At 33.2% G+C, this 144179-nt stretch overlaps 3 protein-coding genes across 3 annotated transcripts in view; 2 read left to right on the top strand and 1 right to left on the bottom strand.

Annotated features, from left to right (window-relative positions):
- The window catches only part of LOC115885720, an 82614-nt gene extending 74915 nt beyond the window's left edge, over positions 1–7699 (top strand). The window contains exon 2 of the mRNA XM_030904708.1: positions 7368–7699. Coding sequence (XP_030760568.1) covers positions 7368–7699 — 332 coding nt within the window. The remainder of the gene's footprint in view (positions 1–7367) is intronic.
- A 52311-nt stretch (positions 7700–60010) lies between these two features.
- On the top strand, positions 60011–126146 carry LOC115885763 (homeobox protein OTX1-like). Its single transcript, XM_030904773.1, has 8 exons — positions 60011–60286; positions 88347–88384; positions 106881–107053; positions 111298–111449; positions 121037–121218; positions 122490–122598; positions 123895–124116; positions 125319–126146. Exons 2-8 carry the CDS (start codon positions 88359–88361, stop codon positions 125397–125399), a joined length of 945 nt encoding a protein of 314 aa, XP_030760633.1. The 5' UTR covers positions 60011–60286; positions 88347–88358; the 3' UTR covers positions 125400–126146.
- A 16482-nt stretch (positions 126147–142628) lies between these two features.
- The window catches only part of LOC115885739 (KICSTOR complex protein ITFG2-like), a 5275-nt gene continuing 3724 nt past the window's right edge, over positions 142629–144179 (bottom strand). Inside the window, exons 8-9 of the mRNA XM_030904746.1 lie at positions 143099–143336; positions 142629–143039 (exon numbers count right to left, since the gene is read on the bottom strand). Of these exons, the coding sequence (XP_030760606.1) occupies positions 142848–143039; positions 143099–143336 (430 nt within the window). The 3' untranslated portion in view covers positions 142629–142847. The remainder of the gene's footprint in view (positions 143040–143098; positions 143337–144179) is intronic.

Raw genomic sequence — 144179 nt, 5'->3', positions numbered from 1 at the left:
AAAGAGAAGACATTTCAAAATTTATTAGACATCTATTTCAAAAATTAAATTGTTCAAATGTCATATAATAATAGCAGTAGCTGTCATTGAACTGGGCAATTAAAAAATTATCATAAATCATTTTTTTCAAATGCAAACCCACTTTTTTAATTTCACTAGTGAAACGGCTTTTCAATTCGTTACTTTCTGACTATACATGTTCCTATACCAAAAATAAATCGTTTTTAAGTTATTTAAGATTTAGTTTTAAAGCGTATATTTTTTTTAACCAGTAGCTATGACTTTAAATGTCACGTGATGTAAAACAATAAATCTGGCCATGTCATATAGTGACACTTTTTCAAAAAGCAGTATGTCTTCATGATTTTCAAGCCAACTTAGCGCTGTTTTTTTCGATCATACGGTATGTTATGAGTAATATCAATTATTATTAGATATCACGATATCAGTAAAGAGCAAAAATACGAGATATATTTTTATAAATAAACTTTTTAAACTCCTAACCAGGCAGTATTTATAATATAGGAAATTCAAATAATTCGTTTTCTGACAGATGGAAATAAATTGTCTGACTGTTTGACATTTAATATCAAAGGAAGCTAGATAAAATTAAGAAAAATATACTTATTCAAACTAAATCTTAAATATCTTAAAAACAATTTATTTTAGGTATAGGAACATGTATAGTCAAAAAGTAACAAATTGAAAAGCTTTTTCACTAGTGAAATAAAAAAAGTGGGTTTCCATTTGAAAAAAATGATTTATGATAATTTTTTAATCGCTCAATTCCATGACAGCTACCGCCATTATTATATGACATTTGAACAATTTTAATTTCTGAAATAAATAGCCACATGTCTTCTTTTATGTCACAGTGGCTGTGGTAATGACTAAATTTGACGTTTAGGCTATACACATATTTTTTTTGCCAGGCGTTTTTTTCGTTCAAAATTTTAAATATTTTTTCTCAAAACGATTAATGTTAGGTATAGAGTGTTTAATATCAAAATTCATAAAATTTTACAGAGAATTTATAATATAAAAAATGGGGCACCCATTTAAAATAAGAAAAGTTTTGCTTCAACTTCGGTATTTCCAGAAGTGCCATACATATTGAAAATATTTTTAACCGATAGATCTCGTTGTAAAACAATGATGTGCAAAAATCTCCGATCTAGATATTGTGGTTCTCTAGAAACTTCTAATGCATCGCTTAGCCTGGGACACTGTATATGTCGCCACAAATATAAATTTATTCGAAAAGAATACTACGCAGATCAATTATACCGATTTAAATATATTTAAAAACAACTCACACAATCCATTTAAGAAAGATTTATTTTATATTTTTTAAATGAGCATTATTACTAGACTTGGTAAGAATTAAAAAAAAACACTGACTGAATTAATCTAATGTTTGACTATTAAATATTAATAATCATTGACAATTCTATTGCAATAAGTGTAAACACAATGTAATAGCATTTTCAATTATAATATAAATATAATTGCAAATTTTGTATCAAGTTTCGTCACTAAACAATGCTTTTTTCCAGTCTTGAACTGTCCAATTCTAGTATCGTCGTGCAAGTCTGGCAAAGCCAGTTCTTTCAGAGACCAATGGTTTATCGGCTGGATGTCTACTATACAGTTTTGCCCCAACTAATCTTTGTTGAACAGTCCTTGAACTAACTTGTAGTTCAGGAATTTCACCAATTATCCTTGGTCCTGACAATCACGGGTCATTTTGAGAAATTCTTTTGATTCTCCTATCCATTCAAAATGTAGTTTTCCTTTGCCTCCCTGACTTTGTAATTTTTCCAACCTGTCCTCTTGCATTAAACCGTAAAAATATTTTCGTCACCCTGTACTTTGGCTTAAGTTAAACTGCTTAGAAATCGTAATATTACTCTTCCCTGCTAAAAATGCCTTTATGGCTATTTTTTTTATATCTACACAGATTGGTTTTCCTTTTGAAATATTTATTTTTATAAAAATGAAAGCTGTAAGATTTAATTAGCCCGCAGAACTAAAAAAATAAATTTACATTTATTGTAGACCCTTTTTTTTATGTCAAACAAAAAAGTTGCTTTACTTTTGTCGCGCTAATAAAATTAACTGTTGAAATAAATTATCAGATACAAACTTATCTGACATTTGAAAACAATTACCTATGGCAGCAGCCTTCTATGAGTACTTAAAATATATAAGTTTTGATTTCACCAGTTGCTTATTGCATTTTAAATACTTAAATATTAGACTTTATCATAAAAGTTGCTTTTACTTTTGTTCGATAGTGCATGTCTTGAAAAACTTTATAATTATTTATATACTTACAGTTAATATTCAAGAGGGCTCAGTATACAGATGAAACTTACCTGAAAAAAAAATAAGTTAACAATTTTCATATTTAATATTTTTACAAATAGAAACAGAAATTAGAATATATAATAATAAATATTTAACAAAAATCTTATTTCAATAATCTTGATTAAGTACATATAATAGAAAATATAATATTTTCAATAGTTCTCTTTAGTATTATAATATAGCATATCCCAATTTTCGATTTTGCGCAGTTACATTTCTACGTGAGGCGAACTTCAATGTGTTTTAAACTTGTTCTGTTTAAAAATATCGCGAGAATTTCTTCGAAACTTTGAAAACTTGCGTATTACAGTGGCCGTTTTCTCGTCACGTCCGTTTGGAAACCCGTCTCCCTTTGGAAAATATCGACTAGGAGTGGACTGGAATTTATTCGGACATGGCCAGGCGACCGTATTTGTCCAGTTTTAAACGCGACAGGAAGGCAAATGACCGGCCAAAACGGGTAATTCGTTTTTTTTTCCTTTCCGAACTCCCTACCGTCCCGTTTTACAAGTATCAGACTTTTAAAGATAATCTGAATATACAGAGTGATTCACCGCCGTAGGTTAGACGTTTATGAAAAACGGATTATAGATGATTGTTTGGAAATTTGTTTTTGGAGTTTTACGTAAAGGCATATGCTCTATCTATCTAAAATATTTTCAGCTTTACAGAGTCACTGCTTTATCTCAAAATTAGTAGCACCTTTGTTATTTCAAATGGCCGGTATATTATTACATTTTTTGCAACTATTTTCATTTTCCATATTTTTTTCTATTATACTATCTCCCTATTATACTATCCCATTCTCTTACAGTTTTGGAGATGTAGAATGTAGAATGAGTAAGATGGGAAACTAATCACCGCGACCTTAAAGAATTAGTTCTGAGTTATAGCCTAGTCTATAATTCATCATACATGGGGATCTTCCATAGAGGGGAACATCCTCCTTTGATGTTCCCTTAACTTAAGATAACAGATGTTCTTCCTCCGATGATTGAACATCTACCTCCTTAGAGGGTGTACACCCTTCCGCGGTTGGGGTTTAGCCCTCCGTGCCCTTCACAGTCGAGGAGCTTGTCGCTACAGACAGTAGAGAGTACCTAGTATGTCGTACAGGGTAGTATCATCCGCCATCGTTATACGTTTTGGTGCAATGCCCTCGCCACGACACTACAGCCAAGGACAAAACAATTAGATGCTCCTTAGAAGTACTAGAGGGGATTTCCTCTAGCACCTGACTTTGAGCTTCCCCACCAACAATAAGGTCCCGCATTTCCTCATGTTTAAACGATCTGAATCAACCGATTGGATATCATAGAGGAGTACTAAAAAAAAATATTTCTTCTTCAAACGTCACAAAAGTATTATTTTTTTCGATGTGATTGACAATATATAAAAGTCATTTTAACGCCTAAGCAAAATAGTACGAGAGCTAGCAACGTCGGAAAAACAAGTATTTTAAGGTGTCTGGTTCTGTGATACATCTTTTACTATGCTCTCTAGAACAGCATGCGGCCCGTCTGGCTGCCGGTAAACATTGCGTTCCCTACTGCGCATTGAAAGAAGACCCTATATTTTTATTAGTCCTTTAAATTCTAGTATTGAATATAGATCAAACATGTCTCCATAGCGCAGTGCGTAGAGTTTCCGACCACGAACCGAAGATTCAGAGTTCAAATCCGGGTCAGGTCAAAAACTTTTTTATTTTTATTTTCGTTTATATTCTGATAGTAAAGTATTAAATATTTGTTTTTTTTAATTACCCGAATTATTTAATACTTTACTATCAGAATATAAACGAAAATAAAGTAAAAAAGTCTTTGACATGACCCGGATTTGAACTCTGAATCTTCGGTTCGTGAATTGGTCGGAAACTCTACGTACTGCGCTATGGAGACATGTTCGATTTATATTCAATACTAAAATTTATAGGACTAAATTAATAAAAAATATAGGATCTTCTTCCGATGCGCAGTAGTAAACGCAACGGGTATCGGCAGCCAGACGGGCCGCATGCTGTTGCAGAGAGCATAGTAAAAGATATATCAAAGAGCCAGACGTCTTAAAATACTTTCTCGAAAACGGTGCTAGCTCTTAGACTACAAGAGTAATAAACAATATATATACTATTAAACTGACATAAGTGTCAAATTCAACGAGCACGTAACCATAGTTTCTCGATATATAATTACATACAAGCTATTACTTTTAAATTTTTTTTATATTGTTTTGAATGTTTGAAATTGTTTAAAAAAATATTTGTGGAGTTTAAAAAATAGCATGTTCTATTCGGAAAAAAATAACTTTTTGTGGCTCGCTTGTATGTCGTGTATATATTACACCTCCTACAAAAATTAAAAAAAAAACACGGAAATATGGTTGAATTTTTTCTAAGTCAAAAATCAGAACGCGTTTCGATGGTAATGTAATTTCGTTCATTCTTTGAGAGATTGATATTGGTAGAATTTTAATTAACGTCATACTTTTTGCTGTTTTAAAATGTTAAAGAAGCATAAAATTTATTTAGTGCAATGCTAGTTAAAGGGTCATAATAGTTATCGGAAAATGTTTCGGAAATTATTAATTTAGAAAATTATTTTATGGAAGAATTATCGGAAAATATTTTAAGAGTCTATTACGCTGTACTTTCCGGTCGCTCTCAGGAATCGGGTAAAGTGGGTGTGTGGCTGAAGGAAATATATATTTCGGAAATCTGCCAAAGGCTTAGCGCGATCCTGTCATGTTAATTCACACCCAAAATTCCAAACACACGTGCTTTGATTAAGGCTTGGTTAAGGTTTGCAGAACTTCAGCATTTGCCATAAAATAGTGAGCAATTTATTACAAAACCATATAAATTATATATCACTGTAATCACAAAACTTCAATCTATTTCCGTATTGTAACGGAATTTTAAATTATATCTTTATTTTCGAGAAAATTTAGTCCAAATATAAGGAATATTTTGTTGATGTTTGACCATCAAAATCTTAAAAATAAAGAAATTGTCTAAAAATGTGTTACAATACGGATAGAGTATAATCCTTTATCTTTAATTTCCTTCTTCATTTGTGTAAAAACAGAGTTTTACATAAAACGTTAAATGCCGAACGCTTATTTTGCTACTTTTTCGGACTAGTGAAACGGACTCTTAACAGCAAAAAATATGACTTTAAATAAAATTAATAATAACCATCTACCAAAGAATGAAATGTAAATTATACAGGGTGTCCCAGAAATAAGTGCAAATATTTTAAGGGGTGGCTGATCAAAAGAAACATATTTTCTCTTTACTATTTTTAAAATAAATTGAAAATAACCGAGTTATTTAACTTTGAAATTTTATAAAAATAATCGCAACATTTTGAGAACCGCCGGCAGATATCGCCAACTACCTCCAATTACCCGAATCAAGCCCACATCTCAGGTATTTGGACGCCCTGTGTTGCCATATGGACAAGAAAGTATATGCTTAAAAAAAGTCATAAAATCACGCCACCTGAGGAGTTTGGCAGAGATTGCAGAGGTGCCCATTGCATTTCTAATACTGTGATATTATTACAGAAAGTAAATAAAAAAAAACTTACCCAACATTAAAAAAAGATGCTTATGACAGATCGATGTAACTGTGACAGTTGGCAGTCTTTTTTGATACCCACTTAATTAAAATACACTTCACTGTGCTGCTTTACTTGTACATGCTATTATAATAACTACTAAAATAACAGTCCCAAATTTTTAACACATTCTTTCCATATAGGCTTAATCACAATTTGAACCACTGATTTACAAAACACCCTGAAAAACGCACATTACTTTGTATACCTTTCTGAATGAATAAATGTTGAGGATTATTGTCTCTTATCGTCACTTTACGAACTACTTTCAATCTAAGAAAATACATGTTTCACTCAACAATTTTAAATACGTATTTTGTTTTTTCGCAATTTTTTCGATGTATTTCAAGAATTTCATTGACAGCTGAACCGTCTGCCAAGAGTGCCGCGGTCAACTTAGCTCCTTAGCTCCTTTGAGGCGCCGCGCCGTCGTGGCGGGCTTGCGTCATACGATGTTAAGCAACGTTGCCGTAGTTTCAACAATTTCAAATTCAAGACACTCGAAGCAATCAAATTCTTATTAAATTTTAAAAATAAAACAGAAAAACATGAAAGGAAACAAACAAAACACAAATGAATAGATTATTGATAAGGTCATAAAAAAGAAATTTCTAAAATGTTTATCGTAATTCAGAATTCAATATATCGAAAACAGCCCGAAGAATATTCCTAATTTTTTGAGTAGATTTTTGCCTATGAATTTATAAATGAAGAATTTTTACTATGTAGAATGTGGATAACATAGGAGGTTGCAACACTGCAAGGTTTAGATACACCGTAGAGAAATCTCAGGTGAATAAACAAGTGGCACTAAAAAGTTTTTTCAAATTTTCCGGAAAATGTTGAGATGAACCGCCTATTTAAAAATAGACATATTTATTTAAATTCAAAACATTCATTTTTAAGACACTCTGTATACATAAACAAAATTATTGATTTTTAAAAATATTATTCACAAACTAGGGAGAGGAAAATCAGGCGACGAACAGAGGTGATGTTTGTTAGATAATAGCTTCTAGACTACCATTCGAGACGCATTGATATTATTTTGGTTCTTGAGTTTTGTGACAAAGAATGTTATTAAAGGTAAAGTAAATGTTTTCTCATTATTTATCTAATGTTAACTAAATCATATTATTTTGTTTTCTTGTTGTAATTCTGTTCTGAAGCATTTCTTTATTTATTTGATCTGACAAAGACAATATATAACATGTGTATGCATTTAATGGAATCTATTTATGCTGTAAATAATTTCAGTTTAAAAGTAATCTAAATAAAATCGTTTACTGTTCCTTCGTGTCGATGTTTGTGGTTTGTGAGAATAAGAGCCTTGTTGAGTGGACTAACAATTTTCGACCTGATATATGTTGGAATTTTCAGATCTCAGCACTTTTGTCTTATTAAAGTTTATGTTCAGTCCTACCTTTGTAGCTGATAGGTGTAATTCATTAAACATTTTATCCAGTTCTGTGATGTTGCTACCTATTAGAATTATATCATCTGCAAATCTGAGGTGGTCTAGTCTGATACCATCTACGTTAATGCCCTTGGTGTACCATTCCAGTAGTGATGATGCTTTGGAACAGGATCTGTTATTTTCGAAACAAGTTTGTTTTGGAACTGGCTTGGAACAGGTTCACGTGCCATCCTCTAACAGTCCCAGTTTCAAGTGTTCCAGCTGTTTCAAAACACTGCGATACAAATTAGCATAGAAAAATAAATATAAAGAGGAATGTAACTGGAATTTTTCATGTGGTTTGAGGCTTGGAACAGTTTGGGACTTGGAACAGTTTGAGACGTGAAACAGTTTAGGACTTGGAACAGTTTGTTCCAAGTCCAGGTTTCAAAGAAACAGGAAGAACCGAAACAGAATGACGGTATTAATTTAAGTTTTGAAACAGTTTGGAACCGGAACAGGTTTCTTGGAACAGGAATCTTTAGCAACTGGAACAGGTTGTACCTCTTATTAAAAAATCGCTGTTCCGGCCATGACTACATTCCAATTCTTTAATCTCTTCTAGAGCTAAAGTAAACAGTTTAAGTGGCATGTAGAATGTAGAATGTTTAGGATGGGGGTGAATCACTGCGACCTTACAGATCTATTGTGCGTTCCCCTTTCTTGAGTTATAACGAGTTATAACTCATCATAGAGTTTCAGGGCTTTAACAAAAGCCAGTATCTGAGACGGATCCACAGAGGCCAGCTCTCCATCCTCTACATCAGCCTTACCAAAGTTCATGGCACGAATAGTCGTCGTCTCGGCGCACTCAGTGATAAGGTATTCTGGTGTTTCCCCACAGAATCTGCATTCGCCGTTGTTTCTCAGCTTCAGCCTACTGAAGGATCTTTTTAGAGTGTCTTAGACCGTTGGAGGACACCCATTCTTGGAACAGATATCTTTTGCAACTGGAACAGGTTGTACCTGTTATTAAAAAATCGCTGTTCTGGCCATGACTACATTCCAGTTTTTTGAATCTCTTCTAGAGCTAAAGTAAACAGTTTAGGTGACATAATATCTCCCTGTTTCACACCCCTCTCTAATACTATTCTGTTGTTTGTAGTTGTTGCATCTAATCTAACGTGCATTGTTGCTTCCTGGTAAATATTTTAAATGATTTGAGTATATCTTAAGTCTATTCTTGCATTTTGTAGAGCTGCTAATATTGACCATATTTTAACGGTGTCGAAAGCCTTTTGAAATGGGGAAGGGTTGAAATGATTCGTTATCAATGCCTAGAAAGCGGAGCTAGGCGGAGCGGATGATAGGCAACAGAGTGTAAATAATTGTTAACTCGCTTATACAAAAAAATATAAACAGCAATTTTTCATTATCATGTGGGGAATTGTCAAGACTCATTTCTTTTCTTCTGTAACTCAATCCGAGTCATGCCATTCAATGGAAGTGTCAATCAATAATTCGATTCGCACTTAATGCTAATAAAATTGCTATAAAATCCTGTAAATCCGTTTATTACTCTTACGACCATCTCTATTACGCTTTACCGCATAATAAAGACGTCTATTATGACGATTTTTATTACTGTATCATTAAGATTAATCTCCTGGTGTAAACCAACCTTTGCAGATATAAATTTTATAGCGGGTAGAACAATAATAAAATTAATTTTATCTGCTTTTTGATTTTTTTGTAGTTCATAAAGAAAGTGTTAATAAGTATAGTATATTTCTCTAATATTTATTAGTGGACATACATCTTCATTTACAGTTGATCTTGTGAAAAATATCAAGTTAGAAGATAATGTGTACATTAGGTACTAACTTTGATGTTGACTGGTATGGTAAACTTAAGTAACACCAATTTTATAGTAGACTGGCCCTTTTCTCTGAATTTTGACATTACTCAAAATTTCCTAGATAATGATATGGTATGGTAATGATGAGCTGCCTCCCTCACTGTGGCAGCTCTATGACTCTGTTTCCTATGAAGGTGCAATTTGCCAGCGCATTAGTTTTGATTGCAGGCCGTCTGACTTTTCGTCATGCTGCAATCATGGTGGGTTCATACAGCCAAATAAAATAAAATAAGAATAAAATAAAATAAAATAAGAAAGTTGGTTATATGGGATACCGTACATGCGTTCATACAGCCAAATAAAATAACAAATAAAATAAGAAGTCTTTATCTTTTAACTTCTTGTTTTATTTTATGTGAAAACGGCTTGGCGCACGCTTAATTCTAACCTACAAATATTTTCAGTTTGGATTTAATTTATTTTATAATTTCACATAAGTAAAATGTATAATATAGTAGGCAACGAATAAATAAATATACTATAAATAGTAAAATTACTATAAACAATCTAAAAGTTAACTTTTATCCAGCTTCATCGTACTGCGCATGAGCAAATATATATTTCTTATTTTATTTTATTTGACTGTATGAACGCACACAAATAAGAATTCCTTATTTCTTATTTTATTTTATTCTTATTTTATTTTATTTGGCTGTATGAACCCACCTTCAGTCTTCCTAGATAATGTCATACTTTTAACCTAACCTAACCTAACCTAACCACGGCATATAAATCACACGGCAGGCCGACTCGCTTAGGCGGGAACGCTACGCGCATATCCTTGCGCACGCCGCCATTATGGATGCCAGCATCAGAAATTAACCAGTGTCGTAGTCAGTTGTAGTTTTTGTCATCGACAACAAACACTTATGGCAGCTTTGAGTCAGTAGCGAGCGGGTTAATTTATTTCGTTCTTTTCTTGAGTGATATATTTTGTTTTTTTATTTTTGTTTATTGTGTGATATATTTGGTTTTTGTAGTTTTATTTTTGTTTTTCTGGACATTTTTAGTATAACAGTGGTTTGGTAGTGTATTATATTATATCACTTATTAATAAAATATCGTCCATACCAATATTTTTAAGTTTAATAATTGCGTCAAATACAATTTCCTTCAAATGTATACTTGGGCATGTAGTGTAAAAAATAAGCTAGGGATTGCTTCCAATTGGTAAATATACTACTTACCACAACATTAGACACCCGAGCTGGTTTAAACTCTCTGCTCCCCTTCTCCTGGTCCTTAAAACCTACAATATTATCACGACCACTATTATAAAATAAATTGCACTTGGTATTCATATCATCAATACATCCAACACAATATCAATTAAGTTCATCCGGTTCATCGAAACTTTCAACTTTTCTTTTTAGAGTCTCAAATACACTAAGATTTTCTAAGCCAGGTTTGATATCGATGTCATATATCATTTTCTTAGTGTCTCTGGGTCTCTGAACGTGGTAGACAAAATAGATTTGTCAAGAGCATCTTGTATATTTTTGGTACGGAAAAGTATATCGCCAAACATTTATATTTAAATTCATCAGTTACTTTTCTTCCTTCAGCTGATTTGTTAATTTGTGCAACTTGAATATTAACAAAATTTGCTATGTCCATTGATGGACATAATTTGTACGTAGCCTCTTTATATTGTTCAATAGATATTTTATTGGGTATTTCTATAATTCTTGTTTTGTAACTGCTGGCATGCTTTTAAATTTTAAATTGTATATTCTCTACAGTTAAATGTTTAATTGATTTTTTCATTTTTACTTTTGGAGGAGTATGCGCGGTTAACGATTCATTTGTTTAGACAAAAGTATTGTGTAAATAAAATTCAGTTTCAGTCAATTACAGTATTTTTTTTGAATACGACCCTATCTATCAATAGTTATTTTAGTTCTGGGAAATTTTTTGATACGTTTTAATCCGGCCCTGACTCGGCAGCCATAATGGCGTTTTCAAGGTCAAATTTTATAGAAATTTTAAACAATGGGATCTAGGGAGAGTTAGCCTGCCGTGTGATTTATATGCCGTGACCTAACCTTAACGAGGCCGTTCCTTAAAAAATATATATTTTCAGTAGCGAAAAACCTAGCCGTTTTCAAGAATATTTTGTATATTTAAAAACAGTTTCTACCATAGGCTGCAGTATTGCTGTATTACTAATTATTAAAAGATAAATAAAAAACATTGTCAATACGAAAGAGGAGAGCTGCCATGCCAACATTGTTTTAAAATTTACACTTCTTCTGTAAATTTACTATTTTTTAATCTATTTAGCGGCAATGCTGCTAGTGGATCCACCATTTTATTTTACAAAAATACTTTCAGAATCTTCTTCTTCTTTACGTGCCGTCTCTTTCGTGGAGGTTGGCGATCACATTGGCAAAATCTTCACGATTCTCGGCTTTCCTTATGAGTTCTTCAAAAGTTAGGTGACTCCAGTTTGTGATGTTTTTCAACCAAGATAGTTTCTTCCTGCCGAGACCTCTCTTTCCTTCAATCTTACCCTTAACTATCAATTGTAAGACGTGGTATTTTTCATTTCTCAATATATGCCCTAAGTATGATGTTTTCCTTATTTTTATTATATTGAGCAATTCTCTTTCTCTGCCTATTCTGTTGTAGACTTCGGTATTTGTGATATGGGCTATCCATGGAATTTTAAGCATTCTTCGAGATATCCATGTTTCGAACGATTCGAGGCGATTCATCTCTTGAACTTTTAGTATCCATGTTTCTGCTCCGTATAATAGGATTGACCAAATATAACACTTAACGAGCCTAGTTCTCAACTCAAGGTCCAATCTGGGGTGCTGGAAGACGTTCTTCATTTTTAAAAATGCATTTCTCGCTTGTTCTATTCTGGTTTTTTATTTCCACGTCGTTATTCAAGGTCTTAACTATCCAGGACCCAAAATATTTGAACTTGTAGACTGGTTCTAAGGTATTGCCCTCTAATTTATCTCAGAATCTATAGACACAAAAATCCAATCGTTGCAGGATCAATTAAAGAGCTCCACTATATACTCACTTAACAGTCCCCAACTCAATCTAGCCCCGATGATGTCCAACGATTGCTTGCCCAACAAAACCTAACTAACAAACTTGTCTGAACAATCTAATTCCATGCTTCTAAGTATCTGCAAAATATTTCGAATTCTTAACAAACGAAGATGTTTTTCCTATTAATGGTTAGACAATTTGAAGGAAAAATCTACATAAACGCTAGTTGCTGAATCTCTTGAACCATTAGTGAAGTGGCAAACCATATTTCTCAGTTTTTGATAGTATATAAAAAAGTGGTAGCTTACTACAACGTGATATTAGTGATGTTCTGATATTTTCAGTGATTGGATTTAGAAAAGCGTCCGGGAAACCTGACCGCAAAACAATTTAACTTAGTAAAATATTTTACCTGTTACAGTTGAATTAATTTCTCAATTACAATTACTTTGTTGACTATTTTAGTTTCTACGATGTTACAGCTCTATTTAACCGACGCATGTTCGAAAGTACCCATTTTTATACTTTGGCGCTCAAAATCTTCGTTTTTGTTGCACTCCTGGAAAGTGAATGTTGTTTTGGTTTATATTTTCTTGATTCTGGGGCTATTATTTGCATCCTATAAAAGTTCATATATAAATTTTTATTTTTTTTGCGACGTCCGGATTTTGACCGGATTTCTGATGTCGGGATCAGTGATGAAATTTTGAAATTTATTTAATGTTTGGTAGATTTCCTTTTAGAATATTATTTCCCTGTTTGGAATATTAAAAAGGAAGCGTTTCAAAAGTAAATAAATAGTTTTAAACATACAAATTTCTGTATTGGTGACTTTTGTTAAAGGCTGAGTCTTCCAACAATTTTAATAATTGAATTTAGTGATATAATTAAGCCATCTTCAATTTTCTGTTCGGATGTTTCGGCCTGAATTACGACTTCAAACGATTGACATTCGTAAGGATTTCCAGTTATAATAGTGTTGCCACAGTAGATTTATATTTTTCATATATCTTCGAGCATCATCATTTTTATTGATAAATTTTTACTAATGTATTTTATCAATTTTATTAACAACACAGTCGTGCAATAAATTTCAGTCGCACAATAGTGACCGATTATGATTTGTCTCCGGTACCATCTACCTGTCAGTGACACTTTGTCCATCCTCATCCCATCCGACGACAATAAACAAATTTCACGCAATATTCTCGAACGGTCACAATTTCCTCCGGACACAATAGTACCGTAATGGGACAGAAACTCAGTATTTTACACGTACATTTTATCACCCCACGGGCGTGGGAACCACCTCGGACATCCTTTGGATTCACCTCCCTCGACTTCCTCGACTCAGTTCCGATTTTTCGACCGAACAGGTGCTACTATTGACAGCGAAAACGGTAAAATATGTGTTTTTAATAGGTTATGTTTATAGAAAGACTCGTTTGTGATATAGGTACTGGAGTGTAATGGGTGGGATAGAAGCAGAAGCGATGACTAGAAAGTGGTAAGTTTTATACTTTACTAATTCAAGTTCAATATGTGGAATGTTTTAAATAGTTATACAAGGATAGCTACTTTACTCTTAAACGATTTTCGTATTTTTGGCCTACTCTGTAGTTTGTTTGACTTGCAGTCATTAGGAGTAGCTCGATAAGAAGTGATGGGATAACTCGAGCGAAAATTCGCTCGAGTACTCGATTATTGAAATAACCGACATCGCTCGATTATGAACGAGCGATCCAAGTGACGAGTTAGGAGCGACGAACGCAAGCAATCCTAGAATGATATAAATTGAAATCCGATTTTAATGTGACATACTCGATAAAAAGCCGAGCGAATTTTCTACATACCTACATTACAGGTAGCAAATTTATACGACGCCGTATATATATTTATCCGTTGCTTATCTGAGGGACAAAATTTTACCACCTACATCGCAATGCTTTGAAATAAAGTAAATCAAGCGATCAAGCAAATCGCTCGTCGCTTGCTACTTGCCATTCATTACCGAACGAATATGTGCCCTGCGCACGCAACTTACTGCTTGGCGCTTGGCGTTATCGAGTACTTACAACAAGCGACGGACGAAAAACCGTATTTTTAAATACGAATGATATTTCGCTCGAGTGATCGCTCGGTTATTGCAATCGCCTGAAACTCGAGTACTCGATTATTAAAATTAATCGGTTTTTCCCATCACTAATTATAAGTACCTATCGCTGATATGGTAATCGGACATGCACTAACTTTTGACAGTATTCCCATTTGGATATGACTTTTAATAAAAAAAATATCCAATATGTTGACCACACTGTATAATAATCAATTTAAAATCAACTTCTGTCCTAAAAATTGCTAATTTTAACGGTATTTCTCAAAAAGAATGCGCTGTACATACTATAAAATCCAAATTGCCTTTCCTAGCTTAAGGCTAATGGAATTAATTGTAGATATTCAAGGCTTGTAGCTAATAATAGTACTCTAAGGGTACAAACATAGTGGGGCATCTCGGTGCGATGCTCGTCGCGCACGTTTAAGCACTGTTTTGAAACCGCGAGTAAGTGCGCGTTGGATGCATCGCGGCGAGCATCGCATCGAGATGCCTCACTATGTTGGTACCCTAAGGTCTGTCTTTTCGATCAGAAGAACAAATTCATATATCAGGTGCATGTGTATCAAGACCTCTAGTAATGATTACTTAAGGTCATTCTTCTTTCTCAGCCTGGTTCCATCGAGTGTTGGATATCTTCTAGGTTTTTCCATGGCCTCCTTTATCTTGGCCTCTTCTAGGTTTTTCCATGTTTCGCGATCTCTAGCCAATCTCATCCAATGTCTTCCTGTCACTGTTCTGACATCATCAACCCATCTCTTTTTTGATCGGTCTACTTTTTGGGGCCATTGGTCTGGTTTCTGTCTTGCCACATATCCGATTCATTGTCACTTCAGACTAGCCACTCTTTTAACAACATCTATTAATGTTGGTTTTTTCACGTATGTGGGTGTTCCGTAATTTTTCTCCTCGTGGTGACTCCTAACATGATTCTCTCCATGGCTCGTTTTTTTTTGTTCTGCTGTTTTTCGAGTAATTGCCATTGTTTCTAAGCCTTTTTCTTTAGGTTTTTGACACCTTTTTGTCTTTGAAAATATCGTTCATATTTCCAAATACCACATGTCAAATGGATCCTGCGTTTGATCTCCGTATTTTGGTTCTCTTTACCAAGCTTCATTTTATGACCTAAATATATACATATAATGGTCTACGTTTTCAATAACAACTTTGTCTACGGTAATGTTATAGCCGGGTCTACTATCTTGCATGGTCTTCTTCAAGTTCATTTTCTGGGATTGGTCATTTAGCTCCTTTAGCATGGTCTTCAGTTCTTGAATATCGGTGCTCAGCAAGACAATATCGTCTGCGAACCTAAGAAGGCTAAGGTGCCCCCCTCGTTGGTTAGACCTTTATTTTCCCATTCTAATATCTTAAAGACATTTTCCAGTGACTTGCCGAGTGGTATTTTTAAGGTTTTGTAAGGCTGTGCAAGTTAAATTAAATAAAGGGGTTGGAAGATAAAAATTACCACATTCAAAGAAAAAAATATTATTGTTATGAATAAAATGAACCACCTTACTTTAACAACTGTTGTTGCTTGCAAGAGCTCACCCTTTATTGTATTGGTATGTTGTTCTTTAAACAATTATAAAGTGTGGACTAATCGAGTCTAAAACTATTATGTATATTATGCTTACATATAAGACATTCACCACATAAGGCTTACACAGTTCACAATACTGAAAATGTCTACCTCTCCCTTTGGTGTTTGATGTTTTCGTTCTTTGTTAAGACACTTCTTATTGTAGTTCCAGACTTTCCAGAAAACAGTTTTAATATTATACTGGTGGATATTAGCCTGATTCTTTCTGATATTATTTAGTTTACCATAAAATGTTTGCTCGATAACATAATATGACTGAGAATTTAAATACTGTAGCTGACTGAGAATTTAAATACTGTTCTTATATTTTGCTTGGAAATCTTTTCTAATGAAAACCAATGCAGGAATCCTTGAGGCAAAATTCATGGATTAATGGATTTTTACGATTAAGCAATTGGAATTCATGCTAAAAAATGCAAAGTTGGATATTTAGTTTCAGTATCTACCTGATAACGCGCGTTACAAATCCGATGCGTTATAAAACTATACGAAATGTCGTAATTGTATAAATTAAAAAGCATGTAATTGTAAAATAAAATAAAATTCTTATCAACAAAATAAAAAATACTTGTTTTGAGTTTATTACTTTTGAATTTAAACGAGTCACAAACTCGAAGGCCAAAGTCTGAAACGTTGTCTTGTATTCCTCCAAATTACACTATTTGTATATGTTATATTTATTTTTTAAGTAAAATGCATATTATACTACCATTAGATATTTAATCTTTGATACATCAAAAGATATATCAGTAGGTATAAAATATCGAATCCATTTTCATCGTAAACCTATATAGAATCACCAGAATCTTTCTCGATGGATTACTACTGTAGATATATTTCCGACAATTTCCATATATCGATTTCCCCAGCACGCAGTAGCATATTAAATTTCAGTCAGTACGCAAGCAGGAAGCCCTAATAATCCGCCAAAGCCGTCAAGGGCGAGATTTGCTGCAACAATTTCTGTCTCCTTTGAACGCCGAATGGCGCAAAAGCATACATACATATAAGGCTTATCACTTTCTTTGTTTCTCAAAAATAATTACCGATATTTTGAAGACTATTAACTACAGGAACTGTGTAAATAATAGTTTCAAATTAAGCATGTACAGGATGAATCAATAATAGAAAACGAGAAGCTGTATTTCCAGAGTCTTTATTAATAGCACTCAAAGAAAAATGTTTGTAAATAAATCGGTCAAGACATTGCAAATCACTATTGTACCAGTGCTCTTGACATTAGGAACACTTCGTTATACCGTATGATCGAAAAAAAGCGCGTCCAGTAGGCTTAGAAATCACAATCGATGACATTCTCCACATAATTTTACATATAAAATGACAGCGATCTTCATTTAATAGCCATCGCTGACGCCTTTTTTTTCGGTCATACGGTATTTAAAATATGTGGGATATATGGCTTTTTGTAACCAAGTAATCAAGTTGATTATTTCAGATCAAATTTTTAAGTTTTTGCAACCCTAATTCTCACTTTAAATCATTCTTCTTCTTTATGTACCGTCTCCATATCGGAGGTTGGCTATCATCATTGCTATTTTGACCTTGGAAACTGCGGCCCTAAATAGGTCAGATGACGTGACATTAAACTATTTTCGCAGGTGTCTGAGCTAGGATATTCTTCTCCTTCCAACTGATCTTTTTCCTACAATTTTTCCCTGGATTATGATTTGCAAAATCTCATACGTTGAACCTCTCATGATACAGCCGAGATATTGCAATTTGTTTGCTTTCACTTCCTTGAGGATCTCTACGCCCTTCCTTCTTCTCAGAACCTCCACGTTGGTTACATGTTCTGTCCATGGTATTCTCAACATCCTACGGTATGCCCACATCTCGAAGGCCTCCAGTTTCCGCACGCAAAGCTCGTTGGGGGTCCAAGCTTCCATACCATACAAAAGTAAATCATTATTTACTTTCAAATTTAAATCATTATTTACTTTCAAACATAAATTCCTTTATTATTTGTCACCCCTCAAATGCAATTGTCTCAGTTATCGTCAAGTTCATGTCTGAGTAACCATCACATTTAAATTAGACACTATGTTTAAACGCCGTTTTACAATTATAAGTATAGTAATTTAACTTATTTGCAAGAAAAGTTGCAGCATCTTTACTTGCCTCAATTAAGTTGCAGTTCACTTTACAGTACGCATACGCATCTTTTACTAAAATATTTTTGTTTCATACGCAATGTCCAACTTAACAGAAATTAAACGATCAGCTGTATCGCGTTATTTGTCAATTGCGCGTATTTGGCTTGTTTTCGATTGTTTGTACTTAGTACTGATTGTTTGGGTTTTTATAATGACAATTAAAGACTTAACGTATCTTATTAAATTAAACTAAAAATATAAATGCGACGTTATGTTAAGCAATGGGTAATCTGAAAATGACTAGGAAAATAACCAAAAGTTGCAAGCCATCAGTTGAAAATTATAGGAGTCCGGATCTATCATCTGCAAGGGCAAGTAAAGTTGCAGCAAATTATTAGAATTCCAGAATGCGCATATGTTGTATGAAAAGTTACTGCAACTTTTCTTGCATGCAAGTAAAATTGCGAATTGAAAAACAGTCTTAGTTCAACATGACATTAATAAATTTTGCAGAAGTATCACTGACGGTTATCAAGTGTGAACTAAACTAAATCCTAAAACTACTGAGCTTATATACTAGAGCTGCACCCATCTAATTCACGGGTGAATGCTCGGCTGTAGTATATAAGTTTAGTAGTTTCAGGATTTAGTTCAGTTCACACTTGATAACGGTCAATGATACTTCTGATCGAAACGTTGTGTAAGCAAAATAAATAAAGACAATGGAAGTCCGGAATTCTTTTAATTTTAATACTGAATCATTGTCATCACATTCAATGTAGCACCTGTATGTTTAACTTTAACACCTTCTTTTACACCATCATGTCTTCTTGGCTATTTCCTTCACTTCCCTTGCATTGTTCGATTCTCTTTTATTTCTCGTCAATGTTTGTTAAAGCTTTTTGTTGTAGATTCTCTGTCTCTTCTTGGTCTTTTGTTCATTTTCTTGTTGTGTCGTGGCTTTTATTTCCTCTTTCTTACGGTAATAGTTTTGACACTGAACTGATGTAGCAAATAGACAAAAAGTGATGCGAAGTATGATTAACTTCCGCATTTATGGCAACATAAAATTCATATTTGTACGTGCTGCGAACTTATTTGCACCATAGTGAATGCCAAAATGTATTTTTTATAGCCTACTTACAGAAATGTTTGGTTAGATATTACTCCTCTGGATTCTGATCAAATTAAAAGGTATAATAAAAACTAATTTACTACCATAGCGGGGCCTGATTTTTAAAGAAAGTGAAACAAAAAATGTATAGAAATGATGTTACCTCTATATTCTATATATGGCATCACGCAAGCCAATATTTTTACAACAATATTTAAAGTTTCATAAAAAACTATTAATTTACTCAAAATATTGAAATAAATATATTAGTACTAGATAAATATTTGAATAATGAACAGGTTACTATCAGTTATTTTTGCTTTTACCACGAGAATCGGGTGCTATTGATTAAAAATCACGGAAAAATTGTTTCATCCAAATGGCTGAAAATTGGTAACTTTTTTCAACAATTTTAATGTAATTAAAAAAAAAACATTTCAAGTTTTTCGAAATTTGACCAGAAAACGTGGAGTTTATCTGTGCCACTGCATATATTTCATAACAAGGACATGAAAATTACTATTCTAGACAATGAGACATGATAAGCTGCAACATTGCAATACATTCTTAATAAATGCCAATTTCAAATAACGATTCTCGTTATAAACCGTTTTGAATATTTCAGTGTCACTATCTATGAACTCCAGGTCGCACACCGTTTTTATCATTCTGCAAGTCACGGGGCCAAGTGGGGCGTCCCTAAGCCCCCAGTCGCCCGATCCCAGAATGGATCTCTAATCCTGCCCAGCACGCTACTGGTCTCGCCGGGAATAATCCCACGAAAGTTATTTTTTATACTACCTATTCAATCTGTGCGTCCGATGCTGCATTGTTTTTTTGAAAGCTTTGGATTCTATTTAAACATTTACCATTAACAATAAACTAATAACTATCCCTTTATTGTAATATATCCAAGGGATTCTTGTCTTCTTTTAATTAAATTTATACTAAAATTGTTAATCACTAATGGAATTTTAAATAATAAAAATCGATATTACAATAATTTCTTGTCTCTTCATTCAACGTTGAAGTATAGGCTTGGTGCATTCTCCGCCGGTGCTGCCACTATCGAAGAATCTCGTTAACAACTAGTACTTACAAATACACGGGTTTAAATAGCCAGAATACGAAAAATTTATTATTTAATTATTCTAAAAGTGTTAGGAAGTATAATTTGCAAAAATTCTAAAAATGATAATTGATATCTTCAGAAGGTCTAACTTGTAATATAATTTATTATTCCAGTTAAAAAAAACTGTATCCTCTCATAGTATACGTCTATTTAATTTTTTGATTATGTAACGAGCACTTTGTTTACTCACTTGTTTCGTCGAACTGCTTGAATCCATTTTTGCATTTGATCAAATTGGTATGGGAAACTATGAAACGTTGCTTCGGGAGAGTTGAATATCCGGGAAAATTGCGAGTTATTAAATTTTATTGCACCCAACAACGCCCTAATTACGCTCTAAATGGGATATATGAGATTTCGTACAAAAATGTCCAATACAAAAAACCGCACGTTTGCACTAATGTAAAATATCAACTTTGCCTATTCAGCTTCTTATCATAAATTTTGGCGAATTTTCTACTATGAACTTTTTTGCCCGCTTCTATCATAATTGATATAAACCATTTTAGAGATTTGTTGGCCACCCACTTTGAGTGCTGTGAATATTTTTCATTGTTTTTTTTTTTATTTTTAATTGTTTTTACCGCAGAAGAGTTCTAGACTTACGAATAGCACTGTTTAGCTATTTCAACTGTCTTTTGTCACCCTTGTGATACTCGGGTCCTGGTGCTTAGAGTAACGTAACATTGACCTTCACTCAATATATTTAGAGTAGTGATGAGGGAGACTACACTTGGACTTGCATAAAAAGCAAAATTAAGACCAATACTACTAGCATCTGATCTACAAGACCAAGACCGACAAGTGCAAGACTCCCGCAAGACCAAGACCCAAGTATGCAACACTCTTGCGGTCTTGCATTTTTTTCGTTTATGTGATAAAATTACTTTGTTGAAAATTAATGAGTTAATTTATTACAAATAATGTTTCACGACTATTGCATAATATTTTAAAGAAACAAATATTCTAATAACTTCTTTCTTTAAAGTTTTATTTACCATAAATTACTAAAAATAATCTTTATTTAAAGATCTTCCATGTAGAAAATGCCTCTAGTAAGAATGTATTAAAAATGCAAGAGTTTAAATGCTAAAGTCTTGCAGCAAGACTCCAAAGCTGGATCAAAAACTGAGCCCTGCAAGACCAAGACCATCACTACTTATTAACTGCAAGGCCAAGAGGAGTCTTGGTTTGGTTAGGTTTAACGATGTTGTTTTAAACAATGTTTAAGTAAACATTTTTCAGCTTAAAGTATCACAACACTATTTATTTAAACTAAAAACTCGTAGCACAAAACTTAAGTGTCACAACGAATGACAATGTCAGGAAATAAATAAATAAATGTGGCAACTTGACATTTTTCACAGCAGAGTAACCACCTAAATTCCCAGCCAGAAATTTAAATTCCAGTTAGTCAACTCGGCGCCGAATATGTCCATGGTTAGCAACAATGAGTTTTGAAATCGTACCCTCGATTACGCAACTAAACGTTTAATTGGTATCAATTATAGTTTAGAATTGCTCTCAGTGTAACCAAGTATGAATTTAGAGCTGCTTTGCTATTTGTGAAAGTAGCAACTGGAAGGTGTGCTCTTTCCTGTCATTATTTCTTCCACACAATGCTGGATTTTCGCTATATCCTAGGAAAGTGTGCCTTCCTTGGATATGTATACGGGGAAAACTATCCAGCCCTACAAATCCAGCTGTTATGCCCTCTGAAGTTCTTGATCCTAGGTTGTCTCAGGCTTTAATGTGCGATTTTTCGTCTTAATATTATAAATAGTTTTCTTTTCTGAAATCTCAGAGGGTAGATCAACCATAATCAACTCCCCTCCCCCTCCTCACCTTATGTCTTGCAGACATCCTCTAAAACTTGAAACCATGCATTATGCTATACAAAAAATATTACTGTATTCTTCCACATGTTTCAAGTAAATAGATATAATAGTATTGTTGTGTGAAGTTGAAGTGTTCGTCAATAAAAGCATCAAATAGTCCCAAAAAATAAGCTCTTTTTTCTGATATTTATTTCCTGATAATAAATCCTTGCATTTTGATTCAATTTTTCCTTATAAACAATATTTCATTCCAAATTTTCGCCCTAAAAAACCGTATCCACAGAGCGTATATCTAGGGCGCTCGGTGGTTCGATGAATACGGCAGCGGCAACTGCATACGGCCCAGAGATTAGTGTTTTGCTTTTGTTGGGGCGATGTGTTTCACGGAGAAAGATAGCGGCTACAGCTCAGTTTAATTGTGGAAAAGCCGGGCTTAGGAAACTTTCATTTTAAGCGGTACAGCGCCGTGTGTACAACGAAGGAGAGCTGCGTGTTTTTTTATGTTTAATGTAGCCGTGTAATTTAATATAATAAGGCTGATCTGTAGTTTATTTACATCATATTTTATATTTAAAGAATTTTTGTTAGTACTTTTTTGTTTGTAAACAAAAACATATTTTTGTCGAATTACTTGGTAAAATTATGGATATTGCCAGTTAAAGACCAATCTAAAAGTTAAAAACAGTTGTTTTTGTAAAATGCCATGGCTTTTTACTTGTAAACAAATTTGTCTAACCAACAAATATACCTTAACGTTTTAGGGAATATATTTCCCCCAGTCGTCAGATGCAAAAAAACAAATAAAAAATAAAAACAATTAAACTGTTTCATGTAGAATGTAGACTGTTTAGGAGGGGAGTAAATCACCGCGACCTTACAGATCTATTGTGTTCCCCTTACAGATCCCTTGGCCTTGTTCATCATACAGTCTCAAGGCTTTAACAAAAGCAAGTATCTGAGACGGTTCTACAGAGGCCAGCTCCATATCCTCGACAGCAGCCGTACCAAAGTTCATTGGTCGTCGTCTCGGCGCACTGAGTGATAAGGTGTTCTGGTGTTTCCCCATTTTCCCTACAGAATCTGCATGCGCCGTTGTTTCTCAGCTTCAGCGTACTGAGGTGTTCGTTGAGGAGACAGTGTCCTGTTATAAATCCAGTGACAATCTGAAGATTGTTTTTACTTAATTCAAGGAAAATCTTTGATTTTTCTCGGTCGTAAGTTCTGAGGAACATTTTCGAGTGTCTTAGACCGTTGGAGGACACCCATTCCAGAAACTGTTCCATACCAGAACACTTTAGTTTTCCGTTCAGTGGTCATATTCATTAGTGATGAGCGAGACAGGTCTTGGTTTTGCGGTTTTGTATTTTTTTAAGACCAAGACCAACACCAGCGTTAAACTCGCAAGACCAAGATCAACAGTGCAACACTTACGCAAGACCAAAACCAGGCATGCAAGACTCTTGCAGTTTTGCGATTTTCTATGCAATTTTTATTTACTCACATATTAACCGTTTTAGAACGTGTAAATTGTTTTATACAGTATATATTTATTTCAAAATGTTAATAACAAAAAAGTTTTTTTCCTCTTGTAAAGACGATCTGGGAACATACTCTGTATCGCGCGATCGAATTATTTTACGAAACTTTGTTTCTTTTTTTTTAATTTTATTAAATTAATTACTTTAAGTTCCTTGAAAAACTATTTTTTATAGATTTGCTACGTAGAAATTGCCTTCAGTAACAAATGCAAGACCAAGACCAGGACTCATCATAATCTTAGTCATGGTCTTGCAGATAAGAAGTGGTCTTGGTCTTGGTCTTGCTGCAAGACTCTTGTAGGCCTTGCACTTCCGGACTTTTCACTAAAAGTGCAAGACCTGCAAAAGTCTTGTAGCAAGACCAAGACCAAGACCGGACCCTGCAAGACCAACACCAATACCACTTTTTATCTGCAAGACCAAGGCTAAGATTATGATAATGATAAGTTTTGGTCTTGGTCTTGCATTTGCTCATCAGCGCTAAAGGCAATTGTTTGCGTGCTCTAAACACATTGGATGACCGAATGTTATGTTAGCCTGGGTGCCAAAGCACGAGAGTCACCATGGTAAGAAGAAGGCTGATAAAATGGTCAAACATGGCCATCAATGCCCATCCATGGGCCCAGAATCCTTCTGCGTCGATACAAAAGCAGTCGCAAGAATGACCACAAAACAGTGAATGGCCAACAAATTTCTAGAATAGTGGAGAAATTTACCAGGGTAGAGACAGGCAAAAAATTTATAGTAGAACATTCGAACATTTACAAATGATGTAATAAGCAAAGAACAAAAAGACAGTCAAAGGTGTAATGGTTAGGGCTTTGCTACAGGGCTTTGTAACCTTAATAGTCATCTAAAGCTGTTGAGATTCTCGGACTAAGGCCCGTATTTATAGTCGCGTTTCGAAACTGGGTCTTAGAAAAGACCGAAAAAAAAAACAGTCTTACTAAGCGCATGTATACGGGCGACAAAACGTAAGCCTGTTATTTTTGCCGGTATCGATACAGTTTCGAGACGCGATTATAAATGCGGGTCTAAGTCATGTGCTAATTTTGTCAATCTGCACAAGAAGCTACAGTACACATTGTATGTTTGTGCTATAGCCTGGCAAATGTGCGGTTTTATACAGGGTGTTTCAAAAAACATGTGCCATCTCTCGTAGGGAGATTTCTAACGTAAAAATGAGATTTATTTTTCATAACAACATAGATCCGATTCTGCTTTGTTTCGTAGCTACAGGGTGTTAAAGTTTTTTTTTGATTTATTATAATTTTCTTCCAAGTACTTTTAGCTTTCGAATGAAATTTTGGGGGTAAAAGTTACTATAAATACGTCATATTTTAAAGCTAAAGAAGTGTCGACATATTCACCATGGACGTGCATATGGGTTATCACTAGAATATTTTTCTAAAAAAGCATGTACGCCACTGACTTTTTTTTGTTAGCGAAATAGTATAAGCAGTTTAATGCCAATTAAAAGTTGTCTCTTGTTATTTTGTCGATTTTGGCCTCCTTGATGAGATAAACGCAATAATTTTATTAATTTGCCTTGATCCAAGTCTAATAGCAACGTTTAAAAAAAATTAATATCATTGCTAAAGGATTAAATAAGTACACATTCGAAAGATGATTAAAACTTTAACAGCCTGTAGCTACGAAACAAAGCAGAATCGGACCTATGTTGATATGAAAAATAAATCTTATTTTTACGTGAAGAATCTTCCCACGAGTGATGGCACATGTTTTTTGAAACACGCTGTATACTAGGCAATGATAGCCCATTAACATAGACTTTTAAAAGGGATAGGACTGGAGAATGTAACCTAAGGATCAGAAGGGAACCACAATAGATCTGAGAAGATCGCAGAGGAGCAGATCGATAGCCTCAAAATTCTAACTTGACACAAGAAACATGTTGTTTGCGAGCAACGAGATTTTCAACGAGGTGACCCAAGGTAGGTTGGTACATATTAAAAGATCCCTATCCTTTAAGAGGCAAAACCTTTTATTAATCCCAACGCGATACTTACAGTAGGTACCTAAGTCATTTAATTGTTAAAATCATATGATTCATTATTAAGCAAGAATTATAAGAACACATCGAGAAAATACTTTCTCGAAAAAAAATTATGTGTTATAATAAAAACTATCTAATATTATTTAAATGTTCACTTCTATTTCTACAAAGGAAAAGGAAAATAGTATTTTTTGAAAACTGCTTTAAGGTAAAAGTAAAATTCTACGAAGTAAAAGTGCCCAAAATCCAAACTGTATTTTATTTCTACAGTTTTAAATCCCATTCCCAATAGTTATTCAAATGGAAATAATTTGGAATATTTGTCATTCGACCACGAGTCCTTGTATTACTGTTTTTTTTATTCGTGCATCACGTACATCCCATTTGAGTAGGCTTTTGGGCAAAAATCAATCGAAATCTCCAAAAATTGCTTTTTTTCAAAAATACCATTAGGGTTAATGGGTAACGCGAGAGGATATTTCACAATGGAAATAATGGCATTCGTTTTAGGGACTGTGATTTATAGTTCTTTTTCCTTTTTTTTCTGGTTTTTATACGTGCGTAGACAATGCGCCGCTACGTGACGAGATAAATAAATAGGTACGGATATGTTTAAAAGTAATTGTAGCATAACCGAGATAATATCCAAAGTGGATTATATTAACGTAAAAAAATGTCAAATGCTTATGATTACTGATTTTAGTATATAAATCTAACTAAATTAACGAAAGGGGGTATCGGGCTAGTTACACCATTCAATAACTCAATAACCGATGTACCGATTTTAATGATCTCCGATTTGTCGGATTCATGTACTATAATAATATAGTAACTATTAATTATAAATAATAATAATGTAATTATAAAAATAACGAAAAATTTTACGAATAGAAAAATTTTACAGAAAATTAATTTTTAAATAAATTAGGCTTGCAACTCTGTCATCCTCTGCAACTGACATCTCAGGTCAGCACGCTTATCCCGGGTACGTCCGAAAAGTGGCTTGTTTTAAGATATTGCCCTCTCTTTTAATGAGAATTGTACATTTTGGTTCTTTCCCAATACCATGACTTTGGTTTTAGAGGAATTGATCTTCATCCCGTATTTCTTACAGGAGCCTTCAACTCGCTTCACTAGAATCTGGAGTTCAATATAAGAGTCGGCAATAAGAATTGTGTCATCGGCAAATCTAATGTTATGTCGCCGTTGACTTTAATACCGCAATCTGTTGAAAAGAAAGCTTCACGAAAAATCGCCTCAGACATCCCTGTCTTACTCCTCTCTGTATATTGACTGGATTGGAACTGTAATTTTCAACTTTCATGTTGCCAGTATATATTTTTTTGAAGTGTTACATCTTTGCTGTCAACTCCCAACACATACAACAAGTCTTGTGCATGTGTTTGACTCTGTCAAATGCTTTTTCGAAATCTACAAAACACATATACATCGGCTTTTATTGGTCTGTACACATCAGTTGTATACACCTTTGTGTTCCCAATCATCCCAATCCACTCTTAAACCCAAACTGTTCATAACTGTTGTCTTGCTCACACTTCTTATATGTTCTGTTATATGTATATTATTTTAAGTAACACTTTCAGTGCGTGACTCATTAAACTAATAAATCTGTAGTCACTGAGATGTCGAGCTGATGGCTTTTTTGGCAGCGGTACAAAAGTTGAGTGGAGCCAGCCATCAGGTACTTTTCCTCTATCATAGAGTCTTTGTTGCAGGATCTATCGCAGATTCTGCAACAAAAAAAAAGGTTCTGAAATAGTATAGAGCACAATACATAATATGTTACTACGAGGCTGTGGATTGGAAGCGACTCTTTCCATTTGGGAAAGCACGGGTAGAACAGGAGGAAGTTTTCTCCCATCCTATCAAGAACCTGCACGAGTTTGTGCAGCGCACAGTGCTAAGAGACTGGATGGGGATATTCCAAGGGTACAAACACATACCGGGTGTTGCATCGTCGAGCGGGACATAGGAAATCCCATATAAATTTTAATGGGGTCAATTATTGACTTCCCTAATTATTTTAGAGAATAATTCTATTTAGGTTTATTGAAGAGCACTAAAACCCACATTCAAAAGAATAACTTTAGATATTTTTGATTAGCCCGTTTACGAGTTATCGCCAATTTCTTTTTAAATATTTCTCCTTTCTTATAGCCCTGTATTTACTTATGAGCACCAGTCAAGGTATCAGTCAAGGGTAACTGTCAAATTAATTTGTCATTTCAGAAATTTATGTATTTAGTGCTTTATTATTATTATTAAAAACTCATACCTACATCGAAAATATTAGCCATGAACTACACTACCGAACAAAAAGTATTGATGATTAAATGGTATTATCAAGGAAATAGTTATCAAAAGGTGTCGGACATGTTTGCTGCTCTGTATCCGAATAGACCGATACCTGGAAAATCTACAATCGCAAGGAATATCCAGAGATTTGAGACCAAAGGTACCCTAATAAATAACTGCAGCTGTGAAGCAAGGCAGGAACAAAGAGAAGATGCAAGAAATAATACCGACTTGGAAGTTTTATTGTGAGTGGAAGAGAACGCTGGAAAGATCAGCACAAGGAAACTTGAGGATGAAATAGGAATAGATCACACTACAGCGTTTCGAATTTTGAAACGACATAAATACTTTTCCTTCAAATATGAAAAGCACCAAGAGCTAGGAGATGGGGACGAAATACGGCGGCAGACGTTTTGTTTTTATATGATGGAAAGAGCAAACACGGATAGTGAATTTTTAAAAAACATATGTTTCACAAAATTATCGATATTGGAACAAAGAAAACCAACACAGGTTTGTCGAAACAAGGACGCAATATCCACAGAAAGTAAATGTTTGGACAGGGATATTCGGACACAATATTATCGGGCCATTATTTCTTACGCGAAATTTAAATGCAGAATATTATTTGGAACTACTCGAAAATCATATTTTACCTGCTTTACATGATGCCGCTAGGGAAAATCAGGAAGTTTGGTACCAAATGGATGGCTGCCCGGCACATAGTTCCCTGGCTGTTCGGGAATATTTAGACAATAGTTTTAATGGAAACGTTATTGGCCTAAATCATACAGTAAATTGGCCAGCAAGGTCTCATGATATTTCGCCAAATGATTTCTTTCTCTGGGGCAATTTAAAAAACAGGATATTCAAGGATAAAAAATATCCAAATCTAGACGAGTTAAAAAATGCTATTTCTGCCGAATGCAATAGAATTTCAGTTTACCAACTAGCGAATGTAAGAAGAGCATTTTATGATCGCCTGCGTTATTGACTAGCAGTCGATGGAGGAATGTTTGAACATCTTCTTAAATCCTAAAGTCCTAACAATTTAATAGTACCTAAATTAATAAGTTATTGAATATTGTAATAATACTATAATTAACCTTGTAATTGATTATTTTATTTTACTTTAATTCATATTAATTTGTATTTATAAATACATCTTAAAGATTTCAGATGTAGGAATGAGTTTTCAATAATAATAAAGCACTAAATAGGTAAATTTCTGAAATGACAACTTCATTTGACAGTTATCTTTTACCTTGACTGGTGCTCATAAGTAAATACAGAAATAAATACGAGAAATCGGCGATAACTCGTAAACGAGCTAATCAAAAATATCTAAAGTTATTTTTTTGAATGTGGGTTTTAGTGCTCTTCAATAAACCTAAATAGAATTATTCTCTAAAATAATTAGGGAAGCCAATAATTGACCCCATTAAAATTTACATGGGATTTCCTATGCCCCATCCGACGATGCAACACCCGGTATACTTTATAGATTGCAGCATAGGACGTCCCCTTAATATCAAGGGAAACAGACAGGCAAAAAAAATTCACAGTAAATTCGCCAAAATTCATGGCAGACATAATAATCAGAGACAGAAAGAGAGTGTGTAGTAGTGGGTCTACTAACAGGGCATTCGAAACTGAAAAGGCATATAGAAGTAATTGGATTGATGGACGAATTACAGGTTCTGTCAATTTGAAGAAGAAACGATAGAACACATTTTATGTCGGTGCGATAGTCTGGCAAATGTGGGATTCTCTATAATAAACAATGATAGGCCATTGACAGAGAGCTATATATAGAACTGGAGAAAGTAAGCTAAGATATCAGAAGATTACAATGGATCTGAAAAGGTCGCAGTGGACTAGATGGATAGTTACCTCGAAGAATTTAATCTAATCGAGGGAAAAAATAAACAGATCCTCAAGGAAATTTTCTAAATCGAAAATTTAAATCCTTATTCTCCTTGTCATATTCCATTTTCACTCTAATGTTCTCCCTCCTGCTTCAGTCTGACTTTACCGTCGCATTATTTTTTTCCCCGATTCCTTTAAGTCCGAGTATTAAATTTTCCAACAGATGGGTGCACGAGGCCCAACAAAAGCCGCAACAGATTCCTGCGGAGCTAATAGACAGACAGTTCATCATCGAGCCGCGGCGCAAAAAGTAATTTCATACGGCCGTCCTCAGGAGACCTAGCTCGCCCGGCAGGCCCTTTAGGGTTTTTGTTGTGCTCCGGCCGGCCGCGAGGACCCTTACCTTATGTTGCGGTGGTATTAAAATACCGTCCCGGTTTATCTGTAAGCGGTAATTCGATTCGATTTAGCCGCCCCCGCTCTTTGTCTAATGAACGAAATTGATTTTGGAAAGGTTTTAGGGTTTGGGGGTGAACAGATTTTAACTACTATAATAACGTGTATCTAGAAATATATTTTTAAGTACTTTTTCTTCTTGTAGTACCATACTGTGTGTAGAGTGTAGGTGACTTCTTGCATGTATTTTTGATTTGAGTAGAGAAAGTGAAGGTATTTTGGAATAATAGTTACAAAAAAAATTGCAAAAAATTTAAATGTTGATTATTTTGAATAAAATAAATAGCGTGCCTTAGATCAATATATGTCGTACGCCATACGAAAGTTTCAAAGTATTTAAAGTAATTTTTTCTACGACTAGCCTAGAAAATGCAGTTTGACACACGGAAAACTCGATCTGAAATTGGCGTTTTGCAAATTGTTGTGTGCTAAGGATTTAGCGCACGACATGTGTCATTTTGCACACGACATGTGCCAATTTTAACATTTTTGACTTCCAATGTTTAGCTGAAACGCCAAATGCAATGCAGTCGTCAGAAAAGTGTCATCATTACATCGCAAATTATTTCACAATACTGGCAAAAACTGGGTGAGTCTGCTGCTAATTTGTAGTCGTAGAAAATCTAGCCTAAAAAACTCGTTCGAAAACTTCTTTGTACACGCGTTCGACTTGTGACTTTTGCCTACAGCTCGAGCCAACAAACTGTCAAACTCGTCTGCAAAACTTCGTTTTCGAAATTCGTTGTTTAATATACCGTATGATCGAAAATAAAATGGCGTCCAGTTGGCTTGGAAATGACGATCAATGACATTTGCTATATAATTTTACATATAAAATGACAGCGATCTTCACTTCATAGCCATAGCTGACGCCGTTTTTATTCGATCATACGGTACTATAAATGGATGTTTTCACGCATAAAAAAAGTGCAAAAAATCTCTGTCGACCTAAAATGTAGGTAATTTGGAATACCACCAAAATGCAGCAGATATGTTGTTTATATTAAAAAGGTAAATAAAACATTGTTAAAAAAGTATCCAAGTATTTATTAAAAGAGAAAATTAGGCAGAATATTTACAGTAGTCGCACACATATACGTTCTGGCATCATATCCGACACAGAGTGCACTCACGATTCGAATATGAGGTACTGATCCCACTAATCTCCCCTTGTAACTTTCTTTCGCTAAAAAAACATAATAGCTTACTTTGGGTTTTTCTTATTATCGATTCTGAACCGTCCGTCCTATAACTATGATACACAAGCGCAGAAGGAAGTATGAAAAAAGTATTTCATTTGCGCATGCGCTGCAGAGTTCTAGGACGGTTCAGAATCGGAAATAACAAGCACCCAGACAAAGCTACAGTCTCTTTCGACTCTCTATTTAAATCAAGGAGCGAATTATTTATTCCAGAATTAATTCTGGAGCGAGTTCTGAGGAGATTGAAATAATTCAGCTTGCATTAGATTCACTATTTGTTCTTGTTTGGCTGTTACCCTATATCTCTCCTAAAATTAAGACTAAATTAAGACTTACGTGTTAAAATCCATCAAGCAGGTTGAGCTACAGTGCGTATCAAAGAAATTCACATACATTGTAGAATCGAAGCAGCAAGATGAACATATGATGATGAACAGACTATTCGAAATTTGCATCATAGTATTCCAAATTAGCAACACGAAGACGTAGGGGAAGCCGGGGGAATTCCGCGCACATAAGCAAAATAGTTCTTAGATTGATGTTTTTTTTTATGAGGTAATTTTTTGTATGAGGAATTGATACAATATACAAACTATTGCAACATCGAAAATTAACATTTTTGTTTTGTTGTACCTATTAACACAAAAAAATACTGTGTGTGACTGCACGGTATTACCCGGGCTTTTGGGTAATCCCGTGCATTGTCTGGGGGAATGGCACGCATTGAGTTATTTTAAGGCAGTTTAACTAAGACTTTATTGTACATAAAATACAGGTATATAGATAACCCAAATAATAAAAAATATGATAGTGAGAACAAAAGTAAAGATACATTATTGTATATTAACATAAAAAAACACATTTTAATACAGATATTTATATAAAAAATAAACTGTTACCTAGCAACAGTAGCTACAAAGTTAGATTTTTCCTTTCTCCTTTCCACTACAAGCAGCATGGGCCCACTTTGAGCAGGCATTACAGCCGATACCAGACCTCGTTGTCCCTTCCAAATTCTCCGCAAATTAAACAGATGTCATCTTCATGGGTTGGGCAAGGATCAACTTCGTCTAAGCCATCATCAATACAAAGCTCGCTTTCTGAATAACTCTCAGGTTCGGTATCATCGTTATCAAACTTAATATTGCGAATGTGGTTTGGCTTCTTGTTGATTTTTTTACTTTCTAAAGTTGTTGAGAGTTTTATTTTTTTTTAAATGCAATATTTGCTTCTCTGTTCTGCCTTTTGTCTCTTTTCTTTTCCTTCATATTTACATTACTTGCTTCTTTTTTTCTCTTTTCTCTCTTCTTTTTTCTTCCATAGTTTCCAATTCTGATTTAAGTGCATCCGCTGACCATTTGCCTTTCTCTGATGCCCTTTGGTATGTTCTGGGCATCATAAACTAAAAGAAACAAGCTATAAAAAAAATAAACAAGAAGAGTGTACATTTGAGGTAATACCGCGCAGCGCGTTATTGTTTGTTTTGTTTTTGCGCGGTATTTCCCCGGGAGCCGTTTTTTACCTAAAAATTTATTTTAGCAAAAGTACTTACATTTTATTGGTGATCGCTTGCGATAACACTTATAAGTGCACTGGTAAGTGGAAATAAAATCAAGCTGCTTTTAATAATCACAGGAACTACTAATTATCAACCGATTAAATTGCCGAAGAGAAAAACCCATCTAGCACTAAAATGTTCGTTATTGGTTAACGACTGCCGGCAATTATTCCAAACTTTTGGAGCAAACTTCATATGGCTTATGCAACACTTCCAGCCTCACACCTGTGTATTACTAGTTGTCGTTTTTTCTACAGCGGCGTGCGCGGGATTCCCTCGGTTTCTCCTACACCATAATCTGTAAAAAAATATATATGTATTAACATATCGAAAAAGTACAATTAACAATTAAAATATAAACCAATACCTGAAGACCCAATCAAAGTTAGGTAATTTAAATAAAAAATCAGGGCAATGATTGCCGATTTAATTTCCACTCAAAAAGCTTTTGTCACTTCACAATAATTTGTGCGCATATTTTTGCTCTGTACTATAAATTTAAATAACTAGAAAATCTGTTGTCCACTAAATACAAGCCGAACTAATAGTTTATACTGTAAATTACCAACAGTATTCCGAATTACCCTCATTTCCTCTAGTAAGCAATAAAGTGTTTCAAGCATTCTAAATAGGAACAGTATTTTCAAATTAACAAAAATTTCGAGTTTTTACAAAACTTAACAACAAACATATTTACGTGTAATTTTACTAACTAAAAAATGTTTTCCTCCTCGTGTGTTTTACTTATATTGTCTCACTTTTGCTTTCTTCATAGTGCCTGTACTTTTCAATTTATCTGTAAAAACAGAACAACTTATCAATCTACCAGAATACGTGGTTGAAACAGAATTATTATTACGTCTGTAATGTCAGTAATAGTTTTGGTATTTTTAAATCGGAGCTTCCTTTAAACAGATTCCTTGTTTATCCTTTAATTCTTTCATAATCCAATCTTGGTCATAAGAAAAGAGTTGTCCAGTTTTTTCCAAAGCAGACGCTGAAATGCTTGTCTGATTTTGTTGAGTTTTGTATAACCTTTATGCTTATGTTGAGTTATGCAGAACCCTTAATATTTTAAATCGTTTTAGCGTTTATTGTTGAGTTTTGGAAAAACGCTCAGATATAAAAGGAACATAAAAGAATATCAGGCAATTAGCAAAATAGATAAAACTTTTTAAAACTACTACTCATGAATTTAAAAAAAATATCAAATCAAAACAGTAGAAAGAGTGCGTCTACCAGGTTACTTGTGAATGCGGAGAATAATATTTAGAGAGACAAACTTCTTTTAAATGCCCGATTTAACAAATATGAAATATATACACGGAGAGGTGAAACAAAGAAGTCAGTTATTGCAGATACAGGACAATATTATGGTGGTTGGAAGCCTGGGTTGCCTACAACGAATCTTATATGGAAATGTACCAATTTAATAAACCAGTTTTTTATATTAAAAAAGAATAACATCTTTAACGTCTGACAACCATTTAAACGTACCATTAGCAACAACAATAGTGGACAACATCACATTTAACTTCATCCATCGTTGTCTGACTGAATGCTTTGCTCTAGTAATTCTTGAAGTTAGTTACACACTTGATAACGGTAAAAAAGGACGAAATTCTTTAAGTATGAATACCAAATCTTTGTCTATCATACTTAATGAAGGGCATCGACGGGCAAATAAGGTTTATCAATTCTATATATATATATATATATAAGCCGTTTGCTGCGCTGCAAAGGCAGATACAAGAATGAACGATCAACAAATATTTTAAATGGTGGAAAAAGTCACCAGAGCAGAAACAGATCAAATTTTCATTGTATATTTGGGCAATTTTGAGGCTAGAAGTTAAAATAAAAATATTGAGGATACATGTTCATTGATATCGCATTCCAAAAAATATCTCTGCCTTTGCCAGCAAAAACACCCGAATTCGACTGTCGCTTTCTCCTAACTAGCGACTAGAATCGATTGATTCGCCCAATCAATAAATAAATCTGTCAAGGGCCGCGATACAGGTGGTGAATCTAAAGAGAGAAGCGCTGTTGAAGCGTCATTGGTGGTGACCCCCGGGTCGTGGCCAACCTGCTGTTCGCGGGAAGTCGAGTCATGACATCGTCATTAGTAACATTGACGGAACATGACTACCTTTGGCTGTCTGTTGCGGAACAATACCAACGATAGAACGATCGATCGTGACGTAATATTTAGAGATATTTTTTTTTCAAAAATTGTTTTGAAATATATTTGAGGTGGTTGCCTTCGCTCATCATGGGATTCGGGATTCTCTTTAGAATGAAGTATTAACAAAATTAAAAAATATATTTTCAGGGAATTACAAGCAAGTGAATTTAGAAAAACACAAATAATTTCTAATGCAATATTTTTTCGGCAATGTCTCATAATCAGGGACAGTGTCCAAGTCTGCAAAAATAGGTTATTAATTTAAAATTATGTCAAAAAATATGTTACTTCATGACACTCATTAAAAAAAATCATGAAATGTTGTGTGGCAACTGTAATACCGACAAACTAAAAACTCGACCCTTAAAACGTGAAGTAAAACGACTTACTAGAAATAATTGTTACTATTGTCCAAAGTTATACAAATAAATGTAGTAAATTCTATTGCTGGGTGCAGACCAAGCAGACAAAACAACGACAAGACAGAAACATTCATGTTTTACGACAAAACTGCTACATTTTTGTCTCAATTTTGTTTTGTTTCAAAATTCGGAGACTTTTCAATGTCCCGTCTCGAGTCGGGAAAGAAGTAAAGATCAAAGTGTCCATGTTTTGTTCGTAGATTTTACGACAAGTTGTCGGCGCAGTGTGGACGGCGTGTGCTGCCAACAGTAGGAGACCAGTGAAATCAAACATGGTTAATAAAACTCATTGGCAACAGCTAAACTTTTGACTTTGTTGTACTTTTGTCCTTGCGGTGTGGACAATTTGTCTTGTCAGAATGCCCCATTTTTTTGTCGCAAGTTTGTCTTGTTTTTGTCTCAAAATCGTGTTTACTTTTTGTCGCTTTGGTATGAACCCGGCATATTATTAAATAAAGTAAAATAAAGAAAAAAATTTCAAAAATTTCAAAAAAAATTTCAAACAGTTTTCGACAAATTTATAAAGAATAATTTAGATTACTTAATGTTTTTTTTTTAATTTAGCAATAGCAGCTTCTAAAGCCCTATTCTTTCTTCAGTGTCAGCAATACATATAAAAACTGTAAAACAAATAACAAAAATATTAATTTTTGGAATATCAGCTTTGTTACAATGACGTACATAATATAAACCACAGCAATTTTAATAAAATCCCAATAACTTTTCTTTAAGATAATTTTAATTATTAATGCATAATTAGTATGTATAGAAATATTTACATAATTTACCTAATGTAAGTCAAAATATTAAAAATTCTTAGAAAACACATCAACCATATACAAACATTATTATTGTACATAACACTACAAATAACAACAAAAAATATAAGACCAAATAATTTAGAAAAAAAAACAAAGGTAGTTAAAAGAAATCAAGAAAACTGACATTTTAAACTTAAGCTAGATTGGTTTCTATACAACTATTTAGGTACTTCTGTTAGTTGAAGGTCTCCTTTATAACCCCCCACCTCTGTAACTTTTGTATTTTTTCAGATAAAAAGCGAGATTATGTATGTTAGTATATGACATAAATTAGGATTGATTGACTTATTCAATTGTTTTCGCTCATTTCCTGTTTAACCAGAAATGACTACAACTTTTGATTTTTAAATAGCACCATCGGTATTTTGTTACATTATTCGATAGAAAATGACACTCTGAATAGAATGACATATCATATGTCAACTTTTGACATTTTTGGAGCTTTGGAAAAATAGATTTGATCGTCTAATGTTTTTAGTGTCTTGTCCTGGCCGGTTAAAAGATGCCAAAATCGTATTTTTAATCATATCTCAATTTTTTCAAATGGAACGAGGGCTCATTAGCATATTTGGAAAAAGCATTTTTTTTACCAAGCACACTTGGTATTTCAAAAGAGTCAAATTGTCGTTATGAACTGCATGTTGTAATTTTAAATAAACCATATTCGAGAATGTCAAAAGTTGACATGGGAGATGTCATTCGATTCAGAGTGTCGTTTTCTATCGAATAAAGTAAACAAATACCGAGGGTGCTATTTAAAAATCAGAAGTTGTAGTCATTTCCGGTGAAACGGGAAGTGGCCGAAAATAATTGAACACGTCAATCAATCCTAATTTATGTCATATACTAACATACCAAATTGCGATTTTTAGCGGAAAAAATAAAAGAGTTATAGGAGTGAGCCACTTTTGAGACGCACCCGCTATTCTCCTCTCTCCGTATCAAAATTCTAAAATGCAAAAATTTAGTTAGGTTAGGTTAGGTTATTTAGTTAGGTTAGGTTAATTTCTAGAACAAAAAAAAACAAAACAATAAAACGGAACTCAAATTTTGTTAAGTCACATAAAATGAATTACAATAAAATAACTAATAGCCTTTACCAACATTATTCATTTTATTTACAATCTTTTTTAAAGTAATTTTCTTTTCGTTTGCATTTCTTTCTGTCTCTCTTTACTGATAGATTTCTTTTTGTAGCAGCACTTACATTTCATGTATATTTCAGTTTTCCAAGCAATTATTCATTTCCATTTTTTATTTTTTGCTTTGACGAGTGCTCTTTTAGACGTAAAACGCTAAACAATAAATTAAGGTAGCAGGAAACTGAAAAGCCACTCAAAACTGACGCACAAAAAGCTGTGGGGGGAATCGGAGGGAGAGAGAAGGGGAGAGAAGCTAGGTCTTTTTTATGAATGCACAGAGAGTAGAAATCAATAAGAGCTTACGTTTACGGATTAAGTGGTGAAGGAAAAATGGCAACGGAGCGGCTCAAATTCACTTCGAGCATGCAGGAATATTACATGGGATCGGGGGTGTACGAGCCACAAATAAATCTGTAATGTTTTTTATTTGCTTAATTTACAACTTTGACTTTTATAAAGTGGTTTACTTTTTTTTGGATGCATCTGATCGACTTATCATTGTTTTTCTCTATTTGATGTATTACTGACCTAATGACAAGTTCTCATCACATTATAAAAGCCATTTAAAAGCACTGTATTATATTTTAATTGATTAATATTTACATTTTTTCAGTTGGGCATGTTTGGGTGCAGGAAAACTAAAATAGATATGTTAATTCTTTCCAGAGCAACTGTTAAAAAATAGTAGATAAAATAGTACTTTAACCGCAAGGGTAGATTAAATGATACTTTAACAGCGAGGATAGGTTAAAAACTTTATTTCTTTTCGCACGTTTTTTAATTGCTTCCATTTTTGAAAATTTTTGTATTCCTTTTCATAAGTTATTCGGGATTTAAATGGAAGTGGTTTGGATATGGCGTTTGTCGCCTCAGCCTGAATATCTGTTGGTAATTTACTTATTTCGTTTTGAGCCATTTCGGGCTCCAATTCAATCAGCAATCGACACGAAAGAGAATTAAAAAATATTGTCTCAAAACTGACAACTAAAGAGACAGCTTTAGTTATTTGCTAAATTACATAGAAACCAACGCCAACCCAGCACAATATTTTATCTACTCGTAATAAATTCCTTGAAATAATAATTTCTGAATATTTTTTAAAACGGAACTCGCTATGGAAAAATATATTGTTTTATACACGGCGATAAAATTGCATTATCAAATAAAATACCATTTTATCGTCTTGTATAAAAAATATCTATTTTAATACTAAAAAGATCAAAGTAATAAATCTGCCATAAAATGTATGACTCTACAATTATCGTTTTTAGTCTATAGGATGTCCAAAATTCGAGCCTCGATATTAAAATTTCGGAAACTAGAAGAAATATGATGTCAGCTAAAGGAGGCAAAGTTGCCCCAATTGATGCTGACCAAAATGTCAGCTTAAAGGTTTAAAAAATTGGAACACCACCGTATATTTTTAGAAAAGAACGATTTTTTGCGATTCCATTTTTATTTTTTATGATTCTATTTCAAAAGACATAAAAAAATTCTTAATTTCATTACCGCATTTTTTATTTTACAAGATGGTGTTATCAGATTTTAAAACCGACGATTTATCATCATCAACTTCTTTATTTAAATACGCCACTGGAACTTTTATTAAGGATTTTAGGAACTTCTAATGTTCCAAAACTAGTGATGTATCCCACTTATTTGAGAAATTCATGTCGATTATTCTTTCTCTTTCTCTAGCACTTGAGTTTTTATGCAAACTGTTACTAATACAGGCGCGTGCGGTCCATGGAAGTGGGGGAAGCGGCGCCGGCGCTTCCTATACATTGAAACCAAGCTTTTTAATTAATAATTCATAGCAAGTAATATGAATCTAGGTAGTGGTTTATATGTGATCTGTTAAACATATTTTTCGACTTTTTTTCATTAACTTTATCGAATCGCTTCCCCTTGTATAAATTTCACCGCACGCCACTATAACTAATATGAATTGTTCTAAGTGCAATACATCATTAATTTTGGAATCTTAGAACTTAGATCTTAAAATACTTAACAAAAAATCCACGGCAATGAGAATGTGAAGTTTATTTTCTAATATTCAAATAGAGTCTGGTGATGAGCAAATGCAAGACCAAGACCAAGAGTCGCCTGGGTCTTGGTATTGCAAGAAATAGGTAGTCTTGGTCTTGGTCTTGGTTTTGCAGGGTCCCGTCTTGGTCCTGCTCTTGTTCTTGCTGTAAGACTTTTGCGAGTCTTGCAATTTTTTAGTAGATTTTTACTAGTGGCACTTTCTATATAAAAAAAAGCTTTAAATAAATAGTATTTAAAGTACATAATTATTTAAAGCAAATTAAACTTTAATGTAACAATATTTGTCTCATGAAAACTTGTATTTTTCAATATATTATATTGAAACAGCATTGATTTCTTTAAAATTTTATGCAAAAGTCAGGATAACACTCTCTATACAAGGTGAGTAAGTGCTTTTTTTTCGCAAAAAAAAGATGTTGAAAATCGGGCATTTTCTTTTAAATTTCCCTGTATATTTTTCGAAAACTTTTTAGAACTGCCTGTTCACCGCAAATTTTCCCACGGTATAATTTTTTAATCTCTGATATTACCATCGTTACGGCAGTAAAAGGGATGCAATATTGCCACTTCCTACATGTTCTATATTTCTAATTATTCATACGAGAAAATTCCACTAACAAGTAAAAAATTGCTTAAATGGGGTGACAAATTCAGAAAAAGTGGAATCAAAATACCCTGTATGGTAGAGTGCAGAGGTACTAGTTACGCCATTATGATTAATTTATATATTTCAGTATAAAAGTATACCCCTTTAACCGTGTTTAAGTTTAATCAGAAATAACGAGAACAAAATCTTATACAATGTATCTGTAATCAATCAAAGCAGTACAATGTACCTGTAATGACAAATCATGAAACGTGTGTTTTGAGTCTATACTAATATATAAAATCCTTAAGTGACTGACATACTGATTAATCACGATCCTGCTCAAACCACTCAACGTAAGAAGCTCAATTTCGGCATACAGGTTGATTCTAGGGTGTAGAGGTTCGATAAGAAGGGATTTTTCGAAATTCCAGTTCCAAGAGGGTGAAACCACCCCTCAAATATAATTCTCGGTAAAGAATAAAAATATCTTATCTGATTCGAACCGAATTTATACCTCAAAGCGTTATTTACATTTTTTATTTTTGGACATGGATTTATATTTATTTTGATTTTCATAGCCACTTGTTGGATACTAAAGTATTATATTAGGTATATAAATATTTTATTTTTAGATGGATAATTAAAGAATATAATATGAAACTATACCTACCTACGTCTGTAACTTTGTAAAAAGTGTGGCGAATTTAACATAATGTTTTTTTTACATGTAACATCCTATTTTATTTTAGATTCTGCGTAAAATTCTATTACTTTTTTTACGTATATTTCTTGAATAATGGTGTAACCTAAAACTAGTTTTGTAATATTTCAATTTGTTGATGAAGAAAAAATATTAGATATTTATATGTAGATATTTAAGGTAGAGCTACAGGGTGTTTAATATATGTTTTTGAAATTCGACTACGTATTTAAAATAGAAAAATATCTGCAGATTCTTTCAATGACGCAGCCTATACTGAGTGTTTTTTCAAAAGCGATTCACCTCCTATAACTTTTTATTTTTTCAGATAAAAAAATTAAATTCAGGGTTTACCAAATTCGGAATGTTAGTAGGTAAGTATATGACATAAATCGAGATTGATTCGTATTCCGTTAGTTTCGGTCACTTCCTGTTTCACCGGAAATGTATACGAGTACAACATTTGATTTTTAAATGGTACCCTCGGTATTTTTTATACTTTATTTGATAGAAAATGACATTCTGAATAGAATGACATATATCATATGTCAACATTTTCATTTTCAATTAAAAAAAATAGCACTTTAAAATTCAATCTAGTGTCATGGCTGTGTTAAAACCATTAATTTTTAATCAAGGAGCTTCGGAAAAATTGATTTGATCGTCTAATATTTTTTGTGTCTTTTCCTTTTTGTACCTGGTAAATATAGGTAATTTGGTACCACACACTTCGTATATCGAGTCAAACTGTCGTTACCTTTACGACCGGTTACATGTTGTTTTTTATCATGGCACTCTAGATTGTAATTTAAAATACAATTTTTTAAGTAAATATGTCAAAAGTTGACATTAAATTATTCTATTCACAATGCCATATTCTGTCAAATAAAGTAAAAAAATACCGACGGTACCATTTAAAAACCAAGTTGTAGTCATTTCCGGTGAAACAAGAAATAACCGAAACTAATTGAATACGTCAATCAAGCCACTTTTGAAAAACACCCGGTATATTATATTTTTTTCTGATAGATTTTACAAAATTCTTCAATTTCTATTAATAATGTCATATAACTATATAAATTACTTTAATGCTTAATAATAAATAATTTTTGTTTTGTCATGGCAAAACTTGTTATAGTGTAAATGAAGTAAAAGAAGGATAAAAATTGAAAAATTCAGAACAGATTGCAAGCTGTATAGAGTATAGATGTACTTAATATACTTTCTTAACAAATGTTGAAAGGTTTTGTAAAAGCACTAGAAAAAATAATAATATATAGGATCAGCCAAAAAAATCTGTTTGAACACAGTGTAGCATCTAACTCCAAGTATTTTTACATATATCTTTTTCTTCACTCTGTAAAACACTCCTACCAAATTTGGGTAGCCCAACTTCAGGAAACAACTGACAATTATGTAACATAGGAATAATTTTTTTTGCAAATACTAACGTTATTTATAAAAAAAAAAAGTTATAGAATTTTAGGCAGAATCGAAAAATAAAATAAAAGTTATAAATAAGAGTTTTGCATTAAAAAAAACATGTTACATTATATCCGCCACATTTTTTGAAGCACCCATTATACTCAAAAATAATATTTGAACTGTGTCTCTTAAGATTCTCTATGCCCTTTTTTTTTGAATTCCCAAAACAAACGAGATAATTAACTTTATTTATTTCCTGATATCTCATTTTATAATATTTCGGAAGAATCAATCAGGTATCTTATTTTTATAATTATTAGAAATAAATCGGATTTAAAGGATAAGAGATATGTAAGTGTATACCATACGATAAAAAAACGGCGTCAGAGGTGGCTTGGAAATGAATATCGATGTCATATATTTGTACATAAACAAATAGACGCCGTTTTTTTTCGCTCATACCATATAAGAAAACAAATTTAATAAAACAAACGCATTTATTAATATATGTATATAGATTTACATGGTATGAAAAATTCGCATTATAATCTCTGAAGGTCCTACCATGGTCCCAACAATGGTTGGTTAAAGTGGCGAGTACGACCACTTATCAGTCACACCTATAATAATTTAATAAAATATACATATAATAAACAAACTTATTTCTTTTAGATTTTTTAAAAGCGAGTTATATGTGTTAAGTGGTTTTTGATTATTTTAGACTAAATTTTTTAGACATATGATTATTTTAAACCAAATTGTCTGCCCACTCAAACGTCTTTCAAAATTATAATGTAGGAAATTCTTAATATGTTTTAATTGGGAATACTTTTAGAAAGTTTCATTTTCACCAAACAAAACTACGTATGTAATCAACTATAATGCATGATATATACTGGTGGCGTCAAAACTAGATGTTGGGTTTTTCTCGATTATTTCAAAGAGAACTCCACATTTTATGACATAAACGTAGTTTTCTCCAACTTTGTTTTGAAAAATAATTTTTAAATCCAATAATCGATATTTATACAGTAATGTCCTGTTTTGGAATACATAATTATTTTCAGCTGCAGCGATAAAATAAATAATATTTACTGATACGCTAAGTAAAAAAATAATTAGGAAATTATTTTAGACATCTAATTCTTAATTTTTGTCGCTGATAAATATGTAGATACATCACTTTTAACGACAAACCTACTAATAAAAATTGCGAAAAACAAATCATGTTTTTCTCAAAGAGACAATTATTGAGAACAATCCAATAACTATTAATCTGGGATATAGATCTTAACAAAACAAAAGTTGGATAAAAGATTTGTTGATTTATGATATAAAATACAGTGTTCCATTTGAAATAGCAAAGAAAAATATAATATATAGTTTTGACTCATCCTGTATATAATACAAAAAAAATAATATAAAGAAAATTTAATCATATAAATAATTTAGGAATTTAGCATATTTTTATATAATTATATGAAGAGAACATTACCTTAAATTAGTTCCAGTAAAAAACTTCCATATTACTTATTTTTAACTTAGAAAGGGCTTTAAATATATATTTTATTATATAAACAAAAAAATTTAATCCAAAAATGGTCAAAATGAACTCTATACGATTACGACATTATAGTATTTTCTGGAATGACAATTTTTTGACAAATTCACCAAGAAAAAATAAAAAATATAGCTTTTCTTTTGACAAACTATACAACTCTAAAGTAAATATGTATTTAAATCTACGAATCATCCTGTATATCTATAAAAATACCTCCCTGTCAAATTTACGCTACTTTTGCATGCAAGCATACCTATTTTACAAAAATATGATTTGAGTGAAAATATAAAATAGGAAATCTGATATGAAGCTTTATCTAAACACAGGGTTGAGTGTAGATAAACAATATTTTACGTTATTAATTAAGAAAAATTATAAAATACACAATATATCTGACAGTTCCAAAAAAGCAAAGTAAGAAATGAAACATAATTTATAGCATAAAATCAGTATTTTTTAAATTTTAAAGTCAACTGGCCATTATCGTTTAATCTATCTATCAATCTATCAAATTTAATGTTTATTATTAAACTTATCTCAGACTCTCTATGAGGTAAAACTCTAAAAACCAAGAGTGATTTAAAACAAATTTATATGAATTTAGAAATAAATATGAACAGTATTTACTCACCTGTAATACAGATGCTTTTTGTTTAATTAAATATGTTTCAAAATATTATCCAGCAGGTACAAAATACACATTACACATCACGTAAACACAACACATAAAACTCATAAAATAATAGTTTGTAATCCAAATATTCAAAAATACTGTTTCGTTTCTTCGTGGGGGACGAAAAAATTGATTTTTTTAATTATTTAGATATGCATTAAGGTATATTTCAACTCAACAGCTTATAAATAATTATTTTTTAAGACATAACCTAAACGAAACGAAATCAGAAGTCGAGAAAGATAAACAAAACTGCCGAATTTAGAAACGAATATGACTTTTTTTCCTTTTTTCTTGTCACAGTTGAAACAAACAAGGAAAGCTATTTTCGTAAAACATGCGTGAAACGTGCTAATAAGTAGCCCAATAGATGTGACCTCGCGCCCTTCCATTTTTGAACGATGGGCGGGTTTAACGGATTCCCCTCAAAGAAAATCGTAGGGGAATACAAAAATTCAGAACGGGCAAGGCGCCACCTAGAAGACGGGCTTGTACTAAGCCCTCATTGTACATCTATTTATACATAATCAAGGCTAATATATAAAATCCTTAAGTGACTGACATACTGATTAATCACGATCCTGCTCAAACCACTCAACGTAAGAAGCTCAATTTTGGCATACAGGTTGATTCTAGGGTGTAGCGGTTCGATAAGAATGGATTTTTCGAAATTCCAGTTCCAAGAGGGTGAAACCACCCCTCAAATATTACAATATTTTTTATTTAAAAAACGGTCAAGTTTCCAAAAAAAACCCTTAACACGTATATTTTATTTTGTTTTTTACATATTTTAAGATTTTTTAAAAATGTATACAGGGTGTTTCGAAAAATCTGGTTATTGATTAATCACGATCCTGCTTAAAGCGCTTGACGTAAAAAGCTGATTTTTTGAAAACAGATTGACTTTAGGGTGTAGAGGTTCGATAAGAAGGGATTTTTCGAAACTCGAATTCTAAGGGGGTGAAACTATCCCTCAAATATTAAAATATATTTTATTTAAAAACCGGTGAGTTTTTCGGAATAACTCTTACTTAACTCAAATATTACAATATTTGTTATCTAAAAAACGGTTAGTCTTTCGGGTAAACGCTTGGACAAACATAATTTATTTGGTTTGTTTACATATTTTGAATTTTTTTAAAATCATACAGGGTGTTCCAAAAAGTTGGGTAATTTCTTAACCACGATTCTGCTTAAACTGCTTGACGTAAAAAGCTTACATATTTTGAATTTTTTTTAAAAAATCATACAGGGTGTTCCAAAAAGTTGGGTAATTTCTTAACCACGATTCTGCTTAAACTGCTTGACGTAAAAAGCTTATTTTTGGCAAACGGATTTTTCGAAAGTCAAATTCCAACGAGATGAAACTTTATCCAGTTTTTATGTTAATGGTAATTCTTGCTTTGCTTTATCATCACCATTACAAATGAATAATTCGACGCGAACGAAGTCGCTGGTACACGCTAGTATATAATAAAATGTTTGTACTCGATTTTAAGTGTCTTACCTTGTCACATAAAATATCAATTCAATGATTCAATTTTACAGTTGAGGTTTGGAACTTTGGTGTTACTACAGCAAAATGAAACACTAATTTACCACATTACATCAAAACATTTTTCTTTTGCACTTCTAATTTATTGATACAAAATACTTTTTCCCGCTTGTCATTTTCTCCTCTACTAAATGAAATTGTTACTTTTTTTTCAATAATAAGGGACAGTCCTGTGCCGGAAACACTGCAACCTGTGAGGCCTATTTTGCTTCCGTCCTTTCTTTTTTATATGTGATGCATCCACTCTCCTATCACTGTACTGTGCACCAACTTGTGCAGGTCCTTGATAGGATGGAAGCATAGTTCCTCCGGTTCTAGCCTAGCTTTACCAAATAAAATGTGTCGCTTGCGAGCCAGAGCCGCGCAGTGACATATTCTGTGCTCCGCTGTTTCAGGACCTTTATCCCAGAGTCTGCAGCAAAGACTTCCTTGAGACAGGTTGAGCTTGTTCAGGTAACACTTGACAGCCATGTGTCCTGTCAAAAGATCTGTTTTAATCCGCACTTCGTACCTGCTAAGCATTAACAGTTTTTTTTGTGGTTTTAGAGCTAGGGCCTTGGATAAAGGCCTTGCTGTGCCTGTGGCGCTGTGTGTTCCTACAGTGGACATTCTCCTTTTTCCTGATCGAGACTTTTAGTGCACTTCGGGCCATACATTTGGGTATTCCCAGTACTGGCTCTGGACGAAGATAGGATGCCGATGATCCTTGCCTAGCTAGCTCATCGGCTTTTTCGTTGCCTTGGATGCCGCTCTAACCCAGTACCTTTAATGATATCTTAGGGCTCTCCCTAGGGCCCACCAAAGTGACATAGCATATGACGTTGCACATACATGGAAATGATATGGCAATAACGTTGCATGATTTTTCAGAAAGCGCACATATAAGTGATGTGGCAGTGGCGTAAACATGTCGTCCACAGAGGATGAAGATTTGTTAGCAGTTGTAAACATAATTAATATGAACCAAAATTATCCAAAGCGTAGCTATTGCATACACCCCTTTTGCAAAACGAGACAAAGGAACAGTGGATTTAGTATTTTTAAGAAATTGATGATCCTGAAAGATTTCCTGAAAGATTTCAAGCATTTTATAGTATGAAAAAAGAAACCTTTGATGTGCTAGTTAGACAAGCCTCAATCAGTGATACAAAAATTGAAGTACAAATCCTCATTCATTTTTACTAAATTCGAGTAACGTGTTAATAGCACGTGGCGAAAAGTAGAACCAGTTCTATTTTTGAAGCAGTGGCATGGCAAGCTACAACGACAAATGACACATTTCTGACAGCGCTATTTCAGTGTGCCCTGACACACTTATTGTCGTTTGATCAATTCGACTTAACTTGCTAGATGCATGTTACTTGCCAGGTTACGTGCCACTTCAGATGCTACTCGTCACTTTCGTGGGCGCTCTCACTTAGGACTATGTGAAGTAATCACATCAGGAAGAAGAAAAATTCAATAATATACAGAGTGTTCTGTTTAAAAAAAATTATCCCAATCCACTCATATTTTTTGAGTTACCCTGTAGAAGTTAAAATATTTTCCTGAAATACATCCTAATACATACTTTAGGTTTGCGCTTAAACAACATTCCGAAATCCTTTATTAGAGGAGCCCGACGCACTTTTGCCAGACCATGTATAATTAACAGTTCCTGAGTTAGAGTAGAAGTTTTCTATTATGAACACTATCTATGAACACTCAGTAAAATACACTCACGAGATTTTTTTCATAATTAATTAATTAATGTTACTAAAACTAATAAGAATTTATTTTTTGGCAAAACAATGTAATTTTTCCAGTATATTCAAAGTTCAAAATACAATAAAAATATACTTAATGTTCCTTAAAGAACCTTAATGTTCGATTTAATGATGCTGTTAAGGTAACCAAATATAGAACAAAATAATCATAAAATCAATTTCACAATCACTAAATAACTTTATAAAATTATCTAATTATAACATAGAAGATCGATGGCGGATTTTTTTATTTATATATTGGACATTTCTTTATTAGAATATTATTTTTAGGACATTTGAACTTTATGTAGGCGGTCACAATCAACAAAAACATTACATTCCTTTTCTATATCTAAAATTGTATTGGTTAATTTTAGCCACAAAACAAATCTTTATTAGTCTCTGGAATACATATTTAGAAAATATATTTATGTTTAGGTATCTCGTTATTTTATATTAATAATCTGATCCGTATATTTGCAATATTTCGGTATATAAATGTCTTAAAGATACGAACAAAACAAGCATTAAACCAAACATATTTTTACATATTTGTATGTTATTTTTGGAATTCTTCATACCTTAAAGCCCCCTTAAGCTAATAGAGGTTTATTTCAGAATATGGTATTAAATTTAAAAATAAAACTTGGAATTCAAATAGTTATACCAAATAAACTTTTAGTCATGTGATTAAGCTTGACCGGCACAGATATATAAACAGTTATTACTTACATCAACAAAATTCACCTTCTTAACAGCACTTAAGGGACTTAAAGGGCCATTACCAAACCAAACCATTACTACCGCTTTTCCGTTCAAAATATTCTAATAAAGTTGCGATGAGTTTTTACGGCTATTAAGTTATCTTGTACACATCGCACTAAAAGAGGTTCTAAAAAGAATAATGTTCGACTGCAAGGTCTGCTAGTAAACATTTTCAAGCTGAAAGTATCACAACACTATTTAATTAAACCAAAAACTCGTAATGCAAAAGTAAAGTGTCAAAACGAATGACAATGTCAGGAAATAAGTACATAAATGGGTCAACTTAACATTTTTTAGAGCAGGGTTCCCACCTGAAACCCCAGCGCGAAGTTTACATTCCAGAAGGTACGGCACCGAATATGTCCATGGTTGGCAACAATGAATTTATAAATCGCTCCCTCAATTACGCAACTAATAGTTTAATTGCTATGAAATATAGTTTTCTAGTACATAAATTTACACCGGGTACGTCTCAAAAGTGGCTTATTCTCGGGCTTATCCCTATAACTTTCTTATTTTTTCATATAAAAAAACGAGATTTGGTATGCTAATATACAGGGTTGTTAACCACATACGATACAGAGTATTGTAGCTAAACTCTTAGATTTTTGCAAATTGTAAGTTTTGGGTTCGTTGAAGGACTATTAGAGCTACAATTTAAAAATATTTTTACAAGATACAGAATGGCCCAAATAAATAAAAAATATCAAAGTTTTATTTTTTTAAATAGAACACCCTGTATATTATTACATTTTTAGTTTCTACGATTAAAATAAAGGTAAATTTGATTAAGGTTTACCGCATTTTAATCTTATCGTTTTTGAAATATTTAGGTTTTTGTCAAAATACAGTAATAATTTTAATGCATTATTTCTCCAGGCGTATTTAAGTTTTTAAAACCAAATGTTGTACTGAAGTATTTCTATTTACTAAATTTTGTGTTGCAATAATAAAAATTATACTACCTTATACAGAGTGTCTAAAAATTTATTTTAAATAATAACTAGCTATAAACGCCAATAACTTCTTTAATTTAAATGGAACACCCTGTACATTTTATGAGAATCAGATGAACAATTTAATTGTCTATCAAATTGTATTACATCATTTTTTGCCTGTGTCTTCAGGTTTTCGTAGAAAATGCATTTTTTTATAATTTAGACCTCAATTATCAATATACCCATTGAATATTGACATTTTTGATTATTTTTAAAGATGTAACAATTTTTTAAAGGGTACACATACTAATATTGTCGATATAGTTCGTTTATGTCATTAAAAAATAAAAAAATTGTTTAAATATTTATAAAAGAGGACCAATTAATATGATTCCAGTATTCAAACTACATTAATTGTATGTTTGCGTTGATTAATAATAATTGCTCCAAACACTGAAAAACTTAATTTTGTATGTGTATTAGACAGTGTGGTAAAAAGTAACACCTTAAAAATTTTATTTTATTTTTTGACGGATGCTTATTTATAACAACAGAGACGTTCATTTTCATAACTTATTATTATATTGATTTTTGATTCCAAATCCACATTTATTTAGAATAATTTATTAACACAATTAAATATGAAATTAATTGATATTTTGACGGAAATAATGGTGGTACAATTAATTAATGGTATACTCTTTTATAAAGATTTAAATAGTTTTATTTTTGTATACCAATAGGCTGGTAGTATTATCGTTTTAAGCACCTGTACATTTGTTGTTTTAAAAAACAATACTAAATGTCAATATTCCATGGGTATATTGATAAATGAGGTCTAAATTATAAGAAAATGCATTTTCTACGAAAACTTGAAGGGATAGGTAAAAATGGTATAATACAATTTGCTGGCCAATTAAATTGTGCATCTGATTCTCTTAAATATACAGGATGTTCTATTTAAATTACACAAGTTATTGCCGTTTAAAGCAAGAAATTATTTAAAATTAATTTATAGACACTCACATGAGGTAGTGTTATTTTTATTATTGCAACACAATAACTGACCAATAATTAAACTTCAGTAAATATTTAGTATTAAAAACTTTGATACCCTTGGAGAAATTAAGCTTTAAAATGTTTACTGCTATTTCACAAGATTGAAAATATTTCAAAAACGGTAAAGTTTAAGGGTGGTAAACCTTAATCAAATTTACCTTTATTTTAATCCAACCATTAAAAAAAATAAAACTTTGATATTTTTTTATTTATTTGGGACACTCTGTATCTTGTAAAAATACTTTTAAATCGTAGCTCTAATAGTTCTTCAACGAACCCAAAACTTACAATTTGTAAAAATCTAATCGTTTAGCTACAATAGTCCGTGTCGTATGCGGTGAACAACCCTGTATAGTATATGACATAAATTAGGATTGATTGACGTATTTAATTGCTTTTGGTCACTTCCTGTTACACCGAAAATGATAACAAACGTTACGTTTTTTATATGACACTTATCATGTGACAACTTTTTACTAAGTTACATTACCAACTTCTAAATAATATTGTGAAATGTTTTCAGAAGATTGTGACAAGGTTTTAAATAACCTTGCATAAAACTTTTTTCTCAACATTGTCCTCTCAATTTTGCTGCTGGGAATATTAAGGAGCATTGCTACCTTGTATATACCTCTCTGCAACGAAAAGAGCAAACTTGCTTTGTGAAGTTTCGGCAATGTTGCAGCAACAAAGTGTTGCTTGTTGCTGCAAAATAGCTTGTTGTATGGGTAGGTAGATGTATTGAAAATGAAAGAATTCTTCAGAAAGGGCTTCTATTGTCTTTATTTATTTCGATTAACACAACCTTTCGGTCAGAAGGATCACTAACCGTTATCAAGCGTAAACTTGTTTTTTGAGTTTACATAATTCTCAAATATCAGCTTTATATGTGTGATGAAAAGACTTAATTTGAACGTATAGTTTAAATACCTCAATTTTTAAAAAAAATTATGGAAATATGAAATTTCGAATCAAAAAATAACGATATAATGCTTTGTAAAAGAGTGGGCAGCGAAACTAGACCGCCCATATTGAAAAGTAACAATGCTTTTAAACAAAAAAATTAAGCTTGGCCAAAAAATACCCTGTTTTCAAATTGACCTGCTACAAACCCTATGTCGGACGGTAAACAACCGCGACCCAGTGGGTAAAACAAAACCGCGATTCGAAAAGCTGAAACCCACCGCAGACAACGAACGTCGTCTTCGGTGGCTCCTCGTTCCTGCTGCAAAGATCGCCGTCTCAGACTCCGCCCACCATTGTCTCAGCCTCCCAGTGGCGGAGGCGCAAGCGTCGTCACGTGACCCGTTCTCCACCAACTGGGATGTGAATCAATTCGGTCGTTTGAGAATCGGCAATTTGGCCAAACGTCGTCGTCGTGGATGCGAGGTGGAATCTGACAATTTTCGCGGAGGAAAAAGTTTGATAGAGTCGGAGACTGTCTATAAATTTCGACTTGGATAATTTGGAGCTATTTCGGAGACGACAGTTCAAAAACAACAAAATTTTGGCAGTTTTAGAAATACTTTTTATTCTTTGGTTATTTGATGTACGATGTTGGTTGTGTGATTTTATTTTATGATTTTTTTAGGAGCAAACAGGATTAGTTATTAGTTGGCATTATATTTAGTGATAGGCAAAACCAATTAATATTAATAATGGAGTACTGGAGTTTCAAGCGATTTCCATAATCGAACGATCGCTCGTCTGAAATTTCGCTTGTATTTAAAAATACGGTTTTTCGCCCGTCGCTTGTTGTACTCGCAACTCGTAACGCCAAGCAGTAAGTGGCCTGCGCAGAGCACATATTCTTTCGGTGATAAATGGCAAATGGCAAGCGATAAGTTAATTCGCTTGATTTAGTTTAGTTTAAAGCTTTGTCGATGTAGGTCGTAAAATGTTGTCACTCAGATACGCAACGGTTAACGTCGTATAAATTTGCTACCTGCAATCTATGTAGAAAATTCGCTCGGCTTTGTATCGAGTATGTCACATCAAAATCGGATTCCAATTTATTTCATTCTGGAATTGCTTGCGTTCGTCGCTTGTAACTCGTCACTTGCATCGCTCGCGTTCATAATCGAGCGACGTCGGCTATTTCAATAATCGAGTACACGAGCGAATTTTCGCTCGAGTTGTCCCATCACTAATTATATTGTCTTACATTTTAATAAATCACAATGGTCCGTTTAGTTTTTTAGTAACTGTTTTTTTTAAGGTTTGTAAACACTAAAATATAGATACTGACCTTAAGCATTATTCTAGATCTTATTGTTTCCAATCTAAAAGTAATTCCAAAAGAAAATGTTGACTCAAAGTCTAATAGCCCGACATTCTCCATTTTATAAACAATTAAGTAATTTATTTATCTTGGAAAATATTTTCAACAAGCGTCCATATTTATCGTAATCCGAAAAATTGCCCGAAATCAAATGACTGAAGAAAAATTGACCGAATGCAAATCACCGAAACAAAGATTGACCTAATGAAAAATTGCTCGAAAAAATAATTCCCCTAATAATGTTAGAGAGAGTGGCCCTAATAATAAGGAATAATTGTCAGGCCATTGACAACCCTCCCAATTTCTATAAAATTGTATTTATTATGCTTATCATCATCCGAGATAAACACGTAGAATGGCAGTCGAATTTGTAATCAGTGAAAAGGGAAAACAGAAACTATTACTCCATATTTTTTTCTTTTTAGGTATTCTTGCCCGGTATTAGGGGTGATATGGGTATTCTCATTTGACGTGCTTAGCGGCTTTACTGATTGCGCTAAGCGATTCGAAAACGGTTACCTTAAAGGATCCTTTTGCTTGTTGAACTGTCAGTAAAAATCGAAAAAATTGTGATTTTGTGCGTTATCTTGCTCTTTAGTGAAAATTACTTCTTCTTCTATAAATTCCTCAATAAGTAATTGATAATTTAGGACTTGGCAGCTATAAATATTGTTCAAACCATCGAAAATGCTGAGAAGCGTCTTCATTCCCTCGTATAATAAGAATAATGACATATCCATAGAAAAATAGGTTGACATAACTCAACAATAGGTTATGAAATTCACGTAACGCTGACATTTTTCATTGTTTTATTCACATTTGACTATTAGACACCTGAGAAAGTGCGATGCTGCCAATATGTGCTCAACGCTGAACGCGTAATTTATCCAGATTTCATACTAATGTCATTGCCGGATTTTGCATCAAAATTTCAAACTGCACAAACGTTTACAAAAAAAAAACACAGGCATTTACGAAAAATGTTGCATTTAGGGTTGGAACTTCATTTTTCACTACTAGTTACTCATTTTACTACAGCTGTAATAGATTATATTTAGTTTAGATATATTATCATCATTTCAGTAGTATAATACATGAACAGTTTTTAAAGTAACTTATATTTTTCCACACACATTTTCCTACAAACCTAAAAGCCGGCAACACTGTATCCCGCATTTGATTTTGTCTCTCTGTCTGTCAACCGGTCATTTATATTATTCTCTGTCAAACTCATTAAAATCCAGACTACATAAATTGGATGACCAGCAGGGTATACCTATAGGTTGTACTTTAAACAGCATTTTTACGATATGGTAACATTGTATACCTATCATTCTTTATAGAAGAGAGGATATGTCTTCAAAAACTCTGCATCACTTAAACTTTTTGAAAATAATTTTTCATTATTATAAAAGGAAAAAAATTATCAAATATCGAAACCTAACGATAGCATTACAACTGGAAATACGTTTTATCTAAATTTAGAACGGCAATGATTATGTACGCTAATCTAAATTCCATTTGGATTATGGACATTAGGCACTTGCCTGTTTGGTTTACAAAACTTCTGTATAGCATATGACTAAAAGCAACTCTAAAGTTTTTTAGCCACAGATTCTAATCTTGGCGGAATTTGGCATAATTTTGTTTGTATTTTAAGTGTTTTTGTTCAGTGACGATAGACATCCGATATAACAAAATTTTGCGTTATTATACATTAGGTATCTACTTATATTTAGAGGTTGTAACAAAAGTTGCACTTATGCTTCGTGAATTTTTATTAACATAGATATTTCTTTTTTCTACATGCATCCATAATGTGTCGTACGTCGTTGATTTTGTGCAATGTTTTAGGTTTATGCCAAACCAAAAATGACAACTCATACTTAAAAAAAGATTGGAGTGACGGAACGACGGACGACGCATTACGGATATATATAAACTCACCTTAAGTACAAAGTTTGTTTAAATATATGTTCTAAAATGCTTCCACCTCTACAGTGTGAGGGTATACACCCTTCCACGGTTGGCGTTTGGCCCTCCGTGCCCTTCACAGTCGAGGAGCCTGTCTCCTGCTGAGGTACCCTTGAGGTGGAGGCTGCACTGATAAAAAAGATAGACTTGAACTAAAGTCGTCATCGTTCTTGAAAAAAAAATTTAGTGGCAAGAGAATTTATTTTAGAGTAAAAGAAAATATTTTGCCTGAAGAAAAACTTTTTTAACTCAAGAAAACTGGTTCTCTTGAAAAATTCGAAAATTTCTCTTGAATCTATTTTCATTCAAACAAGTGCAAGTTACTTTGTTTTAAGATAATTAGAAAAATACGCTAGGAAGTACTTCATTCAAGAAACATGGCCATTTTTCCAATAGCTAAATGCTCTTTTGATGAAAAATAATAACGACGCGCAAAGACGATGACGAAGGACGGTATATACAATCAGTCGACAGTCCGATCAGTCGTCGTGATCTGTGTACGTCGCATTTCATAGGTCGCACATCATAGTACGGACGGGTTTTGTTGCCACTTGGAATTTTTGTTTTGGAATTTTTGTCTTATTTTCCACTTGGAATTTTGCATAATTTGCTTTTTAAACGCATATCGTATAACAAATTAGTGATCGTTACTAACATGCATTTGTCATTTTTTATGGACAAATTTTAGGATATATGGATTCTTTAAAGGAATTCCTAAAAAAATGGAAATTAGAGCATTTATTTGCTATATTTGAAGGTAAGAGACATTTACCTAATGCACCTGTTTAGATAATGCATTCATAGCTATAGATAGAATAAGAATATAGGTATCGGTTTTTTTATGCAAATAATTACAAAAATTTTAGAATTTCAAGTCGTTGCCGTATTAAAAAATTCAAAATGTGACCACTTTACTTACTACAGACCAGGAACACCTAAAGTTATCAGAAAATAATTTCGTAATATGCCTGTATATGCCTATATATGATGTATAGACTTCTCTTAGATCAAAATAAATTTTAGTTGAGTCAATAGTATTCTCTATTGGTTTAAGAAAAGTGTCTCTTTAATCAAGAAAGGTCCCTTTTCAATCAAGAATTTTTGCATGAATCAAAGAGACTATTGTTCTTGTAGCAAGAACTTCTTTGCATATTCATTTTGGGTCAAGAGTGAAATGCTTTGGACAGATAGATTCTTCTATTCTCTAAAGTAATTTTTTAAAGCTTATGAAAAGATAGTTAATGCTTTGGGCAAAGAAACGTCGTTCTTGGCCCTATTGAAAAGCGCCAATCTTTTGGGTCAAAGTCATATTCATTTCGACTGAGAGATCCTTTTTTTCAGTGTGGGAGATCTGTCTCCATTTGCTTCACCTCTTTTTTGATCTCTCCTTAGACCTGATACCAATGTTGTCCCGAATCTATAATAGAAGATATATATCCTTCTTTCCCTATTGCCTCCTTGAATTTGTGGTCAATTACACCGCAAGGGTTAGTCGGTCCACGTCTACAGGGCCCCGCATGTAATCGTAAGGGAGGCAAGAATACTATGGGTTGCTCCCAATGGGGTGCCCCAATTTTGAGGCCAGTAGAGGCTAGTCTTCTATCTAGCAACGCATCCCTTTGACCTGGTCCCAACATTATAGGATTTAGGTTTTTGGTGAGCTTGTCTCCTCTAGGTCCAGGTGGTAAAGCTAATACCTCACCGCACACACTCTGCTCGTGATCACAGACATGATCACAGATCACACATGATCACACTCATGATCTCAGACACTAGAAGATGCCTGGTATGACGGACAGTGTAGTCCCATCCGGCATCGTTATAAACAATTACTTCGTGCAATTACCTGGCCACGACACTACAGCCAGAAACAAGAGAGTGAAATACTCTGTAGACCCAGCCAAAGTGCTAGAGGGGCTCCCCCTAGCACATGTCCAAGAGCTTCCCCACCAACGACAAGGTCTCGAATCTCCTAGGGGAAGTAATAACCATATTTCATATCAATAAAACTTTTAGTTACGTAATCGAGGGCACAATTTTTAAATTCATTCTTGCCAACGATGGACATATTCCGAGCCGGCCTGATTAACTGGAATTTAAATTTCGCGCTGGAAATTCAGGTGGTAGCTCTGCTGTTAAAAATGTCAAATTGCCGCATTTATTTATTTATTTCCTGACCTTGTCATTCGTTTTAACACTTTAGTTTTGTATTACCAGCTTTTGGTTTAAATAAATAGTGTTGTGTAACTTTAAGCTTAAAAATGTTTACTAGAAGGCCTAACAGTCGAACATTGTTCTTTTTAGAACCTCTTTTAGTGCGAAGTGTACAAGATAGCTTAATAGTAGTAAAAAAACTCATCGCAACTTTATTAGAATATTTTGAAAGGAAAAGTAATAATGACCCTTTATTATGTCCCTTAAGTGCTATTAAGAAGGCGAGTTTTATTGATGTAAATAATAACTGTTTAATATAGTTATAACTAATTTATTTTTGCTTAATAAAATTTTTTGATTAAAAGAAAATATATTAAGTGGGCAACACTGTGCCGGTCAAGCTTAATCATGTGACTAAAAGTTTATTTGGTACACTGAAAAAAAAAGGATCTCTCAGTCGAAATGAATATGACTTTGACCCAAAAGATTGGCGCTTTTCAATAGGGTCAAGAACGACGTTACTTTGCCCAAAGCATTAATTATCTTTTCATAAGCTTTAAAAAATTACTTTACAGAATAGAATAATCTATCTGTCCAAAGCATTTCACTCTTCACCTAAAATGAATATGCAAAGAAGTTCTTGCTACAAGAACAATAGTCTCTTTGATTCATGCAAAAGTTCTTGATTGAAAAGGGACATTTCTTGATTAAAGAGACACTTTTCTTAAACCAATAGCGAATAATATTGACTCAACTAAAATTTATTTTGATCTAAGAGAAGTCTATACATCATATACAATACAGGCATATTATGAGGTATATTATTTTCTGATAAATTTAGGTTGTCCTGGTCTTTACTTACTACAGAGTAGTAAGTAAAGTGATATTAATTTTCTCGATAGTAGTTATTTCTGCTTCTTCACTCCTTGGTATTTTTTGGGGTGGTTCATCACTCTACAAATTAAAAAAAAATGTTATATCACGATTAATCAAAGTATAGCAAATAAATTATTAAAATTATAAACTTTTGTCACATTTTGAATTTTTTAATACGACGACTTGAAATTCTAAAATTTTTGTAATTATTTGCATAAAAAAATCGATCGATATTCTTATTTTCTTATTCTATCTATATCACGCATGCATTATCTGAACAGGTGCATTAGATAAATGTCTCTTACCTTCAAATATAGCAAATAAATGCTCTAATTTCCATTTTTTCAGAAACCTCCTTTAAACCATATATCTAAAATTTGTCCATAAAAATGACAAATGCATGTTAATAACGATCACTAATTTGTTATACGATATGCGTTTAAAAAGCAAATTATGCAAAATTCCAAAAATTCAACAAAACCCGTGCGTACTATGAAATGCGACGTACGACTGATCGGACTGCCATGCCATCGGACGACTGATTGTATATACCGTCCTTCGTCGTCGTCTTTGCATGTCGTTATTATTTTTCATCAAAAGAGTATTTAGCTATTGGAAAAATGGCCATGTTTCTTGAATGAAGTACTTCCTAGCGTATTTTTCTTATTATCTTAAAACAAAGTAACTTGCACTTGGTTGAGTGAAAATAGATTCAAGAGAAATTTTCGAATTTTTCAAGAGAACCAGTTTTCTTGAGTTAAGAGAGCGTTTTCTTCAGGCAAAATATTTTCTTTTACACTAAAATAAATTCTCTTGCTAATAAATTTTTTTCTTCAAGAACGATGTCGACTTTAGTTCAAGTCTATCTTTTTTATCAGTGTATGAACTGTATCTAGGCAACATGTTTAATTTTTATTAATAGTGACATGTATTGATTATTTGCATATGTGCAAAAATTGAGATTTTGGTGCAAAAAATTTCCATTTTTTCCGTCTATTTATATGTCCAATCGGCATATCGTATACTTCAATAAAAATCGGTAATAAAAAATCAATAAAAAACGGAAGTTAAAAGGAAAATATCACATCCAAAAACCTTAAAGCGCTCTGGTGAAAAATATGCATTTTGCAAATATGCCGGTTTGATTTCACCAGCGATCTCGAGAACCATTAGCCGAGGCAATTTTTACAGAAATAAAAATTAAATTTCTAAACCCTGTTTCTCCGAAACGAAGCATTTTAGAACATATTTATAGGAACTTATAACTTATTTTTATCTGCAGAATATGCTGCTGAGGTTTCCCGAATAGAACTCGAACCACCCTGTATAATGTCAGTAATTAAGTAGAGAAGGAACTTTTATCATATAAGTCTTCTAATAATATAATCATCAGTAATATTAATCAGTAAATATATCTCGTAAGTTATAGGATGATATGAACTTGACAGTAAAGTAATGATAGGTTATTGTTTTTTGCAAACTGCACGATGGGCCATCTCTTACAATTGAATTAGTCGACTTGCATTACAGATAGTTAGGTAAGTTTCTAGATATCGCTCCTTATTCACTTAATTTTCTTCCGCACGCCCCTGGCGTGTACGGTGGATTTGAACCTTAGTGAACCAACCAAGATGACCGTAAACATTCGTCACAACACAACTCTTTTATAGGAATCTAATGAAAAATATAACAATTTTCCCATTTTTTCACCGCGTACTCATAGTTACCCGGCCCGCTCGACGCCCGGCGTCGCTGGCCCGGCGCCTGGCCTCGCCCCTCTCACCCCCTACCCCTTACCCCACCCCTCCCTCTGCCGTTCGGGATGGGCGTGGCTACGGCGGCGCGTCCCGAGCCACGAAAAGTGAGGATCAATTCTACTTATTTAATACAGCTTTCGTATTAGGCGCGTGTATATAGTTAGGAATCTACGGTAAACCGATTTGCGCTTAAACTCTCGGTTTTATCTCGCTCTAAGTACCTCGGCTTAACTCGGGTATTGTGCCGTTTGACTAAGTGAACAAATAGATGAGAGAGCAGTGATATATATATTGACTTTGGTTAGTGTATCGTCGACGCCGTTGCAGATTATCTTCTTATATTGTTTATTAGGCGTCGATTTTTTCCACGTTCGAGGACCGGACGTTTTTGGCTGCCGCTGGTTGGTGTGATCGTCCTTTTTCGGCGACAAGGTGAGTTCGTTAGCGGTCGGTGTTTACTACCGCCGCCGCCATCTTTGTTTACGGTTTGGATTTAGCGATACACCGGATGACCCTCGATGCATGCTGGTGAGGATAGCACCAATTAGAAACAGATATTGTGGTATTTCGAGATTTTTAACTTTTTCAGAACATTTTTCCTAATATTGATAAGTATGATACGCATTTATTTCTCAAGCAAATTGCAGAACTGAAAACATTTACTAACTAAAAAAAATTCTTGTTTTTTAACATTACAATTAGGCTTGCTTCAAAAATGAGCAGTTTTCCTAATTATTGATCCTATTCCACCGGACTGCCGTATCAACAACAAGGTTATTATAAGAAAATTGATTGGTGGGCAAATAAAGTTTACATTTTATATCTATAAGTTGCTAATCAGACTTTTATCATACTACAACAAAACTTCTTTTTATCTCTATCAAGACACATTTTATAAAAATCAAATATTTTAATCATTAAAACTAAACGTTATTTATAATTACCTAATCTTTTGGTAGAAACTGCTAACTAACTATAGAGCATGTTAACTATGTTAGCATTATCAAGTTACTAATATGTGGGAAGATAATAAATCAACTGCTATCGTTTCTAATATGGATTGTTCAGAGTTTAAAAAAGTGTTTTGGTGAATTTTAGTAGAAAAGTGCACTTTTAAAAAAGAATATTTGCTTAAAAACTGTCAGCAGGTGATTATTGAACTTTTATCAACTGAATTATCCTTAAAATGCCTTGAAAAATGTTTTTCTCCCTGCCTTAAATATAATACATAGTTCTGCAATGCTGAAATATATTTACTTATTTTATAGGATTAATAGCAGATTATCTCGTATTTGAAAATGTTGTTTACAGTGGCTCTACAAATCTAGTGTTTTAAGATAATATCTATATTATTGTAAAGACCGGGACATTTCCCTGTTTAAATAGGAAACAAAAATTACAATATTTTTTTATGTGCCAATGGATATAGAATCATTCAATCTGTTATAAAACCTCATTGTCTATATCTGATATATTTTCCCGTTGTTAGAAGCAACAAATAATTATGTTCTTCTTATATTTTCAAAGTTCGCGCACTCTACCACCATAATGAGGTTTATATCAAACTTTGTCAAATTTTTCATAAGTAGATTTAAACCTATTTTTAGTATTACGAATATCTACTAAATTGCTACAAAATCACACAATATATTTGTGACTTTGATTGTGTGAGAAATTTAGTTTTTCAGATGGCTACTTGCCAAAACTTAAAAGGAAAATTACCAAAGCCTTTCTTTAGAAGTAGATTCCGTTGAAATCATCTTTTACAGGGCTGCATAAACTGCACTTTTGTAAGTTATGTTTCTTTTTTGCATCAGTTTTTGATTTAGAAACAATTTGAGTTTATTACTACCTGGTATTCACCGAACGAAGCCATCTTTGTTTACTTTTCGGACTTGAATATCCTGGATGACCATCAAGGTCCTATTTTTAGGTGCATGCTGATTAGATAGGTATTCAAATTTATAAGGATTTAAGTTGCTTCTAAAAGGGTAGTCGGATTAGTGAAGGACAAATCAGATAACATCAATAGTTACAACTATTTTTTTAATAATGCTGTAGCTATATACGTATGTAGCTCGGAAGGTCGAAAAAACGGCGTCCAGTTGGCTTGGAAACGACTGATAGATCTATTCCTAGTAAAATTTTACTTTACATAGAAAATGAAGGCAATCTCCTTTACAAGCCATCTTTAATGCCATTTTTTCGGCCGTATCGTATGGTAGTTCTCTATGAGGAAACATAGTATCTATTCAAATAATAATGTGTTGAAATGTACGGTGGTCGTTGATACCCCTTACAAGTAGACAGATAACTTTTAACATATTTATTAAATTTGCAACTTCTTGACAGTCTGCAGTAGTAATTGCACTATAAAGATAATGTAATTTGTCAAATTTCTCACTTACTTCATATATGTTAATTTTCTACAATAAAAAGCTAAAAAAACTAAATTTAATACTTCATTTTGGGACCAGAATACAAAAAAAGTTTCAAAGTATAGAGTACGATAAGTAACAAGAAATAGAAAATACCATAACTAAAATAAATTAGACAAACAATAACTAAAAGTTTCTTTGTATTACCCCTAGCAATACTTTTTATGAGTATAATAGAGAAAATAAATAGGGGAATATAAAAATAAGCTTAGGCCATACCTATATATAATTTTGGTCGGAGGGAGTGTTTATATCAATTGGCCCTCCTAAAAATATAGCACTACAAACTGTAGGCCATTTTGTTAGCATCAAACAACAATGCAACATATAATTTATTGATTTCAGGATTTTATTTAATTTTAATTATTATAGGTGGTTAAATTATAACCAAATACTTATTTTTCAAAGCTTACATATCTTTTAGAAACTCTTGTAATCAATCACATATACTAGTTTTCAAAAACAGTGAATATGGGAACCTATAATGCAATACTTTTGGTGGTCCATCGTTAGTTTTTAAGTTAGTCCTTATTCCTTCTAGGTGACCGTACCATTATCATCTGAAATATTTTATTCTGTAGATCCCGTCTTTTACCATAGTCTTTTATCTTCCCTTTTCTAGCCCTCCTTTGTTATTCTTTATATTATCTTTGTTCTTTGCGTTACCTGGAGTTTTTTCATGTATTATTGTTCCAATGTCCAGCTTTTAAAATCTTATACAAAAATTATAGATAGACAAACCTTACTGTTATAGAACAAAGGCATTTAAGATATACAAACCGGATGTAAACAGAAAATTCTAGGTTGTCGTCAGTGGCGCAACTAGATATAGACTTTTAGGGGGGTCCAAGTCTTTTTGCGGGGGGGCGCTCAGGTCACATTAACTAAGCCCCCTAACCACTCCCCTAGTTGCGCCCCTGGTTGCTGTATTTATTTATTAAAAATATAGTATTAATGAAGATCGTTATGTGGTTATTATACATTTTTGATTATAATATTTCATTAAATCATAAATATTTTTGCCGCATCCGGTCAAGCCGAATCCTACTAAATCTTGTGATCCCCACTAAATCCCCGTGAGGGTTAGGTTAGGTTTGGTTGTAATTTTTATTCGGGACAAAAATAGTGTAAAAATGTGTAAAAATCGGTTTAATTTTTATTGAAACATTTTTAGAATAAAATATGTCGAAATCTGGCATAATTCTTCTGCAGATATACTAAATTCCATATACAGGGTGTCCCAATATTCCGTGGACATAGAACTCCTACGATTTTTGGAATCAAAATAGGTTCATTGGACACAATTTACCTCCATACAAAAGTGCTTCGTTTGTCCGCTAGAGGGCATCAAACTTTAAAAAAATAAACACAATATTTTAGATATTTTAAAAACCGTTATTCCGATTTGAATGAGATTTTGGGTCACTATGTTTTACGTAAGTGCTTTTACATTTTATTTTCACAGAAATCAAGAAAAAGTCCAACTCATAAGTCAAACTCCACCGATGAGAGATTTTCTCTGAGAATGGTCCCTCTAGTATTTACTACATTTTTTGTCTCTTGTAAAAAAACGCCACATAGCATAATCTTTGAGAGAAACACTTCTGGAGAATTAATTTTTCCAACGCAGACCTACCGAATATACAGGGAGTTCCAATATTCCGTGGACATAGAAGAACTACGTATTTTTTGGATCAAAATAAGTTAATTGCACAGAATTTGCCTTTATACAAAAGTGCTTCGTTTGTCCATTAGAGGGCATCAATAAAACATAAACCCGAACGTTAATTAATTTAAATTTTATTATTTTTTTAAGCTTTTTATGGAGCTTATTGTCAAATATAATTTCTGATACTAACATAAAATTCCATATTTTTGCCAACTAGATTATTAGAGCATAATAGATTTTATGCGCCTCCATAGCATGATGTGAAAAAAAACATTTTTTAGAAATCATCTTCGGAAAAAAAATTTCTCAAAAAGTATGCACGGTGGGTTTTTTTGACAAGAGATAAAAAATTTAATAAATACTAAAAGGATCGTTTTACGAAAAATAAATCTGCCGTCGCGTCGATTGAGTTGGAAAATATTTATACTAAAATTTTTGTAGGGGTGAGGTAGTTTTCACCCTTCCCGTACCTTTTCTTGATTTTTGTGAAAATCAAATGCTAAAGCACTCAGCGAAACATGGACTCCCAAAATTTCAGTCAAATCGGATTAACGGTTCTTAAAATATCTGAAAAATGTGTTTATTTCTTTAAAGTTTCATGCCCTCTAATGGACAAACGAGGCACTTTTGTATGAGGTAAATTGGGTCCAATAAACTTATTTTGTAACGTAGTATGATACGAGTAGTTCAATATTCACGAAATATTGGGATACCGTATATAGATTTAAAGTAATTTAGTATATTGAATATATCGAAAAGGTGGTTTTAGATAAATTGTTTATTTATTGGAATAAAATTATGGCCCTCAGTTTAAACTTCATAAGAGGAGCTACTAAACTTATGTGCGCAAGTGACACCGGTTGAGAGTGGCTAAATTAGAACAAAGGTGAAGAGGCAGATGGTTTTACTAAAAATCACATGGATTTGATAGTAGGTACCAACAGCCAGTCTTGGATGCACAGTGCACTAGTCTCATATACTAAATTAGAATGAATGTTCCCAATTAATTTTGGTAGTTCCAATTTAAATATTATTTAATGTTATCACTGTGATTTTCGATTACTGTCTAAACAATCTCAGATAGTAGTCTTTACTAGTCTTAATAAAAATAACAAAGGAAATTGTTTTTAAATGAATCCAAAGCATTTATACTCAAAATACAAAATTTGAAAGATCTCACGTGAGACTAGGTATAAGAAAAAGGGGCGAGACAAATCAGATATCTTGCTAGTGAGGGAGGGGGCTACTCTAATTTATTAGGAAACAAATAAATCAGAATAAAAATTAATATCTATCCAAACATATATAAATATTAAATAAATTATCCTTGATCTTATAAAATCAATTACCAAATACAATAAAACCTTTACAAAAACAAATTTTTATTTATTACCCTTACGAATTATTATTTAAAATCAACAACAAATAATCGGCACATTTAACAACGCATATCAAATATTAAAACGAAAAGGGCATTAAACACAATCGCTCGATAAAAGATAATTCTTTTATAAATATTATTTTATTTGAAATAAAACCGAGCCAACTAAAAAATTATTATTGGTTTAAAATTTTCTCAATTATTTATGAAACAATACTATATATAAAGGTTTATGTCAGTTCGATAGCCGCTGCTGTTTATTTTGTATTTTATATAAATTTCCATAATCCCCAATAACAATAATAGTAAATATAACGCTTACCGTTTTTAAATTTGTTTAAATTGTCCATTTAATTATTATTGAATATTTTATAAAATATATTTCTGCAGCGAACCGTTTTATTTGTATGTTTTTTATATGAAATTAATTAAAGGTCTGTTATTTCTAATTAAAATATTTAATTAATGTTTTAAGGATATTGATTTATGTTGGGTGGAACTGTAATATTTAAAATAGGAGATATAAATTGACAGCGGAAAGCGGAAAGTTATGTTTGAAATAAAATAATCTAAAATTAAACTTTATTATTCAATTGTGGTTAGTTTTTCTAATACTCTAGAAAATTAATATAAATTACATTTGATTTTGATACATCGATCCGTTAAATACTTTTAGTTCTAACACAAAAATATGTAATTATTATAAAAACGATTAATAACTAAACAAAATAAATGGATCGCGATACCTATAGGAGAAAATATTTTAAAATAATCCAAGTACTACATTCAAAAGCTTGTAACAGACGCCACAACAACCCTGAGGAAATATAAGTGGAAGTAAATGAGCTTAATATAGACAGCAATGAAATAACCAACCAAGTCAACCCAAAATAATTCCAAACTTTTGATATAGCTTATGCTCTATTGGGGCTATCATTTTTTACTCCAACTGGGGTTAAACTTAACCTTGCAAAGTGGTGAGTTCTGCTCTTGTAGAATTGTGAAGCATAATTGTACGAATTCAAATATTTCAGCTACAATTTTTTCAATAATCCTACATCTGCCTTGTCCATATAAGCTATTATTTTCTGATAAGCGTTTCAGATAATATCCAAGTAAAGAATAGTATAAAAAATAAAAAAATAAAGAAAATACTTGGGCACTGTTACGGGAGGCCTATGTTCAGCTGTTAACAAGATAAAAGGCTGGGTGATGATGATGATGAAAGAATAGTATCAAGTAAGAAAGGGTCATAACATTGTTTAATTCTATCTATCTACAAGGTGGAACTTCCTACTTTTTGGTAGGAAGGTTCTTACAGAAGGCCTTATCGCCTTATTGACTTTATTTAGCTTGTTTTCATTTCGAGACTTTATTTTCTCCTTCTGCAAATAAAACATTAGGGAAGATGTGTGAATCAAATCACTTGAAAGACGACTGTTGTTTTGGTTGTGATATATATAATAAATATTTTTTTAGTTAAAATACAACGTACACTGACAAAGACAAATACGAATACGAATAATTTACGAGACCTTATACAATTTTATATGATTGAAAGCGTTATTAAACGTGCGTTCTTAGTATTTCTAGACATAGACAGCTATATTCAACTTGTGTTACAAAACTTGTCTCTTTTGTTTCTGACGATTAGATTTAAGGTGAACGCGCACTGAATAGGTACCGGCCGGTCGACTTAACCAAGGGTTATCAACGATTTTCACTTTACATAGAAACAAATGTAACCCCGCGCACTGGACCAGGCCGGTAAAGGTTCACTGCGACCATCGTAGATATAGAAGGAGATCACTAAAAAAAATTCGGTCTGTAGAAGCCAGATTCCTACTTCTATATATTTATCTACAATAGTCGCTGCTAAAACCGTCGCGTCGGTAGCTTTTTCTTAGTCCACCGGCCGGTCCCAATTCAGTGTGCGTTGAACTTTAATCGGAAGTACGATTAGAAAGACGGAAAAAAGGTAGAGAAGCAGCAAAAGCTCTATATGCTTACTAAAACATTTTCTTTAAGAAGGAAGAACTGATGAGTGCTTGTACAGCCTGTAATAATTTTATTATCACTAGAAGTCATATTTTATTGTACAGATATTTCCGTATATACTTATCATAACGTGAAGAAATGGCTAACTGATAAATTCATTGGCAATTTGTCTGGTTAATCAATATTACAATCTACTCAGTAGCAGTTATCCAAATTATAGCCATATTAAAGACAGCTACTCGCTACAGCGGAGTACTAAGTACAGCTAAGACAGCTACTTGTATTTTAATCTGAAGTGTACTTGAACCTGAAGTGTACTTGAACCAAGTGTACTTGGTTCAAGTACAATTGGACCGTGTCAACCCGCGTTTAAGTCTAGTTGACACGGTCAAAGTATACTTGGGTCAAATACACTTGGACGCTGCACGTGTCTCACTTGGACGAAACTTGGATTGTATCAACCGATTTTAAATTAGTTGGTACGATCCAAAAGCGTTAAATTGAGCCGCGCGCAGCATAATTATAAGTACAGAGTTATATGCCAGATGCCAGCATCCAAATGGATTTGATCCAAGTACACTTTGACTGTGTTATCCAGGCCGTAGGTGGTCGCCTAAAAAGTTGGTTCAATTAAATTAAGTACGTGGCAATCTACAGGAACTACTGTAGATTGGCTTCTGTAGTTTGCCATGTCCATAGCCGGCTTCATACAAAATGTAGTACTTTTTCAAAAATATTTTCAAAATATATAAATTATTGAATAAAAAATATAAAACTTTGTATTATGATTTATTTTTATTTATTTTTATCTTTGTATTGATGAATATTGTAAATTGGTTTGATAGAGTTATTAAATTCATCTGGCTATAAAAGACAGACATTTAAATCACTCAATTGGCGCATCGTAATCGCGACTTTAGCAAATTTACGCTATTCCTCGGCGCGCAGTCTAAAAACCGTTCAATTTTGATCGGAAATCCGATTAGAAAAACGGAGAATGGCATAGAGAAAGAGTGAGAGTGAGAGAGCGAAAGCGAGAGCTATAGAGAGAATTCACACGTTAAGAAGATTAGTCGGAATGCTACTACTAAATCCCGGGTTTCTCGCAAAGACTATTATCATTATATTATGATTATATTGGATTTACTAGTGCCGTTTTGGTCTCGTAATTCAGTTGGCGTCGGTCTCGAAAACGAAACGGTCGTGTATTTGTGGATGAGTTTGACGTTTGACAGTCTCTATGTGCTTTAATTGAAAGACAAAAAATATTTTTTTTTGCAAGTAGAGCAATACGCAATAATTGTGTTATTAAATCAAATATGATCGGGCTTATGTGGTTTATAGACTTGTAAGTTACAGTGTCGACTTTAAAAGAGGTTTATGATAAATTATGGAACTATTAAGTGTCGGTATGTTGCCATTGATCTACACTCAACATTTACTATATTTCATAATGAAAGTTATTTGATTTTTTTTCTTATTGAACTTTTCAAACCTTATGATAGAAAAATACATAATAATAGTTAAGTTAAAACCTTTTGCTTAGCTAGTTTATGGACTAGTTGGAGAACATACAAACCTCTGTTTTTTTTTCGATGAAATATCATATTCCTTCTTAAATAGCTACGAATATTTGTTATTATGCAAATTATACAAGATATGTGGCTGAAGTGCAAACCACAAATTAATCGGTATTTTTGGTTTGGTTTGGTTCTAATTTCTAAAATACTTAAGTAAGTATCGGTACTATGTTATCTTTATTTTTGTAATAATTATAATGACTTGGCAATTGCACGATGATATTCTATTCTAATTAAAAAAAAACTTTATTTTTAAGGGCACTGTTTAGAATTTTTAAAATTACATATAGAATTTTTAAAACAAACACACACTTAGTAATCGAAATGATAGAGTATTATTAGTCAGTTGTATTATGTCTTTATGTGCAGTGAAAATTAATATTCTTGGTTTTTCCACAACGAAATTACAGGGTGGTCAAAAGTGACGAGAATATACCTTCGAGCGAGAAAAGGATGGTACGGCTGAGCTCGACTTGGCGGCGGCACTACCGTGCCCCCAAAACCAAAAAGCTACAAGCTCTTTGCTTCGACTGTTTAAATGCGTCGGCATAGTTTCAACACACAATTTCAAGAAATGCAATACAAAACCTCGAAAATTTAGTTCTTAAAAGAACTGTTTGTGCTTAAAGGTGCGATTTTTAAAAAAGACTATGAAAATAGGCAAAAAACGAGAATTACTCACAAATATTCAACAACAACACGAAATTATACAAAATAATGACTGACACTAGGATAATTGTCAAATAATAAAAGACAACATTGCTACACGGCGCAATGTAACCAACATAACGATAATTAAATTCGGTGTAAACTAATGTTTGCAGCTCTAATCTAAATAAAATATCTGTTACAATAATTTGCTCTATAAAGTAAAATGAAGAGCTGCTCGTATCTTAAATTATACAACAAATTTAAACATTTTTGCCAAAATTTAATTCAGTCGGGTTTATAGACTTTAGTGTTAATGTCGATATGATTGATGACGTGCATCGGAAAATGTTTTGCGATCACAATACATATACAGGGTGGTCCGAATTGTATTCTGGAAACTTCAGCAGCATATTCTGCAGATAAAAATCAGTAAAAAAGTTCGTATAAATGTATGTTCAAAACTGCTTAGTTTCGGAGGTACAGGGTGTAGAAGTTTCATTTTTATTTCGTTTTTTTCAAATAATTTATGAATTAACCTCAATATTTGGATGAAAATTGGTGTCTGGGAGTTTTTGACATGAAAAATTTGATTTTGATGTCAATATGACTCCTACTAGTAGAGGGCGCCACCTACATAATTTTTAACTGGTTTGAAGAGTAATAACTTTTCGTCCGTACCTGCATAAAACTTCTGAGTAGAAAAATATACATTTGCGATATTTTTTATGTAAAAAATGTCTCTTGATAAAAATCGCTACGAGTATTAGTTTTAGAGATATTTAGAATCGAAATTATCAATACCTGTCATCATTGACATAATATACAATAACATGTTGACTAAATAGTTATTAAACTGAGATCATAAATTTGAAAGTTTTTTTCCAGAAAAATATATGATTAATTTAAAAAAAATAAAAATTTCCCAAATTTATTATTTCAGTGAAATTACTATCTACTCAACGTGTTTATTTTTCGTCAATAATGACATGTATTGACTATTTCCATTCTAAATATCTTGAGAACGGTTACTCGTAGCGATTTTTACAAAGAGATATTTTTTACGTAAAAAGTCACAGAGATGTATATTTTTTCCCTCGGTAGTTTTATAGAGGTGCGGACAAAAAGTTATTACGCTTCAAAACAGTTAAGGCACATGTAGGTGGCGCCCTCTATCAGTAGGAGTCATATTGACATCAAAATCAAATTTCTCATATCCAAAAACTCCTAGACAGCAATTCTCATCCAAATATTGACGTAACTTCAGAAATTATTTGAAAAAAATCGAAATAAAAATGAAACTTCTACACCCTGTATCTCTGAAACTAAGCATTTTAGGACATACATTTATATGAACTTTTTTGCTTGCCGAAGTTTCCGGAATATAGTTCGGACCACCCTGTATATTACAGGCACTCGGGAAAGTACTTGCTCTTCTTTATTCAGAACATCTTATTGTTCTGAACGAATTTATCGCACTCTTCATACACTGTTCACACGACAATCGGCACACAAAACCAGAAAAGCCACCGCTGTATAGGAAGGAACGTAGTATGTACCGTGTAGTAAACCAGTCAATTATGAGATTCATATTGGATTTCAATACAGTAATATCTTTTTATTTATATCGATATACCTAAGTATTATATCGCATTTATTGTTATTTCTACCCTGTTCTTTCGGCCCTTGCCTAATAGCTATCAGGGTCAAAATGATATAATAATAATTAAATATAAATTATAAAAAGGGCCAGAATAATATATTAAATATATACATGTTATGAAAAATAATTTACGCCCTTTTGAATCTATGAGGATAAAGACGACACTTAGCTAAGTATCCTCTTTATAGATTCAATCTTCTTTATAGATGTAAATGAATTTTACCTGTATTCTCTTTATATAAATTTATAAGGGAAACAGAAATTTTAGCCCAGGTCACTCTATAAATGGGAGAAGAACAATAGTGCCATAAAATGCAAATAAAGAATAAGCCGGCGAAAAGGGCGCCATTGGCGGAGAGTTGGGCCTCCTGGGTTTTTATTTCACTTGATTTGAATTCTTTGGTTCTTCTTATTATAAAAATGGATTAATGGAAAATGGACTTATTCTATTTTCAGTCTATTTTAACAGAGGTATAATATTATACTAGTTGTTTCTTAAATAAATGCATACATTTTCAGGGGTAGTAAATCTCGATAAAAGAAATATATTTTTATTTTCCATTGTATAATCATGGCCGTTTTACGACCTAGTTTACTGTTATCAGAGCCAAGAAAATAGACAAAGTTGTTTTGTCTAAATAATACCATTTTTAACCCAAAAGCCTAATAATTAACCCAATTTATAGATTTTAAGGGGGCCTTGGCCCCATGGGCCCCCCCTTTGTATCCGCCACTGGGTACATACAAGCGGCAGAGTGTCCACGTGGACTAGACGAGTATGACACTGCAAAACACACTCATTAGATTGGCTAATTGCGAATTTGTCGAATTTTTATTGACAGGACGCGTCGTCTATTTTTTACGAGAAACATTGATTAAAATGGTAGTATACCGAGCTTGGAGAACAGTACAGTCGTTATCGGTAAAATAATTACGTGATTTTATTAATTTTTTATTGTTTTTCTTATTAATAAATTCTTATAAAGTAATTTTTTAATTTTGATAAAGTCTCATTTATGTGGAAGAACACTGAAAAAATAAAACTGATTGGGTATTTTTGAATTTTTGTATAAGTAGGTAATGCTATCTACAATATTTAAGCTAACAGAAAATTTCGTTTCCCACCTTACGGATGTCCCGTTGAACCAGAACGGAATCGACGTACTATACGAGTATCTTCTTTTACTGCCACTATTATCAGTTGAGCTTGCGGGTCATTTTATGTACCTTAAGACCAAATGCTACACCAAAATTCATTTGTAGCATTTGCTTCTGCATGGTAGCATTCCTCTATTAAACATTCTACTTTCATCTTTCCTAAATAGTACTAGTAGAAATTGAGCAACCATATAGAGCTACTGTTTAGACAGTATATTGAAAATAACAAAATAGATTATTTAGCGGTCTTTTTAGAAGTAAGGTGATGTTTAGCCATGTGAAATGTAACGCAATATTCTCTAGTTTGAGAAAAAAAGTCTCTATGCTCAGGCCATACCAAAGCATGTATCTTTATAATTTATAAGTAGCCGTGTGGATATTATTGCACAACATAATATGATAAAATTATATTTTATTGTAATTGGACATTCTCAATTGCTTATGCATAATATATTTTCTTCAATTTTTTGGGAATTTTGGGACGTTTTCTGATACATAATTTTATTTTAACTTTTGAATTAATTAAATATTCAGTATGTCCCCGGATTGTGTTTACAACAAGAAAAGCTTATTTTTGATATTTTGAGAAAAACGCATTCCTCATAAAAAAATTTGCTTGTTCTAAAATGGTCAAGCCCGTTTATACATTTCCAAATTTCCATACCATTTTAGAGAAAATTGAAAGAGCGTGAAAATATAGTAGCATAGCATTTCCTAAATTCGAAACGCTATGGTAATATAATTTCGTTTTCATTCTTTGATATATTGTTATTGATAGAATTTTAATTAACGTAATATTTTTTGATGTTTTAAAATGTTAAAGAACCACAAAATGTCTTTAGTTCAATGCTACGGAAAAAGTGATAATATAGTTCGGAAAATGTGATACTGTAATAATAGCAAAAATATGAAATATGTTTTAAAACAAAACATACCAACTGACAAATGTAGAGTATGCTATAAGATTAGCAAATCCATCCAACACATCAGCTCTGGATGTGAGAGGCTTGCATCAGTCTACTAGAAAGACACGACAACATAGCAAAGATTATTCACCTGAAAATGCTAAAGTGCCTAAAAATAAAAAATCAAACCCTGAAAAGAAATATTATGAATACAGGCTACAAGAATTAGAGGAAAACGAACATCATAAAGTATAGAATACGCAAATACAGACAGACAGATCAGTAGTTTATAATAAGCCGGACATTGTATGGATAGATAAAAACAAAAAGAAAGTCTACTTAATCGACGTAGGTGTGCTACTAGATCACAACGTAGTCAAAACTGCTAGGGAAAAAAGTTCGAAGTATCAAGACTTGGCTTTCGATATGAGGCAAACCTATCATCTAAAAGTGTTGGATTCTATCCCTTCCTCCCATCCTTTACCCGAAAAACCTGAGTGGGTACGGAGCCGTAGTCGTGTACGCAGCGTGACAAGATCGGCCGAGTACACAGTGTACACCTCCAAGCGCGCGCTATCCTCCTCAAGTGTTTTATAAGCAAAAAATCAACAAGTACGAGTCAAGAACGGGAATAAAGGTGAGTGCCCACAGTCCTGATACATTAACTCACCCTAATGAACTGAGCCCCTTAATTCTCGCCCGTATCAAAAAGCAACCCGAGTAATACCACTCATCATTTCAAGTAATGGTCTGGTTCACTTTGATTTTGAGAAGAACTTAAAGGAACTGAAACTAACAGAAAATATCACAACTCAATGTATTAAATCATAAATCACTGAGAGAAAAACGTTGTAAAATCAAAAAAATCCTAATGAATTAAATAAAATCAAACATATCTTGGTCTCATTAATGGTCATAATTGAATTAATAAGACATCTATATTGATTTTATGCATATACTCGTACATATAAAACATACATGATTATTGTCATTGTTAGTGGTATATCAAATTTAGAATAAAGATGCTGCCTATTTGATTTAAAGAAATATATATTTGATTATTAGTGTTTTCCTTTTGTTTTTCAAATACATTCCTTTTATTTCAAGCCTTTCTCTTTATATTTTGAAGTGCAATGCTTAATGATTTATTAATATGTCACTTTGTTTAAAGTTTGAGTTGATTTTAATCGAATAGGATCAGTATTAACAATTTAAATGAAATAAATATCAAATTTATTAGTAAAATAACTTTATTTCGGAATTAATCTTTTGGTGATAAGCAGGTAAATACAATTGTATTGAATGTCTTCCAAAATAAAAAATAATAGATACAAGTGTATCCCGGTGAATTTTGTCTAGTGACGAATGGTTTTTGTAATGTCCTGGAATTGATCCGCCTTTATTAGATTCCTTCAAAAGGTCACAGTCTTCAGTCCATCTTAAAACTGGAGTTAACCTGAAACAGACAATTTTTCTATACAGAGTATACTGGATTTGCATGTTTTCTAAATCGTATAATTGCAAAAAACAGTATTTTTTTAGGTTCCTAATGCCACTATAGATGAGAAAACCGCGTTAGGTTGAAATATATATATCGAAATTTTGGAAATATGGAGTATAAACGGCATTAACCATTTTAGAACAAGCAAAATTTTTTATGAAGAATGCATTTTTCTCTAAATGTCAATAATAAAAAAGTTAATAACCTAACCTAACCTAACCATAAACACAAATCCGGGGACATACTGTATAATAATTTAGAAAAAAGATATTCCAAATGTCCATATTATAAATTAAGGTTGCCAACCGTCCTCTATTTCAGAGGACAGTCCTCTTTTTGACATCACTGTCCTCTTTTCTCTCACCGTATTGAAAAAGTCCTCTTTTTACATACCAAACTTAAAATCTAAATAATATTCGATAAACCTAAAGTCTATTGCCACATTGTTTAGGAAAATTCTTAAGAGATTAACAATTTTTAAAAAAAAGAAAGTCTTTTGCTACTCCCACTCGTTTGTACAGAAAAGAAAATGAAGAAATATTTATGTACAAGAAATATTTGTGGAAGCGATAAACATGTTTAACTATTTTATGTTTACTTACTCTTAGCTTATGGTTTGAAAAAAAGTTTTGTTGAAAATTGTTTTTAAGAAAGTATAAGAAAGACCATCAATCGCATACCTACTGTTTACATAACATTTTGGTAAATCCTAGGCATTTGGGCGATGTTTAAAAAAAAAATTCACAGGCGAAATTTTTTTTTAAATCTCTTTTTTACCCTCTCGTCCTCTATTTTTAGCCGACCATAACAATAGGTATGGTAGGCTATTAAGATCGGCAAAAAAAAAGTTTTTTTAATTTCACTCAAAATGGGTTATTTGGGTCACATATGACCTAAATACTAAATATTTTCATGGTGTCTGTCTGTCTGTTCTCTGTCTGTCTGTATGTCTGTCTGTCCGTCTGTCCGTCTATAACACGATAACTCAAAAACCGCTAAACCGATTTTAACCAAATTTGGCACAAAAATACTGTGGCACCCGAGAATCTGGCCGTAAGTTTTTGGTGGGGGTGGGGGGTGGTAAGGGGGTATGGGAGAGGGTTAAAAATTTTAAACAATCGTAACTCCAAAATTACAGTAGCTAACGAAACGCGGTTTTCAATTTAAGATTAGGAATAATATTGGCAACAAAATTTGTAATAACATCAAAATCAGTTAAAGTCTCAGTTTTTGACATTTTGAGAATTGAAAAAATTCCTTTACTTTGAAACTAAAAGAACTGCCTACCAACTTTTTATTAACATATTTTAGTATGGGCGGCTATAAGTGCCTTCCGGCGCCATTTTTTTATTTTGAAAGTTGGTAACCCTATTATGAATAGATGTTTTCAAAAATATCTACATGTTGCATGTAGAAAACCGGCACCGAAACCTTTAAAAACCTTCTTACAATACACATATTCCATTTTTTTGTGTCTCGAACAAAACCTATCTCCGTCCTACCTGAGGGCGTTATACGTCCGATATAGACAATCGCAAACCCAACCTAGCGCAGCTGGGCCTCCCCGCGTCCAAAAGAACCATTTTGGCGTGCACGTATCCAGCGAGGAGCAAAAGCAACGAATGACAGATTAAGTAGAACCATTTGCGGAGCCGCCTGTCCAAATTACCCTCCATTGTGCTCGCTATCCCGCCGTGCGGTACGACCAGCCGAGCGTCGCTGCATGCTCAAACCGCCAGAAAATTGGTGTAAACTTGCAACTTTCCCGGTACTTTACACCGCTCGGCCGACACCATAGATAAGATCGCTGTCCTCCGACGACACGTCTACCCAGGGGCGTGCGGTGAAATTTTGAGTTAGGGAAGCAATATTTAGAAACTTACCTATTTGCAATGTAATTCTATTCTTCGAACACTTTTTGCAAATTCGTTAATTACGTCATCATAAAAACGTAGATGCTCCAATTATGAAAAAGTTCGGAGTACCCACCAAATTTCTTACAGTGTGTAAAAGCCTTATGGACTACAAATCAAGAGTATCATATCATGGATCACTGAGCGATCCCTTCCTAACATTTACAGGCGTTAGGCAGGGATGTGTCTTAGCGCCTCTCCTATTCAATATATTCATGGCAGCGCTCTCCATTATAGTGGACAGCAAACTGCAGGAGAGAGGTTTGGGCATTAGATACAGATAAAACAGCGGCGGTCTGTTCAACATAAAAAGGCTCAGGGCACAAACACGTACAAAATTCATCACAGAACTTCAATACGCTGATGACTGTGCTCTAGTTGCAAATACGTTACAGCAATTGCAAGAAATGTTGAACACATATACGTGGGCATACGAGGCTTTGAAAGCTGAACATCGATAAAGACACAACATCGATAAAGATATTGGAATATGTAGCGCACGGAATTCAATTACCTCGGCAGTTTGATTTTGGCACAGGATTAGCAGCGCCTCAAGAGCATTCTGGAAATTAAAAGACAGGGTTTTCTACAATAACGACTTGAGCACAAAAATTAAACTTGCAGAGTACCGAGCAATAATAATTCCCACCATGTTATATGGAAGCGAAACCTGAGTGCCGTACCGCCGACACATGAACGCATTAAACAAGTTGCAACAGAGATATCTTAGACAACACTTAAGAATAAAATGATTCCATCATGTCTCAAACGTATCGGTTCTTGAAAAAGCTAACTGCGAGAGTATTGAAGTCATGATTACAAAGTCCTGCTTAAGATGGGCTGGTCACGTATGCAGAATGCAAGAAATCCGCACACCAAAATCTCTGCTTTACGGTGAGCTTGTAGACCGTAAGAGGAGGCCGGGTGGACAACTCAAAAGGTACAAGGATATTTTCCATGAAAACTTAAAGGGAATTAACAAGCAGAATGAGTGGGAAGCGAACTTTCATTTACCCAGTATATAGTAGTAATAAAAAGCATTTTTGGTAAACTCTGTCTCAAATAGTTTCTGAAAAAAAAAATATTTTTTTTAAACGGTCCGATTAAATTTATTTCTCCGAAACTAAAGTTTCAAAAAAAGTCATACTATACTAGAAATTCATTTATCCAGTAGTAGTATGTAAATGGAAGCAGCTCACAATAGAACGGAATGGAGAAGAATTGTAAAATCAGTTAACAGCGACAACCAAAAAGTAAAGAGGCAACAAAGCAATGAGATTTTTGAATGTCTGGAGTGCGGTAGACAGATAACATCACGTATCGGGCTTTGTAGTCACAGAAAAGCTCATGAAAGAAAACGCCTTGCGTGACCATCTTCTGATGCGTGTCAAATACTCGTCAGCGAGTAATGGCAGTATGTTGTATGTATGTAGATGTTCCGACATGTTTTGGGGAAGTTTATTTTCCTTGGACAACAGCGATATTTACGAAAATCTCTCCTGACCGGTTGAATTCCTCACGAAATTTTTTATACGCTTAAGTGTTGAAAAATTGCTTTCTACTGATGAACTTTTGGTAGATATTGTCAATACTAATTTACACAATCGACACTTATTTCGACACTTCGGTGTAGGCATCTTCTAGCTCCTTGTCTGTTAAAAATTGCATTAATTCTCTGGCTTATTTTTTACACTAATGTCATCAGTTTCGTAAATCACTTTTAGTTCAGATCGCAGTAGCACTCGGTCGAAGAACTGGCCATAATGGAGAAGAAAAGATTTAAACGCATCTTCTGGAAAAGTTTTTTCCTTTATATGCATCAAAATTGCAGAGCTCGAGGAATTTAAAATCATTTAAACCGTTAAATCTACAGTTTATTTGTTGCTGAATATCTGTCCGAGAAAACAAACGACATCGATAAGTCTTTTTAATATTTGCCTATTTTTATCGACTAGTTCATTGTGTTGGCGGTGACTAATTTCCAACTGCTTATTAAGGGCGTTTTCAATCCTGGTTTTACCAAAGACTTTTTCTTTTATGACGGCCTGCAAATGTGCTTTGGACGTAATGTGTATTTTTACAGCTTTATGGAAATTGTTTAAATCGGAAAAAATAGTTTTATTCCAGAGACCGTTTTCATGTTCAAATATGGCCAACCAAATAACTTACTTATAATTTCACACAAACCAAATTAATTGTTCAATATTAGAAAAATTAAATTTTAGAAGATGATTGTAATTTGTTTAGGGGAAGCACTGCTTCCCTTGCTTCCATGGACTGCACGCCGCTGCATCTACCCGTCTCTCGTTTTTTAAAGAATTCGAACTCTCGAAAAATTACCTGTAACCGGATTCCTTAAAAGCGGTCAAGATTGGATATCACTGGCGGCTTCTTGTATTACGCGTTTCGAGGAATTGGCCATTAACTAAAATTGAGTAACACAAAAATTGATTCTGAGTTATCCCAACTTAAAAGACCTTTAGAAGATAATCAAATTTAATCGATTTTTTTGGTTAAGTTTATTATTTTCTAAATTTTTGTTTTTTAGCATGTATGAATTATAGTTGCCGAGTGCAGAGTTCGAATGTTGTTAAGAGAGAAACCAAAATTTATTATTTTAGGTTACTTTGGAAACATTTACACTGAGATGCAAAAAAGACGCCAAGTTTATAGTATTATATATTTTTTATTTTTAGCTCTATTTCTATGAATTTTTAACAAACTGTATAAAAATATCTCGATAAATATACAGGGTGTTTCAGAAAACATGTGCCGTATCTCGTGGGGAGATTCCCCACGTAGAAATAAGACTTATTTTTCATATCAACATATTAGTAATCTTTCGATTTATTATAATTTAAAATACTTTTAGTGATACAAATGAAATTTTGATGGTAAAAGTTACTATAAGTGCTACATATTTTAATCCTAAAAAAGTACCGATAAATTCATCAGGGACGTGCATATGCGTTATCACTGGAATATTTAAAAAAAAACATGTGCGCCACTGACTATTTTCTTTTAGTATCAAAATTGTGAAGGCCGTTTAATGCCAATTAAAAGTTATCTCTATAAACTAATTTTAAAAACTTTTAACATCCTGTAATTTTAAAACTAATAGGAACATTTTGTCATATTTTTTGACGAGGAATCAATGGGTACTTATTTTAAACTTTCGCAAAAAAATAATTATATTAAAATTTTTAAATGCTTCCTATTAGACTTGGATCACGGAAAAGTAATAAAATTGCGTTTATCTCATCAAGGAGGCCGAAATTGACAAAATATCAAGAAACAACTTTTAATCGGCATTAAACTGCTTACACTATCTCGTTAACAAGAGAAAAAAAAGATCAGCGGCGTACATGTTTTTTTTAGAAAAATATTCCAGTGATAACCCATATGCACGTCCCTGGTGAATATGTCAAAATTTTTTTAGCTTTAAAATATGTCGTATTTATAGTATGTATAAACTTTAATTCGCGTAAACTTAGTATATTATAACTTTAGTATTATGCTTATTATACAGGGTTAATCGAATGGTTGTTTCTTAGCCTAACTTTAAAACATCAAGCTTAAAGCTTCATTCAGAACCTCGCCGTTAGTGGAATAAATTAGTGGTTTCAATTACAGTTTATACTTTTTAGTTTAGGATCATTCACAATGTTTAAAATTACACAATTAAAATTAATAGAATATCCGAGCAACAGCTTACGTAATTCAGTTGTATCTAGAGAAAAAACCCAATATTCAGCTTATAAAACAATCAACTTTTGATTTCTAACCACAATTTCTCCTGACGAAAAATAATCAAAGGCCAAAATGACATTTCTCGCAATTCTGAAATTTCTCGACCATTTTAAAGTATAATTAATTAAAATTAAAAGTTTGATGACTTTTTCTGCTAATTAAAAATGTCTACCACTAATTTTGACGATCTTAATGCTTACATTGAAATTGAAGAAAGAAACTTCTACGCTAATTGAAACCATTAATTTATTCTACTAACTGCGAAGTTCTGAATGAAGCTTAATAATTCAGAATTATGGATTTGTAGCATATCATGTTATTACAATAATCCCTTCAATTTTATGTTATTTTTTAGTATGACAAGATGACTTTGGTAATTGTTTGTAATTTCATATTGACAGTTACATTTGGTGTACTTGCGATTCGACGAACTGTTAATACACTCACATTCTTACCTCGAATCTCCTGATGCCAACTTCTTGTTTGCACCGTTGTTAAAAGACGGTCCGGTAAAGTGTTGATTCTGCAGTTTTGCACTTCCTATGGTACTTTTGCGCTTCCTATGGTCCACTAGGTACCAGCTTTACGTTTATTTTGTCCAAAACCTTTCACTACCCTTTTTATCGTAGAACGATGAGTTTGTATTACCCTAGCGACATATTCATAATTTCGCCCATCTTCAACAAGAGCACAGTTTTTGCACGGTCTTCGACACTAAAGACCATATTCAATTGTAGGTATACAAAATATATTTGTCAATTCGAAGTTACGACAATAGCCACATAAAACACTAATTCACCACAATACATCAAAACACTTTATTTTTGTAATAGTAAATAGTAAAAATTGCAAATTGGTGGCAATGTGACCTATGCAATAACCCCCAATTTCAAAGTATATGTAATTTCTTGAGTTTAAATATCTTTGGTAATTTCTCATATCTCAGACAAAATTTGTTTTATAATAAAATTCAAAATATTACAAAACTAAAAAGAAAATACATTAGATTCTGAAAAATGTTGACAGTTTATTTGTTAAATTTTTGCTAATTTATACTAATCTCGTGAACGACTTACTGAAGTAAAGCATTAAATCAATAAATATTCATTTGGCCTATTATTATAAGTATACACCCAAAAAAAGTAGGTACGCTTCCCTATTTCCTATAAATACTTTTTAGATATTCTGGAAGTAAATTGATTTCAATTACAGATTTATACAAGATTTGCCCTTCTAATATTTCTTATGTTAGCTTTGAACCACAAAATCCATCGTTAAAAGAATAATTAAAGACGAATAGAATTTTTTTTTTATTTCTTATATTACTTTTCTCTCCTAATCCACAAACGAGAAATCCGGACAATACAAAATCAAAGAAATATAAAAAGGATCACCTTCTTTTTTGCCCGACCCTTTCTGACCCTCAAGTGGATACTCCAACACATGTGCATTCTCATACAGTGGCGTCGTATTAGGCGTCAGAGTATCGAGCACGGGGAAACTGGAGACGCCCACCCTCTCCTCGAGAAACCAAACAAGTGTAAAGGATCTTTATTGGATTTTAAATTAAAAATAGCGACGGAATTGTCCCCTTAGGCAGGCCGCAGGATTGCCAAGGGTATAAGGGTGCTCGATATTACACAGTCACTGGTCAGGATTAATACCGTTAAAATGCGATATTAAATTCATACTGCTATATGAAGTACAGGCAGAAACAGGACCTTAAATACACTCCTTTCTGCATTGAATTCATTAATACACTCACCGGCACCTTAAAATTTTGATGTATTTTAAAGTTTAATATATGCTTTGTTCTAGTGGGACGATTTTGATAATTTTCTAAGCAATTTGTAGCTAAATTATTTGACCTTTTAGTATCTCTTTCTAAATTAGAAATGAAAGTTTTCATCTATCAATTATACGAGGGAAAACAAAATGTTGATATTTTGGTGGAAGTTTGAAACAGCCTGTGGAATATGTTAACGAAGCAAGAAATTTAAAAATTATATTATCATCTAAGTACGTTTTTTTTCGATAGTTTGTTTTTTGATTCATCTCAATAGCTTTATTTTTGTTGAAGATATTCACTTGTGAATAAGACAGTAACGATTTATAGCAATTTAAGCATTGATTTTATGTCATCAACACATATAAAAGAGAATTTTTTTTTTGTAATGTTTACTTCAGTAGAGAAGGTTCTAAGTTCTAAAGTATCGGCTATTGCTGCCTTAATTGATCATGCTAGAGATCAGTTTTTGGTCTTAAAAGCATATCTACTAGAGTAACTGCCGAACAGGCAATAATAATATGATTTTTCAAAGACATTACATAAATCATAAATACTATTTTATAGGTCTGTCGACTAGAATAGAAAAAATACAGAAGATGTATGTCTTCTTCAAAGTGAATTCTGCAAAAAATAATGCTATTAAGATGAACCAAAAGATTGGATAAAAAATATACTTAGATGATAAAATGATTTTTAAATTCCTTGCGTTGTTAACGTACTCCACAGGATGTTTGAAACTTTCACTAAAATATCAACAATTTGTTTTCCCCTGTATAATTGACAGATGGCAACTTTCATTTTTAATTTAGGAAAAGACACTAAAAAGTCAAATAATTTTGCTACAAATTGCTTAAAAAATTATGAAAATCTGTCCACTAGTACACAATATATGAAATTTTAAAACAGATGAAAATTTAAAGGTGCCCGTTTTTTGTGTCGATGATTGTATATATAATTTTTATTTAAGAATGTTATATAATTTAATTAACTGGATCTGTGTTTACAAAACAACTTTCAAGAATGCAGACACAATATTGGAGTATGATCAATTTACTACAAAACATATTTAAATAAACAACACTACATTTTAGAGGTACGCGGCAGAGAGTCCACGTGGACTTGACGACTGTGTCACCGCAAAATACACTCCGGCAACTCATTACATTGGTCACTTGTAAATTTTTCGATTTTTTATTGACGGGATGCATCCAAAGAATATACTACGTATGCATCGCCTAAGCTTCTTACGAGAACGCTAGTAGACCGAGCTTGGAGAACAGTGCAGTCATTATCGCTAAAATAGTTGCTTGATTCTATTAATCCTTTATTGTTTTTCTTCTTCATTTTTAATTTCTATAAAATAGAAATATAAAGGTTATGTCTCATTTATGTGCAAAAACGGAAAAAAAACTGATTAGGTATTTTTGAAATTATTATAGAAGTAAGTAATATTATTTAAAATATGTATAGTCCGCTCATGGAATTGCTCGCTAACAGAGCATTTTGGTTATGTCTCATTTATGTGCAAAAACGCCGAAAAAAACTGATTAGGTATTTTTGAAATTATTATAGAAGTAAGTAATGTTATTTAAATATGTATAGTTCGCTCATGAATTGCTCGCTAACAGAGCATTTTGTTTCCCCCCTTATGGATCCCCGTAGCTACAGAACGGATAGACGTACTGTACCTCTAAAATTGTTATTAATTGTTACAGTTTTCTTCAAAAACGAATATATGCAACAAAAAGAAAAACTATTGACATGAAATAAAAACAAATTATCGAGAAAAGACTCCTTACTTCGTTAAACCATTCCCCATGGTGTTTCAAAGTTTTGCCAAATTTACAACATTTTGTTTCCCCTGGATAATAGATAAATAGGGAATTTTATTTGTAATTTGAAAAGGGGCGAAAAAGTCAAATAATATAGCTACAAATTGATAAAAAATTCATCAAAATCGGCCCACTAAAACAAAATATATTTTAAAACACATACAAATTTTAAATTCCGGTCAGTGTATACACTGAGCCATCTGATGTGGTTGAAAATAAAAATGTAACAAAACATAAAAATATCGAAAAATCTGAATATATAAAAACTCTTTACCCTGTACTAGGACGGCATTGATAATTAGTTACCAGAAACATATTTAATATAAGAGAGAATACATTGAATAAAATTACATTCATAGTAATAAATATCATAATTATGCATTGATGTCATCAAATACATGTGTTTCTAATAAATAACTTTTAATGTACAACTTCGTAATGGTCATTGAATTATATTACTCCTTTGATATGAGTATGCATGCAACCTGCACTTAATATTAACGTTTTTACAGGTATTGACACTTTTAATTACGAGTTGTAACCTACCTACTAAAATATTGCAATTATTTCTTAAGTATGTAACAACTCATCTCAAAAATTAGGTAAATAATGATACCGATTAATTACTTAAGAAATTTATCTCTACAAGAAAATCGCAATATATTTTGGTTTGTCTGTGTTTATATAGATTTCCGTATGTTGTTGAAGATTTACATTTGGTCAACGTATGTAGCAATAAATGTAGCTAGGCATATGTTATATTAATGGTTCATTATATTATAGACACAGAAAACACCCGATTTCAATAGTACCTAGTCTATCTTTTAAACTAATTATTTCCTTTTCTGCTATATTTGCCTCTTTTATTTACAGAAAGACACCTAGCAGTGAATATAAATCAGTGACAGTTAGAATGTTCACACAATTTCAACACGTGCGAACGAAGACAAATAAAAAAGTTTTATATGAAATCAACTTCAATATAAAAACATATTTTGCAAAAATTAAAAGGATAGGTATATGTAGAAAATGTGGGGGGGTTAATCACCGCGACCTTATAGATCTATTGTGTCAAGACTGGTATATGATATGTAATATGTAAAAACTGTCAATCTATGTAAGGGAGTAAGGACAATATGACCGAAAAAAACGGCGTCATCGATGGCTACGAATATGGCTATAATAAATGACTACGATAGATATACGGTAAAATTATATGGGCAATGTCATCGATATTCGTTTTCAAACCAACTGGACGCCGTTATTTTTCGATCATACGGTAATAGTAAACAAGTGTATTTTAAAGTTCAATATATTTTATTTTAGTCGGCCAATTTTGGCGAGTTTTAAAACAGTGGGAAACTAAACTATTTAAGTTTGTAGCTTAACTGTTGTAATTTTGGCGAAAGTTTGAAATACCCTGTGGAATAGTGCAACAATGTAAGAAATTTAAAAATCACTTTATCATCAAGCTGCATCTTTTCTCAATAGTTTGTTTTTTGGCACATCTCAATACCTTTCTTTTTGTTGGAGATATTCGTCCATGAAGAAGACAAGAATTAACGACAATTCGTAACAATCTTCAGCATTAAAAGCCTATTGTTCCTAATCAACACAATTATGAAATAGTATTTATTGTTTTAATATCACTATCATTGAAAAGTTATATTATTATTATTTGTTGACAGTTATTCTAGAAGAGTCAAGAAGTTGATTTCTCGGCTAATGGTAAAGAGAGGAACTTTTGGACTTGAAACCATCTCTGCTATAGTAATTGCCAAGGAAAAATAATATGCCTTTTTAATGACGGCGATATTTTAACAATAGCCCAACTTTAACATGTGTGTTGATGGGGACCAACAGCAAAGGCATCCTTTATAATGCTAAAATTGCTGTAAATCGTTACTGGCTACTGTCTTCTTCAAAAGCGAATATCTCCAGTAGAAATAAAGTTATTGAGATGAATCATTAAAACTCAGGAAAATTTTAAGGTGTCCATTTTTCGTACCGGTCAATGTAGTTGGATTAAACCATTATAATTTTGTTTTCTTTTTTGTTTCTGATGACGGGGGAAGATATGCACCTGAAACTTTAACAATTTTGATTCGTTAAGCAAATGTAATTACGAGTAAACAGCCACTTAGTAGATGGTTTCCGTGGGATCCTGGCATTTTAGTAAGACTTTAACACCCTGTAACTACGAAACAAAGTAGAATCGGACCTATGTTGATATGAAAAATAAATCTTATTTTTACGTGAAGAATCTCCCACAAGAGATGGCACATGTTTTTTAAAACTCCCTGTATACGTATAACGTATAACTGATCAAACTTCATTTATTTTCATGGCGTATGATGAAACCAAACTAAAGGTGTCAAGCTTGGAAATTACGATCCTCATATAATTTTATATATAAAATATCAGCGATTTTCACTAAACGTGTCACACCCTGTATAAGAACGACTGGACCGATTTTAATGATCTTTGATTTGTTGGATTCGTATCCGCCCCGAATAGCAGAATCACTACTAAAATATCAGAAAAATTCCCAGAAAAAAATTATACAAAACGTTTATTTTTAAATAAATTAGGTTGGATCTCCGCCATCTTCCGCAATTCAGAGCTTACATCGCATTTATATTTTAGAGCTTATTTGCAGTAATTGATGTCCACATTGCATATCACTGACTTTCTAGACATTAATGGGAACTGAATATAATTTCAATGGAAAATAGCATATTAAAATTTGGAACTCGCACTTCACTTCACTTCATTTCACTTCAGTTCATGTCACTTTCAGACGGTACTAATCTTTCCAGATCAGCTAGTTTAGTATAATATAGTATGCTCTAAAATTAATTTTCTAGAATGGACAGAACTGTTTTATTGTCTGATAAAAAGATACAGAAATGCAGACATCACAAATATCTATTTCTAATAGGAACCAATCTAGCGAAAACATGTTCCGTATACGGTCATTAGAACCTATCAAAAAAAACTTCGCCATCAAATCCGCTGCTTTTTCCCATCGGCTGCGGCACCGAACAGCTCATCCAAAAGAATCAAGAGTTCGCTTTAAGCACAGTCGAACGACTTCCCAATATAATGGTGATTAAGGCGGATGTAAACTTTCAAAAGCAATATAGGCTCCAATATTGCGTAAAAAGCAAACGTAGCTGTTTGTTCGCGTCAGTTTCCTTCCTTCATCTTCCACCAGTGGCGTTCAGATACTGTTTGGAATAGCGTAAGATGAGTATAATGACAAAATTAAACTCCATTTATATGTATTTTTGTGCATTAATCGGAGTTTTTTCGGTGGGTCTCATTTTATAGTTTTCTCTTGATAACCCACACATATCATTTGCTAAAATTAGCTTGATTTTTAAATCACAGAGTTAACCGTTACCGTGATTTTTTATAGTGATTAAATCACAATGCACATATCGCTCGATTGCTATTTCCCAGCCGTCTTTGACGCCTTTTTTTTCGATCGTACGGTACTTAGTTATGTATTAATTATTTCTTAGTTCACGTGTTCACGATGACTCTAATGCGAATCATCCTCCATTTGCACGCCACTGTCGTCTTCGTTTCTACGTCCTTTTTTATTTCCTTTTGGAAAAGTTACTTTTCAGTCGTTTTCTTTTACGAGCTTAATGATGGGGATGAAGCTGTAGGAAATTACGTTTTTATAAACTTTCTTGCATATTTCTTTCAAAGTATATGTTTATTCGTTAAAAAACTAGAAGTGATAAAACATTTTAACCTATAAAATGTGGAATACATATACTTTAATTTTCGTAATAGATTATATAGATTATGTTGATTATACAGGGCGGGTCTTAAATAAGTGCAAATATTTTCAGGGCTGGTAAATCTCGATAAAAGAAACTTAATTTATAAACGATAAAAGAAAAACGAGTTATTCAAGTTTTGAAAATTAAAAAAATATATTTATTTTTAAAAAAATTTGAGAGTTACCTACCGGATTTTTTCTGTAATTTCATCCCTTTTAGTAACGTTGCCATATAGAGGAAAGCTTTAACCATGGTAATATCAGAGACTAAGAAATCATACCGTAGGAAAATTTGCGGTGAACAGGCAGTTCCAAAAAGAATGCACGATTTTCAACATATTTTTTGGGAAAAAGTTCATAGACGTATTTCTGAGGTCGAAATATACCACCCTTTAAAAATATTTGCACTTATTTAAGACTCACCCTGTATATTATGTATTTATATTATTAATCGATATTTTTTATTTACAGGGACCAAAGTAAATGTGGCCAAATACACTAGCTACTGGGTAAGTTTCATAATAATAAAATATCCAATGAAATATTGTTAGGCCAGTACATTTTTTTGATAGATTAAAATGCAAGGTTATAAAAAAATATATTCTTGAAAAATTTGAAGTTCTTAAACCTTATTTCTAAATATTCTAAGTTTGATTTCCTTGGGATCTAGGTTCGGGAACACGCTGATTAGGTTTTCATTTGGTTTAAATGAAAATGTTAATAAATTTCGGGTTAAGAATAATAACTTTATAAAATATTATGTGGTTTAATCATTTACAAATTTATATTGTTTGATTAATTATATCAATGTTGTATTATGTTATGTGTGCGTGATAATTTTAAATGTAATTTTGGATATTAATTAATATTCGACACCTTTTTTGTTATGACATAACACTGATGAAGGGATGAAAGCTATAATGTTAGCCGAAACGTTTGTTTTTTAAAACCAAATAAAGATATTTAAACCAAATGAAAACCTAATCAGCGTTTCCCGAACATAAATCCCAAGAAAATCAAACTTGAAAAATATACCGTGCTGGCAACTGTTACTTTTGGGTCGGCATTTACATGTGTGGAAGTAAATCGCATAGGGATCTTATTAAGACGGAGTGAGAGAAATGCGACCGACCGACGCGACGCGACGCGCGACGGTGTGCTGTTGCGGCGTTGCCGATACGCCTTTCCCTATCAAGAAAAGTAAAATCACGATCGCAAACCGCTTATTTTTAAAAGATTCTTTTTTCAAGAGATAACTAGATAAAATCATTAGACATGTTTCTGAGCATCTGAAATGGAATTATAGGGATATCGTTAGGGTGTCATTTATAACGAGATGATGTTTTCTCGAGATGACGTAATCGCGATAATTTAAAACTCAACTTTTTAACACATAACAGGCCTCAACCGCTTTAGATATTGAAACTTTTTTTTATTTTCAAGATCGGATATTTTACAATATGTTTACATAAGAAAATTCGATAATGTTGTTTTTTCCATTCAAAAATTGTAAACAATCTAACCATTTACTTTTAGAGCATAGCAATTTTCAGCAATTGTGTAATTTTTTTATTGATAAAGATTTTCACATACTGTCTACAAAGAAAATACAGCAGAAATATTAACGTATAAAAGTTTTTGAAAAAACTACAATCTATTATTTCTAATAGATTTCGAGATATCGATTTTTGAATTCAGAGTTCTAATAGCGCGACCACTATCGAACACGCACTCAATTCCACTTATTTTTACCAAAAATGCAAGTGTTTCTAGCTTGCACTTAAAAAAATTCAAGCTATAGGGAAAATTACAACGACTCGTTAATAAATAAACAAAAAATCAAGTATCACGAGACGTAATTAAATCGTGAAGCTGAACGCATGACGTACACCTTTCCCTAGAACTTTAAGTACTGACAAAGGTATTGATTGGGTCGACCGGTCAACTGCGACAAATCTGCTATATCCCCTTCAACGTCTCTTAGCGATGTGCACAGTTTCTCGGTTTATTTCATACGTTTGGCAACGTGTTTACTGTCCTCTCTTTGTTCAGTACATTATAAACGCAATGTACTCTTCTTACATACGGAAATCTCGACCCAAGACTAACCTTTGCCAGCCCTTATTATAACTATTTCAATACACCAATATTCAGTTTTTTTATTTTCAAGTAAGATGAAAATTTAAAAAGAATCCATCTCAATGGTTTTCGAAAAACGTTCATATAAAAAATATACAAATAAGATTAACCTGCCTATATTAATTATGTAAACAAATACTTGAGTAAAATTGCCTTCTTATAAAAGAAGAAAAAATAACTTAATCATCTCAATCAAATTTTAGTAGACTATACATAGGTATACAAAGTAATTTAGATTTAAGACCAAAGTATTTTAATTAGTAGTAAACCAAACCAATATTGCATTAAACATTAATTCTAAAATTGACAATGGCAAACCACATCGAGTATAGCCTAGTTTAACCTTTCAAACAGTTCCGTTAGAATTCGGTTATATGTATATTAGTCGGGTTTATTATACAGGGTGAGTTTCATACGATCTTCTCTATGGGTATCTCGGAAACTACTGGAGATAGAGAGTCGATTAAATGGGGAAAGAACTGCAGTTTTGTGGGATCATAAATGTGCGCTTTTCAGATTTTTGAAAAAGTTTGTGGCTTACCAGATATTTCGAAAAAAAAATCGGCTATTTTAAAAATTGTCCCTAATTCCATTATAAGCTATTTTAGACAAAAAGTTTTCAGATAAAAGTTGTAGATAATTACATCCTTAATGAGATTGTGTCCTCTGTTTTTTTCTAAAGCCTGTCATTTTTGACATATAACATAAACATATATTTTTTTAAATGGAAACCATAGTTGGCGATGACTTCATAAAAAGCGCAATTTTTTAAAAACCAACGCTAAATAACCAAACCATACGCTAAATAAATAAAATGTTTTTTTTTTCAAAAAATTACAGAGTTATATTACAATTTCACTTAGTTAGCCATGGGAACAAGTTCAATCGCCGTTGCTTTCAGAAATGTGAAGCTGTCACATCCAAACTTTGTAAATTAAAATAAACAAAAATTGTAAATATGAAATTTTCAAATGAGGAAATGAAGAAAAGCGTGTAGATATTCGCGCATCAATACAGTGGTTCCAGCATGACTTTCATTATGTCCCCCCCCCCCCGTAATGAAAGAAATGTTAAAAATTATTTATATCATAATTATGCGAACTCAGGGATAGGAAGAGGTGGACCAATTGCATGAACCTCCTCGAACACCTGATCTATCCATTTTAGATTTTTTATGCGGTATGGTTAACAATCATACGGTTACTAGTGAAAATAGAAGGGTGCGATTTGCACAAAACTGTACCAATTTTTTTCAGACGGAAGAAGCGGTAACCAAAATTTTCATAGCCCTCTTCGTTTCTGAGCTAGAGGGTTTTTTTGAAAAAATTTGCAATTTGGAACACGCCCGTATCTCTGTAAAATGAACTAAAAAAAAATGTAGATATGAACTAAAGTTATGTTTTCTTAAATGGAACACCCTGTACACTTGGTATCGCTGGCAGTCGTTAGCTCAGCCTTACGGCAGTTGTCTATAATTATAAGTTGACTATAAGCTTGTCTATAATTATTTATAATATAACGTAAATAGGCAGTCTTCTTCGCAGTCATTGTAGCTTGTCAGTAAAATGATATTTTGGCAGTACATATAGGGACATTTTTTACCCAGATAAGATACCCTTCGCTGATAACAAACATCACAAACACATATATGAGATGTCGCCTACGATACGAATAGAGCATGCCACTGGAATAAGAACACCTATTTCATTCATTTCCATGTTAATTGTATTTTTTAACCAAACTAACACTCGCTTTTGTACATAAACGCAAACTTTTTATTAGAGACACCCTTATTTAACTCATTTTCTGTTGTCAAGTTTAAAATCCACTACAAATAATTACACAGCCGGTGCACTTTTCATCAAAGCATCAATTTCCATTTAGACGCCCACAGATTTAAGCCGATTTCCATCGTTTTTCTTTAGTCGGACTGCCGGAAACTGTGCCCTAAAGAGGGCGTTTCCTAGATACGGAGCATTATCTGTGCCCCTTTGGGGAGTAGACTGGGGCTGGAGGGTGCCTCTTTACAACCGCGAATGCACGTGCGGCGCACGTTACGCTAATGATTTTTGATGAGCCGATTAATTTGTTTACTTGCGCATTAGTTATGCCCAATTGAAACGAGTAAACGAGGATAATACCGGCCTGAATGCGTATGTAACTTTAACGTTTTGCCGCTCTCGGTATATAATTGAGGCAATTATTTAGTCTCTTGTGTAGAATACCTCCTTGTTATATACGTTAAACAAAACTGTTATATCTAACTTTTAATTGTCATTATTTTCTGTTTTGCATAAGGCATTAAAACTTTCTTTATCTACGTCAGTGAGTTAAGAAGCTCTTAACTCACGCATTTTCATTCCGCACTCCTTGTTTAGATGACTACCAAGGAGAAAAAAATATTTTGTAAAACATTTGTTTTGCACCAAATACCAACTAAATACAAATAAACTATTGACAATAATTATAAAAACATGAAAACTTATTTATTATATATGTTAATGATACAGTTTGAACAATCTTTCAAGTAAATTCCTGATGAAGCATATATATTCATTTTAATAGATATCATAGTGCGTATCATTGAATAGAAAGGCCAAAGAGACGAAGGCTTATAGTCGCGGATAAATTGGAAAAATATGTTATGAGTACCTCACACTTTTTTTCATTTCCATAGTAGTGTACTTTTTTTTCGGTGCACCGTTTTTCATACTTGGAGTATGTATATTCATACTTCTGTTTCGATCTTGCTGGAAGCAATCCAGAAATGGCTCTGAATGCCTCTTCTTCAATGTCAGAGGGAATACTTTCCAAATCGCTCATTTTTTTAAACTAGTGACGAAAGAGTGACATCAATATTATGTACTGTCGTATTGACATTACCATGCATGGTGTTATTTGAACAAAGATATTAAGGTAATTGGTTTTTAAGATAGGTATATAGTTAAGTTAGACGGTGCCCGGTGGCGTAGAGGTACAGGCTCTCGTCTACCAGTCTCAAGGTAGTGGGCTCGAATCCTACACCCGGCATTTCATCAGCCGACTATTTTTATTAAAATAAAAATAGTTTGGGTGCCTAGGCCGACTCAGCCTTAAATGAGTACTTGGGATCCTGAGGTAATAATAGACGGTTGAAGCCTAGTGCTAGCCATTACCTTCCTTTATACCAAACGGCTCTAGCATGGCAAGCTGTACCTTGCTACTCCCAAAGCGTTAAATGCTATATACGGGAGCTATTATTATTATTATATATTATATATAGTTAAGTACAATAAATTTTAAAATTCATTGTGTGTTTTTATAGTTAGACGTAGATAAAATATTGTACAATACACGCGACTTAACTCCATTAAAATACTTGTGTGGTTACACAACTCGTGCTACGCACTCGTTGTGCAACTTTCACATGCTATTTTAGTTATGATTTAGTTAGTGATGCTATTAACTCACTTCTATAGTAAATATCTAATAAAGTTCTTTAAATACCTATAATCAAATTGTGAATTACTTTAGGAGTGTCTTCAGAAAGAAGAATCTAGAAGTTTTTACTCAGAAAAAAGGAATATGGGGGAATAGCAGTGCTCCCGCCAAGTTGAGCACAGGCGTGTCATAACCACGGCCACAACTGTGGCCGTATGGCCGTACCATACTTTAATCAAAGTCATTTTTGACCCTTTTTTAACTTTGTTGTGAATACAGTGTGAATACAGCAAGATTCTTAATTTTTAGTGATTAAGAGGACATGCAATACGCTATATTGCCAATATATAATTTACTATATCTTATAGATTATGAGTTTTCCAGTCAAATTTCTTAATTCCACTAAGGTACTCCAAAGAAGACCTTCAAATATTGAATTTAAATTAGCGTTTAGCCTATAAAGTAGTGTAAAGGACGGAAAAAATAAAAAAAACCCTATATCATTATTCACTGAATGAAACATAATGACTATTGAAAGTCTACTGCCTGTCTAGTCAGTTACAGGTAGTGTTTATAATCTAGTCGACAAGAAGTTGCAAAAATGGGTTTTTATATTGCTTCGATTTCTATTTTTTAGTGATTCTCCGTTTTTTTTTAATTTTCACTGCTTTATAATATGTCTTGATTTAAAAACTGAATGTCTGAAGGCAAATTTTCAGCCAAGTGTTTACGGTTTTCGTTTTATTATTTTAATTTTTGATTGTTATTATTAGTTTGATAACTGAGAGGCTTAAATTATTTTATTAATTGACTAGAGGCTTAATTGATTTATTTACCTACTGATATTATTTTGAAAGATATATCACCACAGAAAAAAAGAACGACCTTATAAAAAGAAACGATATCCCAACAAATAAATAAAATGTAAAAAATCATCTCGAAATGCGGCTCTTCGACTACAGAAAGTTGAGAGATCTCACGTAAAACCAAGTTAGTTAGTGTCTATAGAAACATCTATTCAATAAGTTTGTTATAAATTTTTATCTAATCAGTTACCTATCAACATTTATAGTTACTATCAATATTAAATATACATTAATACAGTCACTAAATATATGTATACATATTCTTAGATCTTTCTATCAGGGTCTATTTTTCATCTGGTCGGGCCCTAAGGCCCAAGCAAAAATTCGGGCGTTCTTTTCCAATAAAATTAAAAACTTCAAGAAATAATGAATGTTTTACAGCCTTTGTCGGGCCCTCCAGACCGCTATGGGCCTTATAGTAAAATAGGCCCTGCTTTCTATGATATTAATATATAATCTCTAGAAAGATAAATAATCTTTCTATAATAATTGTTATAATGACTTGACTGGTTAAACTACTAAGTAAACCTGAAATTAGTGGAATATGTTTCCATGCAATTGTCTTTATAATATATATAATTAATATTGAAATAGAGATGTGTTATACATTATAATATTAATAAATGTCAACATAAATATTGGGAGATGATAATCGAGAGACTTTAATATCAAAAAGCGCAGATCATATTGCGAAAATCTAAATGTATCTAACTACGACATAGATTTAATCATATACTGGTAATGTTAACATGGTTAGCGAAAAAGGCGTGCAAAAGCAAAGTGTTGAAGTGTTTCAACAACTAGTGTTTTATTTTCATTTTTTTATTTTCAAAAATTAGTGTTTTATTTTGCTGTTCTAACACCAAAGGCACCCCGCAAGTGTAATAAAATAATAGATTCTCCTTCTCTGTAGCAACGAAAACTTAAGGTACCAAAGCTAGGATAAGTTTTCTTGATTGCATAAGGTAAATTTACCTGTTTCCTTTAGTTAATACCTCTTTACTCACCCTTACCGAGAATTTAGAGACCCTTTAAACCCATCCCATTCGAAGTCTCCGTGGGTTCAATTAGTTTAATCTGTTTGTTTTGTCGCCGGCCATGGAAAACATTTACTCCAAAGGTAGCTTTTTGAAGAAATTAATACGAAAACCCTTTTCTATGGAGGCCCATGTCATCACAATATCGGAGAGGCTCGACCAAAGGGTTCCGACCAAGGGCTTAGTAGGAAACAAACTTTGTAGACAGCATGGCTCCATTTAGAGTTTTTTCGTCGGTAAGGATTATCTTTTGAACGAAGAAAATCCCGTACAAAAGGGCCGATGGTACCGAAAAATTAAATAAGGTCGTTTTTTTCTTCTGGACTTTCGTAACAAAGATGGGTTTTGGTTGTGTAAAGGGAAGAATGGTTGTGTTTATTTCATGCATGAATCAGAAAGAAAACGTACCTATTAAGATGTATTTAGAAAGGCATTCATTACTGGAAAATTTATAAATAAGATTGTTAAAATAAGAGTGTAACTATGCTTTGAAGCTATTGAAAAACGTTTTAATTTAGCTATGTACTTTAATGAAATAAAATATATAATTGTAAACACATAAATAAATATATGATGCCGATGCCACAAAAACTTTTTGATTTGATTTCAAACTTCTTTCCTCAAATTTTAAACTTGTGCTACGCTAAGACATTTTTGTAGAGTATTAAGTGTTAACTCTTGTGGTACGAAGAGTACATCTTTACTTATTTTTTTCTGCAAATTTATTCTTATACTCCAATTCTTTGAGTTTTTGTTCTTGTTCGATCAGTTCAATATTTTGTGATTCAAGTAGGTCATTTACATCTTCCTGATGCAAATCATTAAAATCTTTTCGAGGTAACGACTTTCCTAACCTAACCTAACACCTGCGAGTAGAAGAATTTCTGGCCATATACGGCGAATATCTATGTTGCGGCTTCTCATCGTTTATCATCATCATCATCATTTAGCTTATTCCCTCCATTGCTGAACAAAAGCCTCCCTCTACTCTAGCCATATATTTCTATTTTGTGCCACTTGAATCCAATTTCCAGACAATGGACTAGGAACTCGTCCTCTGCTTCTATAGGCTTTGTTTCTCGGTCGTCATTCTGCAAGTCTCTTTGTCCACCGTCCATCTGTCATCCTAGCTACACGTGCTGCCCAATTCCATTTAAGATGTAGAATGAAGAATGTTTAGGTAGGGGCTTAATTACCGCGACCTTACAGATCTATTGTGTGTTCCCCTTTCTTGAGTTATAGCGGGTTATAACTCATCATACAGTCTCAAGGCTTTGACAAAAGCCAGTATCTGAGACGGCTCCACATAGATCAGCTCTCCATCTTCGACATCAACCGTACCAAAGTTTATGGCAAGAACGGTTATCGTCTCGACGCACTCAGTGATAAGGTGTACTGGCATTTCCCCATTTTTCCCGCAGAACCTGCATTCGCCGTTCTGTCTCAGCTTCAATCTACTGAGGTGTTCTTTGAACGTCCTTTTAGAAACCCCATGACAATCCAAAGATTGTTCTTACTTAAATCAAGGAAAATCTTTTATTTTTCTCGGTCGTAAGTTCTGAGGAACTTTTTCTACTGACTTACACCATACCAGGTTACGGATGGAGTCCTCCAGGTTCTTCAGTTCCACTTTAAGATGGTTTTCGCTTGGAAAGCAGAACGGTTCCGGTTCACTTAGTGGAGTGTTCGCCCCTTTTCTATCTAAATCGTTTGCTTTGTCATTATCTTCTTAAGAAAAGTCTCAAAAGTCTCCCAGAGTGGAAGGAATTTATTTTCTTTGTCTAGTATGTTTACCTTCTCCAGGCATTCTTTGACCAACTTCGAATTGATAGTTACTGACTTGATCGCTTTTAGTACTGCTTGACTATCGGATAAGATGGTTATATCCTGTTTTCGATAGTTCCTATCTAAGATAAATTGTACGCATCTTTCGATAGCGTACGTTACTGCCTGAAGTGTGCTGGGGTAGGTGCCTATTGGTTCAAAGTATTTAGTTTTCGGCCCAAATACTCCGATCCCTGTCCCTACATTGGAAGCGTCCCAAGTTGTGGATAAGACATGTAAAATTAATCGGTATGAAAAACAAAATTTGGACACTTTAAACGATAATAGGGAATACATAAAAAGAAAGACAAAAGACCAATCTTATAATAGGGAATACATAAAAAGAAAGACAAAAGACCAATCTTATTACATGTTTTTAGACGACTCTATTGCAAGTAAAATCTCTTGCGAGACGACTCTATTGCAAGTAGTGACTAATCATAGGTCTTACTACCTTGTGGAGTTCCTTACGTTGTTTTAACAGCTATAGTTTTGGTGCCCATCTGAATCTCGGCTGTCCGTGTTGACACTATTTTCCAAAACCAGCGAATAATAGTTGTGCTTACCCCTATATTATTTCTAGAGATCTGACCACCTTGTGTGTACCGTATGATCGAAAAAAATCGGCGTCAGCGATGGCTATGAAATGAAGATCGCTGTCCTTTTGTATGTAAATTTATGGGAAATGTCATCGATCGTCATTTCCGAGCTAACGGGACGTCGTTTTTTTTTCGATTTCGATCATACGGTATATTGTCAAACGCCTCCGAAGTTTAAGAAAAACTTTAATGAGCAGCGTTTTTTAGACGTTGAGGAACCATCAAGATCTATGAAAGTACATGATCTTGAAACATTACATATTATGTTATTCTAATCTGTATATCTACAATAAATTAATATAGATAATACAAAAATCGGTAATGGGTAATACAAGAGAATTAATATTAATATTTAAAAAATAGGTATTTAAATTGTATTCTGGTTGTCTTGACTTGAGGAAAATTATATTGATTTAAGTCATTTTACGACTTAACTTGCATATTATCTTGATTTAAGTAAAAAAAGACTTAAATCAAAAAAAAGATTTAAATAACGTTATATTGATTTAAGTTTTTACAAAAATGACTTGACTTGAAAGGAAATGACTTAAGTCAAAGTCTTAAAACTTAAGTCATAGAACTCTATTTTGAAATTTACTTAAATCATTTTGATTTTAGAAATGACTTAAGACTTAAGGGTTCAAATGCCCTGACGACCAGGTCGCAGCCACTAGCATTTTATAACTGGTCGCAGCTGCGTTTCCTAATAACATAGAATCAAATACTGGTCGCTGCGACCTGGTCGCCAGTGCGTTTCAGTCCTAAGACTTAAGTCTTTTTAAAACTGATTTGTTGCAGTCCTGCATTAGAGTTGCATTCTTTTCCCTATTACCCTTCCTCTAGGTTAATATAGAAAAGAGTGCAACCCTAGTGTTGCATAAAATCGAAGGAAAAGAAAAACATACGATTACTTCCCCCATTCCGGCCGACCTTAGCATAACACTTAACGGCGAGAAACCCAAACATGTCCATCCGAAGCCACCCCACTTGCGGACAAATTGAGAGACGCGCCCTGCCCTTCGGGGGGGAGTCCCCACCTGCCGCCCGGAGAAGAAAAACGGCGCACGCCCTCGTTATCTCGGGTCGGCAGCGTAGCGGACGGCCGGGTGCAAACACAGATAAGGGCCGCCGAGTGGCCCTTTGGGTTCAATCGCCGTGCCGTCGACAAGACAACTCTATTAGCTGGGCGATGCCGCCGACGACGGCGACGGCTTGTTGCTGGAAGCTGACCGATAAGTAGCAGCAGAGATGGGGTAGGTTTTGTAGGAGGGGGATATGAAATGGTTAGGTAATGTACTACCGAAAATGTATGTTTTAAATTTGGACGGCTAATGTGTATCTATATCATAAAATTAAATGAAATCGATGATAGGTACACTATAAGTGGAATTAAATGAATTGGATTTTAATTTAAGAGTGGGTTTAATATTCTTAAATTATATTTCACCTTTAACACCCAATCTTTGTACTAGCCCTGGGTTCATAGGAAGAACTAGAATAGGTTCATCTGCGTGGTCTGTATTTTAATGCATGCTACAGAGATAATTATAAATGACCGGTTGACAGACAGAGAGGCAAAATAAAAAACGGCATACAGTGTTGCCGGTTTTTGTAGGAAAATGTGCGTAGAAAAAAATAACCTATTTTAAAAACTTTCATGGGAGATATACTACTGAAATGAAGATAATATATTTAAGATAAATATCATTTATTACAGCTGTAGTAAAATGAGGAATTAATTGCGAAAAATAAAGTTCTAACCTTAGATGCAACATTTTTCATAAAAAAATTGTGCGGTTTGAAATGTTGATGCAAAATCCGGCAATACCGCATAGAAGAAATGGATCAACCCAACTTTTCCATTAAGCTGTCCACATTACTGTCTTACAGTTAAAATCCAGACCACGGAGTTCCGATTAGCAGATCGGTATACTTGGTTCTCATCAGTTGGGACATCTTTGTAATTTTAGAGTATGTGCGATTAGTCTGCGGTAGAGCAATAGGACAGAATAGAAAGCCCTTGGGTGGGAGATATATTAGTATGGCATTGTATTGTTCAATTGTAGAATGTATGGAATCATGGCGATATTACTGATCTGTTTTGTCCCTCTATCTTGAACCATAACGAGTTATAACTCATTATACAGTCTCAGGGCTTTGCCAAGCCTGTGTCTGACACGATTTTACAGAGGTAGTTCTCCATCTTCGATAGCAGTCGTACCAAACTTCATGGCACGAATGATTGTCGCCTCGGTGCACTCAGTGGTGGAGTGTTCTGGCGTTTCCCCATTTTCCCAACAGAATCTGCATTCGCCATTTTTTCTAAGCTTTAAATTGTTCAGTTAGATGTCCACTTTTCCTTTGTGAGAATTATTAAGCCACACCGGGGAACAGTACTAAGCAGTAGAGTAAACCAAGCTCATAGGTGCCTTATAATTTATGGAAGATATTATATTTGGGTGAGATGCTTTATTGAAGTTTATGGGCCTATCTAGTGCAATGCTTAAATATTTTGGGGATTTGATATGGGAAAGTCAGTTACACTAAAACCTTAAACTAAGTTCGTGATTTGCTAATTTATTATTAAGATGGAAGCAACTAACTTTTTTTACCGCTTTTGGTTGTAGACTCCACCTGCGGAAGCAGTTTCCCAGGGAAGACAGACCCTTCGTAAGAACAGCCTCCGTCTCTTCAAGGTGCTTATGTCTTGTAGTTATCGCCCAATCGTCTGCATACCCAAATTTTCTAGCTGAAGTAGCAGGTATATTTGCGATATATAAATTAAATAGCAGTGGAGCTAACACAGAAATTTAGCTAGTTTATTTTTTTTAAACTCTTTTTCCCCTAGTTTTACCTGAAAGTGTCTGTTTCGGAGCATATCGTCGATTAGGTTGATGATATTTCGGCACGGTATATCTATAAAAAAAATATCATAACACCGCAGCGTAATAATAAAAGCAACTCATTATTTTTCTTGAATTTGGAAGCTTGATGCTTCGACGTAACTCGTTAATATCAGTGACCGTGATTAGTACCTACCCTTTTAATTATGCCGGTGAAAAAGTGCATCGGCCATTGCCTTGTAAATTCACCGCAATTCAGAAAGAACTTGGAGTGGATACCCTAACATCCCGGAACTTTGAATGCGCTTTTAATGACAATGTTAAATATCACTAACTTAAAAATTGTGTAGAGAAATTGCTCCAAATGACATAAATATACTCTTTGCTATCTATCAAAGTAGTTTGTGATAAAAAAATATTTTATGATAAGAAAAATTTGTGAATTCAAAACAAAGAATGAAACTTTCGTTAGATTCTTTAAATTTTTGTCGACCTTCACCATTCGTCCTCTCCGGTCAATCCCGAACCAAAACCTCGTCTTGCGCCCCCTTTCAGCATTAGTAGTCGAAAATGTATTTTAAATCGTCTTAATCCGCGCGCAGTCTGACGTTTCTTTTGTCCGGGATTATGACTGAGCGTAACACCTCGAGGAAATATGATCCTTATTGTTGACGAACTTAAGGTCCAAGCCGAAACCGAACACCCTAATCTCGACGACATCGAATGTTGTTTTTTGTACCGTTCGACGGATATTTTTTACGTGTCGTTTTTTTATTGTTGTTTTCGTTATCTGTTCAGCTGACAATCCGAGAGTCAGATTTTGTTTTTTTGGTATTTAACCGTTTGGAGAAGCATCATCAAGGAGCGTTTTAATGTTTATATTTTAAAGTTTGATTTAGTAACAAAAATCTGATGTTCATTATAAGATAAAATTAATAATAGATATTTTTAATATAATAATAATTGTTTTTTTTATTATTAAAGTTTAAAACATATACCGGGTGCGTCTCAAAAGTAGCTCACCTCTATAACTTTTTTATTTTTTCGAATAAAAAAACGAGATTTGGTATGTTAGTATATGACATAAATTAGGATTGATTGACATATTCAATTGTTTTCGGTCACTTCCGGTTTCACCGGAAATGTATTACAACTTTTTTAACATTTTTAAATGGCACCCTCGGTATTACGACATACTATATGTCAACTTTAGACATTTTCGCATATGGTTTATTTAAAATTATATCATGCGGTTCATAACGACAATTTGACTCGAAATACCAAGTGTATCAAAGTCTCAAATTATTCGTAAAAAAATGCTTTTTCCAAATATGTTAATGGGCCACCCTCATTCCATTTGAAAAAATTTAGATATGATTAAAAATGCGATTTGGGCATCTTTGAACCGACCAGGACAAGACACTAAAAATATTAGACGATCAAATCTATTTTTCCTTGATTAAAAATTAGTTTTTTTAATACAGCCATAGCACTCTAGATTGAAATTTAAAATATAATTTTGTTTTAAGCGAAAATGTCAAAAGTTGACATATGATATATCATTCGATTCAGAGTGTGATTTTCTATCGAATAAAGTAAAAAAATACCGAGGGAGCTATTTAAAAATCAAAAGTTGAAGTAATTTCCGGTGACACATTAAGTGACCGAAAACAATTGAATACGTCAATCGATCCTAATTTTTGTCATATACTAACATACCAAATCTCGTTTTTTATCTAAAAAAATAAAAAAGTTATAGGGGTGACCCACTTTTGAGACGCACCCGGTATAAAATAATTCCAATTTCAAATTAAATAAAATAACATGCGCATTCTAGATATGGTCTAAAAACAAGACTCAACTTTCGTTTAGATGAAATCAGTTATAAGAATTTTTTTATCTATTTAGTATTTGGAAGCCATTTCGAATAGTATGTTACAAAATATTTTCTGTGGAAATGCATCCTTTTCGAGTTTTTCGACTTTAAAGTAGCTGAAATCAGAACTATTCTAAAGTCGGAAAAAAGATAATGATGCATTTCTGAAGATAAATTTTAATGATTTTGTGTTTGGGGAGGCTGCGGTTCTATATTGTCTTGGTTTTGGTCTTGCATTTGCTTATCACTACTATTCGGACATTATATAAATAGACAAATATTACCAGCAATGTTAGTAGAAATACCATCAAAATAATCGACATGGTTATAGCTGGTACACGCGCAAGCTAGTCTATAGGTACTAGCCAAAGCAAACACTAACCCTAACATATACATACATATATTCTCAAAACTATTATACTTAATCCTTATCTAATAGATGCCCACCCTGCCATCAATTAGTTCCACTACCCTCCCGACAGATAACGCTACCGTTTGCATCTTCTCCCTCGAGAGCCTCGAGGCCTTGTTAACGCCGAACAGAGGGTGGTGGCAAGTGAGCCAAAGGGTCCGATACGTCGCGATCGTTTGAAGATGATAAGGTTAATAATGGCCCATTAGCCAGATTGCCAGATAAAATTAGTCCCATTCGTAGTTTGTTTGATATTGTCAATTAGGATGATTCGTTTTTCCGCGATGCTTCTGTTCGGCGGTGAAAACGCTGAGACAGATCAAAAGGGGAGTTTAAGTTTTTGTTTTCTGATAACAGGGGATGGAGATTTTAAGTCTTTTCTTTGTGTACAAAGCTTACTGTGAAAGGTGGTTGAAGTATAAGTAACAAGTTTAAAGATTAAATGAAACAAAAAGCCCACACGGAAGAAACAAAAAAAGATTTATTTTGAATATTACCCCATCTATAACCAGAGCTGCAACAAGTCAGTTTTAAAAAGACTTAAGTCTTAAGTCTTTTCTAAATCCAAAATGATTTAAGTCTTAAGTCTTTGACTTAAATCATTTTATTTCAAGTCAAGTCATTTTTGTAAAGACTTAAATTAATACCGGGGCGTCTCAAAAGTGGCTCACCCTTATAACTTTTTTAATTTTTCAGTTAAAAAACGAGATTTGGTATGTTAGTATATGATATCAATTAGGATTGATTCACGCATTCAATTGTTTTTGGTCACTTCCTGTTTCACCGGAAATGACTAGAACTTTTGATTTTTAAATGACACCCTCGTTATTTTTTTACTTTATTCTATAGAAAATAACACTCTGAATAGAATGACATATCATATATGTCGATTTTTGACATTTTCACATATGGTTTATTTGAAATTATAACATGCGGTTCGTAACGAAAATTTGACTCGAAATACCCAGTGTCTGGTATCAAAATATTGGTAAAAAAATGCCTTTTCCAAAGATGCTAATGAGCCACCCTCGTTCCATTTGAAAAAAATGCGATATGATTAAAAATACGATTTGAGCATTGTTTAACTGGTCAGGAAAAGACACTAAAAACATTAGACGATCAAATCTACTTTTCCAAGGCTCCTTGATTAAGAATTAGTGTTTTTACATAACCATGGCACTCTAGATTGAATTTTAAAATACGATTTTTTATTAAGCGAAAATGTCAAAAGTTGGCATATGATATGTCATTCTATTCAGAATGTCATTTTCTATCGAATAAAGTAGCGATGGGAACTATCGAATGAATTAGACTATCGAATGGTTACTGAATGAATGATTTCAACTATCGAATGGTTTCATTCGAATAAAATCATTCATTCATTTGTATACTAAAGCATATGTGACAACCTCGCCATGCGACTAAATGGTTATCGTTAGCCACGACTATCGAATGCTTTTGATAAATGAAATTTAGTATTCGTTTGATTTTTGTCTGCGTCAGTGCATTATTAGTTCTTCCAAATTTTTATAACTTGCCTTCTAAATACTGTGCTATTTTTGCGTTTATTAAAATATTTAAAATACTAAAGTAGTAGTGTTTTTTTTTAAATTGACGATTGTGTACGTGTGCAGGTGGTCAAAATTTTTCCGAAAATTTGTGTGATTTTTCGATCATTCAATTATTTAATTTTATACGGTACATGGTCTATTTTTTTAATGGGAAATTTTGAGAAGTAACAATTTTTAAGAGAGAGGAGGTGAACTTAAATTAATTTTAAAAATACATATGTATTTGTATTTTAGATGTTTTAGTAATATGAATCAGTTGAACTTAATAATCATATATAAGTAATGTGGTAATGTGGTTAAGTAAATTGTTATCAAACTCAAATTTTGGGATGAGAAAATTAAATTGATTGATTAAAGTTTTACACGTGCCAATTTAAAAAAAAAAGTTAACGATATTTGTATTTTGTTTATGCTAATTCTCTTACATGTAGATTTTTGCGAAGAAATATTTCATTTATTTTTTAAAATAAATGCCAGTAAAAGCAAATATTATTTTTAAATACTAATTAAAAAAAACATTAAAACTCATTTTCCTACATCCAAAATAAAAAGTATTATTGCAGTGTAACAACAGAATATAAATAAAAAAATGCAAAATATATAGTCATACTATTCCTAACTAACTATAATACCAAAGAATAATATTCTTCGCTAATACCAACTAATACGAATATACGGCAACAGCGCTGTTCATAATGTATTTGCTGTGTAAATACTAGCACCTCAATAAAAAAATAATGTGTCCTTATCTTTATCTGACTCAAAATCAAAGATGCCGGCTTTTTTCATACCATTGCCACCGACCGCCGACCGCTGTCGGGTTTCTAGGAAAGAAACCTACGTCGCCGGGCGACAACTAAAATCCAGTTTATATTTTATTATAATCGATCCTGACGAATAAATGAATTTTACAAATGAATGAATTTTATAAATGAATGGTTTTTGTTGCCGAATTAATATATTTCAAGGCAGATGAACTACTAGCTATCGAATTATTCGAATGAATTGCAACTATCGAATGTTTCGATAGTATTCATTCGATAGTTCCCACTACTAGAATAAAGTAAAAAAAAACAAAGTGAGAAAATACAACTGTCATGGATCCTCTAGTTGGAAGGACTATACCATCAGTTATTTTAGCTTTTATCACGATAATCGGCTGCTATTGATTACAAATTACAAAACTTTTTTTTCAATTGGTATACCGGGTGCGTCTCAAAAGTGGCTCACCCCTATAACTTTTTTATTTTTTCAGGTAAAACAACGAGGTTTGATATATTAGTATATGACATAAATTAGGATTGATTGACTTATTCAATTGTTTTTGGTCACTTCCTGTTTCACCGGAAATGACTACAACTTTTTATTTTTAAATGGCACCCTGGATATTTTTTTACTTTATTCGATAGAAAATGACATTCTAAATTGAATGACATATCATATGTCAATTTTTGACATAGTAAATCAAAAACAAATTATATTTTAAATTTCAATCTAGAGTGCCATGGCTGTTTTAAAAACACTAATTTTTAATCAAGGAGCCTTGGAAAAATAGATTTCATCGTCTAATGTTTTTAGTGTCTTGTCCTGGCTGGTTAAAAGATGCCCATATCGTATTTTTAATCATATTTCATTTTTTTCAAATGGAACGAGGGTGGCTCATTAGCATATTTGGAAAAAGAATTTTTTTACGAATAATTTGATACCACCCACTTGGTATTTTGAGTCAAATTGTCGTTATGAAACGCATGTTACAATTTCAAATAAACCATATGCGAAAATGTCATATACGTACGATATGTCATTCGATTCAGAGTGTAATTTTCTATCGAATAAAGTAAAAAAATACCGAGGGTACCATTTAAAAATCAAAAGTTGTAGCCATTTCCGGTGAAACCGGAACTGGCCGAAAACGATTGAATACATCAATTAATCCCAATTTATGTTATAATATACTAACATACCAAATCTCGTTGTTTTATCTGAAAAAATAAAAAAGTTATAGGGGGTGAGTCACTTCTGAGATGCACCCGGTATATTAAATTTTAACATTCAATTTAAATATTGACATTCGATCATATATCGTATGATCGAAAAAAAAAACGGCATTCAGATGCCATAGACGTGACAATCGATGAAATCCCCTCCATATAATTTAACATATAAAATTTCATTTCAAAAGCAAATTTTGACAGTGATCAACGTCCGTCATAAAATTATAACCCTACATCCAACGACAATGACAATAATTACAAAAAACAATGCTCCATAATTTACGAAATTCCGTTATGACGTCATCAATCTGTTTCATCTGGTTGTCAATATATCATAAAATATCTTTACTGAATTAAACTTTTGGTGATATGAAAATACTATTTAATTGTGTTAAAGTTTTACCATGTTTAAATTCTATTACAGATGCAGCCCGGACAACGAAATCTCCTTCGCAGGCTTTGGAAGTACTTGCGGTGGAAACTCCGGAAGTACTATGGCCTACAAATCAGCTTTATACCCTATGCCTAGCCTCGGCCTACACGGGCTACCCGTGGATTCGTTACATCCTTCCATGGCGGCCTATCCAGGGGGCATGGGTAAGCTTTATTTCGATTTTCAATATAGTAGGTACCACTGTAAAATTTAATATAATGTATAATAGAACTTCTATAATAGTATACGAAACAAAAATCAAGATTAAAGTCTGCCTGCTGATGCCCAAATTCACAAAATCTCTTAGTTTGTAGGCTCCTATTTGATTAATTAAATTTTTATATTCTGTTAATTTAAACAATAAGTTAGGTATTTTTCCGAATTAGGCTAGTAAGAGGGGTGTCACACTGTTGGAATTACATGTATATATTCTTGGCAGTCGCTGGCCGTCATTGGTATCAGTCGACTATAATTACATAGCAGACATTGGAAGTCTTGTTTGTAGTCATGGGCAGTCGCTTGGCCGTAAAATTATATTTTGGCAGTGCACGTTACACGTTCATTTTTTACTCAAGTGAAACTACTACGGTTTTGAAGGACATATTTGAAAAAGTGTAGTTTGAAATTTTGAAAAAGTAATAAATTAAAAATTAATAAATAATTTGATTCACTTTCATAAAGAAAATGTATTAAAACCACCGTCTGTCCGCCTGAGGACTCCATTCGGGTACCTCTATCTACGTGCTGAATTTGTTTCCAATCAACCCATAATTAAGAAAAACCCTGATAATTTCGTCGATTTAGAGGCATCGAAACGTCGAGGGCGTCATCCTGTAGCCCATCCCCAATTATGCCGAAATCGACCCACATTTTTTTTAATATCAAATCCTTAGTCCTACCCTGATGATGAAGTAAACTGAAAATATTCTATTTCTTTATTTGCCTCGATATGAAAAAAAAGAACAACAATGACTATCACATTTTTGAGACCCAGTAACCTTAAAACAATGCAATCTATATCGTTTAAATATTGACATTGTGTAGTGATTGTGGGTGGGCCTTTACGCCATCCATCATTCGATAATGATTGAAACAAAAGGAGGCGACATTAGGAAGTCTGTTGAACAGAAAAACTAATCAGATTTGGTGTCTGACTATATAGGCATGGCTAGAAATCCTGTTCGGAGGATTAACATTCGAAATAAAGATTGATTTAAATTCCGAAGGGGATAACTGAATAAAATTAAGTTGAACTACCGTAATTTTCATTAGTTCCTCATGTATTTATTTTACATATGTTTTTATTTTACTTTATCCACACCATTCGTCAGCTAAAGCCAATTAAAAAAATAAGTTGTACATCATACAAAATAAACAGTATATTATGGCTCACCAATGAACATTCATAAGCCCAGAACCCTTCTGCATGCGGCGCTGAAAAAAACAGTTACAAGAATGACAACAAAACACATATCTAGATCAGTGGAGAAATTCACCAGGGCAGAGACAGGTAAAAAACTTTATAGTAGGACATGTGCCAAAATTTACAGACCTGATAAACAAAGATAGGAAGAGCATCTAAGCTGTAGTAGGTCTACTAACAGAGCATTGTAAGCCTAATAAGCATATAAAGCTAATGAAATTTGTGCAGATTTTGTCAAACTGTACGACAGCTTATGTATTAGACAATGAAATATCCTAAGAGCTATATGGAGAGTTCACTCTCCCAGTTATAAGACTTTTTGAAAAGGATAGAACTAAAGAATATAACCTAGAGATCAAAAGAGGACTACAATAGATTTGAAAAGGTCGCAGTGGAACAGGCCTATAGTTACCTCAAAAGAATCTGATTAAGTATTATAAAAACACAATTTTTTATTAATACTGAACCAGAAAACAGAAACAAATATTTAAAAGGGCAGACATTTTTATAGAAAAGAGCACACAGTAGTACCTATATCGTTCTTCTCTTGTAATTTTTTCTATCTTGGTTGAACATGATCCGTCAAAATAGTTAAAAGTAACAGAGTAAAAAAATTGTGTGTGCACTATGTGTGCATATTTGAAGTGAAACTTCTTACTTCCGTCTGCCCGTCTCAGAACTCCATTCGGGAACCTTTATCCACGTACCGAGTTTGGTTCCAATCGACTCATAATTAAGAAAAATCCTGATGGTTTCGTCCATTTAGAGGCATATCGGTTCGAAATGTCGAGGGCGTCATCCTGTAGCCCGTCCCCAATTATGCTGAAATCGACCCACACTTTTCTTCAATACCAAATCCTTAGTCCCAACCTGATAAAGATATAAACAAAACGTCGTATCCAACTTTGCAGGGTGGGACCTTGTACACCGTCCGTCGTTCACATCCGACCCACCAAATTGGTACGTGATCGGACGACATCAAATTTTGACGTTTCTTACATTAAAACTAATTGTCACAGTGATACGTGTCCATGGTGTGATGTACACGGTAAAGTTGGCCTAGGTCCAATCTATCGACATACCAAATTTCATTTAAATCGGACGATTTTTTGATTTGATTCATTGATGATAGGGTTTCGTAGTGCACGAAACGTCGTCAAAATACCATGAAAAGATGGGGCCTGTAGAGAGGGGGAAATGGGGCTTTATTCCGAGTCTCAGCCCCCTAGCTCACATAGGGCCAGAGTTACGATGCTCCAAGATCAAAAATTCAACGTTATCACTTTTCCTGTCGCGTCTAGTGTGTCACGGCTTTAAGTTTTTACTCCCATCGCTCGTAAAGAAGTTTCATTTCAAAAATATTTATATGGATAATTAATGGCCCGTACGAATAAAAAGAAAGCAAATGCTCATGAGTATGAGCAAACGCTCCAAGCAAGAGCTTAGAGTAACAGGTCAGAGTATAAGCATCTACTCGAGTTGAAATGAATAATTATTGGCTTATACTCAAGAGCATTTGCTTCAATAAAATGAGCATTTGCGTCTGGTCATTTCTGTCGAAACTTGCAAAAATTAACGTACACTCGAGTTGCACGCTGTAGAAACCCATCTTCATCTTCTACTTCGTAGTCACCACGGTTATGATAATTGTCGTCTGGTTCTGCATTATATTCAAAATCAGCATCTTCCAAGTATTTGGAAATATTGTGAAGCAAGATACAACAAATAATGACGGATGGAACTTTTTCTAATTTAACTCGACACATGTATTTCAAAACTGAAAACCTGCGCTTAAGTTGGCCAAAACACCTTTCAATTATAACCCTTTCTTTCTTAAACAGTCTGTTCTAAGCACTTTCCAATGCGTTATTAGGGTTTCTAAACGGAGTCATTAGCCACGGTTCTAAGCCATAACCTTCATCACCCAGTAGTACTGCACCAGGAAACTGTTGCATAGTTACACGTACATCGTAGTTCCTCCAAATTGTTCCGTCGTGTACAGAACCCGGCCAACTAACATCAGCACTAGTAAACATTTCCACTGAGTTACATGTGGCCTGCACATTTAAAGTCGCCAATCCCTTTCTGTTGATGTATTCATCACCGTGTTGATTCGGTTTCAAAATCTGAACCTGCTTGCAATCAATCACTCCAATAGCACTTGGAAACTGAAATTTTTCTTGCCACGCTTGCTGTACTTCGTTTATTTTAGGTCGGGTTGACGGAAATTTGATCCATAAATGGGACTTTTCAACTAATTTGTTCATTACAAATAAAATTGTTTTTGAAACAGTCGACTGAGTGATTTCCAATTCTTCTGCTACACCCATCTGATATCCAGGATTGGCCATATATCGCAAGAAAACCTTCATTTTATGATTTGAAGAAAGAGCGCCTGCTCTTCTTTCAAGATTTTCTCCCAAAAAGTACGTTGCCATCCAATTTACATTTTCTTCTTGAAATCTGTATAGAGATTTAAAATCTCGCCAATTAGCTTTTCTTCGCACTTTGTATTGCTTCTGTGCACGTAAATTCACGAATTCTGCCATTTTATGACCAGCTTATTGCAAGGTGCATCTCCTACTAACCAGAATCAAAAATTTTGGAGCAAATGCTCAACTAAGTAAGCAAAGCATACATTTTATTCAGAACAAGTTGAGCAAATACTTAAACGTGAGTAGATGCTCATGCTTCATATAATACTAGTTTGAGCAAAACCTTTTACTTACATTTTTATTCATAAACGTAATAGAAGGTTTTGCTCATTTTTATTCATACGGGCCAATATTGCAACTTGAATATACCTATTTTAAACTTTAAAATATGTTCAAGTAAGTAGTATCCTTTTAAATTTTTGTTGTGTTTGTATCCAAGACAGCAAAATTGTGTTTTATGGCAAAAATTCTCTTTATGCTCTGTTATATTCATCTTAAATAAATTGGTTATTAGTCGATCATTTGAATTATTACAAATATTATCTTTTAGGTAATCAAAGGAAGCAAAGAAGGGAACGAACGACGTTTACAAGAGCTCAACTAGATGTTCTGGAGACACTGTTTACCAAGACGAGGTATCCAGACATTTTCATGAGGGAAGAAGTGGCTTTAAAGATAAATTTGCCAGAATCCCGTGTACAGGTAAGTCAAATGTATCCTCCTTCAGATTGTCTTTATTTGAAAAAAAATATGTTATTACTTATGTTATCATTTGTTGCTTTGTGGGACATACTGTATATAAATAAGAATAGATATTTTTATTCGTTGTTAAGAATTAATGAAATAATTGTTAAAAAAATATTTCTATTATAGATAAAAACAACGATATTTGGTATGTTAGTATACGACATAAATTAGGGATTGATTGACGCATTCTATTGTTTTCGGTCACTTCCTGTTTCACCGGAAGTTATTTCAACTTTTGATTTTTAAATGGCACCCTCTGGTCATTTTTTACTTTATTACTTTATTCGGTAAAAAGTGACACTCTGGATAGAATGACAAATCATATATCAACTTTTGATATTTTTGCTTAGAAGAAAATCGTGTTTTAAATTTCAATCATCTAGAGTACCATGACTGTGTTAAAAACACAAATTTTTAATCAAGGAGCCTTGGAAAATAGATTTGATCGTCTAATGTTTTTAGTGTCTTGTTCTGGCCAGTTCAAAAATGCCCGAATCGAACTTTTAATTATATCTATTTTTTTTTCAAATGGAATGAGGGTGGCTCATAAGCATATTTGGAAAAAACATTTCTTTACGAATAATTTGGTGCCACATACTTGGTATTTCGAGTCCAATTGTCGTTATTAACCGGATGTTACAATCTGAAATAAACCGTATGCGAAAATGTTGACATGTGATATGTCATTCTATTCAGGGTGTCATTTTCTATTGAATAAAGTGAAAAAATACCGTAGGTGCTATTTAAAAATCAAAAGCTTAGTCATTTCCGGTGATGGAACAGGAAGTGACCGAAAACAATTGTATACGTCATTCAATCATAATTTATTTCATATACTAACATACCAAATCTCATTTTTTGATCTAAAAAAATAAAAAAGTTATAGGGGTGAGTCACTTTTGAGACGCACCCGATATAGAAAATTTTTGAATCGAAATGCGAACAAAAATATAGAAAACAAATTACAACTGTCAAATCGATTGGTCTCATTCCAATCTTGAGGTACGGACGACCGATAGTCATCGGTACCACAAGATTGTTGAAAGAGCAAAAACACGCACTTCACTGTTAGGCAGTACGAAATTAAGGTAGTATCAGACAGAGCTACTTTTGTTGCGCAATTTTTTTGGCAGCCGCTGCAAAAGTTGCATACAGTGTTCATACACTAGCAGAAAGTAGCCCAAAACGCGCAGTTTTTATGCAGCAGCTGCCTAAAAAAAGTTGCAGGTCGACACTACATGCTTTTCGTATGTTCACACCAAAGCGCTACTTTTGCAACATATTTTGGCCGCAGCCTACCGTAAAATTCCCATTTTAGTTTTGTAGGTTTCGTCTGCTCCGCAACCTGATTTGAAACTTTTAATTTTTGAACGTTCTTTCGAATATTGTGCACGCAACGTGTGAATTTTCTTTTTTCTTTCAACGTGTGAAGTCTTCATCGGGCATATGTAATTCAGAAGAAATTTCCGAAATAGCGGCTCGTCTTTCCGTTTGGTTGTGATAGAATGGACTTTTTACGTCCCATGAACACTCCCTTGTTTCTACCGCTTCCATTAAATATTTTACTTGTTCTCTGTTCCAAATCGCTTGTTTTGACTTCGCAATTTGTCGGTTAATTCTTTACTAAATACCTACATATAAATCCTGGCGTTAACAGAAAAAAAGTGTATACATTTCGGGCATACCAAGAGAATACTGCACCTATATCCGCAGTAAAAGTTTCAACTGATTAGTAATCTTTTGCTGCGCTTGCAACCTTCCTCAATAACTGTTCACACACGGCTATTTCTTAAACTGCGCGCAACAAAAAAATAGCTTACGCAACCAAGCTGCGATCGCAACGTTGCAGGTTGCCTAGGTATTCACACTTGCAGCAGATTAAGTTGCACAGTTTTTTAATGTGCTGCGCAACAAAAGTAGCTATGTCTGATACTACCTTTAGCTATTATTATAAATGTAAGATGATAACAGTATGGTTAAAAAAAGCTATAAATACGAGGGCAGTTCTTCCTGGGGAGAATCTGAACACTTTTACAGGAACAATAATGTCGACAATATAACACCGTGATATATGTAGCAAAGCAAACAGAGGTAGGACGAGCGAGTGACGCGAGCACAATAAACTATACCGATACCGATGACAAGAAAATATCAAATTCGACCTAAACTGAAAATCAATAGAAGTCGTGCGACAACGTGCGACAAAAGGAATCCCTATAAACAGTGAAAACGAGAACGGGGCACCGCACTGACAGCTCGAACGACAGCGTAGGTTTTCTTTCTGCTGTATTGTACACAAACGAATATTCCAGCTTATAACTGAAGGGCGTTCGGATGTTAAGGGACTCTGTCCCATTCTTTTTTCCAAATTTCAAAATATAAATAGAAATGTTCGGAATGAATGAGACCAGCGACACGAATATAGACATATTTTTCGTATTTCTGAGGTTCGAGAATTGGTCTACCTGTTATTATATTATTTGAGGCTTGAGGCATTCGGTGTGTTTTGTTATAAAAGTAAGTTATTTTTGTAGCCCCATAAGCATAAGATACATGTAAAGAGAAGAAAAATAAAATACAATTTAAAAAACATTACAAGCTGCAATTTGTCTGTTCCTGGAGAAAAATTAAAGCAAAAGAAAAATTCTGAAAACTCTAAAAATAATGAATAAAAGAACAATTTAGCCAATAAAAGGAAAATAATGAACACTCTAAAATATTGAATAAAAGAACAATTTGAAAAACATAATTCCTTACAATTTGGTACTTGAAAACTAAATATAAAATGAACTAAAACTCTTTTGTGTATACTCTCACCCATCCTCTTTAATATATATAGGGAATATATTTTGTGGAGAGCTCTGGAAGACTGGGATGGAGGTATCAGTTATCAGTGTAGGAGAAGCTAAAATCAACAACTTACGATTTGCAGACGACACAACATTAATTGCGACCAGTGAAGAAGAAATGGCGAACAAGAATATTTCTGTTGCGAGTAGAAAATGAAAGTGCTGAGATGGGACTATCAACCGCCAAAAAACGAAATTAATGTCTCGTGGACAGAGGAAAAACCCTACAAAAATCTTTCCAGCTTAATGGTATCTGTGTGAAACGCATCCTCGAGTACTTTGGACACATTGCTCGAAGACCTGCCTAAAACATGGAAAAAATTATTATAACTGGTGATGTCCAAGGAAAAAGATGTAGAGGTTGTAACAAAAACTTTAAGTCAACATTTTTTTAAGTCAAAATATTGCGAACGGCTACTCTTATATCGGAGGCGGTGGGAACAAGATTTTGCTTCAGCACTTGGCTAAAAATATGATACCCACCTATACCTTACACTGCATACCAAAGGGCGCCACTTATTTCAAAAAGATTCTGATACTTACAAAGGATAGTACAAACTGAAATATGAAAATTTGTACAAGTGTATTAATTGAGTAGAAACTATAATTAGTATTGCTATTAAATATTTTGAGAAACTGGATCAACCAATGAAACAATTCAAATACCCAAAAAAATAAGATTTGTTTCTTGTTAGAAATTATTCAGTACCTATTGGCACAGCAGTTATGTACATTAGTATACAAGAAATATGTTTAAGAAACTCTGTCTTAAAACTTGTTTAAAATCAAATTATATCTTTTCAAATATTATTCAAACAATTATAATACAAAAGGAATACTTTTAGAGACGGTCTTGGTTATATTCGAATAATAAATATTTAAATTTGACTTGACTTATTATGAAGATTCATGAACCTTTTTGGTTATATATAGTTAATGGGACAAAGATTAAAATCTGTACCAAAGATTGCCCTTACAGGTCAAAGATCGTAATGATATAAAGGTTAACATAAACAGATGTTAAATCCGAATAATCAATCAATATAACATGGTTACTTTAATAATCAAATACAAGTAAAATTTAAGCAATGCTGAAGGCAAATACTTAAAGTGTTAAAAAAAATAAAATGTAACAGAACGTTAAATTTTATAAATTAAGAGTTAAAGTAATGCTGAAGGCAAGTACTTAACCAGTTAAATGTAAAATGTTAAGAATAGTTAATTTCTTAACACACTAATGATTATTTAAAATCAAATTAATAAAATTTTAGTTTACTATAAAATATATACTCGCCTTGTATACCAAATTATACTAAAAAAGAATCTTCTTAATGATAAAAAAAACATCACTGCATCCAACTTCTCTTCAGAGGGGTGCAGGGCTGAAATCTAACCGAACAGGCTGCTACTGATTAACTCGGTGATTGAAAAACTCCAAGAAAAACTTGTAGAAAAACTTCTAGACACAAGTGTAGAAAACTGTAGAAAAACGTCTCGAAAAATATCTAATAATACTTGAAGAAAAATGTACTGAAAACTCTGAAGAAAAATACGTAGAAAAACGTTGAGAAAATACGCAAAAAAACCTGAAAAGAAATGCACGGTATAAGTTTACGTTACATTTAAAAAACTTGAAAAATTTACGACGGTATTAATTTACCTCATTGTGAAGGCACACAATCAATAATTTAACATTTCTTCTCAAATATGGGTTGGACACTTCTCATCAAAAAAACTGGAATCTACAAGAAAGGCATGTAAAGGTTTTTTCTACCGAATGGAATGCCAAAGAAAATCTTACCAAAACTATAGATCCATTAAAATCCCAACAATCAAAAGTTATATGGGGCCTTCATCCATCTCTCGGATAACAAAATTACAATATTTTCCCCATATAGTGAAAAATACCAGCCAAATAAATTTTATTGAGAGATGGCACAGTGACCTCGGCAACGGCCAAATCCGAGGTGACGATTTTGACGTTTCCCGTCTTGTCGATACACCAGGGTACGATCCAATATTTTTGATAGAGAGCGTTCCGAAATTTAAGTGTTGTAGAAATGTAAAAAGAATATCGATACAATAATAAAATACTGTCTATAATAAAACAAAATAGCATTTGGAAAATGAAAATGCTACATTGTCGGTTCTCAACAAGATGGATCAAGTAAGACAAACAACGGGTCTACCCCTACACTCAGCTATCCATCGAACTGAAGGCAGATTAGCCTGGAAAAATCTTAAAAAACAAAGGATATTCTCATATAATTCACGAGCCTCCGCTATGAGGAATGATTGGAGAGGGAGAGAAAACTCTTTAAGACTATTGAACAATTTTAGTATAAAATAGGCATGTTTATTAGTTAAAAAGTACTGGATGCTAATTATCTAACATTTACATTTTGTAGCTATTGGGATATAAAAAATGAACAAACTGAACAACTAAAAAAATCTGCTTTGTGTTCAGTAGGAAGTTTCAAAGAAAATAAATAGAACTAAAAATCTTTCGTAATATATTGACTTAAATCATTTATTTTTTTGGTTAAAAATGTTATGGATATGCCAACCAATGTTAGAATATGCCAACCACTAAATCATTTTCCCTGTATTAGAACACTGAATACACTGAATAGGTTTAAAAATTGAGATTTTGCAAACCAAATAAAAGAATCTAAAATGAACGAGACTCGTTTAATATGTCTGTAGTATATTCACTCAGTAGCGTATCTTTGATAATTATTGTAGAATATTATGTTTCAAATTTTTCAAAAAATGCTTCCAAACAGGGGCCTAGTCAAAGAAAATAAAAAGCCAAAAAAAAATAAAGCCTAGTGAAAAAAAATAAAAAAATCGAATTAAAAAAATAGAGAAAATGTGTTAAGAACTTTGTTATTACAACAGAAAATCATACAAATCTACCGAAAATTCTTTATTTTTAACTCTGAGTATACCGTGTACCGTGTGGTGCATCGGAAAGCGGGACATAGGAAATACCATGTAAATTTTGAAAAGGTCAAATATTATCTACCTAGATGGTTTTATGCAAAAATTTTATTAAACTTTTTTGAAGAGGCGTTAAAGTTGTACTGTCCTCTAGAATTTCGGTTTATTTGGAATAAGCATCTAAAAGTTATTTCCAAAAATCTACCTTCAAATTACTAAAAATGTATAATAGGGTCCAGAGAAAGCTACAATTAAAATACCAGCTAAAATATGATTTTGTCATTGTCAAATTGGATGTTACATTTTTTTTGTTTACGAATAAGAATATATATTATTATTAAATATAAGAATTTCTGTGGTTTGAAAGTAGTTGTGATTTTTTTTCTGAATTGGAATGATCATCTACAAAGGAGATAGTAGCTAAACTGAGAATAGTACCTAACCTAACCTAAACTAATAACCACTTTATCATCATCAGCAGATGATTAAAATAGTTGTTTTTCGCTTAAAACAACTGTTTTATTCGTCTACTGATGGTGCTAACTGGTGAATTAGTGTTTTATTTTACACCCTGTATAACTACAATGCCTAAATTTTTAATCTACTCCCGTGTTAAGGAAAAACGTCTTTACTAGATACAAAAAATGTGTTACCTTTGATATTTTGTGTGCATTTCCAACAAAATGAGAAGCAGATTCCATTATTTTCAGAATTATAATGAAATATTGTTCCACACCAAGTGTAAAAATGACTGTTATACTGTATGATCGAAAAAATGGCATCCGGTTGGCTTGGAAAAAACGTGGGATGACATCGGGATGACATTCCCCATATAATCTTAGGTAATATAAAATGATATAGCGATCTTCATTTCGCATTCATCGCTAACGCCGTTTTTTTCATCATACAGGGTGAGTCTTAATAAATGTAAATATTTTCAGGGCTGGTAGATCTTGATATAAGAAACATATTTTCTCTTTACCGTTTTTCAAATAACTCCAAAATAACCGAGTTATTCAAGTTTGAAAATTAAAAAAAAATTGATTTATTTAAAAAAAAAATTAGAGCGACTGGAATCCCTTTTAGTGCTGTAACCATGGTAATATTATAGATAATAACAAATTATACCGTTGGAAAATTTGTGATGAATTGGCTGTTCTGAAAAGTTTTCTAAAACATACCGGAACATTTAATAGAAAATGACACGATATTCAAGATCTAATTTTTTTGCAAAAACAACTCATAGACGTGTTCCTGGAGTCGAAATATATCACCCCTGAAAATATTTGCACTTATTTAAGACTCACCCTGTATAAAAGTATCCTATTTACAATCTTTTAACCAACAAGAACTTGTTCAGCGTGTCAGATAAGGGCTTTTCGTTAACACGGCAATGGAGTTCTATGTACTTCAAATAAAATTTTAAAGGGTGGTCCACACGACAATCAACGAAATTCTCCCCTGTGAACGCCACTGTGCCCGTCCTACCAGCTCGTATACAAGGTATATCGGCGTGAAAAGTAAGGGTGTCCGACGCAGCGGGCCCACAATAGCTTGTGGGCGAAACGTGTCTCCGCATAACACTGGGAGGCTAATAAGCTAACGACCGACGACTGTAAAATTAATAGTTTCGTAAACGGCGCCCTTTTATACTCTTCGCTCGCTCGCTCGCTGATTTATTATTGTGCACTTTGTTGCCCCGCTTTTTACGGAGGTTTTATTGTCGACACACGTTCGATATATAGGTGACTCGAAGGAGAGGAATGCCTTTCCTTAAGGCGCATTTCCATTAAACCGACACAATTACATCTAGTTTTGTTTGGAAAAACATAAATAGAAATATGTTTTCAGTTTCGAAAAGTCAAATTCTACAAAATGGACTGAATTTCAAATACTACAAAACCTATGATTAGAGAATACAAGGGCATGTAACGATTTGTAGAGATTTGTGACCTTAGACGCCATTCTTTTGATGGCAAACAATGAGTCATCATCTGGTCACCAGCGACAATTTTAGCGATTTTTAATAGTTTGTGTGTAGTGAACTTTGTATAAACTGTATTACAATGGTGATTAGGTGTTCAAATTTCAATGTAAAAGCAGCAGCGATAAGAAAGAGCCAGGAGTTACGTTTCATAGGTAAATAAACAGTCCGCTCCAACTTTTTAGCGTTTTCTTAGTTTTCTTATTGAATTCGATAATTATTTTTCTGATATTATATGTACTTGATGTGTGCTATACGTCGATACTAGTTTTGTACCTTTTGTTAATATTTTAATACGTTATTTTTTCGTAATTAATTAGTATGATACCACCGTATACACCATAGGCGTAGTCAAAACATTTATCAAAAAATATAAATATCTCTTCAAACAGCTAGGTTAAGAAAAATATGTGTGCCGGCACTGTTTGGTGATATTTTCACAATTTGCTCTCGGGTGTTATTTGTCTTTGGATTCTTTAGTCATTGTAACGCCCATATACGGGCTGCAGCAGAATTTGTGACTTTAGTTAGACACAATTTTTTTAGAAGTAACGAATGAGTCATCAGCTGGCCATCAGCGACAGTTTTAGCGATTTTTAATAGTTTGTTTGTGTAGTGAAGTCTTTGTATAAACTTTATTACAATGGTAATTGGTTCAGATTTCAAGTGTAAAAGGCGCAATGATAAGAAAGAGCCAGGAGTTACGTTTCATAGGAAAATAATTTAATAACGTAATAATAACGTTTCATAGGAAAATAGGTCCACTCCTTTTTAGAGTTTTCTTAGTTTTCTTATCGAATTCGATAATTATTTTTCTGATATTATATCAGATTATATGTACTTGATATGTGCTATATGTCGAGACTAGTTTTGTACCTTTTATTAACATTTTAATGCGTTTTTTTTTTCGTAGTTAAATAGTATGATATCACCGCATACCATAGGCGTAGTGAAAACATTTATCAAAAATATAAATATTGCTTCAAGCGGCTATGTTAAGAAAAATATGTGTTACGGCATTGTTTGGAAGAATGATAACAGTTTGGTCTCGGGTGTTTTGTGTTTTTGTATTCTTTAGTCATTGTACAAAACCGAGTACAAAACGGACTGAACGAAATTCTCTGCCGTTTCGACCAAACCAATCGAATAGTTTTTATCATGTATTCTTCTCTTCACGATTTACTTATTACAATTGTGTAAATATAGGTTTAGTGGTAATCCTTCTTTAGAGCAATAATTAGAGAACTATTAGAGAACATTTGAATAATGAAAATATAATCGATGCTAACCAAATTACTCTTGTAGTGAATAAAAAGACCTGGGATGAAAGAGTTGTGAAGATAGGCAACCTAATAGGCGAATACGTGACAAGGCTGATTTGATTTCCCCTTACGTCTCAAGTGCTGTATGGTGGAGCCACCAATCGCAGGACCAACGCATAAAACACTTAGGGACTTTTTATTTTCTCTAATTCGGCCAGGGAAGGCATTTCGAGGATGGTGGGAACTGAAAGCGACAGTGTTGCCATATTAAAATGTGTAATATCTGTAATGCGTCAGACGAAAATATCTTTGCATGAGAAATGCTGCTAAGAAAACTGAACTGACCATCTAACAATTCTTTTAGACAGTGGTGTATCATGAATAAAATAAATTCTGGAACGCACATTGTCTTAAAGTCGAAAAGTTACAGAACAATTCGACTATGATTTTCCCACTTATTTTTATTAGGATTATAATTTATCATACTATTTATTGCTATTGCAGGTTTGGTTCAAAAACAGAAGGGCTAAGTGTCGTCAGCAACAGAAGCAGCATAATCAAGTTCAAAGTACGGAGAAATCTACAGCAAGGATAAAAACGAAAACTACCCCTACTGCGATGATAACAAAACCGTCTCCCACAACGCCCCCCTCTACGGGAAGTAGTAACAATAATACTAGTACTAGGTAAGCGATTTTCAGTTATATAAAGTAAAATTAATACGCGATTCGAATAAAAAGATAGTTACCTATAATGCATTTTTTATTATATTGTAATATATTACTCCTAATTGTTAATTTACTTACATTTTCTTCATTAAAAAATAATATTTTTAACAAATAAAAATGTGTCTAACTATGTCTATATCTCCATGGCGGATTCATCTCTTCAAAAAGTCCTGGTATACCTTCAATAGGTATTTCGCCACTTCCACTACTAACTAAACTACTTGGTATTCTCTTTTAAAGAAATTACAAAAATAAATGTTTCTTGTTTTTTTGTAAATATGCAAACATTTTACTTCAGTAATATAAATATTTGGGAATCATAGAAAAATTAATATTCAAATAAATGTATATATAATTATTAAAACTTTGATAATAGCCTTTTGTTTATACATAATAGGTAGCATTTCTTGTTAAAATTCTAGGTATTTCGCCACTGAAACAAATCTAAAAAACAAAGAATTTATTTAATGTAAAATACCACTATATAGATCAGTGTTTTTTATTCGTAAACAAATTTGCGTAACCAACAAAAAATCCATAACAGCGTCATACAGGGTGGTCCAATTCGGACCATGCATGGAATTAGGGATTCGAGAAACTTCGGCAGCATATTTTGCAGATCAAAGTAAGTATAAAAATTTGTATAAATGCCTTAAAATTCTTCGTTTCGAAGATACAGGATGTAGAAGTTATAGTTTTATTTCTTTTATACCTCTCCAAAACAGCTAAAAAATATGTAGCCCTATACATCGCCCACTACAAGTAGGAATTCACTGATATAGAAATCGAATTTCTCATGTCAAAAAACACCTAAACAAGTTTCATCCAAATATCGCCGTTAGCTAAGAAATTATTTGGAAAAAGTCTAAATAAAAATAAAACTTGTTCACCCTGTATCTCCGAAGCGAAGCATTTTAGGGCATAAATTTACAAACGAATTTTTTACTTATTTTTATCTGCAGAATATATTCTCAAAGCTTCCCCAATATAATTCAGGCACCCTGTATAACTAATTTTCGTTTGAATTCTACGCATTGACATTTTACAAAAAAGAAGTTTCAGTAGCGAAATACCCAGGATTTTTTTAAGGACAAGGGTATAGACATATTTATAAAATAAATAGCATAAATCACAATCTTAATAAGTGACGAATTTAAAAAAATATAAAATTATGTAATTTCTGTTTATCTATTGACTGAAAAATATGATTGTAGTAATCGTTGTTACAGTTCATCGGCTGGTTCCCCTTCAGTACACCCAGCGTCCCATCTTAGGGACAGTCCGAACTACGTCAAACCTCAAATGCTAGCTCCTTGTAGTACAACTAGTCCACCAACCGTAAGTACTTTATAGTAAATAAAATATTACCACCATTAACACACAATAATAATATTATTTAATTAAAATTTATATTTTTATAACCCTACTGGGGGTAATTTTATAGGGGTAATTCAATCTTATGTAACTGATTATTGATCTAATGTGTAGATTAGTTTTTAACATTTCTACTAATTACAAGGTTGATTTTCATGCATCCGTTCTTCGACGATACGATGATACGATATTAATTTTATTGGTTGAATTTAAAGACTTCGATTGGTTAGAAAATTACGCAATTTTTAAATTCATTGCATTTTCATGCCCCCGTTCATCAGATATACGATTTGCTTGTGATTGGTGTCATTTTATATTTTCATTTCCATAACGATTTCGCTGTTTTACTTATAGTCTAAGAGCTAGCAATGTTTTCGAGAACATTTTTTAAGAAAGTTGGTTCTTCAATATATATTTCGCTATGCTCTACTGAACATGTGATGTGTGCGGATAGTTTGGCTGCCGGTAGACGTTGCGTTCTCTACTGCGCATCATATCTGTATTCAGCATCTGTTCACTACTGCGTATCACAAATTCGCCCTGTATTTCAGGAACCAAGGAGGCTATTACTTCATAAAAAAGTAGCAAAGTAATGTGAAAATCGCATCATTGTATATCTACTAAAATGGGATACCCTGCACAAATGTGATGCACAGTAGTGAACCGCAGTAGTCTACCGACAGCCAGACGGCCTGCAATTTGGCCAGCATAGCGAAAGAGAGCATAGCAAAAAATATATTAAAGAACCAGCTTTCTTAAAAGTCTTGTTTTCCCGACGTTGCTATAGTTCTTGCAGGGCCTATTTTACCAGGCGGCCCGGGCCTTGGGCCCGGTGATCTGGGGGTCCATTAAAGGTTCTAAAATATTCATAATTTCTTGAATTTTTGAATTTTATTGGAAAAGAGGGCCCGAATTTTTGCTTGGGCCTTAGGGCCCGACCGGATGAAAAATAGACCCTGAGCTCTTGTACTATTGTATTTTTATTAATGTTAGATTAAATATGTCAAAAAAGTGCCAAACCGTCCGTTATCGTAAGATCTTTCTCCGTCGACGGGCTGGAGTAAAAAAATTACGGAGGAAAAGTGTCGCGAAAACGCTATGACTAAGCAGAGAGCCGTATCGCGTCGGGCCATCGGCATCCTATCAACGCATAACGGATGCATGAAAATCAAGCTTCGGAAAGTCAAATTTCTAGCCAGCTACCGTTAACGAAAACAACAATGTAGCCTATCAATTGTATATTTTTACACGTTGTTCTAGATTGCGTCTGCCACCTCCTCAACTTATACCAATCCAGCAAATTCCAGTATATGGTCTCCGGCATCCATAGACAGTTTCCCGATAGACCAACATCGATGGTGCGCCACAACGCAGAGCGGCATTATGACCACCACGAATTCATCGTCAAACTGTTATAATAATTATTATTATTCCAATATGGATTACCTCAGCACACCTGGAATGAGCCATTCTCAGTTTTCGGTAAGTTCGCAAAACAGATAAAAATATCTTTCTTCAATCTCATAAAAATATGGTTGGTCATATTTTACCTAAGTCAATAAATAAAAAATAGTTTCGTATGATGCGGACTTCACTGCGGCGACAAAATCTCTTTTAATAATTTGCTCCAATACATGTGCAAACAGATAGAATGGAAGAAATTGGGTATAAAATATAAATGGCGAAAACTTGAACCATCTGCGATTTGCTGATGACATTGTCTTGATATCCGATTGTGTAAATAAAGCCCAAGAAATGTTACAAAAATTGAATGCAACTTCTGAACAAATGGGACTAAAAATCAACATCCCAAAAATCCAAGTTGATGACAAACCTAGTAATTGGCGGTGGAACATATATTAACCCATATCAAATAGAAGAAACAACTGCTTACAAGTACTTGGGACACGAAATACGTATAAACCGCGATAACCAAACTTGGACGAATAGGACTGACTTGGGCCGCTTATGGACAATTGAAATACATATTCAAAGGGGCACTTCCGATATATTTGAAGAGGAAGGTATTCAATCAATGCGTACTACCTGTTCTAATGTATGGTGTGGAGACCCTAACATTAACCAAGAAAACAGTAAGCAAAATCAGAATAACGCAAAGAGCAACGAAAAGATCAATGATGGGTCTGTCTCTGAGAGACAAAGTACCGAATATCGAAGTACGAGACAGAACAAAACTCATGGATGCTATAGAGGGAATTTGAAACTTTGTAATGGAATTGGGCAGGGCACATTACAAGGCTAAACGATGACCGATGGACGAAGAAAATAATAGAATGGAGACCAAGACATGATGCATTCTGGAGCAGAGGCCGTCCTCCAACTGGATATCATGGCGCCTTAAGGCGTATCCACAATAACTGGATACAAATAGCTCAAGTTAGGGAGTTATGGAAGCAAACGAGGGAGGCCTACATCCAGCAGTGGACTTTAGTGGCTGGTTGATAATGATGATGATGCGAACTTTGATCTGTGACACTGTATAAATGTCAGATAAGAAATATCGTATGGAGCTTTTTCAGCCTTTTGTATCAAACGATTTAGTTTAATTTCCTTAAATTTTGAATACTTAAGTAGATATCTCTAAATATTCAATTATGTACGTTAATTTGAAGAAAAGAACCAAATACTTCGTAATATTAAATTTGTCTTTTAATCTTTTGCAGGAAAATGGTATAGAGTCAAGTTGGGGTAAAGGCAGGGACGAGTCTGCATGGTTATACAACAGTACCTGGGATCGAAAATGAAACATCCAGTTAACTAGTAGAAATAATAATAATAATACTCATAGATTATCTCAAGTTACCTATTTAAAAAATCCATAGTTCTTCTCACAGTTTCTTCTATCTAAACTCAGTTCATGTCTGGCTTAGTTTCTTTTCATAGAAAACACAAAAATCTGTCTAGAACTAGGTTGCCTGCAGAAGCCATAAAATGTAGCAAGAAAATTAAAACATCTTTCTTCTTGAAAATAAACTAAGGCTAGTAATTACAGGGTGTTTTAAAAAACATGTTCCATCTCTCGTGTTGATCGAAATTCCACCCATAAAAATAAGATTTATTTTTTATATCATCATAGGTCCGATTCTGCTTTGTTTCTTAGCTACAGGCAGAGATTAAAGCACAGTTTAAAGAATATAATATACGTTTAAAGAATATATTTATAAAGTATATATTCTTTAAACTGTGATTAAAGTCTTCATATTTTTCTGTTTAGGTATTATAAGTAATATTATTCTCAGTGCTTTTAGCGACTCGAATGAAATTTTGAGTGTGAAAGTTATTAAAAGTACTATATATTTTAATGCTAAAAAAAGGCTCGACAGACTCACCAGGGATGTGCATATGGGTTATCACTCGAATTTTACTCTAAAATAAAAACATGTGCGTTACTTTTATCCCTTTTGTAGATCGTTTAATGCTGTTGTCTCTTGATATTTTGTCGATTCCGATCTCCTTGATGAGATAAACGCAATTTTATTAATCACAATAAATAAAATTAAAATGAAAATAAAATTAATAAATTATTTATTTAATTTAATTATAAAATGTTATTGAAATTTATAACAGTGATGTTAAGTGCCAGCTATAGCAAATTAAAAAAAAATAATGGCATTTAAGATAATAACAAAAGACCTATTTTTTAAAACTTTTAACTTCCTGTAACTTTAGAACTATGCATTTCCGCACCCATGTTTCTAGGAACTTTTTTCATATTTTTAAGGAGGAATCAATAATTAGTTATTGAAAAGTTTGGCCAGTTAATGCCATTAAAAAAATTTAAAGGTTGCTCTTAGATTAGGATTAAGACAAATTGATAAAATTGTCTACAACAATTTTATTAATTTTAGACAATAAAATTGTCTAAAACGGTCTACACAATTTTACTAACAAGAGAAAAAAGTGAACGACACACATGTTTTTTTATAATATTATTCAAATGATAACCCATATCCAAGTTTCTAGTAAGTATGTCGAAACTTTTTATCATTAAAATATATCGCACTGATAGTAACTTTTACCCTCAAAATTTAATTCGAATCGCTATTAAAAGCACTTGAAAGAAAATTCTAACAAATCGAAAAAAAATAAGACTTTAACCTAAGGTTGCCAACTTTCAAAATAAAAAATAGAGGACGAGAAGTTAAAAAAGAGGAATAGGGGAAACAAATTTTTTGAAACTTTGCCTAAATGAACCAAATCAATACGGGACAGAACAATAGGACAGTGAGATCAAAAAGAGGATTGTCCTCTGGAATAGAGGACGGTTGGCAACCCTACCTTAACCCCTTGCAGCTACGAAATAAAGCAGAATCCGATCTATAAGTTGATATAAAAAATAAATATGATTTTTACTTGAGGAATCTCCCCACGAGAGTTGACACGTGTTTTTTGAAACATTCTCTAATCTCCTTTTAGGTGAAATTAATTCCACCGAATAAAATTTATTAAAGAAAAGTGCAAGAAAATTCATATCATTTACAGTAGAATATTGTAAATAAGCATTGTAATTGTTTTCATGTAAATATGTATTCATTGTTAGGCAGACATTTAGTTATGCAATATTATTGACAAAGCAGCAGGAATTATCTTTAAAAAATATTTAATGTTAAACCAGCATAACCCTTCTAGTATGGGTCGGTCAAGTTTGCCCCCCGTACTAGAGGAAATTCAAGAATAGATATAAAATTATTTTGCACACATTTTGCACACCATAAATGATATTTTGCACACTTACCTAAAAGAAACCGTTTTTAAAACGGAGGGCAAACTTGACCGTTCCCCCCCATCTATTACGAAATTGATTTATTTATATGTACATTGATTCGGCTAATTTTGCACAATTTTGCACACCCATTTTTAAATTTTGCACACCCTCCTGACGAAAGTTATAAAGGGTTAAACATTTGAAATTTCCCCCCCATCTGTAACTAAATTTGATTTTGTTCCAATCATATAATTTTGCACAATTTTGCACACCTGTTTTTGAATTTTGCACACCATCCTGATTAATGTTATGAGGGTTTGAAAATTTGCAATCCCCCCCTCCCCCCATCAGCTACGAAATTCAATTTTGTTTATATCAAACGAATCGGCTAATCTTGCACAATTTCGCATAGCTGTTTTTGAATTTTGCACACTCTCCTGACAAAAGTTATAAGGGTTTGAATATTTGAAATTTATCCCATTGTGTGTGAAGTGTCCCAATTAAAAAAAAAAACATAAGTATGAGTATGAGTGATGTTTCGAAAATGATAGATCTCAGCGACGTGAAAAACTGTACGGAACTCAGATTTCACCTTTTCGATAAGTTATAAGATAACCGAGATATGAGGCCCGTCGAAAAAGGGTGTCGAAAAATGCAAAATTTTCAAATTTGCCCGGTATTTCAGGAAGTAAGAGGGCTAGGACAAATCTGTGTGTAGAATCTTTAGTTTCCTAAATGTTTTTCTCTGCAAGCTATTAATTATCGAAAAGGTGAAATCTAAGTTCTCTACAGGTTTTCACGTCGCTGAGATCTATCATTTTCGAAATATGACTCATACTTATGTTTTTTTTTAAATGGGACACTTCACACACAATGCGACAAATTTCAAATATTCAAACCCTTATAACTTTTGTCAGGAGAGTGTGCAAAATTCAAAAATAGCTATGCAAAATTACAGTTGAGGGTTGGAACCTTTGGTGTTACACAGCAAAATAAAACACTAAATCACCACAATACACCAAAACACTTTTACTTTTACAATGGACGCGCGTTTAGTCGATTCGTTTGATATAAACAAAATTCAATTTCGTAACTCATTGGGGGGAAATTGCAAATTTTCAAACCTTCATAACTTTAATCAGGATGGTGTACAAAATTCAAAAACAGGTGTCTGCACTGGTGTACACTGGTGTATACGGTTACGAGTTGTTGAGGGCTGAGCCGTTTAATCTTTTTTCTTCTTTTTTATACATTTCCCTCACTATTTCTTTCTCTTTCATATTGGTACCACGGCTAAGGGTATTGCGGCGGGTTGCTGTAGGCTACCTCCGCGGAACTCAGATTTCACCTTTTCGATAAGTTATAAGATAACCGAGATATGAGGCCCTGTTCTGGACGAAGCCCACAATCCTGGGCGACTCTGGTTCTTGGCTGCAAATTGGGGCTTTAGGCTCCCGTTTGCTCCTTTTTTTCCATCATTTATTTTCTTTTCTTCATCAAATTTTTATTTTCCATCTCCTGGGTTGCACACGGTGCCTCGTTGCATCGTTTTCTTCCTGGATTTTTGTGATTTGGGATCGGTTTCTTCGCTTCCTGAATCCTTACCGTACTGATGAAGCCTGAAGGCAGTTATAGTTATATCAGTGTGCACTAGTGTAGGTGTTGTTGTGTGAGTGTGTGTGCAAAATTGTGCATTATCTGATTCGTTTGATATAAACAAAATTCAATTTAGTCACAGATGGGGGGGGAAATTAAAAATTTTCAACCCTTTATAACTTTTGTCAGGAGGGTGTACAAAATTTAAAAATAGGTGTGCAAAATTGTGCAAAATTAGCCGAATCGATGTACATAGAAATAAATCAATTTCGTTGCAGATGGGAGAAAACGGTCAAGTTTGCCTCCCGTTTAAAAATTGGTTCTGGTTTCTCTTAGGCAAGTGTGCAAAATATAATTTACGGTGTGCAAAATTGTGCAAAATGTGTGCAAAATAGTGGTATATCTATTTTTGAATTTCGTCTAGTACGGGGGGTAAACTTGACCAACCTTTCTAGTATCATCAGCAGATGATTAGAACTCGGAGTCATCTATATATTGATGATGCTCATGTGGAGTGTACTGGACATAAGAATTTTTTTGTCTAAGTTTGTCTACCCATTTTTTGGATGTCGACTCATTAGACAGATTTTATTTTTTATTTATAGCATTCCATTTGGAAAACTATAACTAAATGTATATTCTACATATTATATAGAACTATTTCGGATCACACTATATAATTATATCAAAAATCAATAATATGTATATAAGTATAATCAGAGCAACTTAACTTTCAATGCATAATGTAATGTCTGCACGGATGTGTACGAATAATGAGAGAGATTCTTAAAGATACAATATTTTTGACCAAAAAGTTATTATGATCAAGCGGGCTTAGACTTTAACGTATAGATAGATATAAAAAATCTGATGTAATTTCCTATAAAAATTGTTTTTATGTCATCTTCTAAAGAATGCTCGCCCATGGAAGATATCATTGTAGTTTGAGTCAAAAATATTATGTGGATTTATGTTAAATAACAAATTTAGTGCTCTCATTATTCAATACACTATGAGAATGTAATATATTAACAAGACCAGCAACAATAATTTTGACGAATTTAAATTTGTAAAATTTCTCTTTTAAAAAACATAAGTAAACTTTTTCTAGGATTGTGCCAATGAAATTTGTAAATGTTCATCGAAAATATCTTTGATAATTTTTATAAATATGTGTACATATCTTTTTAGTGAGTATGTGTAAAAAAGAATTCGTTAAGTGATCGTTAGTTTTAAATTTTAGATTTAAGCTCTAAAATATGATACAAGTGGCGTATAAATTTACCGATATTTTAAATTAATACCGTATGATCGAAAAAACGGCGTCCAGTTGGCTGGGAGACGACAATCTATGACATTTCCCATATAAAATGACAGCGATTTTCATTTCATAGCCATCGCTGACGCCGTTTTTTCTCGATCATACGGTATTTTTCGTTGTATTTTCAGCAAGCATTAAATATATTTTTTGTTAGTGTCATAATTAAAATTATCTGTGAATTTATATTCCTACAGATATAAAAGTTATACATATAGAAGAAAAACCGCAACTACAAATATTCTAATAGAAACACTTAGATGATCTCTGAATCTGTGAGGCCTAATCAGTATTTTTTGTAGCATCGAAAATAACATAATTTCTTATTTAGACTGGCCTATATATATAGTGAAGCGTCAAGAAATCCTCAGTTATTGTGCTATGTAGATATAAAAATACAATTTTTTTGTAAAATGTAACTACGTAGAATCTCAACGGAAACCAGGTTATCAGTGGATTTTTACTTGTAAACAAATTTACCTAAAAAACAAATAATACTTAACGTTTCAGGGTTTTTTCGTCCCCCTCTTCAGAAGCAAAAATCAAAAATAACAAAGAACAAATATCTAAATGTGACTACTTCAAAAACACTTTTCAACGCTTTTAATGGATGTATTATATGTATCTCTGTCAAAACAGTTGACAGTTTTTAACGTTGTTAAGCACTGACATTACGTAAATTCACACTTCAAATTCACAATCACTACATCAATTCAATTAACAATCACGGGAGGATCTCTGATAGTGACAATAGTATCCGTCATTTTAATTCAAAGACAAATTGTGTTTTCTGAAAATTTTTGGATGCCATCTGTCAAAATCTTCCTTGACTCGTTGGACACAGTGCTGCAACAAATTAGTATCAAAAAAGTCAATTTGATCATAAAGATCAAATTATTTAAATCTTAAGTCTTTGACTTAAATCATTCCCTTTCAAGTCAAGTAATTTTCTATAAAGACTTAAATCAATATAATGTCATTTAACTCGTTTTTATGACGTAAGTTTATATTTTTTATTTAAATCATTATGATCTGCGAGTTAAGTCGGCAAAATGATTTAAATCAAAATAAGTGAAAAAAATAGATACTTATGAAGTCGATCGGCCGCCTATTTGATTGCATGTGAGTGCGGCTCCATAAGGATTATATCGGTTACAAATATGCAAGTAAATAGTCGGCCTATTAAAAATTTCCTGTCAACGCATAGCCTAAAGCTACGCTATGTAATCAAATATTGGGCCGATCGGCTCCATAATAATGTATTGTTTTCACTTTTGCAACTAAATAGTCGGCCGATTAAAAATTACATGTCAATGCGTACCCTAATTATCCTAAAAAAACTCAAAAGGGAAAGGCAGAAAAATGCATGCTTCATTTAGAAATATGTAATAATTACTTTTATTCAAATATGCGATATTTGTTTTGAGTAATGTATTAATAAATGTATTATTGCTTCTATGCTTCTGCATCTATAGATCTCTGTAGTGTTTGTTAATGTAAACTTGCTTACAAGTAAAAAGACACTGACAATAGCGGATTTCCGATCCAAACTACGTTGTTTTGAAGATTAGATTCAGTTAAGTGTCTTATTATTCAATGAAAATGAACAACATTTTTTGTATTGAGAATTTCTTGATAGAGATAAGAACTAGACACTATTTATTTTCTGATGAGAAAATGGATATCATTGTGCAATCAGAAATTAATATACTCATTTTAAACAGACATAAACTTTATTTCACGTCCCTAAAAACCGCCAACTATCATCCCCAAAACCCTAAGAATTTATAAATCATACTAATAGATTTATAGTAAAAATATACAGGATGTTCCTTAATGACATATGCTAATATTTAAGGAGACGATTCTTGAACCTATTCTAACAAAAATACTTCATATGGATGTAGAATGTAGAATGAGTAAGAGGGGGGTTAATCACCGCGGCCTTAAAGATCTATTGTATCCCCCTTTCTTGAGTTATGTTTCTATAACTCATCATACATCCTGTTGTAGGGGTGACAGGGTATTTCTCTGAAACGGTAACTCCTCTGACAACAGATGTTCATCCCCCGAGGAGTGGGCATCTATACCTACGAGGGTATACACCCTTCCACGGTTGAGGTTTAGCCCTCCGTGCCCTTCACAGTCAGGAAGCTTGTATCCGGCTGAGGTACCCGTGAGGTGGAGGCTGGAGAGTCTGTCTCCATTTTCTACCTTTTTAACTTGGTCTCTCCTTAGACCTGATGACCTATTGCCTTCTTGGATTTGAGGTCAATTAAACCGCAAGGGTTAGTCGGGCCACTTCTACAGAGTGTAGGGAAAATATTTGTTACATTTTCATATTTAGGTATTACCAAATAACAATAACTCAAGCAGGTCATTCGGCTCCTATCAAGGCGGTTAAGCAACCCCCCCCCCACACACACACCACACACACATCCTTTATCCGTGATACATGACCACAGAGACTGTGGAGGGTGCCTGGTATGATGGGACCCCCATCCGCCATCTTTATACGGCTTGGTACAATTCCCTGACCGCGACATTACAGCAAGCGACAAGACAATAAGATGCTCCTTAGAACCCAGCTAAAGTGCAAGACGGGATTCCTCCTAGCACCAAGGAACTTCCCTACAAACGACAAGGTCCCACATCTCCTAGAGGAAGTTTATTATGGATGTGTATAACCTAAACTTCTTACCTTTTGGGATACAAGGTGGTAAAATTTTCTATTTTTTTTAATATCTCTGATGTTACTCTGGATATCTTTATGAAATTTGATACAGGTCACATAAAATTTATGTTTTTGATATATACAATTTTTATTGTACAGGGTGGCTCGAATTCGACGCTCATCATTGGGATTTCGGAAACCGTAAGATATACAGGATCGGTTAAATGGAGGCAAAGTTGCGCAATTTAATGCTCAATAAAATGCCGTAGGTATTGCATTTTTATTTTTTATTTTTTTGGATAAAATATACTGGTAATGGAATTTTCTGTACGAAACGTCGGCAAATATCAAAGTGACTATATATAGTATTATAAGAGTGATGAAACGATTTAATTAAATTGAAAAAAAAAAACAGGTCCGTATTTAAAAAAAAATTAAGTTGACGATGGTCGCCAGAAGCCGAAACGTCATCAGAGTCAATATTTAATCACACAGAGTTATAGAGCAGAAAAAGTGACCATGAAAATGTGTTTTTCATTTTAAGTTATCTTAACAAATGAAGCCAGGAAACAATAGAAAACAAAATTGAAAATTCCGTTTTTTTTTCAAATATATTCGGAAGTATTCGAAATTTTTCAAAATCCAATACGGCATTTTATTGAGCATCAAATTGCGCAACTTTGTCTCCATTTAACCGAGCCTGTATACGATTTCCGAAATCCCAATGATGAGCGTCGAATTCGAGCAACCCTGTACCTATCGTTTAATTTCCATCCAGCCGATGCAGAAACGATGTCCAAACACATACAAGGTGAGCCTTAAATAAGTGCTAATATTTTTAGGGCTAAGGGCTAATATATATTTCGGCCCCAGAAACATGATTATGATTTTTTTGCAAAAATATATATAAAGTACTATAAAATCGGTTAAATTTTATACACAAATTATTTTTTTGTTTATAGGCATTCTGAAAATTAACCGTTTTGTTTTATATAGTTAAGTCTCATTTGTACAGGGTGGGTCAAATTCGACGCTTTTAAATGGAAATACCTTTTTCTATAGGAGATAGACGAAAACTAATATAGGTGTCTGGAGCTCAATTTTCATCAAGTTTCGGAGTTACGGGGTGTTATTCAAAAATGTGCATTTTTAACAATTCGCTGTAACTTTTTTGCTATGGAAAATTTTGTATTTCTATGAAAACATTTCCAAAGCACCTTTTTACGTAAAATTTAATGGTTTAAGTATAATTTTTTTAAAATTAATAATTTAAGTCCTATCAACAGAAAAAAAATATTTTTTATTTGGGACACCCTCTATATTTTTAATTAACTGAAAAGAATTTAAAATTACCTTTCCAAAAATATAGCACACTTGATATTTTGTTATAATCCCCTTTGAAATACAGAATGTTTAAAAGTTCGCCACTTTTAACTAGTAGGTTTTGGACCCCTTATTGATGATATGCCCTTAATGGAACTCGAAAACATATTTTTCCAGCAAAACGACGCACCGCCTCTGAACGCTGAAGTTATAAGCAAATTTTTGCAGCCAATTTCAAAAATAATTAGATAGCTAACCAAGATCCCAGCCATCGCCTGACTTAGTACCCATGGATCTAATCTTATGGATATATTTGCGGAAGAATAAGGTTCCTTATTCTTCCGTATAATAAGGGTATAATCTAGACAAGAATTAAAAATACTTAGCAGTTATGAGAGGGTATCTTTTACCCCCACTGAGTTAACGAATTCCGCGAAAAATTTTCAAAAACTGCCCCGCCTGTCCATAACAGAAGATATGTCGAACACTTGTAGCAAAATCTCATGTCTTGGTTTGCTATTTATTTTTATTGTTATTAGATATAGTTTAAATGTGTTGATGTTGGTTAAATATATTTTAAATTAAATTGTTATAAAATTCTGCATCTCTCATAGCAAACATTATTTTCGTTTTAATTGATGCTCACAGCTAGATTTTTTTTGCATTACAGCCGGTGCCGCTCAAAGCCTACTTATTTAAGGCGGTCGAATTTTTATATACTCTATATCTCGAAGAGGAATCGAGCAAAATATCAAGTGTGTTATATTTTTGGAAAGGTAATTTTAAATTCTTTTCAATATATTAAAAATATACAGGGTGTCCTATATAAAAAATCAAATTTTCTGTTGATAATTCTTAAATTATTAATTTGAAAAAAATTATACTTAAACCATTAAATTCTACGTAAAAAGGTGCTTTGGAAATGTTTTCATAAAAATACAAAATTTGCCATAGCAAAAAAGTTACAGCGATTTGTTAAAAATGCATATTTTTGAAAAACACCCCGTAACTCCGAAACGGTAAGAGATATCGATATGCGGTTTTCACCATCATGTTTTTGACAAAAATTGAGCTCCAGACACCGATATTAGTTTTTGTCTATCTCCTATTATAGAAAAGGGTGTTTTCATTTAAAAGCGTCGAATTTGACCCACCCTGTACCTACAATAAATTAATAATATGGGCAATAAGGAAATCAGCTCAATCGGTAATACAAGAAAATTTATTTTAACATTAAAAAATTGGTACTTAAATTGAATTTTTGTTGTCTTGACGGAAGTTATTTTGATTTGTCATTTTGCCGACTTAAATCGCAGATCATCATGAATTAAATAAAAAATATAGACTTAAGTCATAAAAACGACTTAAATTAGTTTATATTGATTACGAAAACGACTTGATTTGAAAGAAAATTATTTAAAAAATGTCTATAACCTTATGTGGCGGATTCAACTCTCGAAAAAATCCTATATGGGTATTCCGCCACTGCAAAAATATCTACAACATAATATAGTTATTTGTTGTAAACACTTCTGCGTTAATCCCAAACGGAAACTGCTCGTCTGAAGTTAGGTTTACAGATATATACAAATTTGCATAACGAACAAAACATGCTTAACGTTTCGGAAAGTTAATCTCTTTCGTTTTTCATTTTTTTTGCAGTGGCGAAATACCCATATAGGATTTTTTGTAAAAATGATTTAAGTCAAAGACAAGATTTAAGTCTTTTTGAAACTGACTTATTTGTGGCAGCTCTGAATATTTAATAATGAATGATAGTGCACTCACCTAAAACATCAAATAAAATATGTAATATGAAATAATTAAAAATAAATTATAATCGATTTTATTAAACTCAATTGACTAGTAGTTAATATTATTTTAAAGCACATTCTTTTCCATTTACAGCACATAGAGAGTCATTCCAAAATAACATATAAAATATACACAAAGTTATCTTTATATGGATTAAATAAAATCAAAGTATTCTAGAAAAAATATCATATATGTAAAGTTGTCTTTGAAACCTCGACCAAGCTTACACCTACGCACATAATATATTACCTGAGTACTGGTTTCGAAAGCAAGAATAAAAGTTTATCTCATTGATATAATTAACCGTTTTTTAAGTATCTTTATTATAAATAGAATTTCAACTGATCACTTATTTAAGATTCTAATAAACTTTTAATTAAAAAATAGGCATAAGCAGCCATTTTTGATTATAAATATCTGAATAACACATTTTAAAACATATTGGATTTTTCAATACAGTTCTAGGTACAAATAACGTATAAAATCTAATTTGTAGATACCTACTTCCCCCCCGCGCATTTCCACCTTGTCGTGGTGGGGGGCTTGTGTGTCCCAATGATCCTGAGAGCTATGTCGGTGGCAGTTTAGCTGTTGGTAGGGCCTCCCATACCGAACAGGTCGAGCGCTGAGGGACGAGACAAAGAGAAAAGCAAACGTGTCATATATGGAATGAAACCTATAGCGACCAAACTTACGGTGCAGGGTGTCGGAAGCCCAGTACCGGTACGGGTTAGTGGTGGTCAATCAGGCCCTCCCGGACCGTCATCCAGCGACTGCGGCTCCTCTTTGGTGGATAACCAGGCCGAAAGGAGTTTCTCTACTACTGGTAAAGGGCTTGATTTATTTGATCAAAACCCTGGAGACATTGATAATCCCGAAACAATAAAGAATATAGAAACATTTGATCCGTTTAAGAGAAGAGAGAGATTCTTTAATAAGAACACCGCCAAGAGATAGAGCAAATTCTTTACCCGAAGCAAGCTTATTGGTAGAACAACCGAATAAAAGCCATACGGGAATAACCTATAATTTCTTCAAGAGAAAAAGAGTAGAAGAATCACCAACGGCTGGGCTCGACGAACCAAGTAAGGTTGGAAAATCTGTTATTAGTATAATAGATGGCTTGACCACGCAGATAAAGCAATTGGAAAAATTAATTAAGGACACATATAAACCTAAAAAAGAATTCTGCGAAATCAGCAGCCGCCTTAGTTTATATGCTGAGAAAATCAAAAGTGAGAAAATTACAAGTTGGCTTGAATCCGTTTTGTTTTATATCGCTGTAACGCTTGAAAGTTCATACTTTCAAGCGCTATATATACTTCATACTTTCAAGCGCTATATACGTTCATACTTTCATACTATGAAGTTCATACCTTCATAGGCACAGAGCGAAGTGTGTAAACTCCAAAATGAAAATAAAGAGCTACGGAGTAATATTGATCGAATGGAAAAAGAAAACCATGATGGATCTGCTACGTATATCCAGCATAATAAATGTAACAAATGCAAGAAGGCACAAACGCTACAGGATATTGATAAACGTGCAAGAAATATTGATCCAGAAAATTTTAAAGAATTGTTAAACATAGAATGGGAGGACAACGCGTTTATCAGGACGTCGGTAAAAACGGGCAATTTACAGACAGTATTGGATGAGAAAGAAATTGCCGTTGTTATTGATCCAAATTTAATAGAGAATACGACACTTATGCGTAGATTAAGTGAACGAGTTGTACAAATGAAGGACATATTGGAACACAAAATACTAGAGACAGAGGAAATCGTCTACATAGAAAATAGTAGTAGGGTATTACTGCAACAAAATACTGTTTTTAAGAACACAGAAAGATCGACATACTTAATTAGGTTAGAAAAAGCAAAAGTCTCAACAAGAGGTGAAGATGATGAATTCCTGGAACTATTCCGAGCTGGCCAATAAGCTTAAAGAAATGTTAAAAAATAAAGGGAAAAGTCAGCTGGCATGCATTTTCCAAGCAATAAGTGATCAAACAAAAAGTCGAAAGATTTTAGAATGTGCTTTGAGAGATAGTGAGATAGATATAACTATATACGTTCCAGAAAAACAAGGAGGACAGAATTCCAAACAAGGGGAACAAAGGAAAAGACAAATTAGACCATCAGCAAATCATCTTACGGATGCACTCATAATACAAAAAGGAAATAAAACATATGCAGATTTACTAAAAGACGTTAAAATTGAAGTTAATAAGAAAAATTTAGATACAAATATCAATAGTGTCAGGATGACAAAATCAGGTGACCTTCTTCTCACAATGGACCAGGAAAGAGGAAATGTCGGAGAAATGGCTGAAGCATTAAGGGGAATTAACGGAGAGGGTTCCATCAAATTAATTTCTAAACAAAGGCCAAGTACAGTAATTCACATAAAAGACCTGGATGCCATTACCACTAGAGAAGAAATTGCAGCTACGATGAAAAAACATATAGGGTCAGACGGGGAATTACGAATTAGTTGAATCAGACCTTCTTATAGAGAGACACAGGCTGCTACAATACTTGTTACAAGAGAAGCTGCAGACAAACTTTTGGCGGAACGAAGAATTAGGATTGGACTAACTAATTGCAGAATACACGAGAGAATTAAAATAGCAACATGTTATAAATGTTGGTCTACTGGTCACCAAGCGAGAGATTGTATGGGAACAGACCCAACGGACTTATGTCGAAACTGCGGCGAAGTAAATCACCAATTTAAAGAGTGCAAAAACACATCTCACTGTCCAGTATGTAATAAAGCAGGGCATAAAGCATTAACAATGAAATGTCCGGTATACCGAAGAGCAGTTAGTAGAGAACTCCAACCAAATCATCAAAAATAGTAAAAATATTACAAATAAACCTAGGTAGAAGATATGTGGCTCACCACTTGATGTCACAAGTCATAATCAACGCAAAAGTAGACATACTAATATTGAGTGAACCAAATAAGAACATCGTTAAAAAAAATAATAACTGGTACAGAGACGATAACACAGATGCAGCAATATGTGTCATAAATACAAAGGAAATAGTTGAGAAGAGTGGACAAGGAAATGGTTTCGTATGGGTAGAATTTCCAGAGATGATTATCTATAGTTGTTATATTTCTCCAAATGTAAAAAAGTATGGAGATTTTTAACCAATTCCTGTGTAAACTTAAACAGAGTATAGTATCCCATAATAAACCATGCCTAGTGGGAGGTGATTTTAACTCAAAATCTATAATGTGGGGATCACCAGTGAACGACAACCGAGGGGATATTTTGTCAGAATGGTCCGCCGAACTAGATCTAATAGTTTTGAATGAAGGAGAAACTCCTACTTTTAGGAGAGGCACGACAGAGTCTTATATCGATATCACTTTTGCAAGTAGTATATTGGCAACACGAAATATAAGCTGGGTAACATCGGATGAAGAAAGTCTCTCCGATCACAATTATATCTTCCTTAATGATTATATCTTCCTTAAGATGTCAAGAGTGATAATGGTTATTTCAAGGCTCACACAAATAAATGTTCTACCAGCATTCATGGCGGATGGAAAGTACAAGACGAAAAAATGGAAATATTCGCGGAAAAGTTAAAACAATACATTACCAGACAAGACTCAAATATTTCACGTTACACCTTTATGAATCTTATCAGAACAGCCTGTGATAAACTTTCAAAACAATTAGGATAAGGAATGATAAAAGAAAACCCGTATACTGGTGGTCAGCGGAAATCGCGAATATTAGAAAGGAATGCCAATTAAAGAGGAGACATTTTACACGTAAAAATAAGCTACAACAAAAGATCAGTATAAAGAAAAAAGATCTGAACTTAAAAAGGCTATAGAGAAGGCGAAGAAAAGTGCATGGATAAAAGTGCTGGAAGAAGTTGAAAACGATATATGGGGAACTGGTTATAAAATAGTAGCAAAATCATTCAAACTAAGACCACCTATGCATCTCTCTGAAAAAATCAGAATAGAGGAAGCCCATAAATTATTTCCAAAATCAGAGAAACCAAACTGGGAAAACATATCTATCCAACAACAAGACATACCAATGTTTACTAAAGAAGAAATCAAAAATGCGGCCATGAGAATAAAAACCGGAAAAGCACCTGGGCCTGATCAGATACCACCGGAGCTGATACGTTATATAGCAGAAAATTTTCAAGGCGATTGCTTATTGTTAATGAACCAACAATTGCTTATCGGGGAGTTTCCTAGTGTTTGGAAAAGAGCCAGACTAGTACTCTTAGAGAAGCCGAGTAAATCAGAACAGCAAGCTCCGAGTTTTAGACCGCTTTGCCTACTTGACTGCATGGGGAAACTATTAGAGCATTTATTAAAAGATCGCATAAATGAGGAGCTAAACCAAAAAGGGGGACTAGCTAAGACCCAGTACGGGTTTACAAAAGGATCTTCGACAATTGACGCTATATCGAGTGTGTTACAAGAAGCCAAAAGAGCCAAGGCTTTTGCACCCCAAAATAGAAAACAATGTCTTCTTGTAACTATAGATGTTAAAAAGCATTTAATTCGGCGCAATGGGAAGGCATTGTAAAAGCTCTTAAAAAAAGAACATTTCACCGTATCTAATCTGAATGATAACTAGCTACTTCACTGAGAGGGAACTGCATATAGGTATGTCAAAATAACACAATGGATATATCGTGTGGAGTACCGCATGGCTCTGTCCTCGGACCATTGTTATGGAACATCTATTATGACGAGGTGCAATTTTGGTAACCGCAGACTCAGAGGCAGTTATAGTAACGACAGCAAATACTGCTATACATAGGATTGTAAAATGTATGAGGAATTTAAAACTAAAAATAGCACCAGAAAAAACAGAGGCGGTAATATTGTCTAATAAAAGAGTAATGCGTCAGATTTCCATTAACGTCCTTGAAACCGAAATATTTACAAAGCCGGAAATAAAATACCTGGGAGTGTTTATTGATCAAGGGGCTTTAATGAAGAAACACATAATCAACACATGCGTAAAAGCTGAAAAATCTGCGAAGGCTTTATGTTGGTTAATGCCGAATCTAAATGGACCATCATCAGTGAAACGACAAATGCTAAGTGCGGTAACACATTCAATTATGTTATACGCAGCACCAATATTGCATGAAGTCCTAAAGGTAAAAAAATACAAAAATATGTTTACGAAAATACAAAGGAAGCTGGCTATAAGAATATGTTGTGCTTTTCGTACGGTGTCTACAGAGAGTCTACTAGTGATTGCAGGCGTGGTACCTATAGATCTACAGGCAGGGGAGGGGAGTCGCACATATAAAGCTGAGCGAACAGTAAAAATATTAGAAAAACATCGCACCCTAGATTTTTGACAAGAAAGATGGATGGAAACGAGTAGTGTTGGAACTTGGACAAGAAGACTGATCCCAGATATACGACCTTGGGTTAATAGAAGGCACGGTAACCTGAATTTCTTCATAATACAACTGATAAGCGGCCATGGCTGTTTCATGTCATACCACTATAGGTTTAAAATAGGAGAATCACCAAGCTGTCACTATTGCGAAAACACACAAGATGATGTAGAGCATACTTTTTTCTCGTGTCCCCGTTGGATAGGAGAGCGAAGGAAACTGGAGTACGAAGTGCGACTGAAATTAGACCCGAACAATATAATAGAACAAATGTTTTTGGTTTGGAATCAAGAGTTGTATGGAATTCTGTATCCGATATGGCAAAAAAGATATTAGAAACAAAAGAGGCAGACCTGTAGAGAAGACAGAAGGATTAAATAGAAGACAGCGCTGCATGCTGAAGTAATACCAAAGATATTCTTTGGTAATACTTACCGGTAGTGCCAACATATAGTGAAGAAAAGGATGAGGTCTTTTAGTGGGTGGAAATCCCACACTATCTGTCATGAACATCCGACAGATGTCTTTAAAAGATTTTCCCTCTCCTCAAAAAAAAAAAAAAAAAAAAAAATAGAGAGATACCTACCTACTTATCCATTATACTATTATTCAGTAGTAAAATAATTACTAATTACCATGTAAACCCCCAATAACTCCATAAGAAATAAACAATCACAGAAAATTGGCGTGTGATACATTCAGTTCTAGAAGTAAAAACATTTTTAGCAACACACAGATCTCAGAGCATTAAAAACTATTGGAAAAAAACTAAATCTTTTACTACAAAAAATAAGAAAAGCTTTAAGCCAACCTTACATTAAAGCTTCATACAACCTCGCAAAAAAGGCATTATTTAATGTGATGAAAACGTATACCTATAATTATAAGTTTATGAATGTGTCTGGTGGTAAATTTCTTTTAAGAAACCAAATCTCAGATAAAAATAATATGTAGGTTCAAAAAAAACCTGCAATAGAAAGTAAACCATATATATTTATTATAGTATTTTGTCTCTTTATAGATTTTTCAGGATAATATAAAACAAGTAGTAAACGTTTTCTGTAGCCACTAGGTAAGTATTTCTTAAAAGGCTTTGATTCTTTAAAAGTAAAAAAATAATACAACAAACGTTACTCAAATTATTTATTCAACAATTAATTACAGTTGTCATGTAAAAAACACCCTTAAATTACAAAAATATAACTGTATATTGTCATTTACTACAAATCAAACAATATTACAATTGTATTTCCTATTTTCCTGTAAGACTAAAACAAAAAAGTATGATTGTAAACCCTGTATACTTCAAAACTCCATATAAAATCATAAAAAAAATATACAGTTTTATTGACTTAGCATCTAACATTATAAAGCAAGTATTCAATGAGGTCTCTTCTAGTTTTCTTGTCCATATTTTTAACATATTCTAATGCTTCTTCCTGATTTCTATCTTTGCTAATGAACAACTCACTTAGTTTTTCAAGGTCGGGTTCAAATTTTGTACATATTAAATCTCTGAGCGGTATATCATAGTAAATAATAACCTTAAAACAGTTATAATGACAATAAATAAGAAACTAAAAATAGTTATAAAAATACTGACAGTGTTTTTAAAAGTAACATAAACTAAGGCTGTAACAGGTGGTTCGTTTTCGTTTAAGTTGTACCAACCACTGTGAAATGCTCTGACTGGTTCCTCTAAGTGAAAACGAACAGAGTTCTTATTTTGGTCTAAAATATAAGTCTGTCCATCCCATGAGCATACGATTATATCGTCAGAACCATTTCCTGTTATATCTAGTTTAGTCAGAGCGAAAACTTGATGATCTACTGCAATAGCCCTAAAAACGCAAATATTTTGTTAATACTTGATCAAGATACCTATCATTTTTCAAACGCTGTGTCTAGGTGCACGTTAACGTGTACTAAATATGAAACTTCGGTGCACGCAAAATGTTTTATGACGTAGAGTTTTTATGTGTACCAAGTTAGAAGTGTAGAAAGTATTTAATTGAGGGGTAGGCAACCTTAATAGTATTTTGAGATATTCCGATATTCAACCTTGAATATCGGAATAATTACTGGGCGTTCCATTTAAAATAAAAGAGTAACTTGCTTTTAAATGCTACCAATGTTCAATAGTAATTTTGACTCACACTATACGTATAAGTTTCCGGGTCAAGTTTTAATTTGCTTTAAAGTACAATAGATATTTTCATCGCAATCCAATTTAGGTAAGTTTTACTGTTATTTAAAAATTGTTCTTTATTTTAATTTTACTTATAAAAATATCACAACCATTCATAATGAGACCATTTCAAAACTTTGTTTTTTCCTAACTTTCAATTTTTTTTTTTGTTGTGTGTAACATACTTCTGAGGTAATTTACATATTTCAACACGAATTTAACTTTTTTTCATGATCTAAATTTTGCTTGTCTTATTTGAATCCAGAACAATTTTGATAAAAAAGAGTAAAACATGGAAAACTATGATTAGATATCTATCACAGTTTAAAACACTCCTTATTAGTGTTTTTGATCAATACAATATAGTCTAATAATGAACTTCGTAGAGAAGCTTTATTTGAAGAAAAAATATTCAACTTCTTGGATCAATTCAAAATATAAATGAAATTCATAATTTTATTATTTAATATACCAGAATAAAAATCCTTCACCATAA

Source organism: Sitophilus oryzae, unplaced genomic scaffold (genome assembly GCF_002938485.1).
Source record: "Sitophilus oryzae breed Bouriz unplaced genomic scaffold, Soryzae_2.0 scaffold_41_pilon_pilon, whole genome shotgun sequence".
Classification (NCBI taxonomy): Eukaryota; Metazoa; Arthropoda; class Insecta; order Coleoptera; family Curculionidae; genus Sitophilus; species Sitophilus oryzae.
This window is presented reverse-complemented; position numbering and strand designations above follow the sequence as displayed.

Bases quoted from the DNA above. Each gene is read 5' to 3' on its own strand.
- LOC115885763 (XM_030904773.1), top strand. From the start codon at position 88,359: ATGTGGCCAAATACACTAGCTACTGG. The intron at 88,385-106,880 runs GTAAGTTTCATA...ATTCTATTACAG, and splicing joins CCAAATACACTAGCTACTGG to ATGCAGCCCGGACAACGAAA. The intron at 107,054-111,297 runs GTAAGCTTTATT...ATTATCTTTTAG, and splicing joins GGCCTATCCAGGGGGCATGG to GTAATCAAAGGAAGCAAAGA.